Source organism: Pan troglodytes, chromosome 5, assembly GCF_028858775.2.
Source record: "Pan troglodytes isolate AG18354 chromosome 5, NHGRI_mPanTro3-v2.0_pri, whole genome shotgun sequence".
Taxonomy (NCBI): Eukaryota; Metazoa; Chordata; class Mammalia; order Primates; family Hominidae; genus Pan; species Pan troglodytes.
This window is the reverse complement of record NC_072403.2, coordinates 43458408-43600649: the sequence shown is the minus strand read 5'-3', so window position 1 is coordinate 43600649 and position 142242 is coordinate 43458408. Positions and strand designations below refer to the sequence as shown.

The following is a 142242-nucleotide window of genomic DNA, read 5'->3' as shown; positions in this document are numbered from 1 at the left end:
TACCGGAGGCAAATAGGATCCAAAGCTTCCACTCTGCCACCCTTCCTGAGCTCAGCGAACTCACCACTAAAATGGGGTTCATAACACCTACTTCACCAGGCTGAAAAGGGGTAATATTTGCAAAGTGCCCGGTAAAACATCTGGTATACCTGGTGGGCCACTGGAACTGTACCCATGATTAATGTTATTGTCCCTGGTAATCTGTTACTTTGGTGGCCCCCAGTGAAGCACACCTTCCAGCATTTATGCCCTTGTGTACGCCTCTCTCACGTTGATTCTGGGCTGGCCTTGAGTGCTGCCTTAACCAATAGGACATGGCAGAGGTGATGTTGTGTCAATTCCTGGCCTAAGCCTTAAGAAGCCTGGCAGCCCTGGTGTGATGAAGCTGGCTTGTACCAGCTTGCAAGAGCTGATAGTTAAATTTTCTCGAATTTTATGAGCATATTAACATCAAGTTGGTAACTTTAAATTAGTACTGGTAGAAATATTTACACCACAGAGACTGGCAAATACTACATATCAGGGATCTTTCCTTCCTTTTTATTTTCTTTGTTGTAAAGTCAGATACCAGCACCCCATTGCCTGGTAACTTTCACTTTAGAACTCTGGTGAGCTCTGAACCACAACCTAAGATGCTCTGCTATTTTTTAGGAAAGACTACCCATGGAAAATCCCAGTGGAGGGGAAGAAGACCTGAGACTGCATGGAGGAGAACCAGGGAACCCAGATACATGACCCAGTAGAGCCATTCCAACCACCCATCTGTGAATGAAGAAATCATGAACTTCCAGCTCCAGGAGACGTCACATGGATCCAAGATGATCTGTCCCTACTGTAACCTGTCAGAATTCTTGAATCACAGAATTCTGATCAAACAAAACACTTACTGTTTTAAACCATTACGTTTTGGGGTGCTTTACATGTGGCATAGATAATCGAGCCATCTATCCCTGAGGCGTAGAACCAGGTGGCCCCACGTCTCCTGTGATGGTCTCTTCATTCTGTGACTTCTATCACTTTCTGCATTATGTGGGTTCCAGGAAGCCCAAAAGAGAGGTTCCCCAGCTCTCTCCACCTCAACTGGGGCAGACTCCCTTGCCCCTGAGCCACCCTGATCTTCTAGGGATCCCAGGAAGTGTCCCTGCCCACACACTTCCCCCATCCCATCTATGCAGACAGGGAGACATGGAGTGAGAGATTCTTCTGGGGAGACTGGTGTGGAGCTGAGAGAGGAACAGAGCCCCCCTCCCTTCCCTGTTGACATTTGAAAAGGACAAAATTGGAAGGAAGGTAAATGCTACTCTTCTCTTCTCCCAGGGAAGGAGGTGGCAGACACCCAGCGTTCTGTTTGCTTCAAGTTTAGCAAGGGTACTGGGGTGCTAGGCACCTGGTCGCACCCTGACGGGGTGGCTGCTGGTGGGCTTGGCATCCTCCAACCGAGGTTGCCTGGGCTGGTGTCTGGCAAAACTGCCCTCCCTATCTATCCAGTGCCCCTGTGCCTGGGTGAATCCAGTGGTCCCAACCACAGGGGATTCCACAAGTCTGCACAGTGTTTCCAAATTTCTGAGACTAATTTGGGGGTTTGGGGAATGAAAAACTGGAATCAATAAAAATTCTTGGGAACTTTTGAAATCATATGTTATTCTGTATTTCTCATAACACTTTATTTTACACATTTTATTTTATTTTATCTTATTTTATTTTATCTTTGAGATGGAGTCTCACTCTGTTGCCCAGGCTGGAGTGCAGTCGTGCGATCTTGGCTCACTGCAGCCTCCACCTCCCAGGTTCAAGCAATTCTCCTGCCTCAGCCTCTCAAGTAGCTGGGACTACAGGTGCACACCACCATACCCAGCTAATTTTGTATTTTTAGTAGAGAAGGGGTTTCTGTTGGCCAGGCTGGTCTCAAACTCCTGACCTCCAGTGATCCACCCACCTCGGCCTCCCAAAGTGCTGGGATTACAGGTATGAGTCACCTCACCCAGCCCATTTTACACATTTTAAATAATGATGATTATTATCATTATTAATGACTGTGGGCCAAACATGGCGGCTCACGCCTGTAATCTCAGTGCTTTGAGAGGTCAAGGTGAGAGGATCACTTGAGCCCAGGAGTTTGAGATCAGCCTGAGCAACAGCAAGATGTTGTCTCTAAAAAATTTTTAAATTACCCAGGTGTGTTGGTGCATACCTGTGGTCCCACCTACTTGAGAGGCTGAGGCAGGAGGATCACTTGAGCCCAGGAATTTGAGGCTACAGTAAGCCATGATTGCGCCACTTGCTTTCCGGCCTGGGTGACAGAATGAAACTGTGTCTTGAAAAAATAAATAAATAAATAAACAAAATGATTGTAAATAATGAGTGACTGTAAATAATAAATAGTAAATCATTTTTCCATGATAGGGTTATGTTAAAAGTTTCAAAGGTCTTTTGTTTATGAAAAAGATATATTAAATGCATGAATTATTATTTCTATGAACCAATATATTTTGACAAGATTATATATTTTAATAACATGCAAATTTGCTCCCTACCTGATGTAGATAATTCATAAGCGAAAACATTAAAATAAGGGAACATTAACACAAAATTAATGCCAAATAAAAATCATTAAAAAATTGAAAGCTAACACAAATATTTAATATTAAAATTTTTTCATCTTAAATGAAAATTATATTTTACTTTTTTTTTTGAGACAGGATCTCTCTCTGTCACCCAGAGGGAATGTGGTGGCATGATCTCTGCTTACTGCAACCTCCCCATCCTGGGCTCAAGCCATCCTCCCACCTCACCCTCCCCAGTAGCTGGGACTATGGGTATGCACGATCATGCCCAGCTAATTTTTGTATTTTTTCTAGAGACGGGGTTTCACCATGTTGCCCAGGCTGGTCTCAAACTCCTGAACTCAAGCAACCTTCCTCCCTTGGCTTCCCAAAGTGCTGGGATTACGGGCATGAGCCACCTCACCCAGCCTAAAAATGAAAAGTTTAAAACACACAAAGCAATAATTAACCTAACAGTCTTTTTAAAAAGTTTTTATTTTATTTTATTTTTAGAGACAAGGTCTCACTTTGTTGCCCAGGCTGGGGTGCAGTGGCACAATCATAGCTCACTGCCATCTCGAATTCCCTGGCTCAAGTGATCCTCTTGCCTCAGCCTCCTGAGTAGCTGGGACTGCAGGCGTGAGCCACCATACCCAGCTAAGATTTTAGCCTGACACTCTTGATCTTTGTTTTGTAACAAATATCCGAGATATAGAAAAAAATATTGTGTGTTGATATGGGTTGAATCATTAAGCATGTGTCTAAACGCATCTTCAATTTGGGTGTTAGAGCATGCTATATGTTATATGCTTCAAATAAGCTCATTTATTTATCTTTTTAACAATGAAAGTACTTTGCTTTCCCTGATTTTCTTTTTGTCACTGAAATAGATATTGCTTTTATTCGTTCAGACTTTAGATCAGTTTCCGATTTTGTGTCTGAGAATTCTACCACATTCCTATCTTCTTCTCTTTGCATTTCTGCCATAGCAAATATTCAAATGCTGGAAAAGGGCAGTGACCGTGACTGCACAGTATTTGAAGAATGTAATATTCAGATCTCCTAGCAAGGTTAACAGTAAGTACTACATGTATTACAATTGCCAACTTAAGGGCTTATTTTGCTTCCAAAACTTATTTCTTGAAACATTGCTCACAGGATTGGTATTAAGTATACTGCGCTTATAACTTATTAATATTTATTTTATTTGTAAGAATGACTCACCATTGGCAGCAGACAGGGCCACAAACATGCACTGATATGAGGGCAACAACTCCCAGTCAGGAAGACTGACTGATTAGATGGTGACATTCTTGCCTATGAACTCCTGTCCTAGCTCCCAGAGATGTTGACCTTAACCTTCAACTCCATGTATCAGGGTTTCTGGCTCTTGCTTTCAACTTGACATCAGTTGATTCCTTTGAACAAATAACATCTCTATGTTGATTATGAAGCTCTAATTCTCACAAAAGAATTATAATACTTTTTCCCATTTTTCAGATTGCTTGACTAACTTTTCTGGGGATTTTCCTCAGAAATGCTGCATTGTAACACGAGGTCTATAGCATGACTGAAGGGAGGTGAGCTTCATCCAAGGAGTGTGAACTCTTGACATGCCTGTTCTAGACAGGATGGGATGCTGCTGCCCAGGGTTGGAGAGGTCACTAAAGAGAGAGTTGGGCTCTGGTAGAAAAACCACCCAAATTCACTGGTTCCCCAGGGTCCCACCTCCCCAGCTGGACTCTTACAAGGCAATGTTCCCCAGGGACTGTCTCTAGCTCTCTTCTTGTCTTCATCTTCATGTTCTCTGGGGCACTGCATCCATGATCTTGGTTTCAATGCACCGATGAAATCCAAATTCTTGTCTCCAGCCCAGATCTCTCTCACTCTTTTACTTAAAGACCCATTTGCAAGTCTTCTCCTTCCCATCCACATGACTCCAAGCTTTCATGGTTTACAAGACTAATATCCAAGGTAGGAATGCTTCCACAGGAAGACAATAATGGTTCCATTGAACTGGAAGGTGAGACTGTCACCAGGCCCTTTTAGTTTGTCATGCAAAAAGGGAGATCATAGTGTCGGTTGGGATGACTAACCCTAATTATGAATGAGAAACAATGGGGGCAAGAAAGAATAGGACTTGTAGGACAAGTAGTTCTAGGTCAGGTGGTAAAAGTTAATGGAGGCTGGGTGCAGTGGCTCATGCCTGTAATCCCAGCACTTTGGGAGGTCAAGGCAGTCAAGAAGTTAGTCAAGACCTGAGGTCAGGAGCTCAAGACCAGCCTGACCAACATGGAGAAACCCCATCTCTACTAAAAATACAAAAAATTAGCCGGGCATGGTGGCACATGCCTGTAATCCCAGCTACTTGGGAGGCTGAGGTAAGAGAATTGCTTGAACCCGGAAGGCGGAGGTTGCAGTGAGCTGAGACTGTGCCATTGCATTCCAGCCTGGGCAACAAGAGCGAAACTCCTGTCTCAAAAAAAAAAGTTAATGGAAGACCATACCAACCCCAAACAGGCAACACCATCAAAGGCTCAGCCTTCTCCAGAAAGAAGGTTAAGATGACCCCACCAGATAAACCTCTGATCAGCTGAGGTACTCATGAAGACAAGTGGGACATGGGATGAAATGACAAATACCAACTATAGCCTGTGATCAGTTGCAGAAACAAGAATTATAGTATCCACCCATAGTGTACTCCTTGCTTTTCTTACGGATATATTTATCTCTTTTAACCAAATTTCCTTATTTCTCCCATCTTCATTCCCCATTATTTTTAAATAAGGATATTTTTGATCATTATATTTGCAATTTATGGCATAGATTATAGAATTTTGAAATGGAATCATGACAGAATTAGAAGGAGAATGGACCTCCCTGGTTATCCTGGTGTAATTACTGATATGAACATGGGTTGTCCCCCTTTGGGGAAAAGGGTAAGTTTTCATTGTGAAGAGTAATTACATCATGTTAGGTTTTCATGGTGGTCATCATGGTGGGTAAGTCTGAGAAGGAAGAAGGGTATATATTGACGTTGGGCAGCCAAGAGGTGGACTGTACTAGACATTTGTCATTCTTCTTGGCTGCCTGGGGCTTTTAAGCCTTCTTTCTTTATTTGGAACCTCCATATCTTATGTGTCTGCCTCTCCCCTAAGTAGCAGCCAGAAGCTCGCTTTCCTAGGCTCCCTTATACCAGGTATGTAACTTAGGCTGCCCCAAACAAATGTATCCAGAGAAGTCTCTGAAGAAGCATGGCCTCTATTTTGGTGAGTGTAGTAGCAGAGGTACCCAACTTCCAGAGGCTGTGATGGCAGAAGTTCTAGGGAGTACCACCCCTTAGACCTGGGCAAGAGGAGTCCCTGCTTTGGCCCATGCATTTATAGAGTCCTACTGTGGTCCTCCTCCAGCCACACTCCTCCCGTCAGGGTCAGGAATCTGCAGGACCAAGGGACATGCCTACCCAGAGCCCACACCTCTACTTCTACATCATGCTTTGAGAACCAGGATCCCAGATTTCCTGTCCAAATGGCCCCATACCCACTTCCAGGGCCTGTACAGGCCTCTTTCCTGGGTCTGTCTTCCGAAGGTAGATCACACTGCAGTGGTGTACCCTAAAGCCTGAGAGGCAGCCCAGTGGTGTTTGTTGGTGGGGGATGTGAAGAGAACTTGGGCCGGTAGGCAGGAATGTCTACACACAAGCCCAGGGGCCCCTTGCAGGGCAGGACAGGGCCAAAGGGAAGAAAGAGAAGGGGCAGGGGCTGGAGGCAGATTCCCTGCACCACCGTTTTGTAGCACAGTTCTGAGGATTCTGAGTCTGAACCTGACCTTCCTGGCTGTTATAAAAGTTTATGTGTCAAGGTGTAGAATCTGTGGAAGATTGTATTTTCTAAAAATGGTAACGGCAGCGTGTCATCTTGCTTGCTCTTTCAGATCTTTACATTCCCCACCAAGAGGCAGAGTCCACTTCCCCTCCCCTTGCATCTGGGCAGCACTTTGTGACTGCTTTGATGAATAGAGTGTGACAGAAGTGGTACTGCATGACTTCGGATGCTAGGTCATGAAAGGCAATCCAGCTTCTTATGGGTGTCTCTTTCTTAGGAAACTTGCCCTCGGAATCCATCCATCATGCTGTGAGGAAGCGCAGACCAGTCCTCGTGGAGAGACACATGGAGAGGAACCGAGGCCTCCAGTCAACTACCAGACATGTGAATGAGTAAGCCTACAGATGCTTCCAGTCCCCAGTCTCTGAACCTTCCAGCTGAGGCCTCAGCATTACAGGGCAGAGACAAACCATTCAGGATCTGACTTCCTGATCCACAAAATCTAGGAGCGTAACAAATGTTAGTTTTATACCACTAAGTTTTGGCACTTCTTATGCAGCCATAGTAACAGGAACAGATTCTAATATATTTCATTTATTAGATTGTGAGCACTGAGATTTTGAAATACTTGGATATAGAGCTTGAGAGTCTCCATTTGTCCTCTTTCCCTGAGCCTCCCAAATGTTAGGGACAATCTCTAGAGTTCAGTGCCCAGTGTCAGTAGTATAGGCTGCAGAGTCTGTGCCAGTTGTGGGGGTAGATGGGCATCCACAGCAACAGGTCTGGGGTGTCATTTGGACACTGTTCCTGACTGTGGTTTCCAGGCCTCATCCTCTGGTCCTCCTAGAGATTGTGTGAAGTACCTGATTTCCTTTGTAAATTCCTTTTCTGCATAAAACAGCTAGTGTGATTTCTGTTGCTTGCAACTTAGAAACCCTGATTCAGACAGAAACTGTTTCCAAGTTATTTCACTTTGATTCAGTTCAAAAGACATTAACTATCTGGCACATGGCTGGCCATATTTTTGGCAATAGTAACAGGAAGATGAAAAAGACAGAATCTTATATTAGATAATAATAGCTAACATTTATTGAGTGTTTGGATTGAGCTAGACACTGTGCTTGGGACTTTTCCTGCTACATCAAGATTCTCACAACCACTTTCTGTGGCAGGTATTACCATTCGCCTCCTATCACTGGAGATCAGGAAACTGAGACTCAAAGAGGTTAAGTAACTTGCCCAAGATCACACCATTAGTAAACGGTAGAGCTGGAATCAGAACCTGTGACCATCTGACTGCAATGCTTGCTTTTAACCATCTGCCTCCAGGCAACATCTGTGTGTGGTGGGACAACACACAGATAATGTCATTATAATTTCAATGAGTTAAGAGTATTATTCTAGGAGCATGAAGGAGAAGCATTTAGTGGAACTCCAGCAAGACTTCTGGGAAGAGATGTTGCCTGAGCTGAGTCATGAGGGATGTGGGGGGCTGGTCAGATGAAGGAGGATGGGCAGGACACTCCAGACTGTGCAAACCGCATGTGCAAAGGGCCAGAGGAATGAACTGGCATGCCCAGAGTGGCCATATTGCAGTGCGTGGGCTGGGAGCAGAGGGGAGGAAGGCAGGGCCCAAATCCCACAAGCACTGGTGCTAAGCTGGAGAGTCTGAACTTGATCCTGGAGGCTGTGGAGGGACACAGAGGGATTTTCAGTGGATTTGTGATTCAGAAATCTCCTCTGCCAGCACAGGGGGTTGACTTGTAACATGTGTGGGCTGGAAGCAGGAAGCCGCTGCATAATCCAGGGGAGAAATGAGTAGGGCTGCACCGAAGCCTCAGAAGCCTCAGTGATGGGAACAGGAAATGGATGGAAGGATGGAGGAGATGAGAGTTGAAGGAGGCAGAGCTGCTGAATTTGAATGTGCATTTGGAGAGGAAAGGAAGAGCCCAAGGTTAGGTTCCAGGCGTCTGCCTGGGTGATGAGAGAATGACGAGCCATTCACCAAGATGAGAAACATGGGAGAAGGAATGGGGTTTTGTGGTTTTTTGTTGTTGTTGTTGTTGTCTTGTTTTGTTTTTGAGATGGAGTCTTGCTCTGTTGCCCAGGCTGGAGTGCAGTGGCGCAATCTCAGCTTACTGCAAACTCTACCTCCTGGGTTCAAGCGATTCTCCTTCCTCAGCCTCCTGAGTAGCTGGGATTACAGGCATCCGCCACCACGCCTGGCTAATTTTTTGTACTTTTAGTAGAAACGGGGTTTCACCATGTTGGCCAGTCTGGTCTCGAACTCTTGACCTCAGGTGATCCTCCTGCCTCAGCCTCCCAAAGTGCTGAGATTACAGGAGTGAGCTACTGTGCCCAGCCAGGGTTTTGTTTTAAGCAGATAGCTGGGCAGCCTCAGGGGGCTCAGCCAGAATATACAGCTCATGATGGCCAAACAATTACCAAGTACAGGCAGCACTCCCGGCCCTGGGCTAAGGGCTTACCTCACTGGATGTGGTGAAGATTCAAGAGTTAATACTTGTAATTGGTGTAGAATAGTGCCTCTCACAAAATAAGCACTCTGGAAGAATTTGCTGTTATGTTTACTACTGTTAGCCTTGTTTTACAGACAAGCAAACTGGGGCACAGAGAGGTGATGTAACCTGCTTAAGGTCACACAGCTAAGAAGCTGGCAGTCAGACTCCAGAGAAATGCTCCTGGCCCCATGCTACACTGTCTGCAGGTCACTGAGTGGTAATCAGAACCACGGGATGGATGAGCTCATGAGGGGGCAGTATGACAAGGATAAAAGCAGGGGCCAAGGTTCTGGGCCAACTAGGGAGACCCTGGAGCTCACAGTGAACTTGTTCACCACAGAAACGGTGCTGAGGGTCCTTTGCTGGAAAGTGGGGATAAACACAGCACCTCTTAAAGGGCTGTGATGAGGGTGGAGGGAGATAATGCTGCACATGGACCCCGTAAAGCTTAGTTATTAGGATTAGTGGTGCTTGTGTTTGCATCTCCAGTCACTCGGAACCTCAGTTTCCTCCTCTATAGACTGGAGACCCTAATCACATCCCAGGGTTCCCACGATTACATGAGCGAATACGTGACTGCCCTTTGAGGACTGTGGAGTGTTCTACAAAGGTGGTGTATAGTCGTCCTCCAGCAATGGATTGGGAAAGGAGAGTGGGAGCCTGCGTTGAACTGGTGGACAGCTCAGGCCCTCATCAGGCAATTGGGTGAGGTTGGCAGGGTGGCTGGGAGGATGCGGGCCAGGCCTGGGCTGGCACCAGCTCACCAGGCCTGGGAGGAGTGATTGAGGCTGATAGACTGAGGCCTCCCCCATGCCTCTCCTATCTCAAGTTGAACAGTGTGGCATTCAATGCTGCTGCATCCTGGATGTACTCTTGCCTCTGCATGTGTGTGTGTATATATGTGTGGACATGCACACATAGGGGGAGCCCCTAACTTCCAGAGTCAGGAGGTGGCAGGTATGAAGTTTTCGTCGGGAAACCTGCTTCTTGAATGAATTCTATCCTGACCTCCTCTGACATTCAGTAAATGTAGTTGGAGTCCTTTAGAGCATTTGGTCTGTTTGGGTGTCTGTCCTGATATCTGTAAGCCAAGCCTGTGCATGTAGGTCTGTAGGGGCCGAGTAACAGTGCCAGTGAGCCCCACAGGGAGTGATGACAGGATGACTGTCGTCGCCAGGTTGCCGTGGTTATATACCGTCGCATATGCTGGTGTTGCCAATGGTGGCGGTGTTGAGGGTGGGCCAATGGTGGCCTCTTGGCTGCCCCTTTCACACACTGCAGCCATTTTTCCTGCAGGTCGGGCCTTTCCCTGAGAAGGAATGGTGATGAGGGGGAGGCTGGGAGGAGAAGCAAGGAAGAGGAGAGGCATCCTTATCTCTCAGTACCTGGTGTTCTAACAGCAGCCCCTCCCTGACAGCCCAGCTTTTGCAATATCACTTTTTTCCCTCCAGAGAGCAGTTCACTTTTGCTGGTATGATCAGGAAGGTAACAAGTGGGGAAAACTCCCTCCTACAGCATTTTAATCTAGGTGGGGTGAACACGCTCTGCCTGGCCTCCCTCCAGACCTTTGCTTAAATTGTCCCCACCACCTGGAACACCCTCCCTTGAGGCGGACATCTCACCTCAAAGCCTCAGCCTCAAATACGTCTCCTTCATTAAGCCTTCCTAGGTCTCGCATGATAGAACTGATTCCTCTGTTCTTGGTGTACTCCTAGGTTGCAAAGGCGATTGTGTAGTAGCTGTGGATGGCTTTGAGGCCAACAAATCTGGGTGGGCCAGATTGTGTTACACCATAAATTGGATCAATGTCTTTCTCTGTTTTAGACTGTCAGCCATTATGGTTTGACTTTGTGTGGCCTGAGACACCAGGGCCTGCTACAGTGGTGTGTTGGTAAGTGTTCAACAACCACCTGTCTGGGGGAAAGGTCTTGCTTTGTAGCCTGAACGTGGAATTGAGAAGAGATGCTGCCAGCTTGTGAGCTGGTACGACTTAGAGTACACAGCTGCTGATTCATCTCTCTGAACCATAAATGTTAACATCAGCTAGTGCCTAGCACATAGTAGGCCCTCAATGCATGTTTGAATGAATAAATGATTATATAAATGAATGAATGAAGCATTGGGTAGGTAGGTAAAATTCAATTAAGTGGCTAGAGCAGTGGTGATTCATGGCTGGCTTTGGGGTGGCGGGGGCAGGAGAGAGGGAGTTATATCTGTTGGGCAGAGGCATTGGTGGCTGGCACCAGGCAGATCCAAGATGTCACAGCCCACCACCCAGAAGGTCCTCCTGCCTCCCCTAGGCTTCCCCCAATGCCAAGGCTGCTTCACATTCTCTCATAAATAACCTGTAATGCTGCTGAATGCAGTTTTCTTGTTGGGGGTTTTGTTTCTTCAATCATGACAAAAGCCACACTAATGAGTTATTGGAAAAACCAAGCCCTGCTCCAGGCCAAGTAGGCTGGGTGAGCACAGAGAGGGAGGTGCCGAGCATGGCAGCCAAGGCTGGGCAGGAGGTTTAGTGAGTCTCTGAAGAGAGCTGTCACGCAAGAGGGGATTTAAAGCACCCCAATAGCTTACAAGTGCCCAGGGCTTTACAGTTGGCACAGACTCTCTCCAGGAATCCTCCACAGCCTGGCTGGGAGGGTGGTCATTAACATCCCGCTCCTCCAGGGGTTTCCACCTCAGGGCCTTTGTACCTGCTGCTCCCTCTGTCTAAAACACCCTTGCCTCCAGCTATTCATCTGTCTACTCACTTCACTTGGCTTCCCAGAGAGACCTTCCCTGTCTACCCTGCCTAAAGTGATATCATCCCTCATTCTCCACCCCCTTGTCCTAGTATCATTTTGTTTTCCTGGCATCCATCATCACCTGATGTCTTGGGTTAGATTTTCCCAGAAGCAGGCCCTAAGACAAGGATTGCAGGGCAGGTGGTATTTGGTGACTCCAAGAAACACCCATAGGAGAATGGGGGAAGTGAAACAGGGGAGGGAACGCAGCCCATAAGGGGTGCAATATTTATCCAGTTACCACTGTGGGGAGCTGGAGCTCGGTCTCACTGGGGAACTCTGGGGGACAATGTAGGACATGCCCTCTGGGACATCCTGCCTGAGGGGTGAGGGAGCTGGTATTTATGCGGCTCCTGTGAGTCACTCTCTGAGGGCTGCTCCTGGGGACCTCAGGGGCCCTGGCCCTTCTGGCTGCTATGTGGGCAGGCAAAGAAGGTCTTGGGCAGAGGCATATAGTGATCCTCCCATTTTCCCATTTAATCCCTCTAACAGCCCTATGAGGTGGGCACTATTTTTTTTTTTTTTTTTGAGACAGGGTCTCACTCTGTTGCCCAGGCTGGAATGCAGCAGTGCAATCACAGCTCACTGCAGCCTCAAACCCCCAGGCTCAAGGGGTCCTCCCAAAATCAACTCCAGCCTGGGCAACACAGGGAGACCCCATGTCTACAGAAAATTTTAAAAAGTAGCCAGGTGTGGTGGCGTGCACCTGTGGTCCCAGCTATTTGAGAGGCTGAGGTGGGAGGATCACTTGAGTCCGGGAGTTTGAGGCTGCAGTGAGCTGGGATCTTGCTGCTGCACTCCAGCCCGGGTGACAGAGCAAACTTGTCTCAAAGAAAAAGAAAAAAAGAAAAGAAACTGAGGCACAGAGAGGGTCCTCAGGGTCATGATGCTGTTTAGTAGCAGGTTGGTACTTATTACTGTTTAATGTTCTTTCCCGTGTTTCATTCCCCACGGTCTGTGCAAATGAACATGTGAGCGTGTGGGAGAGAATCTGTGTGTGTGTTCCTCATTTGCTCATTTGTTCATCATGCAGAGCTCAGGGACCTGTTGTCCTCTATAGATAGAATATAAACTGTATAAATAATGTTAATATCATCTGGATTATGTAAAAACCTGCATATAGAATAAAGATGGAAAGGACAGATAATACCATTTTAATGATTACCGTGGGTGATGGGATTATAGGTGATTTACATTTCTGTCTTTATATGTTTCTGTTTCTCTCCAGTTTTCTACAAGCAGCATGTATTATTTTTACAATCAGAAATAAATGAATGTTATTTTCAAATATGGTTTTTTAAAAATTAAGTTCCTTTTGTGTTTCCCCTGCAGCCTCCTCGCTGTGCCAGGCAGTCAGGCCTCACCTGGGATTTGGCCTTGCCTGGCCAGACCTCCAGGAGGCCTCCTGTGTGTGCTGCTCAGCTCAGACCCCTTCATCCAGAGGCCCTTAGATCCCTCTGCACTGGAGTGGGTTTGAATTTACTCTGCAACATCTGCATGCAATAAATGTCATACTGTGGTTTTTTTTTTTTTTTTTTTTTAAGTCAAATAAATTCTGATCCCAAATCTCCAATTGCCACAGTGCTGAGAAATCAGCCTTAGTTATGTTCAGGGGGATTCTCTAGGGTCACAGAAGAATCTGGGACCCAGGAAAAGAGGCCCTGTGCCTTGTGGTTGCCATGGTAGTTGACTCCTGTTGCTGTGGCTCCTGAACCCTGGGTCAGGCCTCAGGCAGGCCCTGCTGCCCTGGACACGCTCTGAGAGGTCTTCACAGTAGCTCTCTCGATGACCACAGGAGGACCCCGAAGACCCTCAGGGCCTCAGCACACAAACAACCCCATCTGGCACTGCAGGCCAGAGGGACACAGACAAAGGCCTCATCTCTGTCGCTTCCAGCTTGGGGAGGCCCCATCTCCCTTCTCCTTCCATTTTACTCTCCATCAGGAGACCTCCACCTCCTAAACCTAACTGAGTCGGGGCATCCCTCTGCTTTGACGACAAACCCCAAAGCTACTTGAGGCAACCCACCCCGCCCCTGCAACCACCAAAAAAACCAAACAAACAAAAAACCCGACTCAGACACTGGCTTCAGTTCTTTTCTTGGGATGGAAGATGGAAGGTCGTTATTCCAAGCGCAATGGGAAAACACAAAATAAAATTTCAGCATAGATCCTGGCTGCACAACTCATGCCTGAACCTTAATTTAAGGCTTCTCAGGCCTCTCCTTGCCAGGTCAACAAAAGACCGAGGAGCACTTACGTGCCGGGGGAATAGGATGGAGTCAGGGCAGCCCTACCTTCCCCTTTGTAGAATGGGGGTTGGAGATGGGAGGTATTGAAGGGAAGCCCAGGAATTGGAGTCAGAGAGACTCGACATGTGGACCCAAAGTAGATGCTCAGTAAATTCCTCTCGTATGAATAAATCCAATCTTGGGCACAGTCCTTCACATCTCTGAGCCTTACCATCTTTATCTGAAAAATGGGCATCTACTCAGTCAACAACCATTTCTTGATTACCAGGCACCCTTTAAGGTATGCGGGATATAGCAGTGAACATGACAAAGATCCTCCCTGACAGAAGCTCCATTTTGTGGGTAAGACACAATAAATGGGTCATGTCATATCCGCTCTAGTAGGATGGGTTGGTACCCAGCCTCTGTCCCCTCATCCTAACTTCATTGCCCTCAGCTGACTTCTAATTGCCTCCCCACCGCAGCCTCCCAAAGTGCTGAGATTACAGGCATGAGCCACTGCACCGGGCCCATCAGTTTCTTAACTTGTACAGTGAGGTTGATGAAACCTCATTTAACCACCTTACAACATTTTCAAGAGGGCCAAATTCGGAAGTCCCTTATTGGCTGTAGTGATATCATTAGGCCATGTGGTGGAGAAAAAAGAATGAGGAGCCTCAGCTTCTGGCATTTAATTTGCTGTGTGGCTTTGAGGCAGTTCCTTAGTTTCTCTGGTCTTTAGCTACCCACTTTGTTAAATAAAGGACTGGCTTATGATTCCTAACAAAATAATAATGTTTAGTATGCTTACTATATGCCAGGCACTATGCCTAGCACATTTCATAGACATTTTCTCATTTAATCCTTCTAACAGCCCTATGAGGTTGGCACTTTCTTGTTTTGAGACAGGATCTCACTCTGTTGCCCAGGCTGGAATGCAGTGACTTGATCATGGTTCACTGCAGCCTTGACCTGCTCAAGGGATTCTCCTGCCTCAGCCTCCCACGTAGCTGGCACTACAGTTGCATGCCACCATGCCTGAATAGTTTTCTTAAATTTTTGATTCACAGAGATGAGGTGTCCTTATGTTGCCCAGGCTGGTCTTGAACTCCTGGGCTCAAGCAATCCTCCCACCTCAGGCTTCCAAGGTGCTGGGATTACAGGCATGAGGCACCATGCCTGGCCTTGCACCATTCTTATGGAACCTGAGATACAGAGAGGTTAGGTAACCAGCCATGGTCGCTCAGCTAGTAAGCAGTAGTGCTGGGATGAAAATTAAGGACTTCTGAGCACTGCCGTCCAATAAAACTCCTGTGATGAGGGTAATGTTCTATATCTTTGTTGTCCAACACGGTAACCACTAGTGTGACTGTGAGCACTTGAAATGTGGCCAGCGTGACTGAGAAACTGACATAAATAGCTACCAGTAGCTATGCCTTGGCCAGCGCAGCTCTAGTGTGCCAGCTTTTGGCCCCACTTCTACGTGAGAGGCAGCACCAAGTAGTGGTGAAGAGTATAGACTCTGACTCTGGAGCCAGATTCTCTAGTTCGATTGAACACAACTTACTAGCTATCTGTGACTGAACCTCTCTGTTCCTCAGTTGCCCCTCTAAAATGAAGATGACAAAGGTGGTCATGAAAGCAAATGGCCTTTATTACGGGCATTTGATGCTTATGAATTGTAGCACGCTCCTTCAGATAAACCTTGGGTTAGGGGATGAAAAGGGGGACAGATGGGCAGGCTGGATCATCGTTTAGTGACTGAGTGGGCCGGTGCCTGGGGATTCCTTCCAAGCCTGTGCCAGGCATGGATCCCAAAGGCCCCCTGGGATGGTGGGCATGGAGGGTCCCCAAGGAGAGCCGGGAGAGCCACATAATAAGACGAGTTAATCAAAAGGGCAGCGAGTCCCCAGGGCTCACAGCTCTCGTCTCACAGCGAGCATGCGCAGGAGAAGGCCCGATGGCTCCTTCCCCCTCGTCTCTCTCTGAACCATCCGCAGCGTGGCCTGCAGGAGTGGGGGCCAGAACAAGAGCGACCTGGAGGGTGAGGGGCCAAGACAGGAGTTGGCGGCGGGGGCTTGGGGGTGGGTTGGGAAGAGAAGGAGCGAGGGAAGTGAGGTACAGGGTAGGATGACCCGCCAGCTTGTCCTGGGGTCAGGTCAGACCCGAGGGCGTGGCAGCAGGGCCCCCACGTTGTACTAGGGGGGCGGAGGGGGCGGGCGCCATGTCTGTCGTATCCTATGTGAATGGCGCCCCCTGTAGTTTATGCCACGCAGCGGTCGCGGGTGTGCTGAACGCCTCCAAGTCCACGCCAGATTTCCCGCCCCCCACCCCCTTTTACGTGGATCAAAAAGACCTAATGGCTAAAGGAAAAAGAATTGGCTGGGAGGGTTAAACAGAAAGGGAGCAAGGAGAGTCACGAGGCCTGTCCCTGGGGCCCGGCCCCGGCCCCTCCCCTTCCAATACCGCAGATTGGCCGCCCCTCCTCCCCTTCTCCTTTCTCCTCACACCCCAGCCGGGCTTTTCAGGCTGGAGAACATTTGATCCTGCTTCCCGCTGAGCTGCCGGGGAGAAAGTTAGAAAGACCAGCTCAGCGAAACTTGATGCGTTCCACTGGGGCTGCTGAGGCCTGGGAGCAGATGCCTGAGGACAGAGCCACCCTCAGCCTGGCAGAGCCCCCATGCCTCTAGGAACGCACCTGATTCAGACCTCTCCTCCCAGACAGCATCTCAGAAGGAAGCAGCAGTGGGGGTTGCTAACCCCCTGCCACTGTTTACACAGGGGTTTCCCAGAAACTCTGGGCCTCACCTGCCTGCTTCCCTTCCCCGAGAATCAGTTTTCCTTCAGCCTGTACATAACTCAAACATGTCTTAGATCTTCATTATTTGTATTTGTCCGTAATCTACATATTGTCTGGATAATTTGGGCCTCCGTTATCCTGGTAATTTAGGTCTCGCCCAAAGCCTACTTTTGTTTGAGTTAGTCAGTGTAACCAACTCAGCTCATTTTATTTTATTTTTATTTATTTTTTTGAGACAGGATCTCACTCTGTCACCCAGGCTGAGTGCAGTGGTGTGATCATGGCTTACTGCAGCCTTGACCTCCTGGGCTCAAGGGAACCTCCCATCTCAGCCTCCCAAGTAGCTGGGACCACAGGCGCATGACGCCATGCCTGGCTAATTTTCTGAATTTTTTTTTTTTTTTTTTTTTTAGAGAGATAAGGTTTTACTATGTTGCCCAAGCTGGTCTCAAACCCTGAACTCAAGCAGTCCTTCCACCTTGGCCTCCCAAAGTGTTGGGAACTCAGGCGTGAGCCACCACACCCTGCCACAGTTCATTTTAATGAGCATAAATCAAATAACTACTGTGTGCTCAGCTTGGCACTGGGTACTGTGAGCGGTCCAGACATGAGCAGGACACTCACTCTACCCTTGAGCTCACAGCATACATGGAAACAAAGCACAGAGAACGAATGCCCACTCTAAGCCTGGGGTGGAGGGGTGTCATTCATGAGGCCAGAGTAGCAGGTGGGGCCTTTGGAGAGGAGCTGATCTCTAGGTGCCCTGTAGTCTGCTTAGTCAGAGATACCTCCCTAGGGGAGGTCAGTAGAGTCAGATGGGGCTGGGACTTCTTGCTGGGGTGGAGCCTGGCTTCCAGAGAGAGGGTGCTCTTCCCTGTGGGTGCCAATGGCTGCATGCCAGCTTCACAGTATTTCCTTCAAACAGGCCTCTTTCCCAGGAGCCCAGAAAGACATTTGCATTAGGAGAAAATACCCAAGTAAAACACAGACTACTTCCCTTGGGTTTGGCTGAAATTTGGAAAGCTGCAGGCAACCAGGCTTGAAGAAAGGTTAGGGGCCAAGGCGGGGGGATCACCTGAAGTCAGGAGTTCGAGACCAGCTTGGCCAACATGGTGAAACTCTGTCTCTATTAAAAATGCAATATATATATATATATATATATATATATATATATATTAGCCAGGCATGGTGGTGGGTGCCTGTAATCCCAGCTACTCAGGAGGCTAAATTTTTTTTTTCCAGCCTGGTTGCCTGAGGTGGGAGGACCACTTGAGCCTGGGGATTTGAGGCTGCAGTGATCTCTGACTGCACCACTGCACTCCAGCCTGGACAACAGAGTGAGATCTTGTCTCAAAAACAAAAAAAACAAAAAAACCAAAACGTTCAGTAAGAGCCTAGAAATCAGAGTAACCAGCCAGTGCCTTCCTAGTTCTCCATCCTCTTCACTTTTACCCATGTAGTGAACACTTGGTTGCTGTTATAGTATATCTATCTGTCCCTAGATCTATAGCCTGGCTCCATTTGTATTCCAGGATCTGTAACCCTGTAATAGCAGTCTTCCCCCATCAGACTATGGGCCCTTAGGGCCAGGGCTGTCTCCTCTATCAGACTTGGGCTACCTGAGAGCAGGGCTGTGTCTTTAGCTGTTGGATGCCTCCAGCACAATGGGGTGCCCAGGATTATATAGACACAGTGCTTGGGTCCATGAATATTTGTTAAGTTAATGAAGAGTCAAAAGAACTCCACTTTTCCAGCCCATTTGCTTCTTCCCAGACCCACCCCAGTGGGGAAGCAGAGCCTGGTAAACCAGTGTCCCTTACACCTGCTCAGAGTGGGAAGACCATAAATTTCTCAAATCAGTATAAAACAAAATTACTTGTGATCTACTGAACCATCAACTCAAAAAAATTAAACAAAACCTCCCCTTTTCCAACATTAGTGTAGACAAAGGAAGCCCAGGTGACCCTCACTTGGGAAATGGTGGCTCCAGATATCAGGCCTTGGAGAGAGCTCACAAGGCTTTGGAGTCTAGTGCTGGGAGCAGCCTCAGAGGTGGTCCAGGCACATGTGCTTATTGTGGAAATGAGAATCCAGAGGCCAAAAGGGGAAGGTCACACAATGAGTCAGGGTGTAGTCATGACATAGTGGCCAGAAGTGGGAGAGGGACTCCTGTCTCCTTTGCGTTCTTCCCCACACCTAAGATTCTAGAACTGGTCACTTCTGTCACACTCTGTTAAACCAGTCTGCGAATGTCCCCTTGCCTCAGTCTTCACATCTATAAAATGGAGGGGGCCACATGTCTTAACTTACCTCACAGGAACATTTTAAGGACCAGGTAGGATAATGGATGTGGAATTCTTTGGAAAGTTCAAATTTGAGGGCACCCATGGAGATGGTTGTAATTTACAAGACAATCTAAATAAATCGGCCTTTCAAATGTGGGCATGGTTCCTAGTCTTGCAATCTAGCCCCATCAATATTCATTAATCAACTCATATGATAAGGATTTACTGAGCACCTACTACTGGCCAGGCACAGTGCCAGCTGCTGAGGATACTGTGGTGCCCCCTTCAGTTTATTCCCTACACAGCAGCCAGAGTGAGCCTGCTAAGTAAAGTTAGATCCCTTCCCTGCTCTGCACAAGACCCTGTCATAGCTCTTCTCATTGCGCTCAGAGTAAAACCCAACATCCTGCAAGAATCCCAAGACTCGAATGACCTGCCCCCTAAATCTCTCTGATCTCAGCTCCTCCTACTCTCCCCTCACCTTCTCAGCTGCAGCCATGTCCTCCTCACCACCGCAAGGCCTTTTGTCCTCGCCATCCCCTCTCTCTGCAATGTCCTCCCCCTAGATACTGGCATGGTTAGGTCCCTCTAATCTTAAAGGTCATGACTGAAATGTTAGTGGGGTCCTTCTGGGTACCTTCTCTGACAGTTCAGCTCTTACATTTCCTACTCCTTTCCCTAGCTTTAGTGTTCTCCTTCATACCCTGTACTATCCAAATACCGTATTTTCCCCATTTGTGTAGTCTATTGTCTGTCTCTTCGCTAGACTATAGCCTCCATGAAGGCAGGGATTCTTGTCTGATTTATTTACATTGAGTCTGCTGTGCCTAGGGCAGTGCCTGGCACATAGTAAGCACTCATTAAATATTTGTTAAATGAATGAATGGTGAACATATAGACAAGGTCCCTGCTCTCATGCAGCCTGCATTCTACCAGCAGAAGGTCTGCTGGGGGTGTGGGATGAGGAGGGGGGTGGTGTGGGCTACAAACCCTGAGTTACATGCATCTTCAGGGCCCCTTTTCTCCACAGGTATCATGGTGGGATTGCATTCTCACCAGTCTTGAGCCACCACAGTTTATAATAGGAGTTAACTGCCTGCTAATTAGCAGCTGAAGCCATTAATTGGCTATTTGTTAGAGCCCGAATTAATAAACTGGTCTTTCAGTGGGGTCATAACTCTCCCGTTCCTCACCCCTCCCAGTCATCCTTCCCCTACATGACCAGAAAGCGTCTTGCAATGAGATTGAATCAATACCTGCCACTGTATGATTTTCAGAGACGATTTCTCTCACAAGGCGACAACACCATCTAGCAAAGACTCTTCCTCTCTCTCTCTTTCTTTCTCTCCTCTTCCAGGCTGTCACTCGCCGGAGGCGAGCTAGTGGCAGGAGGAGATGGGAGAGCTTTCTAGTAATATGCTCTCACAACAAACCGCAGTTGCCCTGCTTGCTCAATGCCTGGAGCCCCTGGTTCCCTGGCCCCTGGCTTGTGGTCAGCAGCGAGTTCCTGAAACCTCCTGGGGCCCAAGTGCTAGGTTTTCTCTGAGGCAAAAAAAAAAAAAAAAATATATATATATATATATATATATTTTTTTTTTCTAGTGGGAAGTGACCTAGAATGATCTTGAGTGGAACCGAAGACTTGGCAGCTGGGTGCTGACCACCAAGCCTCCAGATAGCCTGGCCTCAGGCTCATCCTGTGCCCTATGGCCCATGTCAGGTCTAGCAGTCTAGCTCTCATGTCCCCCCTGCCCTTGGTGCAATTTGGGGGCCAGAGTATTGTTCTCTGTGTCTGTAAAGGGAACAGGAAACAGTTCTTGTGGAAACATTATTTGATACCTAGGCCCTTGCCCCTCTTCAGTATAGAACAGTGGGAGAGGGCAAGGTCGCCGAGCCAAGCTACTGAGGTCAAAGCTCAGTTTGGCCCCTTAGCAGCTGAGTGAGTCACTACATCTTCCTATGTCATTCCATGAGAATAACAGCCCTGTCTTACATAGTGGTTATGAAGATTAAATACTTAATACAGTGCCTGGCATGTGGTGTCAGCTGTTATTCTTATTACTCCACTTCTCTCTAGGAAGACAGGGATCTTACCTAGTTTACATCTGGGGAAACTGAGGCCTAGAGAGGTTAGGACTGGGATGCAGGACTGATGTCTAGGGCTCTTTCCCTTCTCTGAGGTTGCCTCCCATTGTCAGACACTGGGCTGTGTTGAGGCAGCAGGCAGGGCACACTTGGGGGAGGAGACAGCTGAATTTACAGGCACACACAAACAGGCTGTCAAGGTATTTACACTGCATACAATTAGCTGCAGAGTATTCACAAGTGGATTAGCTACAGCAAATGTTCAATCCCAGCCTGGCTAACTTGGTCCTCTGTTCCCCCCACCCCGCCATCATGAGCCTTCTTTCTCCTCCAGGCTAGTGTGTGAGTTTAGAGAGGGCAAAGTCAAGAGAATGTCAGCTGAGTCAGTGCAGTTCTCTGTCCCCAGTAACTCACCCCAAAGCCAAAGAGGAGCAATTGACTGCTGTTTGGTGTTGGAACAGCTAATTGGAAAATCAGAGGGCAGTTTCCCATGACATGGAGAAGTACACATTCAGCTCAGAATGGGCAAAGCCAGGAAGAGCCACAGTCGCTGTGATCACTCCCTGAGAGCTTCCTGGAAGGGGGAGAGACTTCCAGGAACCCTCTAATAATGGGAAGAGGATGACAATAGAAGAAGCTACCCCTCATCACTTCCTCAATTGGCACCACTTCCTTTTCTGACTGGATGGGGGAGGCGGGAAGAGGCATGGTGGCTGTCTATCTGTGGGACAGAAAATGAATTTTTTGCCTTTGAGGTAACAGTCCGGGGCTGGAGAGTGAAAGGATGGCTACCCTGAGGGTATCCCAGGTCTGTGATATCTGGCCATGATGGGCATCATTCGTGAATTCACTGAACATGTCTGCAGCTGGCATCTGCTGGGAGCACCGCACTGAGTCTGGACCTCCTATCAGACTTGGACCCACGGGGTAGAAAGGAGAGAAAAGACGGAAGAGGGCACAAGGGAGGCGCAAACGAGTGGAGGTGGGCTAGAGAATAGGAATCTTCGGATGTTCTCGGGCTTCCTGAGATGGACAGAAAGGGGGCTGAGAAAGGAAGATGGAACCCCCCCATGCCACCAGGCACTTCCCGACACCTCCCGCTCCTCTTCCAGCAGTCAGGAGCGCGCGCTCCGGTGGGGCTTAAGCCCTGGAGAGTCAGGGGAGGAGAGACCCAGCAGGAAATGGGCCTGGGGAAGGGGCGGTTCATTATTATTATTTTTTAAAAATCTATGTTTCAATTTATATGCAGACAAATTAACCTTTTTGGAGTGTGGAGATCTTTGAGTTTTGACAAATGCATAGAGCCGTGGAACCACCATCAAGATATTGAGCAGTTCCAGGGGGCGAAGGGAGGGGGGGTTTGTAGTCTCCCCGCTTGTTAGCTGCTGCGATTGTCTGCGCTCCCACGGGCCGACCTAAAACAATTCTTGCGCACACGCTGAGATAAATAACGGCGACAGGTGGAGCAGGTGAGATTAGCAGGACCCGGGTTGGGCGCGGGGCGGGATCGGAGGCGCGGGGGAGGCCACCAGCCTCGCTTGCCAGCCTACGCCCCTCCCCGCGGGCGTTTGGGAGGAGCGTTCTCAGCACTCCTGCTCCGCGAGGGCCCCTTCGAGGCGGCTGAGACCCGAGTGCCGGACTCCCGCCGCTGGAGCGGGGCTCGGGTTCGGCAGCCGGAAGGAGGTGTGCCCCCGGGGCGCTTGGGGGCGCCTGAGGTCCCGAGGGGAGGCAAGATGGGAAGAGTGGCTAGCCGAGGAAAATGTGGGGTGACTTAGGGAAGCTCTGGCGGAGGGGTCGTGCGAGCAAACCTGTTGGCAACCTGTGGGCCGCGGCAAGGGCAGGAGCTCTCAGCGCGACCTCTCCGCCAGCTGCTCCGGCCCGGCCCCAGCACCAGACGCCTGGAAAGGGGCGGGGGCCTCTCGAGCCGGGCAGACAGCCTTGCAGACCCACAGCCGCGGCCCGGCTCGCGCGGCTGCAGGACCCCAGGAACCGCAGGCGCCCGGCCTTTCCCTAGGACCCCCGCTTCAGTCTCGCCTACCCAAAGTGCAAAACATTTACGAAGTGTGCAGTGCCCTGCGGGCTTGGGTCCCCGAAGCGAGCGGCCGTGTTTGCCCCGCGGGCTGCTGGCAACGGTGCACCTGGCTCGGCCAGCTAGTCTGGGTGTGCAAGGCTGGAGAACGGCGAGTGTGCGAGCGCGCGGCTGCAGAGCCCGCGCCGAAACCCAGGTCCCTCCGCCACTGTCCTCGGGATAGATGGATCCATTTCTGCTTTCTGACATTTTCCTGCTGGGCGGGGTTGGGGGGGAATGTTAGGGGGCGGAGAGAGGAAGAGAGAGAGAGGGAGAGGAGAAAGGGAAAGAGAGGAGAGGAAGGGAGAGAGAGCGAGAGGGAGAGAGGAGAGAGAAGAGAGAGAGAGAGGAGAGAGAGGAGAGAGAGGAGAGAGAGAAGAGAGAGAGAGAGAGAGAAAGGCAGGCAGTCAGCTTCCCCCAGCCCTGTTTTGTTTTCTCTAATTGGTCCTGGGGGAGGCGAGGAAATTGGACAGAGGCTGGGCCAGGCGAGCTGGGCTGCCTTTAATTGGCTCCTTTTTTTAACTGGAGGGGAATCAAACAGGAGAGCGAGCGACAACGGGTGGGAGAGCGAGAGACCGAACGAGGAGACGCGAGGAGGAGGGAGGAGGAAGAGAGGGAGGGAGGCGGGAGGAGGGCGGAATGAAAAGCTCGGAGGGGCGAAAAAGCAGCACAGCAAAGCCCAAGTTGCTGGGCGAGCGGAGCGCTCCCGCGGCCCGGAGCCGAGCGGCCGCCGCGCCCCGGAGCCCGGCCCGGCCCCGCCCGCTCTGGGCCCCCGCAGGCCAAGGCCGCCGGGCGGGGGCGGGGACGACCAACTTGGGGCGCGGCGTAGCCCCGCTCTCCCGAGAGCTCGGAGCCCGGGAGCGCTACGGCCGCGGCCAGACGGCGGGAGAGGAGCGCGGCGAGCGGAGGCGGCGAGCGGCGCCCGCGCCGCAGCTCCGGCCTGGGCGAGAGCGCGAATATTTTTGAAAAGACTCAAACTTTCCTCCTTTCCTCGTTTTCTGGGGCCCCTCTTGCCTGGAATTGCTCTCTAGATTCCCGCGGGGCGCCGGGCTGCTATTCTTTCCCCGGGTTTATCGGCGGCTCGGCTAACTTCACGGACCCGGGGACCCGCGGCGCTCGTCCCTCGGCCGAACCCAGCCCGCGCTGCTCCCCGGATCAGGAGGGCCGGGCCCGGGGCTCCTTCGCCGCCGCGAGTGCTTTCAGCCCGGCCCCCTGGAGTCGGGCGGCTGAGCCCACGGCAGCGGCCGCAGGACTGGAAACAGCAGATTGATTAACTCGAGCGGAGCCCCGGCCTCCCCGACTCCGCTCCGCTGAGGGGCGGCTCCAGTGCGGGGAAACGACAAGTTTGTCAGTTGTCCGTGGCCTGTTGGATCGAAGCGCCGCCGCCGCCGCCGAGAGGTCCCCGGCGCCTAGCATCCCGCGCGGACGGCCCTGGGTACCCGGGGCGGCTCGGCGGCCGGGCTCCTCGGGTCGGGGCGCTGGCTGCTGTGCCGGGCGCGCCGAGGCACCCGGGGCTGGGCCAGCGCCCCCTGCGTCCCCACGCGGGCAGCGGCCCCGCCGGAGGAGAAACCCGGGTCGCCGCCACCTCCGCCTCTTCAGTCTCCTGGTCTTCGTCGCCGCTCTCTCTCTCACCTCTCAGGGAAAGGGGGGGACATAGGGGCGTCGCGGGGCCCCGGCTAATGCGCCCCCCGCCGCCTCTCGGGCTGCGCCGCCTCGCGGGGATGAAGCACCGGCCGTGAAGATGGAGGTGACCTGCCTTCTACTTCTGGCGCTGATCCCCTTCCACTGCCGGGGACAAGGAGTCTACGGTAAGAGCCCGCGTCCCGCTCCACCTTGGCTTAACCTCGCGCGGAAACTTTGCAAGAGGCGCAAAGTGCGCGCTGCCGGGGTTTGGTGGAGACCTCGACTCGGACTCTGGAGTGGATGCCGGCGTCCCCGCCCTCTCCAGGGCGCGTGGAGACCGAGCTAGCTGCTTCGGAACACAGGGGCCGGTCGTAGGGTCTGGTGTGAAGCCGGGATGTCAGGAGGAGGTACCCACTTTCCCACACCCTGCTAGAGGTGGGAATGATTAGGAACCCTTGAGAGCACCCAGTCGGCTCGGGAGACCCGGACAGACCCAGTCTAGGATTGGTGCAGCGACTTGCACCGAAACCTCGTCCTGGCTCGGCCTCCGGAGTGGAAGCCAAGCGATGCATGAGCCGGAGTTGCCGCGCTGCTTGCGGGCGAGCCGGCTGTCAGCACCAAGGCCGGGCGGCGGGCTCGCCTTCCCCGCTGTTGCTGCGGCTTCGCTTCTTCTACTCACGGCTTGACACCCTGATCAGGATGCCGGCATCCCCTGGCCCCGGCGCCTTCGACCCCGGCATCCCTTTTCGGACCTTTCCTGAACCAGTTCTTCCTGTCCCCGGTTCTTGGCTACAAACCCCAACCCCACCTTCCTTCCTGCGCGCACACACAGACACATTCAGCCACCATCCCCAGAAAACGCAAACACGGCACGCACCCACAGGGATACGTGTCCAAACTCTGCCTCCTGCCACGCAGCCTTGCTCCTGCGTTCGCACGCCTCGCTGTGGTTACCAAGGGAGACTCTGGTTACCCCTTCCCCCTTCCATCCTGTGGGTTTTCCCAGGGAAGGCCCGGGGCAGGCATCATCCATTCAGTCACCTGGGCTCAGCCTCCCGCAGTGCCTTAACCCCACAGCACAGAAAATCATTCTCAGGGGCCCAATGCCCCTTACTTTGCTTTCTCTTTACTGCAGGATGGTTTGTCCAGGTCACTTTTTAGTGATGTGTGGCTGGGGCGGGCAGGATTCTCTCTTTCCTTTTCTGTTGGGTGGAGGGACTAATGATTCCTCTTTTAGATCCAGGGGAGTCTGACCTGTTCTTTGTGGGGTGGTATAGGCACTGACTACTGGTTGCCAGCCTCAGGTGCTGAGGCTAAAGCACCCTGGAGGGTGCTGACCCATCTGCCTGTGCCTGGCAAGAAGAAGGGGTGTCCTGAAGGGTGTCTGAGAGGTGACATGCTCCTGGCCCTGCCCAGCTAGCTGGCTTGGCCTTAATTCTCTGGTAAGACTAGCCCAGGCATCTGGCCAAACTCTGCTTCTTAATTAGTTTGTGTGTCTCTTACTGCCTGGCCCCTCACAGAGGCCAGGAAAGGCAGGAAAGAATGCAACAGGGACTGGGAGAGGCTGGGTTTGGGGCGAGGAGGCCACGGGGCAGGTACTGGAGGCCTTGGCCTCTCCAGGGCAGATGAAGATGCCAGTGGACTGGGGTTTCACTTTCTTCTTTCTCCCCAGGTCAAGGTGCCTAAGAGAGGTGCTGCTGAGGTCTTTGCCTTCTCACCACAGCCCCGGGGCTGGGGAAGGTGATGGAGAGCCCTTCCTGCATGCTGCTGTCCTCCACTCTACCCTCCTTCCCTGTGTCGTTGGGTGCATTTGGCAAGACCCACTCCTGGTCATCCCTGTCCTCCATCCCCTCCAGCTTCTCCAGCCTTCTCTAGGCTGCTTGGGGCTCATCTTTGGGAGGTTCCTCTGTTCCTAGTCTAGTAAACCCAGCAATGAGAGTGGGGTTTGGAGTCAGGGGCAGTGGTCTCTGTGGACCCTCATTTCAGAGTACTCTAGGGCCAGGATTCAGCCATAGGCTTATCTATACCCTTTTCTCTCTGTGTTTTCTCCCCTCCCGCCTGTGCCTAGGTCCCATTTGCTCTCACTCAGAGCCAATCAAAGTGGGCTGGGTGTGCTGGGGCCGACCCTGGGCCCTTGGGTGACATGCCACTTTTTCTTTGAGAGCTTGGCTTCAGGCAGTGTTGCGGCTTCAGGGGAATTGCTGGGTAAAAAGTCTTTATTGAGGTGGATGAAGGCAGAAGATTTAGGAGGAGGAGGAGGATGACAGGAGGTCGCTGAGTTCCTTGTGATGCTAGAATCTTTGGCCAGATACAGCAGAAGGGAGGATCTCTGTAGGACCAGGACTGGCTTAAGAAGTAGGTCGAAGATCTGGGACTAGTTCTTCTGCCCCCCTCCCCAGCAGTCTTTCTGTACCCGGGAAGCAGAAGAAACAGCATGAGAGTGAAGGCGGCACGTAGGGACCAGGGATGGCCTCTCCAGCCTGGCATTGCATCCAGCATCCAGCATGGTCCCCGGCACAACAGCAGGAGCTAGGCAGGTATTTGCTGAATGAAGAAAGGGCTATAGTTGGGGGCAGGTTGGAAATTCTTTCTCCATGAGAAGTCTCTCTAGGACTTGGTTTCCAGCAGGGCAGTGGGGCATTGTTTAAGGGTCTCTGCTTAGGGTGAGTCACAGAGTCCTATCCTGCAGCCCTAGAAGAGAGAAGAGGCTGGAAGCCTAGTATTGCCCTGGCACTGGGGAGGGAGGCAGCAGGTCTAATTCAAGACATAGGAGAAAAATGTATATCCTGGGGAGGAATCCCCTGCCCCTGCCCCTCTGCCCCCAGACCTGTGTGGATAAGGGAGGGGCTGAACAGAGGGGAGGAAGACGAGCAGGTGGTGGAGAGCGAACCTGACAGCATTCGGCCTAGGCTGTGTGTCTCTGCTGAGGCTGGTAGGAGGTAGGTGCCTAGAACCCTATGTCCTGCTTCCCACTGAGGTCCACCACCTGCCCTAGGATCCGTGGTCTGCAATAGGGCTGGGGAGGCAGCACTCTCAGTTTGGCCAGGTGGCTTTGTTCTTTGGGGCACAGATGCTACAACAGCCAAGTGCTGGACCAGATGGTCCATTTGGAGCCAGTTCTCCCTCCCTCCTCGCCTCCCAATCTCCTGGCCCAGTTTGTTGTCCTCTGGGGTGGATCCTGTAATCTGCTTTCTGGCAAGCCAGGGGGCTGGGCTGGCCCCAGTGGCCTAGTTCTGGGGCAGAGGCAGTAGCCAAGTGATGGAAGAGGAATATCTTGCATGCGGATAGCGTCAGGGAACACCCCGCCTTCTGTCCTGGCTTCTGCTCCTCTCATAGCAGTCGGACCGCAGGTCAGTGGGATTCCTCTCCCTTACAAAAACACAACAAACCCCTGAATTATTTAATATGCAGAAGTGGGAATTGACATTATCCTTAAGACAGGTTGTTTGCAACTTACTGGTGGAAGTCAAAATATTTCACCAAAGGTGTCATCAGAAACTACTATCCTATGCTAATTTTTGTAGGAACATGAAGAGAGATGTTGAATAATTTGACAACAGCAACACAGCTTACAGAATTATCACCAAGTCAGGTTTTTTTCCCTCCTCTGGGGAGCACGGAGAAGGAATTTCAGGAAGTGAGTGTCCCAGTGTCATCTCCTGGGTGTTGATCTGGGTGTGGGCACTTGAGGTTTTTCACTGGAGTTCCTACCCCATGCCTTGAAACTTTGGTTTTCTGGGGCTAACAGAGGCTTGGGGTTCTCTTTTGTCCTCAAGAAGCTCCGTGCTTCTGTTCCTTCTTTCTTTTCACTTACAGAAATTGCACAAGCGAGGGAGATCACCTTGTGTCCACAAATCCAAGCTGCTTTGTTTGCTTTGCTGGTGTTACCTCCCCATCCCAAGTTGATTTTGGCCCTTTAGCCAGCGTGAGGGCTCCCCAGACCCTTGGTGTCAGGCTGGAGAGCCCCTGCCTTAGGGTCAAGATCCTCATGATGTCCCATCCGACATTACAGGATGGGAATCTGCTTCATGGGTGTGCGGGGGCTCTAGGTCAGGGGAGGAGGTCGGTTAGAGAGGATTTTGTTAGCAGGAAAGCATCCTTGAGGGGGTGGGCAGGGGAGAGCTGAGAGCTACTTGGCTAGGCCTGGCTGTGAGCTGCTGGGACCAAGGTGGCAAAGCCTCATTTAGAGCCTGGTATATTAGCTCTGCTTTGCTGGAACATGGAGGGACAGGCTTGGGGGGAAGGGGGGTGGAATCTCTAGGGAGAATGGAGGGAGCTAATCACAGCCGCCAAGGCCCGGCAAATGAATGATGCAGGAAATCAATACCTGGGGGCGGGAGTGGAAATCCGGGCAGTGGTAGCAGCCCCAGCTTCTCCCAGCTGCCCAGGAGGCATGGGGGAGGGCCTGGGAGGAGTGAGACAGAGGCAGGAATGTGGAAGACACCCCCACCCCAAATACCACTGCCCCCACGTCCCTGCCACTCCCCCCTGCCCCCCTCCCCACTTTCATCTCATGGCTGGGCTCATGAAAGGTGGGCTAGGAGATGACCCACCCGGTGAAGACAGAGGACCTAGGAGATGAAGTCTTGGGCCTCTCAGTCCTGGAAGAGCCCTGCCTCACCTCCCACCTCCGGACACCTGAGCCTGACACGGTCCCATGTATCGGGTGTGTGTGTAACTGCCTACGGGCCCTGCCCTGTGCGGCAGCTGCTGCCGTTCCAGATGTGGCCAGCAGGGGGAGGGCTTGGCCGCCACATTGCATCTTGCCTTTTCTGGGCTCCCGTGGGCCTCACCCTATCTGAGGGATGAGTTATGCTCATTCCTCAACCTGGGGCTGAAAAGGGTTCCTTAGGGCCTTCTGGAACTCTAAGCCTCCCTCCAGCTCCCACGTACCCACCCCGGTGTCCCTAGGCACCTGCCCGTAGCCAAAGCCGCACTTGCTGTAATCTCAGATGAATCAGGTTTTCCCTGGGCGCCAGCTGGATGCTGGGGCTCAGCTTAGCCTAGTGGGCTCTTGCTCTGGTGAGGCTGTGGCAAGGGGAATGGGGGTGCTTGTGCCCTTGCAGAAATGCCTCTGTATAAACCTGGCGCATGGCCCCTCTTCTGCATCTTCTCCCCGTGGTCAGAAGACCCTGCTTTGCAAGCATACATCTGCTGCTAGAAGGTACTATGTACCAAGGGGCTTCTCTGGTATTTAAATGCTGATACAGGAGGCAAGAGCAAGGCTTAGCTCAAAGGAATGAATATTTTTGTTTTTCAACAATGAAATCTCATTTTTCCTCAAGTCTATGAATAACACTATGAGTAACTACTATGAGTAACATGTGCTCTTTGCAAAACAATCAAGGAATACATAAAAGTATAAAGAAAGAAAGTAAACCTCACTTGATAACCCACCATTCGTTTGGTCATGGTTTTTTCAGGGATCCTTTTGTGTGAGGGGGAATGAACCTTTTAGGGAGTATTGTTGGTCAGAACAGCAATCCCTTATAAGTGTGTAAATGCCACATGACTTACCAGGCATTTTCATGCCTCTGCAGCCTTTGCTTCCATGACGTTCTGAGAGGTCAGCACAAGGGGTACTATTGTCTCCACTGAACAGATGAGAAAACTGAGGTTCCAAGAGTTTTAGTGACCTGATCAACATTGCACAGCTGGTAAGAAGTAGCCCTAAGACTCAGTCCCACCGGATCTTCTGATTTGCAGGGAAGGAAAGCAGTGTGGTGTTCCTTTCACTCATCATTCATTAAATGTTCACTGAGCCTCTACCTTGAGTAAGACTCAGTTCTGGACATTGGCAGGGCTACTGAGATGAATAAGATGGAAGGAGAAGGGGAATCACATGTAAGGTAGGGGGAGATTTTGATAAATGTCATGTAGCAAGGGCGGATAAAAGGTTGTGAGAATCTGAAGGGTGAAGTAATTGCTTCCAAGGCCTTGTGGAAAAGAGAGCATTTGAACTGGCCTTGACAAATAGAAGTAAGGATTGAGAGGGGCATTCCAGGTGGAGGGCACATTGTGGCAAAGGCCTGGAAGCTAAGGAACCCGAGTGTGTGAGGAGTTCGTGAGCTGTTCAGTTGGGCTGGAGCATAAGCTGAAAGGGAACTGGGGCCGTTAGGGCTGGAACAGTAAAGGATTTTTTTTTTTTTTTTTTTTTTTTTGAGGTGGAGTCTCGGTCGCCCAGGCTGGAGTGCAGTGGCACAATATTGGCTCACCGCAACCTTTGCCTCCCAGGTTCAAGCAATTCTGCCTCAGCCTCCCAAGTAACTAGGACTACAGGCACACTCCACCACGCCAAGCTAATTTTTGTATTTTTAGTAGAGACGGGGTTTCACCATGTTAGCCAGGATGGTCTCGATCTCCTGACCTTGTGATCTGCCTGCCTTGGCCTCCCAAAGTGCTGGGATTACAGGCATGAGCCACTGTGCCCGTCCAGGAATAATATTAAACCTTGCTAACATTGACTGTCCAGCCTGTGATCATAAGTATGCATTATCTTCAGTCTCATCACAACTCCTTGAGAAAGTCATTTATCAGTCCCTTGTCCAAGTGGCAGACCTGGACTTGAACCCAGAACTGCTCATTGCAAAGCTGTAAGGAGGATGTCGAACAGGGAGCTGGGTTGATGCAAGCCATATTATGGGCCAGGTAGCCATGCTGCTGTGTGTGGGAGGAGGCCGTGCTGGAGAGACTGTCAGGAGGCTTTGCAGTTGTCCAGGGGAGTCCTAGGGAGCTTTGTGGGCATCTGCAGGAGGTGTGTTCCAGGCAGAGGAATAGCCACTGCAAAGGCCCTGGCCTGTTGCAGCAACACTGAGGAGTCCAATGTGGCTGGAGCAGAGTGAACCAGGGGGAGTGGAGTAGAAGGTGGGGCCAGAGAGTTAGTAGGTCCAATCGTTTGGAGCCTTGAAGGCTATGAAAGGATTCTGGATTTTGTTCTGCATGAGATAGGGGACCATGGCAGGGTTTTGAGCAGAGAAGGGACATGAACTGACACCTTTTTAATAGAACCTCTCTGGCTGTCATGTAGAGAATAGATGGTAGGGGTTTGAGGGTGGAGGAAGGAAACCAGTTAGAGGCTGTTGCAAAAGGCAAGACACAAGATTGTACCATCATTAAGCACTAAAAGTGTATCGGAAAGAGTTCAGGCAAGGAATAGGAGCTGCAAACGGCTCTGAGGTTTGGAGCTGGGAGACTTGGCACACAGTGATAACAGGTTGAACAAAAGCCACTGGAAGTCAGACAGGTTTGGGGAAGTGAAGTAGTTAAGAGCCTCGACTTCTGCATAAGAAACCTGGGTCTGAATCCCAGCTCTGCCCCACACCAGCTGTAAAAGCCCAAGAAGTTACATCTGCTTTCTAAGCCGTGGCTTCTCCGCTTGTCAGATGGAGATCATCGTACTCACTGCGTGGGCTTGTGATGAGACGGTGCTTAGGAAGCTCTGAGCACAGTGCCTGGCACGTAGCAAGGCCTCAGTAAATAGTTTTAGTGACAATGTGAGTGAAGTTTTGAACTTCATGGGATTCTGGCACTGGCATGTCTTGGGGGGATATTGACAAATCGGGTGGACAATGAGCACTGAGCTCAGGAGAGAGATCAACTCAGGAGAGGTAGATTTGCACATGTGGATTTATGTCTGCAGAAGGATGTGGGTTGAAACCATGAGGTGGAATAAAATTGCCAGGGATTAGAAAGTAGAGAGAAGGGATTGGGCTGAGGCCAGAGCCCTGGGGAGCACCAACGTTTAGGGGGTGGGAGGAGGCCTGAGAGGGGACATGACCCGAGAGTCTGTGACAGAGTCTGTGAGAGGAGGAGGAGGAATGAGAAAGGGCCACCGGGGGACTGGGGAGCTCGGGGCAGCTGCAGCACAGAGTGGAGCTCCTCAAACTTTCCCGTGCACAAGTCTCCCCTGGGATCTTGTGGAAATGCGGATTCTTGATTCAGCGGGGCTGGAGCTGGGCTGAGATTCTGCGTGAATCTGGTGGTGCCGACGCTGCTAGACCAGGGATTGTGCTGTGCATAATGAGGGCTTCAAGTAAGAAGTCTGGACTCGGGTTGGAGGGCCAGGTGGGCAGCCTGTTGCCTCTCAGGGTCCTTGCCCAATGGCCTCGCCTCTCTGAGCCTCAGTTTCCCCATGTGAAGCCTGGTTCAGGCACACTTACCTTTTGGGATTACAGAGAAGCCCAGGAGTGATAGCACTTTGTAAACTCAAAGGTGAACTATGGGGACTCCGTTTCACGAGAGCAGAGAGGGTGGCAGGCAGATGGCAGGGAGCTCCGGGTGTGGGTGGCATGTGGCAACAGGAGGTATAGGCTGTGCTTTTGAGAAATGTGGCAGGCCAGGGAGGCTGGAATAGCAGCTCCCCTTCCCCAAGCCCAGCCTTTTGCCTGTGAAAGGCTGGAGCTGCAGGGGTGGGTGACCTTGGTGGCTGGGTGGTGGCTTCAGCAGGCTCGAGGGCACTGCTTGGCTGGCTTTGAAGATTGCACCCCAGGCTCTTCTTGGTTCCTTTCCAGTCCCAGAAACTCAGCCGAGATACGTTAATTATCTGGAGGACTGGAAGTTGCGTAGAGAAGTGGTTCTCAGCCCTGGAGCATGTCAGAACCACCTGGAGAGCTTTTTCAACAACAGATGCCCGGCCCCACCCCGGGCCTCCTGAATCAGAAACCCTGCAGGTGGCATCAAGGCATCTGTGGTTGTAAGAGCTGTTTAGATGATTCTTGGGCACAGCTGGTGTAGACAGTGTGTCTGAAAAAGCCAGACCAAAACAGATGTCTTCTTCCCTTGGACTTTCTGAGGGCATTTCCTGGTTTTCCAGGTTACTGCCCAAGCTTAGTTTCAACCAAGTTCATCTGAACCCTGGAGTCTTGGGAAAAAAACAAAATCCACTGATTATTTTCTAAACTGTGAGCAGGGAGACTTTCTACTTTAATGGTGCTAACTGGAGGGTCCAGGCCAACAGCCCAGGAGACTGGCCCCTTTTCTGGCTCCTAACCAAATGACTTCCCTTGGTTCTCTAGGTTTGGCTTCCCAAACCTAGAGAGATTGAAGGAGTCTCCTCCAGAAACACAGTTTTCTTTGATTTTTAATAGGTAAATTATGGTACCTTTTTGAAATGTGGCCCTTTTGTTTATTCTCTTTCCTGTTTGGTTAAGAATAAAGTGAGGCCAGGTGCTGTGGCTCACACTTGTAATCCCAGCACATTGGGAGGCTGAGATGGGAGGATCACTTGAGCCCAGGAGTTCCAGACCAGCCTGGGCAACATAGCGAGACTCTGTCTCTATTACAAAAAAAAACAAAGAAAGTGAAAATTTCAGAGCTGGAGAACAAAGTAGCAATTCAATGTAAAACCAGCAAAATTGATTTCATTTGAGACAGGGTCTTGCTGGCTGGAGTACAGTGGTGTGATCATAGCTCACTGCAGCCTCGATCTCCTGGGCTCAGGCAATCCTCCCACCTCAGCCTCATGAGTAGCTGGGACTACAGGCATACACCACCATGCCCGGCTAACTTTTTTTTTTTTTTTTTTTTTAATTTTTAGTGGAGATGGAGGTCTCACTATGTTGCCCAGGCTGGTCTCAAACTCCGGGCTCAAGTGATCCTTCCGCCTTGGCCTCTCAAAGTGCTGGGATTACAGTTGTGAGCCACCATGCCTGATCAAAACCAGCAAATATTTAATGAGTACCCACTACGTGTCTGGAAGGGTGGTGGGTCTTTGCTGCAGAGGTGAAATGACATCTGTCCCCAAGGAGCTCACATTTGAGCTGGTGAACACACAGCCTTTTCTAATGCCCTCATTTTCCAGATGGAGGAGCTGAGGTTCACATTGAGTGACTTGCCCAGGGCCCTACAGTTAGGCGGTGGTGGAGTCAGGGTTCGAGCTCAGGACTGCCCAATGCAAAGTCCAGTGCCTGTCTACTTCCCCAAGTGTGAGGTTTCTGAAGGCATTCCCTGGCAGGTTTTTGTTCCCCAGCCTGTGCTGTGGCAGATGGGTTGGCCCAAGGGAGCAGCATAAGGACCCCCAGGCCTGTTTGCTAGAAAGAAAGACCTGACCAGAAAGGCTTAAACAAATGATGACTTTCTCAAGTCTCGAGGTAGGTTCTCAAAGCTCCTTTCATCTTTGTGCTCTGCTCTTCTCACGGTGGTGGTTCTCAAACTTGGCTGCATGTTAGAATAACCTGGAAGGTTTAAAAAGTCCTGATGCTGGCTAGGCTCAGTGACTCACACCTGTAATCCCAAAACTTTGGGAGGCCGAGGCGGGTGGATCTCCTGAGGTCAGGAGTTCGAGACCAGCCTGGGCAACATGGTGAAACCCCGTCTCTACTAAAAATAAAAAAAATTAGCCAGGTGTGGTGGGGGACACCTGTAATCCCAGCTACTCGGGAGGCTGAGGCAGGAGAATCGCTTGAATCAGGGAGGCCGAGGCTGTAGTGAGCCAAGATCACACCACTGCACTCCAGCCTGAGCAATGAGAGTGAAACTCCATCTCAAAAAAAAAAAATGCCCAGGTTGCACAACATACCCATTAAATCAGAATGTCTAGGGGGTGGAAACCAGTCATCTGCCTTAAAAAAAAAAGTCCCTACGTGATTCCAGTGTGCAGCAAAGGTTGGGAACCCTGCCTTTTGACATTTTGCCTCAAGGTCACCAAAAGGCTGATGGGGCTCAGCCATCATGAGACATTCCAGGAAGGAAGAGAGCAGGAACCTTTAAAAGGCAGGCCTGTCGGCTGAGTCTGCTGTCTTTAAGGAGCTTTCCCAGAAACACCCTACAGTGACTTCCGCTTACATCTTACTGGCCATTCTTAGCTTCAAGGCAGGCTGAGAAATAGGGTTTTTTAGATGGGCACATTCCCATCTGAGAAAATATCTGTATTCTGTTAGAAAGAAAGGGAGAGTGGGTATTGGGTGGGTGATGAGCAGTCTTTGCCACAAACACCCGTTTTAGGGGCAGTTGGTGTTTCTTGAATGAGAGGGGATTTAGATGAATGTGAATGACTGCTCTCCTCCTCACTCACCCCACTCTGCCAGCCTATCCTCACCTCGCCCCACTCTGCCAGCCTAGCTCAGGTAGGGGTGGGGGTGGGGGTCCTGGCTGCTCTGAAGATGCCCAGAAGAGACCTGAGGAAAGACAGAGACCTAGAGGAGGGGGATGACTTGCTTGGGTCACCCAGACATTCAAGTGAGAGTCCCACCAGCTTCCCGTCTGCCAGCACCCCCCGACACTGTCGGTTCACATGTCCCTGGGATTGTTAATGTCTACCGGTTGGTACCTCTCTCTGCTAGCAGGTGTCTCCTTTCAGCCCCAACGGCAGAAGAGCTCTGTGGTTCCAGAAAAAGCAGCCTTCTGATTTCTGGGAAGAGAGACGGATGGGCTGTGTGAGAGGCTGTGGTCCGGAGGTGATCTAACTCATCTTTCTGCCTCTCAGCAGGCCCACACCCACCTGAGACCAAGCAGCCCCACTGCTGTTTGCTCAGTGCCTCTGGTCCTTCATTTTGGGAAGTTCTTCCTATTGACCTTGTTTCAACTTTCTGTAACAACTTATCAGAAAGAAAGATTCAGGAACGGAGACCTCTGAGTTGAACTTGAGTAACTCCTCGGCCCTGAGGCGCTCCTGAAGTGATTTTTTTTTTTTTTAATTTTTTGAGACAATATCTCACTCTTTCTCCTAGGCTGGAGTGCAGTGGCACCATCTCAGCTTACTGCATTCTCCGTCTCCTGGGTTCAAGTGCGTCAGCTTTTGAGTAGCTGGGATTACAAGCATGTGCCACCACACCCGGTTAATTTTTTGTATTTTTGTAGAGACGAGATTTTGCCATGTTGCCCAGGCTGGCCTCAAACTCCTGGGCTCAAGCAATCTGCCCGCCTCGGCCTCCCAAAGTGCTCAGATTACAAGTATGAGCCACTGTGCCCAGCTGCCAAGTGATTCTTTAGAAACTCTTGATGAAGGCATTTCCCCCATCTCTGAGAGGGATACTGGGTGGATAGAGATGGGGAAATGAATTGAATTTCAGTGGCCTCATCTACTTGGGTTTGATTCCGGTGTTCCAGTAAAATGCAGGGGACCTTGAGGAGGCCAGGTTACCTTCTGGCAAGATACATAAAGCCCATAAGGCAAGCCGAAGTTCTGTGCCATGGCAAGACCTGAATTCACTTTTCTTTCTGGAATAAGACTACAGGGTAGACACAGAGAAGGCCATGAGGAGGGGCACAAGGGTATGGCAAGGAGTGAGCTCAGCTGCCAGCCAGTGGCCTTCAATGACCCAAAAACAAATCTTCCAGATTCATTGCAGGAAGAAACTGAGACCGCAGAAGGCAAGTGGCTTATCAAGGTCACACAGCAATTAGGTGCCGAGGCTGAAGTTAAAAGCCATGTCAAAGGACTTTCTACAGCTTTCTTTCTCATTCTCCTGTGTCACCTCCCAGGCTTAGGAGAATCCAGGACATGTCTGCATGGCGTTTATAAGCTCATTGTGTGCCCACATCTCTATAATCCTTCCCCCACCCCTGTGAACCTCATTTCTTATTCTCAGACCTCATTGCATCCAGACTACAGAATCTGGGGCTCATTCTGGGTCTAGAACTCTGGTTAGATGTTAGAGGCCCTTATTGGAAATGTCAGGGCTTCCCCCGCCCTTGTGGGTAGGAAGGTGAGCCTGCTTGGTAGTGTGAACTGGAGGTTGCTGCCAGTCTCCACCGGGTCCAACATCTTGTCACACTGCCTACAAGTTCCACTTTAGAGTTATTAACAAGTTAGCTGGCAGAAGCACTGCCACTGTTTCCAGAAGGTTACTCTGGGAATACCTGGCAGCCCTAAGCCTTCTCCCCATGGCACAGGTTGGTTGATCAGATGAGCTGGATCTTGAGCCATGAGATTCAGGCAAGGAAGTTTCCAGGGGAGTGGTGGGTGGAGGAAGAGGATGATGGTGGGGTATTTGATATGTGTGTAGAGGGGTCATTAGGCAATATGTGGACTCTGTGTTGTGGCCATGTGAGAAATTTCGTAGTGGACACCATGGACAGTCAAAACACACTTGGACTCATAGTCTTAGTTTGGGTTGCCCCAGAAGTAGACTCTGAGATAAGGAGCTGAATGCTGTAATTATTTGGGAGGTAAGTCCAGGAAACTCTGGTAGAGGAATGGGGAAGCGAGACAGGGAAGCAAAGGAAGCCAGTGAAAGATGCCTTATCAAGTCAGTTACATCGGTGTCCCTTGGGGGAACTCTGGCATGCTTTGTGAAACACATTTCAGAGTTATCCCACCATGGGGTGAGGGAACTGGGGCATGTATACACCCACCCCGCATCTGTCACTGGGTGAGGCTGCTCCTGGGGGTGTTAATTCCCGGTACTCCTAAACCACTGCACACACAGGCAGCGCAAGCTCTAGTGGCGAGAGATGGCCCTCAGGCAGAGAGGTGCCCGCAGGCATTGGCAATTGGGAGCTGGCTGGTGGTGCACTGAAGTGTTTAGGAGAGGGGGTGCAGGTGGGGCAGCAACAGTCTGTATTACATCTTGCCTAAGCCATGGTCTTGCTTTTTCAGAGCCAGCTTGCTGTGTGGAGCTCTTTGTTTTTAGGTCTCATGCTCAGGGCTGCATGTACAAGCCTCCGTTCCAGGCTGTAAACTCTCGCCTGCAGCCACCAGACCTGTTCACTGCTCATTTACTTCCTTGGATTTTGTGGCCAGAATCCAAGTGTGTCGATTTCTCCAAGACTCTCCTGATAGAATTCAGGCTCTCCCTGAAGGATGCCTTATACCTGCGGAGGACAGGGTTGAACATCACTAAGGACACACCCAGAATCTACAGGGTCCTTTGGGCATTGTCAGGAGAGGCACCATGTTCTCCATCCCACTGAATTTAAAACCAACATAGAGGTGGGGACAGTCTAGACTAGAAGACTGCTCCTTCTCCCTGTAGGCAGGATTCTGGGTGAAACAATTGTTAGGGGTTAGAGGGTAATAAGGTCGACTGCATTCTGTCTACTTCCCTGCCCAGGAGCCAAGCCATGGGCTATGACCAGAGTGGCCTGCACCCCTGAATATACCTGAGCCTCATGAGTCCAGCTCAGAGCAGCACTTCTACCCTGTTGTATATTTCTCTCTCTCTCTTCACTAATAACTGGGACCTGAGGTTAATTAACTAATTCAGTATTTATTGAACCCCCCTGCAGTGTGCCAGACTCTGTTCTAGGTGCTGAGGATACAGCAGAGAACAAGACAGAGATGATCTAGAATCACAGACTTATAAAGTGACAGAGCCAGCGGGAATCTTAGGGCAAATCTAATCATTTGTCAGGAGAGAAATCTGAAGCCCAGAGAAAACAAGAGAAGTTCTCAGGCCACGCAGCAGAGAGGGGGCTCAGCCTGGAATCATGGAAGGTCAAAGGTAAAGGGCTTAGAGGTTGCCTGTTTCTACCTGCTCAGTTTTTTGTTTGTTTGTTTGCTTGTTTTTTGAGGCAGTCTCTCTCTGTCACCCAGGCTGGAGTGCAATGGTACAATCTTGGCTCACTGCAATCTCTACCTCTTGGGTTCAAGGGATTCTCCCTCCTCAACCTCCCGAGTAGCCGGGATTACAGGCACCCGCCACCACACCCAGCTAATTTTGTATTTCTAGTAGAGACCGGGTTTCGCTATGTTGGCCAAGCTGGTCTTGCACTCCTGACCTCAGGTGATCCGCCCACCTCGGCCTCCCAAAGTGCTGAGATTACAGGCATAAGCCACTGCGCCCAGCCTACCCGCTCAGTTTTTAGAGGCAGAAACCAACAGCCAGAGGTGAAGGGTCTCACCAAGCTGGTGGCCCTGCTGTATCTGCCAGTGATTACTCTCTCCTCTTCCACATCCATCTCCCAAGCCAGATCTAGATTCTCATTTCCAGAGGGGTGTGTGTGTGTGTGATGTGGGCGAGGGTAGTAGGCAGGGGACATGAGTAGCTTTCTTTTTGATCAAGCCATGCACCTCCTTTACTGTGCCTGCTGGCAAAGTGGCCTCAAGTGATACTAGGAAGAGCTTGCTACTGAGGGATGCCCCAATGTGCCCAAAGCACTGACACCCTTGTCTGCTTCACTCCCTCCTTTCTGGGGACTTGAGGGAGCAGGGGCTGCAAAGCCTGGCTGGGGTGAGGGTGGGCTTCGTGCCCTCATTGTCCCCTCCTCCTCTTCTGTTGGGGATCAGTGTGTGTGTGTATCTGTGTATAGGGACCACTGGTATGAGATAAACTGCTCTCACTTGGTACCTCAACAGAAGCTGTAACATGTTCCTCCAGTTCTCTCTGCCTTGTGCAAGTGCACATTATTTGTATTTTTTGTGCATGTAATATACACTGGCATGTGTGTGCTGTAGGTGTGTATATGGGTGATGATGTTGCACACAAGAACATGTATGTGCAGGGAACTATGTATATGTCTGGTAGGGGTCCTGCAGACCTCTTTAGGGGCTTCTCTGGGTCCACCTTTATCTCGCTGCCCCTCCAGATGGCCTCTGGTCACCTTTGTCTTGGTTCCAAGGCAGGGAGTGGGCACGGGCATCCAGCACCCTGGGTCATCAGTCAGGGACTTATGTCCAGCCTGGGTATGGCCCCCACCACCCTTCCTAGGAGACCTGAAGAGGGGGGCAGGGGCAGGCCGAGGCTGGCCTGGAGCTCCTGGCTAATTTTCCTGGCCTCGATCGATCCAGCAGCTTCTCCTGAGTCTATTAGCAGTCCGCGAGTGAAAATATCCCCCATCGTGAGCCCTGACCTGAGACAGGGAGGAATCCATAGCAATTTGTTCAAACAGAGGAAAGTGTTTCCCTCTGATTTGTATTCCAATTTACTCAGGCAGGAAGGGGGTCAGGGTAGGAGGGCAAACCCAGGCACTGCCAGAGCTGGGCCCAGACCCATCCCCCTTAACCCCCCATGCCAGCCGGGGTGGCAGCTGGTCCTGCCCAGGGTTCCTGGGGGTGGGGAGCTGAGGAGGAAGGGTGGGCCTCAGTAGGGGACAGGGAGGGAGGTCTGCCAGGCTTCCCAGCAGGCCCTGCTTGGCTGGAGAGCTCAGTTGTGGATTTGGTTTTCACAAAACACAAAGCCGCCTGCTCGGAGCCTCTCTCCCGGGCACTGGGGCCTGCGCCAGGCGTGCGCTCACCCGCTGCGCCCGTGCCAGATTGGGGGCTGGGCTGGGTGCATGGAGACAGTGACCCCAGCTGGGCCAAGTGGCAGGGGGGCTGTTGAGGCCCAGAGGGGAGTTGGCACCTTTGAAAAGCGCTGGTGCAGTGTGGAGAGCCCCAGCACGGTCTTCCGATCCAGTGCTCATGCTTGCTTCCCAGCCTGAGCAAACTGGGGCTCTGTGGTGTCCTAACCAGGCAATCTTTTGAGCACCTGCACTAACTACAACTCTGGTCGTATTAAGTACCTGCTGTTTGCCGGGCACTGGACTAGTGCTGCCGCGTGTCTAGTCCTTGCAGGGTCCGGTCTTCTTCATGTGCCTCAGTTTCCTCACTGGTGCTCCTCCCACCCTTTGCATACCTCTGTCACCTCCTTCATGCATCTCTGCTCAGCCCTTCTCACTTCTTCTTGGGAGGTGCTTCTCCCTTCTAAGGGTAGCCCTAGTGGCTGAGGGTCACAGGGCTGATGCCTCTGAGCAGGCTGGCTTCCTTTCTCCCCGATTGCTTCTTTTGGCCCCACCTTGCCCTCCCCATCAGGGCACAGGCCTCCACAGAGGTGGTGCCACGGCAGCTGGAGAGGAGGATTCTGGGAAGGGTCAGGCAAGTGATCCCGCACAGCTCACTTTCCATCCCCACCTTTCCTTCCCTGGTGTGTCAGCGCCCACCCCCCGCTCCGGGAGGGGAGTAACCAGAGAAGTTCTTCACACTGAGGTGTCAGTAACTAGCAGCTCTGAGGTCAGCTGTCACACATGACTTGCCAGGCTCCATGACACCATCGAGATCTAATTTCAGAATCAAGTAACTAAATATAATGAAGTCGATGAATAACCATCTCTCGCTCAGGTGGGAGCGTAGGGAGGCAGTGTGGCCTGAAGGATAGGAGCAGAGGCTTCTGAAACAGACCTGGGGTGGAGGTCTGCTCGGCTGCTCACTAGCCATGTGATCGTGGGCAGGTGTCGCACTGTGCCTCAGTTACGCCATGCACAAGACAGGGCTAATACTGGTACCTTCCTCAGAGGGCTGTGATAAAGGGGAAATGAGGAATGTGTGGGAAGCCATGTGCCTGGCATGTGGGAGGCAATGACCACCGCTGTTCGGAGGAGGGTTTGCTAAGTGAGTGATTCCATCGCCGAGGCCTGGCTCAGGAAGCTGCCACTGTCACTGGCTGAGGCACAGAGGCTGCCACCAGGGAGGCGGCATGGGAGGCTCTGTGTACAGGCACGTGTCACAATATCAGGAGAGAGAGGGAACAAGACTGAGACCCTGGCCCAGGAGGAAGGGTAGAAGAATTCCAGTCCTCTTCCCATTTTCCTTTTGGGGAAGTTTATAGCAAGAATCTTCCCTTCAAGCTACTGTACAGGGCTTGGAGACAGGTGTTTTGCACCAGCCCTTTACTGCCACCCACCCACTGTCCATTCCAGACCCCATTTTCCTCCCAAGGGGCAGCCTCCCTCCTCCCGCATCCACAGCCCCCAGCTATCTCCTGATAGGGGCTTTTCTGTCCCTGGCTGTGATTGAACTCTGGTCCAGTTGTCCTTCTCCATCCCCGAGTCCTTCTTTTTTCTCCCCCCACCTACTCGATTTCAAGTCATTTAAAAGTTGTTCAGAGGCTCAGCATTACAATCAGATCCTATGGAGTCTGCCACTTATGTGGTTTCTAAAATTTTAGCCAAAAAAGGAGAGGAAACCCTTCAGTGATGGAGAAAAAATAAGAGACTACTTAAGCAGGAGGGCAGGTATTGCATTTCTCAATTTATAAATATACCTGATGCTAAAGAAAACATGCTCCTAAACTTTATGTTTCCTGAATTGATGCTTGAAAAAAAAGATTGTTCATCCCTTTAAGGGATTTAATGTGCTTTTGCTCCCAGGGGTGCTCGCCTTTTGAAAAGGATACAGAAAGAGAATAAACAAGTGACTATTTAATATGCAGGGTGTTGATTTGATGAGTGTTACGAACATGCGTAGCAGGGAAAGGGATTGAGCGTGATGGAGGTGGGGGCGGGCGGGCTGTCTTAAACAGGGTGGTCAGGGAAGGCCTCTCAGAAGACAACTGAAGGAAGGGATGGAGCAGGCTCTGGAGAGCTGGGGAAGAGCAATCCAAGCAGTGGGGAGGGGGTGGGGCTGTAAGTGCAAAGGCCCTGAGGTGGGAAGGGGCCAGGCCTGCTTGAAGACTGACAAAGAGGGCAATGCAGCTGGAGTGGGGAGGGCAGTAGAATGGGAAGTGGGGCTGGGAGCCGATGGCAGAGGGCATGGCAGGCTGTTGAAAACGCATTGGCTTTGACCCCAAGTGGGATGGGAGTCATGACAGGGAGAGCAGAGGAGAGATGAGATCCTCTGCCTGCTGGTGGAGAACAGGCTACAGCAGGCAAGGGAGGAAGCAGGGAAGACCTATCAGGAGGCTGCTGTCACAAGCCAGGCAGGCCTTGGTAGTGGGGGCTAAGACTAGGGTGGCATCGCAGGGGGCAGATTCCTGATTGGTTCTGAAGGTCAAGCCGACAGAGCTTGCTGGTGAATTGGGTGTGGGGTGTGGGAGGAGGAGAAAAGTCATGGATGACTCCCAGATTTCTGGCTGATACTTGGTTAATGGGAGACAACGTGTTCCCACTAATACAGGTGTGGGGGTGAGGAGTGGCTCCCAACCCTTGGGGGTACTGGGGGGCAGTGAAAGTTGGCTGCTGGAGGTCAGTGGATGGAGGGGCCATAAAGCGAATGAGGTCCTCCTTACATTTCTGCTCCCTGGTTCTTTAACCTCAGAGCTAATTTTCCTGTGGTCTCCTGGGTTGAAGCCAAGGCCTGGCCTGGAGGAACCAGGTAACTGCATATGCAGAGATGGCTTTAGGGGTTGCTAGAAGTTGGAGTGCAGCACCCCTATCTCCCCATGCAGCTGGGTGGGGTGCTTTCTAGGAGCTGGAGCTCTACCCAGGGACCCACAGTGACCCGAGGTCAGAGGGGGTCAGAGTCTGCCAGGCTGTGGGAGACCCCCAGAAATGCTGTCCTTCCTTCCCTCCCTTTCTGTGCTGCTATGGGCCAAGGCCCCACCAGCTCTCAAGCTGCAACACTGATTTGCTTTGATTGTTGTTATTGTTATTATTATCCACTTAAACAACTTCATAGAAAAAAAAGAAGCCCAATGACCATCAAACATTAACCATTCATTCTAAACTCCCTGCCCATACCTGTCAATATATTTTTACATAGCAGTAAACAGTGGTCCGTTCTGCTTTCTCGGCTGACTTTATCTCCTACACACGTCTCCTGCTATTGACTGAGCCCTCAGACCTGTCACTTTAATGGCCGCAGGGCACCCCCTGCATCGATGTGCTGGAGTTTGGGTCACCATTTCTCTGCTGCCGAGTGTTTGGGTAGGAGCCAATTTCCCTTTCTTTTAAATAGCTCCGCCATGAATATCCTTATGTGAATTACTTTTTCCTTTTAAATTATTTCCTTGGGGCCTATTCCCCAAAGTGAGACTGCCTAACAGGTCATAGGATAGGAACAGTTTTATGGTTCTCATTTCGCACTGCAGGGTTGTGTGACGGAAAGTTTGAGCTGGTGTTGTGCACAGCCCGGCCACAATGGATTTTATCATTTTAATTTATTTTCACTGGTTTAATAGGTGCATTATGGCCTGCTTTTTAACTTCCAATTTGAACCTCCTGAAGCCATACTTGGGTCGTTCGGCACCTAATAATAATAAGTCCTGCTCTATGAAGAACTTTACAGTTTACATGATACTTTCTTAAATGTCATCTCACTTAATAAGACACTGTGAGCCTAATGTTACTGGCCTCTGTTTTATATGGGGAAGTGGGGGCTTAGGCAAGTTAAGTGCTGGAGTGAAGCCTCTAACTAGTTCTTGCAGGTTTGGTTGCTTTTCCTTTTTTTTTTTTTTTTTTTCTGTTGAGATGGAGTTTTGCTGTTTTTGCCCAGGCTGGAGTGCAATGGCACAATCTCGGCTCACTGCAACCTCTGCCTCCCGGCTTCAAGTGATTCTCCTGCCTCAGCCTCCCAAGTAGCTGGGATTACAGGCACAAGCCACCACACCCAGCTAATTTTGTATTTTTAGTAGAGTTGGGGTTTCACCATGTTGGCCAGGCTGGTCTTGAACTCCTGACCTCCAGTAATCTACCAGCCTCAGCCTCCCAAAGTGCTGGGATTACAAGCATGAGCCATCATGCTGGGCCAGGTTTGGTTGCTTTTCTACTGCACTCTGTGGAAAGGACTCCCCTGCCACCTACCTCCATCCATGCTTATGTGAGGGCTCAGGGTCCCCAGATGCCCACTGCAGCCCAAATCCAGTGCCTTAGCCTCATTTTCTCCCTTTGGCCCCTATCTTCAGGCCTGTGCCAGAACCCCAAGCTGAGCCTACTTGAGAGTTGGGGTTTAGCTCTGTGGGCCTTGGAGAGAGCCATGTTCCATCCCTTTGCCTCACTGGGCTTTTTGATCAGGTGGTGCTTTGGGGGCTCCTTGCTTTAGCAAAGCCACTGCCATCCCCACTTCCTGGCCCAGGCTCTGCCTTCTGGGTTGGAGGCCTGGATCTGGCAGTGTGTCTCCAGTCCTACCCTGGTGGTGCCCTATCCCTAGCGACTGTGCCATAGACTCCTAGAGACTGGGGCCTATCAGGATCCACCCTGGAACAGGAGGACCTTCTCAGAGCAGACACACTCATGAGTCTGGTTTTATGTCAGCCCCTTCTAACTGTACTTTTAGCGTATCTACTAGGCAGCATGCACTGTGCGCAGGGCATTCCATTCTCAGTGGGTCTCACACTCACAATAGGGAGCCCTGTTATGTCCATTCTCTAGTTAGGAAGCTGAGGCTGTAGACTAGATGGGTAAATGATTTGCCTCAAGTCACCCAGAAATTACTGTTTCCGTGGGCTTGGTTCAATAGGTATGCTTTGACAGGTGCAGGCTTGTCAGATCTAGACCCTGGGCTGCTGCCAGGGACCAGTGCCAAGTGAACCACAGTGATGGGGTCTCCAAGACCAGCAGAGCTTGGTGGGGCTAGAACTTTCCTTTCTGGGATCCAGGCAAGGAAATTTTACATGAGTAACCATGAGTAACCCTGTGTCCGTGGGTCCCACATCGCTGGGCCAGGAAGGCTCAGACCTTGGGATCCTAGGAGTCATTCTCTGCCCTGATGGGTGGAAGCCTCTCTTTTCCATCATCTTACATATTCTCACAGGGAGAGCTTTTCCTCCCAGTGATTACTACTTTCAGCCCACCTTAATGTTCTGATCTCTCAGGATTACAAACTCCCGGTAATCCTTCAGTAGACCTCATTCGGTTTCACATTTTTTTCTTGCAAGACCTTGGAATAGGTTCCCAAAGCATCCTGGGCTATCTTATTAAGTGGAAATGGAACTGAAATTTATTAAGTACCTGCTGAGTACAAGTCACTGTGTGATGTACCCGATGTGCATTGTCTCATCGAATCCTCACAACAACCCAAAAGTTATCTCCATTGAAGCCTGAGATGTAGTACTATCCCCATTTTGCAGATGAAGAAACTGAGGCTAAAGGAGGTTAAACAACTTTCCCAAGGTCACTTGGTCACTGAGTAAAAGGTAGCGCACTCCTCCCTACCCCTCACCCTATGCCGTTGAGCAGCCCTCTCAGATTTGCATTTAAAGCCTCTGATCAAGCAGTGCCCAACTTGTCCTGCCTTTACTGATTGGAGATGACCTGTGTCCCCTCATCATTAACAGTTTTTTGTTGTTGCTGTTTTTGCTTTTTTGAGATGTAGTCTCTGTCTGTCGCCCAGGCTGGAGTGCAATAGCACGATCTCGGCCCACTGCAGCCTCCACCTCCCAGGTTCAAGTGATGTTCCCACCTCAGCCTCCCAAGTAGCTGGGATTACAGGCGCCTGCCACCACACTCAGCTAATTTTTTGTATTTTTAGTAGAGACGAGGTTTCACCATGTTGGCCAGGCTGGTTTCGAACTCCTGATCTCTAATGATCCGCCTGCCTCAGCCTCCCAAAGTGCTAGGATTACAGGTGTGAGCCGCCGTGCCCAGCAATCATTAGCAGTTTTCATCCTGGCATGCTGGGACCCACCAGGAGAAAGTCCCTTTATAGTTTTCATCAGGAGACCTAAAAGTCCTCATTAAAGGGCTTTCCTGGTGGCCTGTCCAGACACCCTCTAGTTCTATAAGTGGGTGTGCAGATTAGACTTCCATTGATAGACAGTGAAGATTCTATGAGCATCACCTGCCACTTTCAATACCTGTGTGCCTTCCAATGAGACCAGGATGTGGGCGCAGTGGTGCTGAACATCCCCAGGGAATGGGACATAATGGACCAGCCGCCACTTGCAGCAGAGGAGAGTTGTAAGGGCGCCAGCCTCTCCCAGAAGCTCCAGGCGCCACAGTGGCAGGCTCTGCAAATGGAACAAGGCCCTGCAAACTGTAGCAGGCTTGCATCTGACTATGAAAGCAGACCTTGTTTTTGCATTCAATTGTGGTGGCGGGGTGGCGGCCTGCACACTGATCCTTTCAGCTGTGGCTGGTTGCTGTATTCAGTGACAGTGCCCTTGTACCCGGAGGTCAGAGACACATGCACTCTGGTTAGGGAGAGATTTTTGCAGCCAAAGGGAAGGTTGGCTGAATAGGGGTTTGGTTTTGATGAGCAGAAAAGGCCTTGTGTCGGGGAACAGGCTTTAATATGGTTTGCAGCAGGGAGAGGGCAGAGGTTCTTTGCCCAGAAGGGCTATGCCTCATTTGGCTCTGTGTCCCAGCGCTGAGGGCAGGAGATTTCACATAATAGGTGCTCAGAAAATGTTACAGAGCCAATTAATGAATCAATGGCAAATTAAAAGGTGATTGTGTATGCCCTTTGAGGGACTGGGAGGACAGGGAGCGAGAGGGAGGATGGGAAGGAAATGGACTCGAACATGAGTCTAATGATCGGAGAGAGAATGACCAGAAGTGGATGGGCCAGAAGTCTGTTGCTGCTTTCCCTCAAGATGCTCTGCGTTCAGGCAAGGCTGGAGGAGATGGTGTGAGTGGGTTTGGGCTGTTTCAAGTCGGCTTTCCTAGCACAGAACTGGAGCCTCCCCCAGCCTCAGAGCACCTCTGAGAAGTCACCTGGTCCACCCCCGGCTGGTGGTGAACAGAGGACAGGCTCCAGCCAGCTCTGCAGAGAGCGGGGCTGTGGTAAGGGCAGAGCAACTCCCGATGCAGTGAGCACAGAAGGGCAGGGCTAATTTTCCCAAGAGGCCCACGCTTGATGGCTCACAGTCTGTAGAGAGGCTCGGAACATCATCCCTGGCAGAAGGAGGCCCAGGCGGAGCAGGCCAGGCGCCTGCCCAGGAAAGCCTCCTCCCAGGCCCCCGACCACCATTCTCTGAGCAGCTAATTAAAAGAGAAAAGCCTGTTAATATTTCAGCACTATTAACTCCACTAAATTATTAAGTGTCCATTTGCATTACATGCATAAAAGGATCAATAAACACTTGCATACCAGGATCTGGGAGGGCGAGAGGTGTCACGGCGAGGGAGGGACGGTTTCTGAGGATGCTGCACAGCATCGGTCCCACCAGGAACGTGGAGGCTCCGTCCTGAGCTGTGAGCCCTGCACTGGGCTAGGCACGTGGAAAGTGGAAATGCATGGCGGTTAGCATGAAAGACGGAGAGTCAGACAGACTCCAGACCAATGGGGTGTCCTTGGGTAACTTATATAACCTCGCTGAACCTCAGCTTCCTCATCTGAAAAGTCCGAACCATAGTAGGCTTGTTAGGAGCAATAAATATGATAAAAGATATAAAGCACTCAATATATTGCTGGCAGAGTAAATGTCAATAAAGGGTAGCTATTGCAGTTAATGTTATATTATGGGGATGGGGGTGGGGGGAGACCTGAGGCAGCACTAGTCTCTAGTTCACAGCAATCCCTCCCTGCTCTCTCTCTGCCTCTCAGTGGGCCTTTATAAGCATCGTTCTTATTCAGCTTTTCTAGCTATTGCTTCCCTAGTGCAGAGCCTGAGTGCCACAGCTCTCTGTTACCTCAGAACCAAGCTTAGCACCTCATACTGATAAGGGCTTGTTGAATGACTGTCTGATGGAAGCCAGGACCAGAACACAGATCCCAATTCTGTGCCACTCCATCCAGAACACTCAGTGATGCTTCTGGGAGGTGGCTGGGGTGGTGGCACCTGCTCTGTCATCTGTGGGCAGATAGAACCAACTCTGGGGGGAGAATTTTGCAGCCCCTCCTTCTCCTTTTGTCTCCTTGCCCCTTCCTCACCCTGTTCTTTGGTCGTTTCCCAGCCTGCAGACTCTTTCCCTGAAGGAGCCAGAAGCAGGAAGAGGGCAACAGTCCTCTTCATTGATTATTGGCTGAGCTTTTGTTTTTTTGATAGGGGTCTTGCTCTGTCGCCCAGGCTGGAGTGCAGTGTGCAACCATGGCTCACTGCAGCCTTGATCTCCTGAGCTCAAGCAATCCTCCCTCTTAGCTAGGATTACAGGCATGTGGCACCACGCCCAGCTCATTAAAATTTTTTTTTTTTTTTAGAGATGGGGTCTTGCTATGATGCCCAGGCTGGTCTTGAACCCCTAGCCTCAGGCAATTCTCCTGCCTCAGCTTCCCAAAATGTTGGGATTACAAGCATGAGGCACTGTGCCCGGCCTGAAGGAACTTTTTTTTTTCTTTTTTTTAGATGGAGTCTCACTCTGTCACCCAGGTTGGAGTGCAGTGATATGATCTCAGCTCACTGCAATCTCCACCTCCTGAGCTCAAGCCATTCACCCACCTCAGGCTCCCGAGTAACTGGGAACACAGGTGTGCACCACCATGCTGGCTAAGTTTTTATATTTTTGGTAGAGATGGGGTTTCACCATGTTGCCCAGGCTGGTCTCGAACTCCTGAGCTCAAGCGATCCTCCTACGTTGGCCTCCCAAAGTGCTGGGATTATAGGCCTGAAGGTGCTTTTAATCAAGGTTTTCCATTTGTCTTGCTGTCTGTCTTGTTTGGCCCTCACCCTAGTGTTGTATCCACGTGCATTTTATAGCACCCGTACCTGTGGTTATAGCAGCTGGGCATGGATTCTTTTATGGGGGATGGGGGTCTTTGGTGAAATTCGCCCATTGCAGTGAGAATTCTCTTTGGACCCTTAGTTGGCAGGTTGGAGTTTGTCTTAGTCTGACTCCCTGAGAGTTTGTGGCTTCCTCACTGGGCCTACTGGGTGCTGGAAGCCCCCACCCATAACTATATATTTTGGGTGTTTAATTTTTGGGGAGGAAAAGAGTAAGCTGATAGGCCAGCAGCATTCTGCCTCGGCTGTGCTCATTAGGATGCTGCCCCAAGGGTGACATGTCTCAGGCCACTTGGCTGTTCTTAACTAAGGGACTGGGGAGGGGCGTGTTAACCCCTCAGCTGTCAGTTTTGTATTAAGCTTTTCTCCACTAGTTTTACAGAACATTGCTGTCTCTCAGGATGTTTTGCTCTGCAAAGAAGGGGGTTTATGGCCAAATACGTTTAGAAAGCACTGAGTTAAACCAAGTTACACAGATGTGTTTACTGCAGGACTTTTCAGAGCCTTTAATAATATACTTTGTGTGCTAAGTCTTTCTCAGAGAGAGTGAGAGAAAGAACATGCAGCGTCCTTAATTGACAGTGAAAATCGTCTGTGATGGACTATCAGTGAACACTCTGTGGCACACAGGTTGGCAGAGGCTGTTTTCCTTTTCCATGGGGTTTTGTTGATAGAAATCAGGAGAGTAAAATAGGAAAGTCTCATAGACCAGAGGCAAGGAAGCACACTTGGTTCTGAAATCCTGTTCAGTTTTCTATCCACTAATATGGTGTCAAGCAAAGATGATCAAATCCAGCCATGCCTCTGAAATTCCTGGGGACAATGAACAGAGTCCCAAGTTAGCAGGTGGAAGGCCTGGGTTTGAGTCTCGGCTGTGCTGCTGTCTCAGTGAGTGACTTGGACAAGACGGTTCCTCTTCCAGGCATTGGTCTCCTTCTCTGCCAATGGAGCTAAATATGACTTTCCCTTTCTGCTTCGCAGAACTGAGGCAAGGAGCTTGGAAATATACAGTGGACCCCAGGAAGGTACCAACCCTCATCATCTGTGACAGAGAAGGCAGGGTCCTTTCATGCAAATGGCTTGCAGGCTGCAGGGGACGTGAATTCTTGAGAGGAGTGCAGGATCATTTATAGAATAATAATGCTGGCTGACATTTTTAGATTGCATACTGCGTACCAGGCACTGTTTTAAACACTTTACATGAGTCTCTTTATTTATTCCTCACAACAACCCCATTTTGCAAATGAGAAAACTAAGGCTTAAGTAACTTGCTGAAAGCCACACAGCCAAGTGCACTAGTACCATGAGAAGGGGGATGCTCGGGGAAGGGCTCCAGCCCTTCCCACTTTCCATCCCCTCTGAAGCCCTGCACAGCCCTCAGCATGAATTTTGAACATATTCATGAAACATCCCTACCCGTTTAATGTCTGCTTTGAGCATTTCCACCCCTAGGTTGCATGTGTACGGGTGCACAGCAGGTGGTCCCCTTTCTCTATCTCTTGCTCCTATTTCATCATCTTGGGAGCTGTCATTTATGGAGACAGCACATACTATTTGGCCAGGTGTTTTACATATATTGCATTAGCCCCTCATTAGCAGCCCTGGGAGAAGGCATCGTTGTTCTTATTTTATAAATGAAGAGGCTGAGGCTCAGAGAGGTTAAGTAATTTGCTCAGCATCACACAGCATCACCCAGCTAGTGGGTAGCAGAGCCAGGAATGGGCCCCAGATTGTGTGACTCCACAGCTGTGCTGTTTCCATCTCTCTAAAACAGACCTTTCCTCTCCCCATGGTTCCTTATCACATCTCCCTGTTTTCGAGTCATCATAGCATTTAACACACTCTGAAACCACCCTGTCCATTTCTGTTTCCTTTTTTGCTATCCATCTCCCCAGCAATGCTCTTTGAGAGCCATCTCTTGTTTGCTTTTCATGACAGTATCTCCAGTGCCCAGCACAGTGCCTGGCCCAGAAGCATTTATTGTTCGACAGATTGAATGAAAGGATCATGTCATGGTGTATCTTGAAACAGCCCTGCCCGGGTTGCCTTCCGAATCAGGAGATGCTGCTGCAGGCAGTGCCTTCCTAGGGTATGTGGAGCTGGATGAAGGCTGAGGTTCAGTGGGGCAGGGACCCTTTGGGGTTCAGGGTCAGAAACATGGTTCTGGCCATTCCAAGGGTGACCTGAGCCAATGGGAGGCTGACTCATGTTAAAGAAACTCAGTGGGGGGTGATGAGCAAATTGAAAGGCCAAGGCCAAGGGGCACTAGGTAATGTACTACTAGTGAGGACTCATTTCAGAAGGAAAACTGTACCTGGAACCAAATCAGCAATGGGAAGTGGCTCATCAAGTAACAGTGAGAATAAAGGGAGTTGGGTAACTATAATAGTAAATGGGTTATCCTGGATAATTTCAATGGTTAATATCATCCCAGGACAGTGGATGCTGTTTTCTAAAAACTGAGGTGTAATTTAGAAGGTATAATATGGTGAAGTCCAAAGCAGATACCTTGATGTGTTTTTATTTGTGTATCCAGACACTGTGCAAACACCACTCAGATCAAAATGTCCAACATTTCCATCTCACCAGATGGGATCTCTTCTTCTCCCCAAGAAAGTTCTCTTGGCCAGGTGTAGTGGCTCATGCCTGTAATCCCAGCACTTTGGGAGGCCGAGGAGGGTGGATCACGAGGTCAGGAGTTCGAGACCAGCCTGGCCAACACAGTGAAAACCCGTCTCTACTAAAAATACAAAAATTACCTGGGCGTGGTGGCAGACACCTGTAATCCCAGCTACTCGGGAGGCTGAGGCAGGAGAATTGCTTGAACCCGGGAGGCAGAGGTTGCAGTGAACTGAGATCGTGCCACTGCACTCCAGCCTGGGTGACAGAGCTAGACTCCGTCTCAAAAAAGAAAGAGAGAGAGAGAGAAAGAGAGAAAAAGTTAGTTCTCTTGTGCCCTTCCCAGCAAATAATCTCCCACCCCACCCAAGGGCAATCAGTGTTAGGCCTCTGTTACCCTAAGATTAGTTCTTCCAGTTTTAAGTTTTGAATAAATGAAATCACACACTATTCTTTTTATTTTCTGTCTTTAGCATTACAATTCACTGTATGTTTGTGTCTGGGTTCTTTCACTCAAATTGCGCCTGTGAGATTCAACAGTGTCATGTCTGTCTATAGTTCACCTTTTTCACTTAACGGGGAATATTCCTTTGTATGAAGATACCAGAACTTATTTACTCATAGAATTCTTGATGGATGACACATAGGTTGTTCTTGTTTTTAGCAATTGCGAATAAAGCCACTGTGAATCTCTTTGTACTTATTGTTTGGTTGCCATAAGTACTCATTTCTACTGGGTACATACCCAGGAGTGAAATTGCTACATCATGGAGTATACACCTGTTTACCTTTAGTAGGTACTGCCTGAATTTCTTCAAAGTGATTCTAGCATTTTAGAGTTGGGTGTCTTAATACTTAAGGTCATCAAAGGGAGCTGGATCACCTTTTTTTTTTTTTTTTTTTTAGACAGAATCTCACTCTGTTGCCCAGGCTGGAATGCAGTGGCATGATCATAGCTCATTGCAGCCTTGAATTCTTGGGCTCAAATGATCCTCCTGCCTCAGCCTCCTGAATAGCTGGGACTGCAGGCACACACCCCCATGCCTGGCTAATTTTTGCAGTTTTTGTAGAGACAGAGCCTCACTATGTTGCCCAGGCTGGTCTAGAAGTCCTGGGCTCAAGTGATCCTCCCGCCTCAGCCTCCCAAAGTGCTGGGATTGTAAGTGAGTCACCACACCTGGCCAGGAGCTGGATAATCTTAACAGTATCATCTCTGATATCCACTCATGGCCCCTTCTCCAGTGGGGAAATACACCTGTCAGGTGACCAGAGGCCCTGTGTCTGCTGGTCAGGCTTCATCTTCCCTGGCCTGTGCTAGCTGTGCTCTAAGAAAGTCCAGCTCTCCAGCTCTTTTTCAGTATTCCTTATCTGTCACCAAAGCTTCTGTCATTACAATACTGCCTTGCTACAGGCAAGCCACAGTGTCCAAGATTACAGCTTATCTTCCACTGGAGCCTGTTAAATCGATGTCTTCCTTGTTGAGAGGCACCCCAGGCCTCTTGGTCTTATCAGCAACCAGCATGCACATCATCTTTTGGTGGGTTGTTTCTTGATGAGATTTCCCGAGGACTTTGGCCACAGATGGCTATCTCTTTCACTTATGGTGAAAGATGTTCATGCATTTTTATTGCATGAGGTGACAGTTTTGGGCCCAGTTCCCAGATTCTAGAGTGCATCTTATACAGGGACTATGTGCTGATTACAAAATTCATAGAAAGTGTGAGTTGAAAAAGACCTCAGAAGTCATCTAATCTATCCTTCCTATGGGTAGGGAAACTGAGGCCCAAGGTGGTGAATTGGCTTGCCCAAGGCATACATTGCTTGTCTCCTGACAGCCAGCCAGGTTCATTCCTCTGTGGCAGCCAGGCAGGCAGGATGGTCACCTGGACACTCAGACTCTGGGTTGGTGGCAGCTACCACTGTTCACCGAACCTGCTGCTGTTTGCAGAGATCCTCATGGTTAAACATAGCCTGTGTCACTCCCAGTTGCTGACCAAGTTTATTGACCTGCTGCCGGGCCACCTCTGTGGACTCTACCTCTGTGATTAGTTCATGTCTGTCCCATCAGTGTTGGGGGAAGGCCCTACTTGCAGCATCTGTAAAACACATTACGACTCTACTAAGCATTTTTCATTTATCCTGTGTTATCATCACATCTACCATTGTGAGTTCTTAGGGTTGGTAGTGTTCTCTTCATTTTAGAGATGAGAAAACTAATGTCCAAAGATCACTAGAGGTTTACCCTGTGGGATATAATCTGGGACTCTGCCCTGTCAACTAGCATAGAGCCTCCCTGTTCCCTGAGGCCTGGTTCAAAAGCTACCTTTTCCATGGAACCCTCTGTGGTTCTTCCTCCAGAAGATGGTGATGCCTGTTTTCTGACATCCCAGGGCCTTCTATATCTCTCTTATGTCCCCCAGCAACTTCACCTTGGGACATCTTTATAAATCCATTCATTCAACATTCACTGAGGACCTACTATGTTCAAGGCCTTGTGCCGGGGATCCCAAGATAAAGCTCAAGGTCTGGTAGGCAGAAAGACAGGAATCCTGAATTTGACAGAAACACAGGCCTGCTGCTTTATTATTGCACTGGTGGAGTGATGCATACTCTAGGCACATAAAGAAGGAAGGCACCTGTCAGTCATGGGACGTTTCCTGGAGAAAGTTGTACATTCTGTACAGGCTTTATCTTATTTATCTTACCTCTGTTAACTGAAGAATCATGAGAATTATAAATTCAGAGAAGACAACTTTATTTCTTTTTTTTTTTTTTGAGATGGAGTATCCCTCTGTGGCCCAGGCTGGAGTGCAGTGGCTCGATCTCTGCTCACTGCAACTTCCACCTCCCAGGTTCAAGCAATTCTCCTGCCTCAGCTTCCTGAGTAGCTGGGATTACGGGTACGCACCACCATGCCTGGCTAATTTTTTTTTTTTTTTTTTTTTTGGTATTTTTAGTAGAGACGGGGTTTCAGCATGTTGATCAGGCTGGTCTTGAACTCCTGACCTCGTGATCCACCCGCCTCGGCCTCCCAAAGGGCTGGGATTACAGGCGTGAGCCACCATGCCCAGCCGAGAGCTTTATTTCTTATAGAGGATTGCGTTCTATGGGGTAGCCGTCCTAACAGGCTGGGAAGCGTAGCCTCTGGCAGAGACTGAAAGCAGTCACTTTGAAGGAGGAAAGGTGAGACAGGAATTTCTGCTGAACAGGTGGGCCAGGTATACATTTTCAAGAGGTTATGGGAGGAGCTATGAATATTCACAAAGGGGGAATGCACACATGCATAGTAAGCAAACGTGCATGTTACATGTGTCTCATGTTCACTTTGGGGTGCAGACAACGTTTAAATGTACCACAATCTGGCCTATGTGTCAAAAGGTGACACAGAAGACACAAAGGCACTTAGTGGGCAGCCTCTGTCAACTGGCCAGAACCAGTCCATGGTTGCTGGTCTTTTATCAAGAGAAAGCTACTGAAATCAGTCTCTTGTCTGATCAAAGGTGTAGTTATGGCTGGTGGAACAGGAGGCCAGTTAGTTGGTGTCTGGCAGTAGATGGTCTGCAATTGTTTCAGTATTGCTTATCTCCAGGCCAGGGCTTGTATAGCTGCTACAGAAAACAGAAAGCCTTGTGGCAGCTAGAACATAGCTTATTCTTTAAGTGCAGGGGGTGTAACTTACCCTGGGCCTCGCATGGCCTTAGGTCCTGTTTGTAATTTGATATCTCTTAGCCACAGAGTCGGTTCCATCACTCTTATGATTTCTATTTTAACACCCCTGTGCCCCTCTTTAGAGCAGGGATGTCATTTATACCTCCTTGTGTTCCTCGTGCCCAGTATCAGGTCTTCTACCTTCACTCTCTCCCTTCTCAGCTGTGAGCAGAACCTGTGAAGTTAGGGTCTTTTCCTCTTCCTAGAGTTTAAGCACTGGGCGGCTGGGACCTGGTTTGCCTTTAGGACGATGGGGCTAGACAATGAGGTAGGGGCTGTGACCTTGGCAAGTTCAGTCATTTCCCACTGGGCCCATCTAGCCATATCCTAGCTTTGGTCCCCTAGCCTGGGCCACAGCTCAGCCCTGGGCACTGTGAGAGAGGTCAGGGAGGAGCCACAGCCTTTTGCCAGCTCCCAGGCCCCAACTTCTGTGAGCATTTCTGTCCCTTGGAGAAGAAGCTGGACACAGGCTGAGAGAGCAATGAAAAAACAATGAAGGCCTTCGGGGAGGGCAGTGTGCAGCCAGGTGTGTGTGTGTGTGTGTGTGTGTGTGTGTGTGTGTTTGTCTGTCTGTCTGTCTTAGGTTAGGCTCTCTAAAAGCAAAGCCTGAGATGGTTGGGGCTGGGGAGTTATGGTTTAGGCAAGTGATTTGCTGGGAAGATGCTCTCAAGAGAAACTGAGGGAATGAGTGAGGCAGCCAAGCAAAGATGTGGCTCAGGAAGCTTAGCCTGTTTCCAGGGGAGCTCTGGAGTATGACAGTGCCATAGTCACCCCATCTCTGTGTGTGTGTGTGTGTGTGTATGTGTATGTGTATTGTGGGGGAGAGGGTGTAATCTCCTAGGCATTTGGCATTTCTGGCCAAGGCAGCTCTCTTGGCTAAAGGCAATTCCCTGGGGAAGGTGAGCACCCTGAGCTGTCAGCAGCTGGGGATGGATGCACCTGTCACCTTGGGGAGCCGGGAGGGGCACCGATGGCATCCACCGCCAGGACTGCTAAGATGGTGATGCTAACTGAGTGATGACCAGTCTGTACAGATGACAAAGCCCCTTCACACAATCAGCCCACTGAAAAGCACAGCTCTCTTGCAAGGGGTTGGGGAACTGTCCCTTTCCTGAGTTCCTGGCCCGCCTGGTTCTGTCCTAGAGGTCCTGAGAGGTTTCTTTCCTGGGCTCAGTGGGGTCAGGCCTCTGAGGAATGGCCTGGGGAGATCTGGGCTGACCCCTCCCAGATACACTCAGGAGGGAGCCCCAGACTTCTTCTGGCCTTGGCACCTCTTCTCTAAACCTCCTCCTCCATCCTCTCCCGCCAGCTCCAGCCCAGGCGCAGATCGTGCATGCGGGCCAGGCATGTGTGGTGAAAGAGGACAATATCAGCGAGCGTGTCTACACCATCCGGGAGGGGGATACCCTCATGCTGCAGTGCCTTGTAACAGGGCACCCTCGACCCCAGGTAAGCCCCCAGCCCAGCCTTGCTCAGGTCCCTCCTCCCCTCACCTTGCCTAGGCTCAGCACTTAAGAAGAGGCAGCAGGAGATGAGGACTCACGATGCACCGCAGCATGGAGGCAGAGAACAGGAGATGGGGGCTGGGGAAATAGCAGGAAAATTAACTCTGTGGGGAAGGGCTGGAGGCTATGGGCTCATTCACCTGAAAACATGGACGGCTAAGGGGAAAAATGGAATGCCGGTTGTTCAATTCCACTCCATTCCACGGATCTGTTGAGCAGACACATCCTTAGATGCACTTTCTAATGTGTCTGTGGGCAAACCATGTGCCAGGCACGGTGCCAGCCACTTTCTCCAGTGTTTTCCCTTTGGAGCCTCACAGCTGTGCAGTGAGGAAGGCATTAGTGACCCCCTTTTGCAGCTGAGGAATTTGCAACTCAGCGAGTTTGGGTAAACTCCCAAGCGCACGCAGCTCTTGTGAGGATGGAAGCAGACATTGAATCCAGAACCAGTGTCCTCTTAGCTTACTCTGCTTCCTCCCAGCATGTCCATCTTTGAGTTGGGAACTTCAGGAGTGAAAATCAGCATAGAAAACGTGATCTCTATCTAATTCAGGTTTCTGGCAGGCAAGCTTCACACCCTTGAGGTTCAAAGATCCAAAGCAATTAGAAACAGAAAATAAGAATCTGGGAATGCCAGATGAATTTTGTCACAGTCGAAGTGTATGGCTCAGGCAGGAAGCACTGGCCTGTGATCACTGAGAGCTGAGGGGAGGAAGTAGGGAGGAGGTGGGCTGAAGGGATGGGAGGAATTTGCTGGTGAGCTACTGTGACCTTTAATAGCAACAGAAAGGGTGACAATTGGATCCTAGAAAGGACAGTGAAATACAAAATTCTTTTTTCTAGATCATTTTGGGAACATAGATGGCTTTAGTAGGTTCGGCCTTGAGACAGGCAGATGGACAAAAAACTATGATCACTGCTGCTCCTTCTCAAAGGCGTGTTTTAGAAGGGAAAACAATGCTGCTGGAGTAGGTCGATGTCTGTGTCAGGTGTGATCATTAAAGGATGGATGGTCCTCCCTAAAAGCCAGTGAGGCCACTGGGTCATTCTCCCTAAGGCTGCACTGGCCATCTGTGTGTGTCCCCTTGGGTGTCCCTGTATGGGTCATGTGTGGTTGTGGCTGTGTGTATGTGTACCTGGTTTTCTATTTCCATCAGTGGTTTCATTCGTTCTGCCACCCAGGCGCAAACCCTTGGGCTCATATTTGACCTTGCATCTTCTCATTCTTCACATCTAGCCAGACTCTGAGGCCTTCCTTGTTTTCTTTTCTTTTCTTTTCTTTTTTTTTTTGAGATGGGGTCTCACTTTGTTGCCCAGGCTGAGTGCAGTGGTGTGATCACAGCTTACTGTAGCCTCGACCTCCTGTGCTCAAGTGATCCTCCCACCTCATCTGACCAAGTAGCTGAGACCACGGGTGTGTGTCACCATGCCTGGATCATTTTTAATTTTTTTTGTAGATACAGGGTGTCCCTATGTTACCCAGGCTGGTCTTGAACTCCTGGCTTCAAGCCTAGAACTCTTGCTTGAACTCTGGTCTTGAACTCCTGCTTCAGCCTCCCTAAGTGCTGAGATTACAGATGTGAAGCACTGTACTGGCACGCCTTTCTTTTTATGTTTCTTGCATGGGTCTTCTCTTCTCTTTTCTTCATTACCCCTCTGGGTCAGCCTATCAGTCCTGTTGCTTGGACCATTGCAGTAGACTCTAAACTGACCTCCCAATCTCTCACCTCACCCCTCCTCCCATCTATTTTTTTTTTTTTTTTCGAGACAGGGTCTTGCTGTGTCGCCCAGGCTGGAGTGTAGTTGTGCAATAAGGCTCACTGCAGCCTTGAACTTCTGGGCTCAAGCAATCCTTCCCCCTCAGCCTCCCAAGTACCTGGGACTACAGGCATGCGCCTCCATGCCCAGCTAATTTTTCTTTTTTTTTTCAGAGACAGGTTTTCACCATGTTGCCTATGCTGGTCTTGACCTCCTGGGCTCAAGTGATCCTCCTGCCTCAGCCTCTCAAAGTGCGGGGATTACGGGCATGAGCCATTGCACCCAGCTCCCTTCAATCCGTTCCTGCACTTTGCTACCAGAATGATAACCCCTGTTGTGCTACATCATATCACTCCCCTGCTCAGAGATGTCCAATGGCTCCCCTTCATTTACCAGATTCATTCAAGCTCCTAGGGATGGAATCAAAGACCTTCTACAATCTGGCCTCCACCTGCCTCTCTTGTCTGATCTCCCACTGCCACCCTCCTCACACCCTGTGCTCTAGTCAGACTTGCTTCCCCATCATCCCCAAGTACACATCTGTTCATTCCTGCTTTAGCCAAAGTTGCTTGCCTCTCCTAAAATGCCTTCTAGCTTTTTTGCTTGTTTCATTATAAGAAATATTTATTGAGCACCTGCTACATGCCAAGCAAAGTTATGGGTCCTAAAGATGCCCCTATAGTTTCTGTTCTCATGGAGCATCCAGACTACTAGAGAAACAAGGCAAATATCATCTCATGGCCCACTTAGTGGTCAAGATGGGGGACTAAGGGACTGAGGGAACATGGAGTGCCTCACTCCAAACAAGCTGTGAGAAGGAGGGATATCTGGGGGCCAGAAATGCAGACAGAATCTACAGTGATGGCAGGTAGCAGAAGTTGAGGAGCCTAGCCCATGAAGAGACTGGCACTGCATACACACTACTGATAGTTGTATTAACACACACATAAGGGGTATGCATTGAGGCTACAGGTCCATCCATGGCTGGGAGCTGGAATTGAACTCTACCTAAAGCTGGAAACTCAACAAGAGTGGCATCATCTATGAATGAGGACCAGAAGATCTCTGTCCCACAGCCCAGAGTCACTGCAGGGAACAGACTGTCCTTCAGGGTGTGGATAAAAATGCAGCCACCTATGAGATAGCATAACCCTAAACCTGTCTGTATTTTGCAATATCCAAATAGTGAGGAAACCCTAACCTGAGAAACCAACATAAAAATGTTTTGGACATATGAACCCATGATCTTCAGTATAGGCAACCACCTATACCCAAGTAGTGAATGAGAAACAGGACCATAAAGGTCCAAGTAGGACTTCTATGGAAGATAATCCCACTGAGTACAAACCTGTGGAGTAAAATTTTAAAATATTAAAAAATACAGTGCCAGAAGAGTCAGTCCATAGACCCAACAAGGTGAATAATTCACAACTGAGGAACTAGAGAAAATACAGCAATTTGAAAGGGTCTTCAAAATTTTAAAAAATTAAATATTGGAAGAGATAATGGAAGGAATAGAATCCATAATACAGGAGATTATAAAACTTGATCAGTTATGTACAGAAATTAGCAAACAGAAATCCTAGAAATAAAAATAATACAGTCTTTAAAAATGTTGGCCTCAGTACCCTAGAGATAGCTAAAGAAAAAAATTAGTGAATTGAATAATAGATCTGAGGAAATCAGCCATGCATTTCCAATGGAGTCCAGGGAAGACAGAGACAGGAGATGTGAAAAAGAAGTTGAGAGACATGGAGGATAGAATGAGAAGCTACAACATAAATTTAGGCATTCCAGAAGGAATGAATAGAAAAAGAGAGGAGGCAATATTTAAAGAGATGAAGGACCAGGTGCAGTGGCTCACACCTGTAATCCTAGCACTTTGGGACACCAAGGTGGGGGGACTGCTTCAGGCCAGGTGTTCAAGACCAGCCTGGGCAACATAGTGAGACCCTAGCTCTACCAAAAAAAAAAAAAAAAAAAAAACTAGCCAGGTGTGGTGGCACACCCCTGTAGTCCTAGCTACTTGGGAGTCTGTGGCAGGAGGATCCTTGAGCCCAAGAGTACCACTGCACTCCAGCCTGGGTGACAGAGCAAGACCTCATCTCTAGTGATTAAAAAAAAGAGAGAGATAAAGACTGAGAATTTTGTAGAATTGAAAAAAGGTAGGAACTCTCAGATGCATAAAGCATACCAAGGCTTGAGCAATATGTAAACAAACTCCATCTAGACAAAATGTTTTATGTAAACATAAAACATCAAGTACCAAAGGATCAAATGTTTTCATGTCCCTGTTATCTCTCCAAAGCACTCTCTGATCTGGTATGTCTTGCCTGAAACTGCCTCTAACTTTTCCCAGGTTTTGTAACCTCTAGCTCCATGAGGGTAGAGTCAAATGCGGGCAGGGGATGAGAGCAGCAACACTGTGGTCCTGGGTGGTCCCTCCCTGCATGAGAAAGGTTGCCCTTTCACCCCTTCTCCCCAGCCTTGCTTTTCTGGCCTCTGGCCTGACCTGTTCACCAGGATCAGGCTGCCTGCCCTGTCTCTGTAATAAACAAGCCTCCCTACTTAAAGACTGAAGTCCCTACCCACTGCCCCTACCTCTACCCCACTCCTTAGACTTAGTTATCTAGAACTGATCTGTTTTTCTTAAAACTCTGGCACCTTGAGTAGTAGGCTTAGGTTTCTCATGCAATCCTTGATATTTTTCTATAATCTAAGACAATATTAATAATAATAGAAATTTGTTGAGTGACTAATGTATACCAGACACCGCACATAGGGGATTTATATACTTTCTTTGTAAACCTCATAATAATCTTGCAGAGTGGGTATCATGGTGTATTAGTCATGTATTACTGCATAACAAATACTCCAAAACTTAGGGGCTTCAAACAACATGTACTGTCTCACAGTTCCTGTGGGACAGGAACCCGGGAGCAGCTTAGCCGGCTGGCTGTGGCTCAGGGTTTCTCACAAGGCTGCAATCCAGCTGTCAGCCAGGGGTGCAGTCATTGGAGGATGACCGAGACTGGAGGATCTACTTCCAAGCTAACTCACGCGGCTGTTGGCCTGAGGCTTCAATTCCTCCCCAAGTGAGCTCCTCCATTGGGCGGCTCAGGACCTGATAGCTGGCTTTCCCTGGAATGACTGACCAAGATGGAAATCAGTATTTTTTTTTTTTTGAAACAGTCTTGCTCCGTTGCCCAGGCTGGAGTGCAGTGACCTGATCTCGGCTCACTGCAACCCCCGCCTCCCGGGTTCAAGCTATTCTCCTGTCTCAGCTTCCTGAGTAGCTGGGACCACAGGCGCGCGCCATAACGCCCGGCTAATTTTTGTATTTTTAGTAGAGCCGTGGTTTCACCATGTTGGCCAGGCTGGTCTCGAACTCCTGAGCTCAGGTGATCCGCCCGCTTGGCCTCCCGAAGTGCTGGGATTAGTGGCGTGAGCCACTGTGCCCGGCCGAATCCATGCTCTTAACCACAGCACTGCGTGCCCCCATTTAAAGCCTCTTCCCTCTGATCCCGGATTCCCCAGCTCTTGACTCCGTGGCATCCTACCCTGTCTGTGCATTCCCACGAGTCTGTCTGGGTTCGTTTCCTAGGCCTGCGTGTGCCCCACGTGCGCTTGTGAAAAAGTATGGGAGAAAGGGGGTGCCGTTGCAGGGCACTCAGCGCTGAGGCCCCCACCCCGTGTGAGTCTGACAGTCTGACTCTGCCCCGCCTGGCGGCCCAGGTACGGTGGACCAAGACGGCAGGTAGCGCCTCGGACAAGTTCCAGGAGACATCGGTGTTCAACGAGACGCTGCGCATCGAGCGTATTGCACGCACGCAGGGCGGCCGCTACTACTGCAAGGCTGAGAACGGCGTGGGGGTGCCGGCCATCAAGTCCATCCGCGTGGACGTGCAGTGTGAGTTGAGGCCCCCCTCTCTCCCCGGGCCCTGACAGCCCAGCCCGGGCCAGAGGGCGCCCCAGGGATGAGGTGAGGTGGGGAAGTGGGGATGGGGTGGAACGGAGAAGCTGACCTCGGTGGAGGAGCCTAAGAGGTACCGGGTGGTGTGTACCACCCTCTACCATCTACACCTTCGCACCTGTAATCCCATATGAACCTTGCAACTTCCCTTGAGGTGAGCAGGGAGGGCAGGATGGGTTGACTTACACTCCTTCTGCAGATGAGAAAACTGAGGTCCCATGTGATTTGCCCACAGGCATGGAGCGGGGTAGCCTCAGAGCTGAGATGAGGACACAGATCTCTTCCCCATTGTCCGCTGCCCTTCCCACAGTACCTCATGTCTCTCCTTTTGTCCTGCTGCAGCTCTGAGATTTCCCTCCTTACTACATTACATATAGGACCAAGCCCCACTCCCCGAGTCCTAGCTGCTAGCTGCATGAGAAGCCGCCAGTCCCTACCTGCTCTCCACGGGTAATCCTTTAGCCTGAGGAGCCTGTTTTCCTGAGTCATCCGTCAGGCTGAGTCAGGTACCCAGAAACTGTTGGCCCAGGCCCAGGAGCCTGTCTGGCACCATTTTAAGGCTTATAATGAACCTACCTATTAGCTATACATCCTCCCACTCCCTAAGTGGGACTCAGTAGAGTGATGAACACTGACACCCCAGACCTCTCTTCTGTCCCTCATCAGCCAGCCAGGGTCCTGCCAAACCCTGGAGCTGAGGGCCATTTCTTAGGTTATTGGCCCTGGAAGAAGCTGGCAGGCATAGCCTGGACCCCACCAATGCCCACCTCCTCTCATGGCCATGGTGGTGACTTCTATCCCAGTAGGCTGTGGAAGGGGCAGAATGATGGGCTGCTGGAACATTCGTTGGAAGATGTTGGAATGTGTACTGTCAATGCCTATGACTCACAGCCATACATTAAGCTCTCTAGGGGACCCTTTAAAAAGACGGATGCCTGGGCCTTCCTTCCAGAGATTCTGATGTAATTGATCAGGGGTGGGGCCAAATATCGATTATTTCTTAAGCTTTTTAATTATTTTTTTAAAGTGAGGATTAATCAATAGAGTGTACTAATCTTAAGTGCAAAGGTTAATGATTTTTTACATATGTGTGTGTGTGTAAACAACTTCCAGTTCAAGAGATAGAACATTTCCAGGACTCTAGAAAGTTCCTTCATGCCCCCTCCCAGTCAATAACTCCCCCCTGGGAGGCAATCATTGTTCTGACTTTTGACACTATGAATGAGCTCTGCCAGGCATCAGTATTAAAAAGAAAATCTCCACGTAATGCTCTTGGGCAAACAGGGCCAAGAACTACTAAGCTACCTTAGTTTACCAATGAGGAAACAGGCCCAGAGAGAGAAGGGACTTAGGTGGGTCACATTACAAATTAACAGCTAAACTAGGATTTGAAGAAGCAGCTGCTTCCTCCATCCCATGATGGGAGATTGCAAAGCTAGACACCCTCATGCAGGTCCCTGGGAGGCACAGCTCAGAGGAAGTCTGGGAAGGCATCAAGTCCTGTCGTCTTGGCCGGATGCAGTGGTTCACACCTGTCATCCCAGCATTTCGGGAGGCTGAGGCGGGAGGATTGCTTGAGCCCAGGAGTTCAAGAACAGTCTGGGCAATACGGTGAAACCCTGTCTGTACAAAAAATACAAAAATTAGACAGGTGTGGTGGTGCATGCCTGTAGTCCCAGTTATTCAGGAGGCTGAGGTGGGAGGATCAATTGAGCCCAGGAGGTTGAGGCTGCAGTGAGCGATGATTGCGCCATTCCCCTTCAGCCTGGGTGACAGAGTGAGACTCTGTCTCAAAAAAAAAAGAAAGAGTCCGGGCGCAGTGGCTGATGCCTATAATCCCAGCACTTTGGGAGGCCGAGGTGGGCAGATCACAAGGTCAGGAGATCGAGACCATCCTGGCCAACATGGTGAAACCCCGCCTCTACTAAAAATACAAAAATTAGCTGGGCATGGTGGCATATGCCTGTAATCCCAGCTACTTGGGAGGCTGAGGCAGGAGAATTGCTTGAACCAGGGAATCGGAGGTTGCAGTGAGCCAAGATTGTGCCACTGTACTCCAGGCTGGTGACAGAGTGAGACTCTGTCTCAAAAGAAAAAAAAAAAAAAAAAAAAGGAAAAAGTCCTATCCCCTGCCTCTAACAGGTTAGTTAAGCTTGCAGGGCTGAGAGGGCATCTGGCAATCTGGAAATGTCTGTTGAGGGTGGCTCAGCTCTTCCTAAGGGCTGCCAGGAGCCTGAGTCCCCCAACCATGGGGTCACCCAGTCCTGACTCCATGGGGGCTGTGCCCTTGCAGACCTGGATGAGCCAATGCTGACGGTGCACCAGACGGTGAGCGATGTGCGAGGCAACTTCTACCAGGAGAAGACGGTGTTCCTGCGCTGTACTGTCAACTCCAACCCGCCTGCCCGCTTCATCTGGAAGCGGGGTTCCGATACCCTATCCCACAGCCAGGACAATGGGGTTGACATCTATGAGCCCCTCTACACTCAGGTCAGGATGGGCAGCTGGCTCGCCCCATACCACTTCTCCTGCATCCAACAGGGGAGGGGGGCATGGGGCTGAGTTTTTGGGACTGCCTTGACTTCAACAATTCTATTCTTACTTTGGAAACACACATTCTGATTGGAGTTCAGACAGCCTGGGGCAGAAAAATCAGATGGAAAGGCCAGGGAGCAGCAATGAGGGCAGGAGTGTCCCCGAGGCAACATGTCCTCCAGGAACATTGCTAGTTAGGAAAAGGCACCCCTAGGGGCAGACAGGTCATCCCAGTCTGCTGCTGGGTGGCAGAGTATTGGAAACCTGTGGCCAGGCACAGCAGGATCTGGGGGCGAGGAGATGACTCCTCTTCCCATGGGCCCTGATAGTCCCAGGAGATGGTGGTGATGCCATTCTGCCAAGGAGGGCTTTCAGCGGTGGCTGCAGGCCAGCCCCATGTTTGTATGGGTTGTACGAGTAAGTTCCCTTCTTACCCCTCCATTTCCCAGACTGGAGAAACCAAGGCCTGGTACTTGCCAGTGTGCACAAGGGCAACCTCAGACCCAGAGAATCCCATGATGAGGCACTGCCAAGGCTATGGAGAGTGTAGCATCCACCCCAGGCTCAGGACCCCTGGGGCTAAATGGTGAGGGTGGGGTTGGGGATGGGAAGAGGGGAATTAGACAGGCATTTGTGGTAGGCTCTGGTGCTGGGTGAATGAGTATGCGGGATCCCTGGAGACTCAAGCAGGCACCTTACCCCAGTGGTCCACTGCTGCCCAGGGGGAGACCAAGGTCCTGAAGCTGAAGAACCTGCGGCCCCAGGACTATGCCAGCTACACCTGCCAGGTGTCTGTGCGTAACGTGTGCGGCATCCCAGACAAGGCCATCACCTTCCGGCTCACCAACACCACGGGTACAGGCATTTTCCTCCCCATACTCCTTCCCTACCTGAGCTAACTCCCAACCAGGAGATAGTGCCCCACCCCACAGGGACTCCAGGCACACTGCCACTAATGTCTGGCCCCTCCCCTCCTCTTCCTGCTCCGTCTTCTCCCCTCTCATCTCCCCTGAGGGCATCTCCAGCCTCTATGGTTTTCCTAGCCCCTTACTCTCCCCAACATCCAGCCCTGCCTCACAGTCCCTTAAGACCCCCCTCCTTGTCCTCTTAGCACCACCAGCCCTGAAGCTGTCTGTGAACGAAACTCTGGTGGTGAACCCTGGGGAGAATGTGACGGTGCAGTGTCTGCTGACAGGCGGTGATCCCCTCCCCCAGCTGCAGTGGTCCCATGGGCCTGGCCCACTGCCCCTGGGTGCTCTGGCCCAGGGTGGCACCCTCAGCATCCCTTCAGTGCAGGCCCGGGACTCTGGCTACTACAACTGCACAGCCACCAACAATGTGGGCAACCCTGCCAAGAAGACTGTCAACCTGCTGGTGCGATGTACGTGGCCTCAGAAGGGGTGGGAGGGAAGTTGTGAGGCAGACAAGGTCCCTGGTCTTTGGGAGCTACCAATGAACTAGGAAAGGGGCCTGTCTGCTTCTCCTTGGTAGATGAGTCATGCAGAGGATGTTCCACGCCCTTCGATTTCCCTGCAATTCAGCTAACTGCCAGCAGATGGCAGAAGGAATAAAATTTGTATAAAGCTTTATTGACAGTTGACAATCTACATTTCCAAATGTAACCTCAACAATCCAAGAAGTAGGAAGGGCTAGGATTGATTACCTACATTTTTTTTTAAGATTGGGAAACTGAGGCTGCAAAAGCTAAATGGGGACATTCTAGGCTTCAAGAGTAATTTCCTGGCTTTCTCCCTGTACAGTGGTTTCTATGTGATTAACTGAATTTAAGTGAAAATAACACACATTTCCATATGCCCTATATGGAAATATTTATTAGGGAAGTATTTAAGTGAAACTGAAGATAATTACTAAATGAAAAATGATACAAAACTTTGAGCACAGTCTAAAGAAGTATAAACATTTTTCTTATTAAACCTCAGCCTCAGTAATTAACTGCTCACTATGATCTTGATTTTGACACTCTGAATTAAGGAGAAAACTAAATTTTTCTGCTTGTGCAGCTTTAGGGATTTTGTTTGTTTGTTTTCTTTTCTTTTTTTTAAAATATATTTTGGCCACCTGAGAGCATCGATTCAAATTGCCCTGAATATACACTCCCTGTTTGGTTTTGATTGTTCTTTTTAAAGATCCAGGCTTGTTTCCAGCTCTTTAGCACTTGAACATAAAGTACAGCTTCTGCCGAACTCCACTGAGAGTCACTGATTACATGGACTGTCTTCATCTCTCACTGACCAGTCAGTTTCTTTCTGACTCTCCTCACAGAAAGAAACTAGCTCTCTGTGACTTTTTACTTAATCAGAGCAAGAAAGAAGGTTAAAAACTGTGACTAATGACTACTTTTTCCTTCGATGGTACTTTTCCCATCAGAAGATTATTTTTCTCCACCTGATTCCATTTGGCCTTTTAAGCCTGGGTTGGTAAGATCTCAATTTACATCAAATACTTATGGTCACCTCTTAGGGTGGCTGTAGAGCCCGCCTTTCCCAGCGCAGACCTGGCTTGTGCCTGTTGTGCCAGTGTCCTGTCCAGAAGGTTGGGTACCTGATTAAAAACTCGATTTAACTCTTGGCTTATTTCAAACATGATCCACATTTTTTTAAGAGGCCAGACCTTTTTCTTTCCAAATGCTGTGTTTTTATGTAATTGCATGTAAAGTGATCGTATTGGTCTCCTATTACAAAAATTATACTCACTTATTACAAAGAGTCAAACAGCACAAAAGAGTGAAATGTAAGAATTCAATTGTCAATTCTCCTCAGTTCCACTCTCTAGATAGAACCACTATTATATTCTAGTGCATGCTTCCAAATGTGTATTTTGCATATTTAAGGTTTAAAACAATGATAAAAACAAAGCATTGTAGTGGTCAAGAGCTCAGACTCTGAGTTTGAATTCAAGATTGGCTACTTTTTTGGGCAAGTTACTTAAGCTGTCTGAGCCTCAGTTCCCTTCTTTGTAAAATGGGGGTAATAAAGCATCTCCTTCAGAGATTCTGGGATGGGTTAAACTAGTAAATCCATGTTAAGTGCTTGGAACAGTGCCTCTCACATAGTGTATATTCTGTTATTACCAAACCTGCTTTTCTGCAGTGACCTTTTTTGAACTGTTAAAGCACATCTGAACAAATGAAACAATTCCCAGGCAGAGAAAAGTGATAGTTTCACCTGGGGGAGTTGTAGCCCCCTATCCCCAGAAAGGCCAGCTAGAGGGGAGAAGCTGGGTCTGGGTTGGGGTGGGACATGGACCCCTGGAGTCAGGCCAACCCCAACTACCCTTCCCTCCCCATCCACTCACAGCCATGAAGAACGCTACATTCCAGATCACTCCTGACGTGATCAAAGAGAGTGAGAACATCCAGCTGGGCCAGGACCTGAAGCTATCGTGCCACGTGGATGCAGTGCCCCAGGAGAAGGTGACCTACCAGTGGTTCAAGAATGGCAAGCCGGCACGCATGTCCAAGCGGCTGCTGGTGACCCGCAATGATCCTGAGCTGCCCGCAGTCACCAGCAGCCTAGAGCTCATTGACCTGCACTTCAGTGACTATGGCACCTACCTGTGCATGGCTTCTTTCCCAGGGGCACCCGTGCCTGACCTCAGCGTCGAGGTCAACATCTCCTCTGAGACAGGTGGGCAGCTGGAGGGGCACTGCAGAAATGTGAGGGGGGTGGAGAGGCCCACAGACAGGAGGTAGTGGGGAGGCAACGGCTTGGGAAAGGGAAGCCAGAGTGAGGAGGCCACCATTTGTTCATGCCACTTGCTTTTATTGAGTCCCTGTTAATATGCCAGGCACTGTGCTAGGTCCTGGGGTAGAGCGGTGGGCAAAACAGGCTCTGCCCTCATAGAGCTTAGGAGGAAAGGCAAACACGTTTCAGATAGTCTCACAAATAAATATATCATTGCAAACTGTGATACATGAGAGCCTGGAAAGGGTTCCCTGAGGGCAGTGCAGCCTCAAAGGGAGAGACTACTCTTTAGCCTGTACGGTGTGTAGAGGGCTTGGGAGTTGGAATGTCTTAGAGCCAGAGCAGGGACCCAGGGCTGTTTCCTCCATTTGGCTCATAGGCCTGATGTCTAGGGCATGGAAGTGTCTTAAGGGCCCGGAAAAATATATTAATTGGTTCCAAAATACAAAGAAACAACTGCACAATTCAAGCCAATAAATGCATAAATGTTTATAGAGTATATATTATACTAACAAGATCACTGGACCTCAGCTTGCCTTGTAGAGCTATTTACAAATAAGAACTTTGTATTTAAATTATATTTAATGTGGAACATGGGTACATCCTAATTTGTTTGATGTAATGTGCAATGGGACTCATGGAAGTCTTCAAAAGACCCTCTGATTGGGCAATGTGTTGGGTTGAATTAAGTTCTGCCGTGAATAAAAGAAATTAACAGTGTTATTAACAGAAATAACCCTAATTAACAGTGGCTTAAACTAGCTAGATGTGTATTTTTTCTTCATGCAAAACTGTGCTGGTGAGCAGTCAGGGCTAGTATAGGGGCTCTGCTCCACCAAGTCCTCAGGGCCCCAGGCTCCACCTGGCTTGCTCTTCCATCATCCTTAGCATGTGCCACGTTGCCATGATGGCAGTTCTAGCTGCAGCCATTATTCTGCATTCTTTTCTGCAGGAAGGAGAAGAGGGGTACAGCTTCTTTTAAACGCCCTCATTTTCCTTAGTATCCCACTGGCGAGAATTTAGTCACGTGGCTGTAGCTAACGATAATGCAGGCTGGGAGATGTACTCTTTTTTCTGGGTGGCTATAAGCCCTGCTGAAAACTAGGTATCCTATTACTTAGGACGAAAGGGCAAGGATGTTGTAGGACAGACTAGCAGCCTGTGATAACACACTAGGGCAAGAGAAGATGAAGTCTTTAAATAGGCCAGGGCCCGGAGTAGGACAGAAGGACCAAGAATGGATATATTTAGAAATGTTTAAGAGGTGGAATCCCTAGTACTTACTAGTGCTGGGGTAGAAGGAATATAGGCCAGGCTGACTTCAGGTCTCTTTTTGAGTTGGGAGACACTGAGGTGGAGACCCAGGAGATGGAGAGGATTTGGAAAAGTGAGTTCTGCTTTGGAAATACTGGGGGACCAGTGGGAAGTCTGGGATGGGAGAGAGAGGCTTGCCCCTAGGGGGAGGTAAGCAGGAGCCAGAAGGCAGAGCCCAGTGGGGAGCTCTAACTCCGCTCCTACCTCTCCGCCGATCACCATCACCCCCGCAGTGCCGCCCACCATCAGTGTGCCCAAGGGTAGGGCCGTGGTGACCGTGCGCGAGGGATCGCCTGCCGAGCTGCAATGCGAGGTGCGGGGCAAGCCGCGGCCGCCAGTGCTCTGGTCCCGCGTGGACAAGGAGGCTGCACTGCTGCCCTCGGGGCTGCCCCTGGAGGAGACTCCGGACGGGAAGCTGCGGCTGGAGCGAGTGAGCCGAGACATGAGCGGGACCTACCGCTGCCAGACGGCCCGCTATAATGGCTTCAACGTGCGCCCCCGTGAGGCCCAGGTGCAGCTGAACGTGCAGTGTGAGTCCACCATGCCACCCGGACTACCTTCCCAGCTTTCCTTCTGGCTCCCAGCCGGCCTGTCCCCTCTTCATCCTCTCACCCACCCCAGTCCAACCAAACCCCACCAGCTACTCCTGATACCCCTAATGCTCCTTGACACCCCCATGCTGTAGGACACGGAGGTCTGTGTTCTTTGCTCCATTTCATCAAGTATCTCCCATCTTCATTTTCAGGGACCCGGTGAACAAAAAAAAAATTACTTGATTTTGCCAGGTGGAAATGGGATTTTGAAGGAGGAGGAAGGACACTCAAGGGAAACACTGTCTGATAACAAGATGATGAAAATTACCACCATGTGCCAAACACTGTTCTAAGAGTTTTAATGCACTAACTCATTTAACCCCCCACAGCCCTATAATAAATTCTGTTATTCCCCCATTTTTACAAACAGGGAACCCGAGACACGGAGAGGTTGAGTAACTTGCCTAAAGTCTCACAGAGTCAGGGCTGGGATTTGAACCCAGCCCATCTAGCTTTAGAGATTATGCGCGAAACCCCTGCGTTATCCTGCATTTCATTGCTTGGGGTGGGCGTGGGGCGAGGGGCCCACTTAGGGCGTGACTGGAGGCCGGGTCTGGGAAGCATGGCTGGAGAGAATGGCCAGGAGGGAGTGGGTATCTGCAGGTTGGGAGGTAAGATCGTGGCCATTGGAGGGATGTGTTGCGAGTGTGCATCCGCCCTGGGATTTTTCCTGGCGGGGGCTCACGGCAGTAGAGGCGAGCGCATTGCCTCCCCACGGGCCACTCCTCAGGCCCCACTCGCTGGGGAGAGGCCCCGCTGACCGCCGCTCCCGCCCCCAGTCCCGCCGGAGGTGGAGCCCAGTTCCCAGGACGTGCGCCAGGCGCTGGGCCGGCCCGTGCTCCTGCGCTGCTCGCTGCTGCGAGGCAGCCCCCAGCGCATCGCCTCGGCTGTGTGGCGTTTCAAAGGGCAGCTGCTGCCGCCGCCGCCTGTTGTTCCCGCCGCCGCCGAGGCGCCGGATCACGCGGAGCTGCGCCTCGACGCCGTAACTCGCGACAGCAGCGGCAGCTACGAGTGCAGCGTCTCCAACGATGTGGGCTCGGCTGCCTGCCTCTTCCAGGTCTCCGGTGAGCGTCCAGTGGGTCCCGCCCACCTACCACGCCCACCAGGGGCCAGGCTCTGCCCCAATCCCAGCCCGAGTGATTCTTTGCCTGGGTGGGCCCGCTGGCCCCCTTGATGCCCACCTACTCCAGGCTTAGCCCCGGCCTTTCCAAGACCCGCCCACGCCAAGGCCAGGCCCCGCCCCGTGCCACTCGGATCCCAACCTGGGCCTCCCAGCCCCGCCCTCCAGGTGCGGGCCACGCCCCTCCACTCACACCTTCCCTTGAGGTTGAGGCCTTCGCCTTCCAAGGCCCGCCTATGCCTTTACCAGTCCTAAGCCCCGCCCATTACAGCTCAGCCCGCTTCCTGGGCGTGTGACAACCGCGCCGCTTTCAAACATAGCCTTCCCACAGGCCTAGGCTTCGCCTCTCTACCAGCACCCAAACCAGGCCTAGACCCCTTCGAAATCCATCCAAGCCACGTCTGGGCTCCGCCTGCGTAAGGGGTAGGCTCCACCCCTTTCAGCTCGGTCCAATCCCAGCTTCCAGCCGTTCCAGCAGCAGGCAGCATCCCTTCCAGCCCCGCTTCCACCAGCGTTAGAGCCCCTCAAGCCCAGGCCACAGCCCCATCTCAGCCCCTCCCCGCTCGTCCTTGACTCCTGAGGCTACAGATGGGGAACCCTTCGGGAGCCTGAGGTGTAGTTTAGAGGAGAGAAGACGCCCCTCAGCAGCTTCTCTGGAACGTTGTTGTGGGGCACTGGGCCAGACAGCACACGTTTCCTGAGCTGGCACCCTAGAGGTGCAGGCCCTTCGGTGCCCAGAAACCCCTCTCAGCCCCAGCTCTTCGAGGCATTCTCAGGTGGGCTGTCAGGGGCTGCAGGTGGCAATGGGTGGGTCAGAAAGGGGTGGAGGTGGTGGTGAGGGAGGCCTAGGGGAACAAGAGGGGCTGCCTGGGTTGCTGATGGTCTTCCTCCATGTGAGGAGAGCCGCCTCCCTGCAAAAGCTGGTGGCAGCGCCCCTGGAGCAGAGCCTGGGGATGTCTGTCCCCCATTCAATGGCATACACAGCTTTCCCAGCAGCACCCAACTGACTGACTGGCCCTTCAGCTTCTGTTTGAATCCCTCACTCAACAGCAGGGGGATAGGACGGCAGGTCACTGGCCCTCTCCCCACTCCCCTCCACCCAGCCCTGCCAGCCAGAGGCCCCTGTGACATTTCCCACCTCCTTCCCTTCTCCCCTGTTCTCCCACACTTTCCCTGTCTCCCCACTCCTCTCTCTATTCCCCTCCTCTCCCTTCTCTTTCTTTCCTCCCAATATCCCTGACTCTTCTTTGTGTCTTTCCCCCAATCTCTTTCCCCATCTTCCCTCATATCCCTTTTCTGTGTCTTCCTAAATTTCTCTTTACTCTGTTTTTTTCTCGGCCTGCCTTTCTCTTCTCACCAATATCACCCCTTGGAATTTCCAATCTCCCTGTCTCCATCTCCCACTTTCCCTCCTATCCCATCCTCATTTCCCCCAATCCCCTCTTCTCCCAACATTCCCCACCTCACAATATTCCCTTTCTCTTTGTTTCTCCGTCCCCTCTCTGTTTTCCACCTCATCCTCTTGTTTCCCTTTCCCACACCTCCTCTCTTTGTGTCTCCCCCGCACCCTCCACGGCCCAATGCCCCCCTCCCCGCCCTCTTAGCCAAAGCCTACAGCCCGGAGTTTTACTTCGACACCCCCAACCCCACCCGCAGCCACAAGCTGTCCAAGAACTACTCCTACGTGCTGCAGTGGACTCAGAGGGAGCCCGACGCTGTCGACCCTGTGCTCAACTACAGACTCAGCATCCGCCAGGTGGGCCAAGGGGGAGCGGGGGCCTGGGGGCAGGTGGAGTGTGGTGTGGCTGACCCTGGAAATGCTCATCAAGGCCAGAGGAAGGGTCGGAGATGGGGCTTAGACATGTTGACCCTTTTAGAGGCAATTCTTCAGGGGCAGGGAGAAAAGTTTTGGACATAGCAGCAAGAGATCGGAGGTTCTAGGGATCTGTCCCTTCTGGAGCCAGACTCTAGGCACAGCTCTGAGAATTGGGCAGGCAAGGGTCTGCTGGGTTCGTGGGGGAGGGAGCCAGCACTGCTCACAGAACATAGAATCAACTCTTGGGTCAAGAGCTTAAGAAGGGTATGGGAGAGGGGAGGGTCAGTCTCATCCAGGGGGTCTCCACCATGCAAAGCCAGGGTCTCTCTGTTGTTCTCGTGCCCAGTCTGATTCCATGTGCTTCTGCTCAGCCCAAGAGGTGATTGGTGGGAGGGTAAGAGTGTGGCTCAGGGGCAGACCGCCTAGGCCAGAACCCAGCTTTGTGTGAGCTACAGCAGGCTACTCTCTTTGGCCTCAGTTTCCTTATCTGTAAAATGGGGGTAATTATGATTTTTGCCTCATAGGATTGTGATTTTGAGGATTAAATGACTTACTAATGGCAATATACTTAGAACAGTGCCCCACACTTATTAATGTTTCAGTGTGTTGCTGTCATCATTTTTATTATGAAGACAGCCCTGGGAGGTGGGCACGGAAGGGGTGATTGTCCTGTCTCACAGATGAGGAAACTGAGGGCCTGACTTCCTAGGCATCTGGGAACTCTCTGTACTTAACAGTTGAACCAGCACAATGCGGTGGTCAAGGCCATCCCGGTCCGGCGTGTGGAGAAGGGGCAGCTGCTGGAGTACATCCTGACCGATCTCCGTGTGCCCCACAGCTATGAGGTCCGCCTCACACCCTATACCACCTTCGGGGCTGGTGACATGGCCTCCCGCATCATCCACTACACAGAGCGTAGGTGACAGTGGTGGTGGTAGGAAGGATGGGCCCATCTCATGGCCAGGGACCCCTTTCACCATCCTCATGTGGTTCCTAAGCTTGGGGTTCCCCACCGTGTACTACCTTGTCACTGCAGGCCAGATCCGCTGGCCCCCAGTCCTGGCTCTGAGGACCCTGTCCTCTGGTCCCAAGCAGGGTATCCTCTGCAGAGCCCCATACCTCAGTTCTGACTTGGTTTCCCTGCTTGCTTTCTCAGCCATCAACTCTCCGAACCTTTCAGGTGAGACTCCCCAGTCACCCATGACTTCCCCTTCCCTTTAGGGACGCAAAGGCTCTCCTGGTGAGAGAAAGGAGATAGGCTATCCTTGAGATAGTCAGAGAGAAAATGAATTCCCCCTGTGTTTCCATGGGGTAGGGCCAGAGGCTAGAAGGAGAAGCAGGGTTGGGCTGGAGATGTTTATATCTGGGATTTATTCTGGGGTTTAAAGGCCAGGCAGGTGGGGAGAGGCTTACTGTCCCAAAAGCAAAAAGGAGAGGCTGGGCTCATCTACACCCCTTGTTGCCTGAGTCAGGGGTTCTTAGTCTGTGACCCATGGACCTCCAAAGAATCTATGTATAGAATTCAGGCAGTCTAGGAACATGGAAAGGCATACAATTAATTTCTTTTTTTTCTTTTGAGATGGAGTCTCACTCTGTTGTCCAGGCTGGAGGGTAGTAGCACAGTCTCGGCTCACTGCAACCTCTGCCTCCCGGGTTCAAGTGATTCTCCTGCCTCAGCCTCCCAAGTAGCTGGGATTACAGGCATGTGCCACCGCACCTGGCTGATTTTTGTGTTTTTAATAGAGATGGGGTTTCACCATGTTGCCCAGGCTGGTCTTGAACTCCTGACCTCAGGTGATCCACCCGCCTCGGCCTCCCAAAGTGCTGGGATTACAGGTGTGAGGCACCATGCCGGCCTCAATTATTTCTTTATTTTCCATGTCTTCTAGCAGAAATTTAACATCCCCTTCAATGATGAATGGAGGACCCAAACCACAGTAGTAAAATCAGGACCTGTGATTTTGTCAGCAGTAGAAATCCTGTTTTCTCACCTTACCTTACAGTTGTTCCAGATATCTCTAAATATCGTTTATATCCATTTGTATTTCAAAACTATAGTAGTTACTAGACCTAACACTAGATCTTGTGATTTAATTAGATAATAAAGAAGCCTACTTATGATTTTATTACAAATTGAAAAATATTTTGACAACTGTATTTCGATATAATTGATTTTCTTTATAATCCTACACATTTCATTTTATGTGTCTAAAATCATTATTCTGAGATTATCCTTAGGCTTCACTAGTTGCCAGAAGGGCCTAGGGCACAAAAAGGGTTAAGAAGTCTTGTTATGGCAAGAAATTTGTTATGGGCCCCATGCCTGGTCTTTTGAAGCCCGGAATCCTGGGTGCCTTGCTTGGATGCATGGGAGCTGCCTCTAGGGGGTGAAAGGGGCGAGGCTGGGCCTCAGGGACTGAAGAGGCTGACTCTTTGTCTCATTCACCCCTTAAAATGCAGACAACACCTGCCACTTTGAGGATGAAAAGATCTGTGGCTATACCCAGGACCTGACAGACAACTTTGACTGGACGCGGCAGAATGCCCTCACCCAGAACCCCAAACGCTCCCCCAACACTGGTCCCCCCACTGACATAAGTGGCACCCCTGAGGGTGAGGACCTGGCCTGCTGCCAGAAATGGAGGATTGCTTCAGGGGGGTGTCTAGGCCTGGGGCACCCCAGACTGGGGATGAAGGGAGACGGCCCCAGTCTGAGGGAGACGCGGCCCTGTTCTCAGGGAGCTCTGGTCTGAGGGGAGACACAGCCTCAATTTCAGGGAGCCCTGGTCTGAGGTGAGACACAGCCCCATCCTCAGGGAGCCCCAGTCTGAGGGAGATGCAGCTCTGTCCTGATAGAGGATCAAGAGGAAGAGGAATTACAGTAGAGCCAAGGACCCATGAGCACTGACCAGACTCCTGTGCTGTGAGGCAGGATGCGTGGGGTGAGGCAGGATGCGTGGGGCGAGGCAGGATGCGTGGGGCGAGGCACTTCAGATTCAGCCCGCAGAGGCTTAAGCAGAGAGGGAATCAGGTAGGAAGAGGCCCGGCTGTCTTGGGCGCTGTTGGCGCATCTCCCCATTCCCCACAGGCTACTACATGTTCATCGAGACATCGAGGCCTCGGGAGCTGGGGGACCGTGCAAGGTTAGTGAGTCCCCTCTACAATGCCAGCGCCAAGTTCTACTGTGTCTCCTTCTTCTACCACATGTACGGGAAACACATCGGTGAGTTGGGGGGCCAGGTAGTCTCCACCAAGTGTGTGCTGGAGGATGGGAGGGGAGTGGGGTCCACAGGAGGACATGGGCTGGCCCATGTGAGGCCTCAGCTTCCCCACTTGGCTAAATGAGAGGTCCTTGGATGGGTCTGCACAGAGAATTGGCAAGAGGAGTTGAAAGCCAGCTTGTCCGAGGTTTTGAGATGATCAGGGAGTCCTGAGCCTGCAGATAGAAGACCCCAGCAGGGGACGGACATGGTGGCTCACGCCTGTAATCCCAACCCTTTGGGAGGCCAAGGCAGGCGGATCACCTGAGGTCAGGAGTTCAAGACAAGCCTGGCCAACACGGTGAAACCCCGTCTCTACTAAAAATATAAAATTAGCTGGGTGTGGTGGTGGGTGCCTGTAATCCCAGCTACTTGGGAGGCTGAGGCAGGAGAATCACTTGAACCCAGGTGGTGAAGGTTGCAGTGAGCTGAGATTGTACCATTGCACTCCATCCTGGGCAGCAAGAGCAAAACTCCATTTCAAAAAAAAAAGGAAAAAGAAAAGACTCCAGCAGGATGAGATGGAAGTGGAGGGGATGGAGAAGACAACTAAGAGGATGCAAATATGGAGTGACTGCCAGGTGATGTCCTGGGTGCGCCGCATCCTTGATTGCATTAACCCTCACAGCCACCAGCTGAGGGAAGTGTTACCATCCAACTCAGAGACGTCAAGCATTTTTCCAAGACCACACAGTAAGCTAGATCTGTGTGACTTCTCCAAGCCCTAAACATGAGATCGGAAGGGTGCTGCTTTGTGGGCAGTGAGAGGAAGTCCTGCTTCCCAAGTGAGGGAGTGAACATAAGGAGTGCCCTTTGGCAGGCAACGGTACTGGTAGGAGCGTCACATAACCAGTGTTAGCCATCACTTCCAGAGCTCCTGCCCAGTTCCAGGTATCAGGTGCTGTAGTGAACGAGGTGGACGAGTTCCCCATCCTCTTGGCATTTACAGGCAAGTGGGAGAGACAGGTATTAAACAACTCATGCTACCAGCTAGGAGTTAGTGACCCCTGTGGCAGTGGAAGGACAGGGGCTGAGACTGGTGGTAACAGGGAGACCTGCCTGACCCCGCAGCATGGTCATGGAAGACTCTGCTGAGGACATCATGATTTTTTAAAAATTGTTTTTGTTTGTTTACTTGTTTATAGGAAAGGTAATACATTTCACAAAGGCCAAAAGGTACAAAAGGGCACATAATGCAGATGCCCTCCCATCCCAGTTGATCCGCCAAAGGTGATCAATAGACTAGATTTTAGGGCAAATTTTCAGAGATACTTTATCCAATAGAAACCAGTACATGTGGCCGGGTGAGGTGGCTCACGCCTGTAATCCCAGCACTTTGGGAGGCCGAGGCGGGCGGGACACCTGAGATCAAGAGTTCGAGACCAGCCTGGCTAACATGGCGAAACCTCATCTCTACTAAAAATACAAAATTTAGCCAGGCTCATGTGATGGCAGGTGCCTGTAAGGAGGCTGAGGTAGGGAGAATTGCTTGAACCCAGGAGGTGGAGGTTGCCGTGAGCCGAGATCACGCCACTGCACTCCAGCCTGAGTGACAGAGTAAGACTCCGTCTCAAAAAATAAAAAATAAAAATAAAAAACCAGTACATATATATATATACATATATAAAATCTATTTCCTCCATTTTACACATACCATCCTATACTTGCTTTTTCCCTCTGAATTGTACATCATCTTGGTGATTATTCCTTGTCAGTCCACAGAAAGCATCTTCATTGTTTTCCTCAGCCGTAATGGTAGCGGGAGTGACTTTAAGCAAATGTAGATATAAAGGCTCATCATGGAGAAGTTTCCACAGCTAGGGTGATGGGTCAAGCTGAACTGATGAACAAGAATGGAGTGAGATAGAAGATTCTGCATCCACTGGGGCTCCCAAACCATTTGCACAGATCATTTTGCCCGTGGCTGGGTCTGGACTTCATAAGAAGCTTCTTCTGGGGTAGGTGAGGGTGGATGACCAGGACTCCACCACCCTGCCGAGTCCTCTCATTTCCATTTGGCTTCCCCAGGTAGGACAACCAATTCATTTGGGTTTACTCCCGTCTTTCCTAATTTTAGCACTGGGTATGTTTTATGTGGTGAATAAAGCTAGCCCTTAAAACTCAGTATTTCTCTAATACTGATGCTTATGACAAAGTTCAAAAAAGAAAAAAAAAGTGAGTGAGTTTAAAGAAAGATATTAGCACATGTGTTACATAACTTGGTCAAGATAACGAGAGGGGAGATTTTGGAGGCATTAGCCTGGGGGTGCTCAGCCCATTTGCCCACAGCCATAGGGACCTGGAATTCTGGGGTAACTGAGGGGTGCTGGAGGAGAAGGAGGTGACCAGAACTTGGCTAAGAGTGCCCAGGCAACACCAATGCTCCCTCCCTGTCCCTTCCAGCTCACCTCCAGCCCGCAGTGATATGAGATACCTGGCTCTGAGGGAAGGGGAATCAATCTTAGATGGTGCCCGTTGGCTGGCATTTCCATGGCACTTCCCATAGACAAAGCTGTACCATCTGTGACACCAGATAGACAGACCCCCTGGTGGGAGAGAGCCACCAAATGTTACCTGCCTGGGATGAAAGGAGTTGGCTTGGACCAAGGAGAGCCAGCAAGACACAAGGTCTGGGGACAGCTGGTGCCCAGAGCTGCCAGGCAGAGTGGGAGGGGAGGAGGGAAGAGGAACTAGGATAGCAACAAACACCCTGTCCCCCATGGCAAAGCCAGGCAGAGGAGCACATTGAAGTTTCCCGGCATGTGGAGGCACCTTCGCCAGCAGGGGTGGGACCTTGAGAGGCTGCGCCAGCACCCAGTAGAACAGGAAGTACTCACCCTGGCTTTCACAGGGCCCAAGCCCCAGTGTCTTCCAGGATCCTCACCAGCCCCAAAGGAACGGCTCTCTCTTCTCCCTCCTGGAGATATGCCCCCTGTCCCCATTCCCCGGGGATCTAGCCTCAATTCCCATACCATTCCTTCCTCCTCCACTGCCCTGCCCCAAGGACCCTGATGGGGAAGGCTGCTTTTTCACCGTCCCCTCCCCTCAGCACCCCATCAGCTCCAATGACCCCCCTGCTCAGGGGCTTCCTGACATCCCTTTACAGAGGACATCCAGGACCCCCAACCTTCCTTTTGAAAAGGGCCTGTTCAGGCTCAGTGGCTCACGCCTGTCATCCCAGTGCTTTTGGAGGCCAGGAGTTCTAGACCAGCCTGGGCAACATAGCGAGACCCCATCTCTACTAAAAAACTTTAAAAATTAGCCAGGTGTGGTGGTGCGTGCCTACGGTCCTAGCTACTTGGGAGGCTGAGGTGGGAGGATTATTGAGCCCAGAAGTTTGAGGTTGCAGTGAGCCATGATTGTACCACCAAGACCCTGTCCCCGCACCGGCCCCCCCCCAAAAAAAGAATGAGCTTTGCTCACTACACTCCTCCGTATCTGTCTTGCCACATCTAAAGCCAAGCAGAACTGTATGCTAGTGCCTGGATAGACTCCAGCTTTCCAGCCTCTGGGCTTTTGCTCAGCCTGTTCCCTCTGCTTAACATGCCCTCTTACCACATTCCCCTGGCCAAATCCTTCCCACTCCTCAAGGGCTGTCAAAAACACCACCTCCTCCAGAAGTCTTCCTAGGTTTGAGCTGGGAGCCCTCTATCCTTCCTGTGAACTCTGAGTCCTTAACGTACAGCTCCCCAGGCCCAGACCACTCTCTGCTCTGCGGTATGGCAGTCCCTGGGATTCACATCTTCCCTTCCCTATTTGACTCCTTGCAGGAAGGTCTGTGTCAAATTCCTATCAGTTCCAATAATTAAATTCTGAATGAAGAATTTTCCATAACTCTTATCAAGGACTTTCATAGAATCTCAGAGTTGGAAGGACCTCAGGGTTCATGAAGACCAAATCCTATCATTCATTCATTCATCCATCTATTCATTCACTTAACTAATTGAGCACCATTATATGCCAGGCACTGTTCTAGGACACTAGAACAAGACAAAGGCCCCTGTCCTTGAAGAGCTTACAGTCTACTGGTGCCAAGCCTTATAAAGAAAATAATGCAGAAAAAAGAACAGAGAGCTATTTTACATGGGGTGGTCAGGGACTTCCTTGAGGGAGGGAAGAATGTTCCAGGCAGGGGCAACATCACAAGCAAAGGCACTAAGGCAGGAACTGGCCCTCAAGTGTTGAAAGAAAAGCAAGGATACCAGTTTGCTAGACCCGAGTGGCAGCAAATGAGATCAGAGAAGCTGACAGCGCCCAGATCAGGTGTGGAAGGCCAGGAGAAGGACAGCGATGGGAAGCCTCAAAGGAGACTGAGCAGGGGGGTAACATGATTGGAGACAGGGGTCCCCTCCACAGCACCCCTGCTGGATAGTCCTGTCCAGGGACAGGATGCTCCCCCAAGACAGCCCACTCTTTTGCTGGGCAAATCCGATACATCCAGGGTCTTCCTTAGATGCAGTACAAATCTGCCTCCTGCAAGCTTTCACTTGCTGGTGTTTATTCCACCCCATGGGGAATGCAGAGCACGGACAGTCACACAGACTGTCCTCTCTGGCCTTCTGGACCCAACATACTCCTCTTGCCAACTGGGTATTACTGGACCTTACTGGGCCTTACTGGACCCAACATACTCCTCTTGCCAACTGGGTATTAAACATTTTAAAACCCCTTCATCTCCCACCACAAGTCATGTACTGCCAACAGGGACACACTGTTTTCTTTGGAAACCCTGCTGTGTGCCCAGACAGAGGTCCCACTGCCCTGGGACAGCTCCCTTGCCTAAAGGGGAAGGGTAGGGTGTGTGTGCATGTGTGTGTTTGGGGTTGGGGAGATTAGCTGATTAGCAGGGCAGGAAAGAAATGAAAGAAAATTTGCAAGTCATCCTGATGAAATGAAATCCTGCTGAAGTCTTCTCTTTCCCACACTGAGGGTGTCCCTGCAGGAATGGGACATTGCACCCAGCTGGGCATGGGGAGGAGGTCCTGTCAACAGGGACAGGGCTGCAGGCTATGGTGGGAGAAGAGGGCTTGGTAAATGTGGAAAGGTGAGGGTGCCCTGGCCAGATCTCACTGCCCACTGTCTTCACACCCACCGCAGGCTCCCTCAACCTCCTGGTGCGGTCCCGGAACAAAGGGGCTCTGGACACGCACGCCTGGTCCCTCAGTGGCAATAAGGGCAATGTGTGGCAGCAGGCCCATGTGCCCATCAGCCCCAGTGGGCCCTTCCAGGTGAGTCCGTAGGGCCCAGAGGACCCTCCCCGGCTTCGGTGGTTGCTGTGGCCAGGAAACACTTAGGAAAACCTTGTCCTTCTTCCTGGGGGCTAAGGATGGAAAGAGTCAGGTTAGGGGGAACTTCCAGGTAGATTAAGGGGAAAGGTGGGGTCGGGGGAGCACTCTGGTACCCAGCAGAACCTCCTCAACCCTTGCTCCTTGCTTTCTGACCCCACCCCAGATTATTTTTGAGGGGGTTCGAGGCCCGGGCTACCTGGGGGATATTGCCATAGATGACGTCACACTGAAGAAGGGGGAGTGTCCCCGGAAGCAGACGGATCCCAATAAAGGTGCAAGACGGGAAGGAGGTGGGGGAGCTGAATCTGGAGGGAGCTGTGCGTGGTGGGGGTTCCTGTCTGTTGAGGGAGGGTGTTTGGGTCTGAATAGGGGTTCAGAATGTCTGAGTGATGGGAATCATGTGGCTCTGACTGTGTGAAGGTGTGCCCCACCCTCACTCAGGCTGTGTACTTGTGTAAACAATGAGAAGCCTGGCCCCTACCCTCGTGATGAGCATACTGACCTGTTCACGGTATCAGAGCGCCTCCTGTGCCTGTGTCTGAATACATCTGTGCATACCTCTGGCTCCAGAGGTGAACGTGTGCCTTCCAGGGCCAGAGGTTTCCAATACTAACAGCTCCTACTTACTGAGCAATTACTCTGTACCAGGCAAGGCACACAAACTTGTATATGCATGTTTCACTTACCTCACAACAGTTAATCCTCACAACAGTCCTTTGGGGTAGTACACACCATTGGACCCATTTTACAGGTGAGGAAACTGAGGCCCACTGAGGTCAAGTAAATTGTTCCAAGTCTTAATGAATGTGAACCCTGGCAGGCTGAGCTAACCCCCACCCCACCCCACGCCACCTCATGTCTGTGCGGTGAGTTTGTCTGTGTGCGCTGAGGCCAGTGCCCACCCTCAGGCCCTCCAAAGAGGTGGGCAGAGTAACAGTGCCGACCTGCCTGCCACTTCCTGCCCCTGCCAGAGCTGACCAGAGCCCTAGCCTGTCTCCTCTTTCTCCCCTGTTGCAGTGGTGGTGATGCCGGGCAGTGGAGCCCCCTGCCAGTCCAGCCCACAGCTGTGGGGGCCCATGGCCATCTTCCTCTTGGCGTTGCAGAGATGATGAGAGCTGTGTGGCCACCCCCCCAACCTTGCCCCCGGCACGCCAAAGTGTCCACATTGTACCAAAGACTGACCCCCGCCAGCTGGGGTGCCCAGGGGCAGGGCCGGCCCGCCAGGGAGGGGGCCTGCATTGGCTGCAAGGATGAGCAGAGAACAAGGACAGAGGCCAGGCACTGAGGCCCTGGAGACAGCTGTTCCACATGCACACACGCACACACTCATGCTCACACACACAGAGATATGTTAAAGCACAAGTTTCTATCTGACCTGCCAGCACCTTCTTTACTGCAAAGACAGGGGACTTGCCTGAATGGCATCCGCCAACCCAGGGACCTCGGCACAACATAGGCCTTGTCCTCGCTGCACTCGTGGTGTGCTTCTGACTTTACCCTGTCCCCTAAGTCAAGGCCGAACTCCAGCCTGGTGGCTTTGCCAGAAGGGAGCCAGAAGTGGGGCAGACATGGAGCCCCTCCCTTGGTCAGACTCTGGGACTCCTGAGATGGGAGAGGCAGGGATCAGAGGAGGAACAGGTGGGACTTTGCGAGCTCTGTGACTGTCCCACGTCCAGGAGACAAGGAAGGTAGGGCACCTGCTGCACACGACTCTGTCCAGAGTGAGCACTGGATGGTGGAGACCATAGGTCACCCCAGATTCCCTGACCTATTTCTGGGACACCATATTTCCCTCCTCAGTGTGCACCCTTTGAAGGGACCCAGCACAGGGTCTTGGGCCTGGGCAGTCTGAAGACTGATAACTTCCCCACTCCACCCTACAAGCAGTGGGACTCCTGAGAACACGGTTCCCTCCTAGCCTCAGCCTCCAGCTGGGTCTCAGAGGAGCTGGGGGAGTGGTGGCCAGCCCATTTTCTGGGGTGAGGCTTGACTTCGAAAAAGGCAGAAGAGACGTCCTGCTTCTGTGATTTGGTGCCCCCATATCAGACAATGAATTTGGAAGTGGAGAGGGGCCTTCATTTCTTATTTACTTGGCATGAAAGGGTGCCCTGGATAGGAGGGTGTGTACAGGGCAAAATGCCAAAAAGTACTGTCTAGTTGAAAGTTCCCTTCTCCACCCAGGGGCAGTGAAGGAGGAGGGGCTTATAGAGCTAGGATTGGTGGAGGGAGCAGGTGCCAGTCCCCTCACTCTCTGGGAGCTGTGAAAGGGATCCCTGTCCTTGGGTCCTGGGTTAGGCACCTGAGGTTGACATGATGGGATCTAGATCTTTCCTCCTTGACATCACCTGAGCCCCCACCTAGCCATCCATGGGAGAGAGAAGGCCCAGCCCCTTCTAGAATGAGTCTTTATGCATGCGTGCATATGTGTGTATGTGTTTGTGCCCGTCTGTGTCTAGGTACCACCGTGGGTACATTGTTGGGCAGGAGTGTGTGCAAACACAGGTCTGTGTGTGCAATCTCACATATCTGCCTGTGAGACTGGATTGAGACCCATTCGTTTCTGTGAATGTCCGTGTACGTTAGCGTGTGTGTCCACCTTCCTGAGTGATGTGTTCGCTTGTAGGGTGCTGGCTGAATAGACTCTGTCCAGCCCTGTTCTGTAGTCTCAAGCTGCCTGCGATGGCCTGAAATTCCACCTTTCATCCCCTATGGATGACAGAGAGCTTACAGAAGACCTTATTGAATGCAAGCACCTTTGGTGAGGAGCATCACAGGGCTCCTTCTGGAGCATTTGGTGGGGACAGCTGCAGAGAAGAGGCCTGGAACTCGGGCAGCACTGCAGCGCCAGGAGGCAGGCAGGGAACCGAGGCAAAGGCTGCCCATCTCCCCCTGCCAGGCCTGTGTGATCATTATCACCAACAGCTGGTGGGTGGCCGGGCCAGGATGCAGCGGGGCCTTCTGATGCCCAATCAGCACGGCTGCCTTCCTGGCCCAGTCAAGGCCTCTGTCTGAAATGAGTGGCTCCAGGTTCTCAGCATACACTTCCATCGCATCTGTCGGGTATTGTTCCTTAACTGTCCCATCTGTGCAGAGTCCGTTGCCCCAACTAGACTGTGAGCTCCTCCTCTGAGCCTTCCAAGTCCTCCCTCCACCTCCGCCACCTCCCGCTCGTGCCCAGCACAAGTGAGCCTGGTGTGGAAACCACTCCATTGCCCGGTGGAATGGATTCTGTAATCAGTGGTTCCTGGCCTTGCCTGCAGAATAGAACCACCAGAGTCCTTTAAAAAGCATTGCTGCTTGGTTCCCACCTCAGAGGTTCTGAGTTAATTGGACTGGAGCACAGTCGGACATCAGAAATGTTGAAAAGCTCCTTGGGTTCTCCTGACAGCAGGAACCACTGGCCTGGCACCACCTGGGTGCTTCCTCTGTGCCCTCGCTGGGGTAGGCATTGGAGCACCAGAGATGAATAGCCCCAAGTGCTCCCTCTTTGGGGTTCCCAAGGCACCCTGTGCCTGCTTCCCTCAGAGGACCTTCCAATCCATTTGCCCCGCAACCCTGGCTGCTCCGACAGGGGGGACTTGTCTCCCTTGTTCCCCTCAGGATCCATAGAGCGGACAGTAAAGGTGCTCAGTACATGTTGGCTGAGCTGAACTGTATACATGTGGCCCCCAGGTTCCTGGTCTTTATGGAAGAAGGGCACAAGGTGGAGGGGGGATGGGGGGATGCTGCTGGAGGTCTCAGTGGGTGCAGACAGCCCTGCCTTGAGGATGGCTTGACCTGGGATTGACAAAGTGTGTCTGCTGAAATGCTGAGGTCCCCACGTGTGAATGGGTGAGGCTGATGTGTATGTCTGTGTGTGCCAGCAGGTGGGTGGGGGATGTGGGTGTCAGTGTATGCCAGTGGGCACTGTGAATGTCTAGGCATGTGCTGGTCTCTGTGTGTTTGTGTGTTCCTCAGCAGGAATGAGTGTCTTTGTGTATCACCACGTGACTTGTCAGTGTCTGTGTCTGTGTGTGCCTGTGAGCCAGCATCTCTGTATCAGTGTTGCTCATGCTGTGTGTCTTTGTGCGCCGTGGTGTGTCAGTGTCTGTGTGTTGATGGGTGGCCCATGAGTGACCCCCGCCAGGGGAGACCAGGCTGGCTGGATCCAGCACATCTCCCCAGTGGCAGCCTCGCCCTCTGGGTCAGGGTGACTGAGGCATTTTGTGGCCTTAAAACGGGGTGTTCAGGGTCAGCCCTCAGGGTGCTGGGGCCCTTCCATCCCTTGTCCCCTTCAGGTTGGTGAAAAGGACTCCGGGGGCCAGGTGCTGTATAGCAGCTTATGGAAGTCTCAGCTGGCCTATCCTGCCCTTGGGAGCACAGACAGGCTCCTAGGGTGCTGAGTGAAGCCTGAAGACCAAGCCCCCTCCTCCTGGAATGCTCCTTCCACCCCTGCCTCTCAGAGATGGGCCTGACACCTCTTTCTCATTCATTCTCCTTTTCCCTGTGCTCTGGGAAAGCCCCTGGCTCAGGCTGTCAGAGTGAGGATGGACCTCAAAAGTTCAATCCCCTCGTGCAGATGAAGAAGCTGAAGCCCAGAATGGGGAAGGGGAGTGGCCCAAGGTCACACAGCTAGTTTGAGTAGAGCCAGTCTTGGGAGAGCCAAGTGCTACAGCCCTGGGGGTGTCATACCACTTGTCACTGCCCCTGAGGTCTCCTGCCAAACAACTGCAGGGAGATTGGCTAACACTCCTGTCTCCAGGGTGCCGGTGGGGATGTTATAGATGTTGCTGGGATCCTGCCTTCGGCTCCAAATTCTGGCCTCTCATCCCAGGCTGCAGACCCTTCTTCCCCATGGCAGGCCTGGGTGCCACACAGAGGTGGCCACCCTCCCACCACAGTGTCTGCAGCTGCTGCCCTTCTCCCAGGCCCCCAGACAGAAGAGACCCTGTTTCCCCTCCTCTCCCCTGTGACTTCACAAGAGCTTGGGCTAGGAGTGAAGGTCAGCATGTTCTCATGTGCTCATCCTCTTGGTTTCCCCAAAGACCAGGAGGGTCATGGATGGGGCGTGCAGAATCCTTGTGTTTTTTCTCGCTGGGCAGCTTGAGGGGCTGGGGAGTATTCCCAAGGTCTTTCCTCTGCTCTGGAGAGTCCCTGCAGAGCCACTGGCTGAGGTTGGGTTCAGGGTTCAGCGGAGTCCTCCATGCTTCCAAAGGCCGGGAAGCACCCGCCTCTCTATTGAGTCAGTGCTGTGCGTGTGTGTCTGAGAATGTGTGTGATGTGTGGAGTGTGCATGTGTTTGTGTGTGTGTGTGTGTGTTGGGGCAGAAGGACCACTCTTTCCTGGGGATCCCTTGACCCTTATAACTAGAAGGGACCTTAGGGAGCATCTAAGCTGGTGCCCCCATTGTACAGGCGAGGTCCAGAGGGATGGCATCTGCCCACCCCACCCCTTGCCCTCTTGTTGCCTGCACTCATTTCCCAGGGACCCTCCTAGGATAGGAATGCCCTCCTTCCTAGCCCCCTCCCACCATCCTCCCAGCCACCCACATAATCACCATCTCAGCCCAACTCTGGTGGCCCTCTAGGTCTCCATGCATTCTTCCTGCCCCAGAGTAGCCAGCTCACCAAGGCCTTTATCCCCAGCCCAGGAGAAGGGGCAGGGAGGGAAGGGGCTGCGCCAGCCCTGAGGCCTCAAAGACTTGGGAGAAAAGCCAAAACTCCTCATGCCCAGGCCCACATGTCTGACCACCCCAGCCCACCCCACCACCAAGGTAAAAGCACAACAGGAGACCCCCTTATTAATGGGTGAAATGTATTGGGGTTGTTTTTTTAGTCACACGACCCCATCCTCACCCCTTTGCCTTGCTGTCTGTCTCCACCCCAGCCTCTGTTCCCCATTTGCCTCTCTTTCACCTCCAAGCCCCCAAATGTAACCTCTAGTGCGGACGCGGTTGTTCTATCAATAAAGCTGCAGTGTTCTAGCGCTCAGCGTCAGCAGTGTGTGTTGGCAGGACAGAGTGGGCCAGGGTGGGGGCCGGGGCACTGGAGGGCTCCTCTCAGCTCCCTGGGGGCAGCCTTTCTTCTCTTTGGCACCTGTCGACAGGGATCCTGCTCTGTGGCCTGGACAGTGAGGACCTGCATCCTGGTCTGCTCCCAGTGAACTTGTGTCCTCGTGCATTTGTTCATTCAGCAAATACCAACCAAACACTGCCTTTGTGGAAGCCCCTGTTTAATGGGAGAGATGGACAGTAAGCTAATAATGACACCAAGACATATATAATGATGTGTACAGTGAGGGCTGGGAAGGGAAATTGGTGCTATGAAAGAAGGTAAGAAGAGAGTTCTTATTTGGGTTGGGGCTTCGGGGAAGACTTCTCTAAGAGACATTTAGGAGAGACAGAATGATTGGAGTTAGCCTGTTGGGGTTGGGAGAGGCTTCTGAGCAGAGGGAACAGAATATGCAAAGGCCAACAGGGCCCAAAAACTTAGAAGGCTCAAGGAAGGGGAGTAAGGGCAAAGGAGGAGGAATAAAGTTGGTATGGTGGTTGAAATGCCATTTTCCCTTCTCGGCACCCAACCCTACCATCCCTCCTACACGCTTGGAGTCCCTTCCCTCTTAATCTCTATTCTGGCCCTATAGACCCCACCCTGCACCCTACTTGGGGCTGCCTCCCTTATTCACCACCAGCTAGCTGCATCCTTGCCCTAAGATCAAGTTATGCCAACCTTTCCCTTTACCCCAGACCTCTCAGAATTCTAGAATTTCAGAGCTAGGAGGTCCTTAAAGGTCACTTATTTCAAACATCTACTCATATATTATAGGTGAGATGGGCTTGCCAAGGTCATGGGGATAGGCAGTGATGAGCATTTGCAAAGTGACCCCAAATGAAGGGTGTGGATGTCATGATATGGACTACATCATATCAGGCAAATGACAGGAAGTGTCTTTCAGGTTACTTGGTTACAATGATTCAGGTAGGTCGATTGGGTAGTTTCACTTCAATGTTCCAGATGGGGAAACTGAAGCTCAGATTGCAAGACCAAGGGCTCCCTCTCCATACCACCTAAGTTTTATTGGCTCTCATGTTGGGTAACTTCTTGCTGGCACACCTGGCCTTTCTTTTCTAATGGAAGAGAAAGGGTCTAAGGGACTCACCACTGCTGTAGGTTGGCTCCCTGAGCACAGGAAGAGAAATCCGGTCAAGCTCACTCAAGTACAGGTGCATTATTGTGAGGACAAACACAGTGAGGGGGATGGGCACTCAGAAATCCAAACAGGAGTTGCAACAGGGATGGTTTTCCTGAACCAGATGGGCATTTTGGATTCAAGGTAGCTCTAGGATCATCATCTGCAGGAGTTTCTGGTGCTTCTGTATTCTTCTGGTGCTTCTATATTCTACCTGTGGTAGAATAAAGATGGCTGCAAATCCCATGTTATCCTTCCTGTAGAGAGGCAGAGTCTAATTCCCTTCCTCTTGAATCTGGGTTGCTCTTAGTGCCTTGTTTGTGCAATAGAATGTGACATGCTGAGTTGAAGACGCCTTGGAGCTTCAGCTCAGGCCTCTTGGAACGTTCTCTCTGGAAGCCCTGAACTGCCACCTAGGATGTCCTCTGAGTTGCTCTGAGACCGCCATGCTGGAGGGGCTCTGGCTGACCATCCCAGCTGAGTCCAGCCTTCCAGCCATCTCCACCAAAGCACCAGAAGATATGGGAGTGCAGCTGCCTCAGACCTTCCAGACCAGCCTAACTGCCACCTGAATTGCTCGGCCAAGCTCTGTCCAAATTCCTGACCCATCGTCATGGGATATAATAAAATAGTTGTTTTAAGCCCCTGCGGTTGGGAGTAGTTTTTGACAACAGCAATAGATGACCACCCTGGAATGACTCAGTCACTCCCCAGCATCTGCTGCTTTTTGTCCACGCAGTTCCTCTCCTGAGTCATGGTGTCTGCTTCCTCATAACTTCACCTTTCCAGGCATCATGACCTCTCCAGCTCAACTCTCCTTCATGGCCTTCCGATAGCAGCTGCCAGCATTCACTGACTCAGCCGCTCAGGATAATGGGCTGATTGGACAGGCCCCCATTTCAGATCTAGCCACACATACATCATTGGGCAACCTGTGGGTTGGCTGCCCTTGAGTCAGATGCCACCCTGATCCAACCAGCTGGGCTGGAGGAAGGGGTCATGGACATGAAACAAGGCTACCTGGGGGCTGCCATTTCTAGGCAGCTTGTGGGTGGTCCCACTTAGGAGGGGCAGGAGGCTGGCAGGCACCGAAAACACACCTCCTTGCATCTTCCCTCTTTCTCCCCTCCTCTAGTGACCATTCATTCCCAGGGGCACAGTAATGCAGTGTATGTACCATGAAAGTCCTCCAAGTGGCCCTGTCCAAGGGCAGGTCCCATTGCAAACTGTACAGGTAGATCAGGTAACTTACAGCAACCGAGTCCTGTGTTATCAGGACTTTGACATATATATTGTTAAAGAACATAGTCAATTTACTTAGCTTATTTTTATTTATTTTTTAAGACAAGGTCTCACTCTGTCACCCAGGCTGGATTGCAATGACACAATCTTGGCTCACTGAAACCCCCACCTCCCAGGTTCAAGTGATTCTCATGCCTCAGCCTCCCAAGTAGCTGGGATTATAGGCATGTGCCACCATACCCAGCTAATTTCTGTATTTTTAGTAGAGGTGGGTTTTCACCATGTTGGCCAGGCTGGTCTCAAACTCCTGGCCTCAAGTGATCCACCCGCCTCAGCCTCCCAAAGTGTTGGGATTACAGGCGTGGGCCACCGCACCCAGCCAGGACTCTAATATTTTTATTTTCATATCACAGATGAGCAAAGTGAGGCTCAGAAAGGTGATGTGGTTGCCCTAGCTCAGAAAATTCAGGAGAGGAAGAACCCAGAGGGAGATCTAGGTTTTTGACTTCTGGTGCGATGTGCGTTCACATCAGCCAGAGTCCCTCCTCTTCTTCCTCTCCTTGGAGATCACTCTGCTTTTCCCACCAGCTCTTCCCCAGGGGCTGGGAGAAGCAAGGCCTTTCCCTGTGAGGCTCGGGCTCCAGTCCTCTGCTTCAGATGGAGACCGTCCCTGTTCCTGCTTTTCTATTTCTAGCTTTTTGCATGTCCTTTATTGAAAGCTACTATAACACCTTTTCAGAAAAGGGTTGGGTATAAATAAATACAAGAAAAAAGTCGAAACTCTCCTCCTTGAAGTCACCCCAAACCTGGGTGGAGGCATCCTTCCATACTGCTTCTTGAACCCCTGCTCCCAAATTCATCTTTCCTGGCCATGCGTGCCCAGCGTGTTTCCTGTTCTGAGGTCCACTTGGCAGGGCCCCCGAATGCAAATCCCACCACCGCATCCATCGCCCTGTCTTGTTAGCTGTTTGGCCTTCTCTAAAGATGTTTTGAATTGCCCATTTTTCTCAGGTCCCCTGGGGCCAGCCACAGTTCAGCAGAGTAGACTCAGCACTCTGTGAGTCCTCATTCCATCTATATACGCCACCCTCCATAAGCAGAGTCCCTCTCCCCCCCATGCCGTTCCCCCAGAACCACCCGCCAGTTCACTCTCATCTGAGAGGCGGTGAGAAATAGAGTAAAACATGACTCAGAGAGGCTGAGAGTGCCGAACGTCCACACAGTGGGAGTCTGTGCTGCCATTTAAAGATGTCCATAATATATTGTCGAGAGAGAATGGCAGATTAGAAAGCGCATGCCTGTTACTATCTTTTTTATGTAATAACATCTGTGTATATATGAGCATATGCATTTTCTTTTGTCTGAAAGACTATTCACTGGAATGTGAATAGTAGTTATCTCAGCAGTGAAATTTCAGATGCTTCTGACTCACATCTTTAGGCTTTCTGTATTGTCTGAATATTTTTACATGAACATATATTTTTTTTAATAACCAGGGGAAAAAATCTATTTTCTCGAGAAAATAAAAGCCAGAAGTCATCAAGGACTATAGATTAGAAATAAAGGTCACTTTCTGTTCTTAGCATTATTTTTATAACTGTACATCACAGAGTCTGGGAAAGGGCTTTGAACTTGAAATCTTTTCCTGCTGATTTATTCAAATAAAAATGCTCGTGCAATGGGGGAGGCGAGGGGGAAGAATTGGGTTGAGTTTACCAGGGGCAAGGCAGAGGGGATGTCGAGCCAAGCTTTCAATAACAGAAATTCCAAAGAGAAGAACATGACCTCCAGCAACAAACACTAACATTTAGTGTTATATCTGATGCCCATGCAGTGTGTGCGACTGTGTGTGCATGAGTGTGCATGTATGCTTGCACACATGTGAGTGTATGTACATGCCCACACATGTAAGCCTGCGGCAGCCTTGACCATATGATGAATTATGAAGCAAGTGGCTAATTGAGATGCCCAGGGTCAGTGGTTGCTGCAGTCAGAGTGGGAAGGGCCCAAGAAAGTATAAAAACTACAGCTCCTCTGCCTGCCCAACTCCTCACCTTCCTCCTCAGCCTCTCTTGTCCTCACCCAGACTCAGGGCCCAGGAGGGGAAACTGAGGCATAGAGCGAGGGAAGGAGTGGGAAAGAGGACCTGGAGAGCCAGAACTCCTGTGTTCTATCACTCTATCTAAGGCCTCCCTTTCACCCTCTCCTTCTTTTGACTCAAGAATCCCAGGTCCCTGGAACCCCCCCCCAAAACCAGGAGAGAGAGGGAAGAATCAGTCATCTGAGGATCAATATACTGGACTACTAGTTACTAAACCCAAATATACATTTAAAAATAAAAGAATAATCCCTCCCATGTGCACAGCCCTTCCAAGTTTACACTGATTTCTCCTTTTACCCTCATGCTATCCCTGAGAAGATGTCAATAATGCCCACGTTACAGGTGGGAAAACTGAGGCTTAGAGAGGAGGAGGAATTTGCCTACGGTCACACAGCTGCAAAGGCTAGAGCTGGGACCAGCAGCTGGTCTCTTAACCGACCACCTGGTGAGCTTTCCATAGCTACCTTTATATCTTAAAAACATGTTTCGAAAGTAGTATCACCCAAGCACCATGTGTTCATTAGGGGGAAAAACCCTAAGGGAAGAAAAATGAAAACTACAAGTCTTTCAGATGAAGTTTGGGAGGTCCTGAGTGGGGGCTGGGTGATGGGGGACTGCCAGAAAGAATGGAGCTCCCCTTGGCAGCACCCAGGGCTGACTTTTTCCTGGAGCTAGTCCAGAAAGAGGTGCTGGAGGCAGCAGGTGGGTTCTGAAGAGGCCATGTAGAGATGGAGGTTGGCAAAGAGAAGCCTGCTTAACAGTACAGGCCTCAGAGCCTCACAGACCTGGATTTGAATCCAGGCCCTTTCCTCCACTTACTAGCTGTGTGACCATGGACAAGTTACTAAACCTCTCTGAGCCTGAGTGTTTTTCTCCACCTGTAATGTGAGAATAAGAGTAAGGATGAAACGAAATAACTTGTCTAAAACACTTGGCACAGTTGCTGATGCAGAATAGGTGACTAGCAAGTGTTAACTCATCATCATCATCATCATTATTTGGAAGGGCAACACTTAAAGCACCTGCTGGGCATGGTGGTTCATGACTGTAATCCCAGCACTTTGGGAGGCTGAGGCAGGTGGATCACTTGAGGCCAGGAGTTCGAGACCAGCTTGACCAACATGGTGAAACCCTGTCTCTACTAAAAATATAAAATATAAAAATTAGCCAGGTGAAGTAGTGGGTGCCTGTAATCCCAGCTACTTGGGAGGCTGAGGCAAGAGAATAGCTTGATCCTGGAAGGCGGAGGTTGCAGTGAGCCGAGATTGTGCCACTGCACTCCAGCCTGGGCAACAGAGCAAGACTCCGTCTCAGAAAAAAAAAAAAAAAAAAAAGCAAGCACCTAAGAGCCCACTGCAGCGTGTTCATAGATGTGAAACCTGGGTATCCATGGGCTGGGAGTGGGAGGAATCTCCCCTTTCCCCATGGCTGGGCCAGTCCCCAAAGGCTCTCTGAAGGAGGTCCTCTTCAAGGTTAGATAGACAAAGGCCAGGAACACAGATGCAGGGAGGCAGCTGCTTGGCTTTGAGGGAAACCAGGGGCGTTGGAGATGACCAAGGGTCCAGACCGGCCTCTTGCTCCCCCTTCCTCTTTAGGACACCTGGGGCATTGGCAGCCCCCGGCAGCACTGGCATCTCCCTTCCTCTCATGAATGTGAGACATCTCATGAGGCCTCGCTCCAAATAAGCTGAGTGTGTGGGCAAACTCACCCCACAATGAGGGGAGCAGGATGGGCTGGTCTGTGCAGCCTGAGGAGGGCCTGCGGGGAGGAGGGGAGGGGGCAAGAATTGGGACCACCCCTTTCCTAGACTCCTCCTCCACTCAGCAGGCAGAAAGCCCCCTTGGAAACGCTCAGTCCCTTGATTAGAAGTGTCCAGGGCTTTTCCTGATGTTAAAAGTTCTCAAGAGATGAGATTTCCAGGACTTTCCAGGGTCCAACACTCATTCGTTTTATTATCTCACTCCTCATAGGAGGTTTTTTCTTTCTAAAATCCAACTTGATCTTTCCTGCTGCAACCTGGCCAGATGCTATCACACCAAGCTCCTCTGTCCCTCCAGCATCGCCCATGGCTGACCTGCCCACGGGGAGGCGGGCTGCAGGCTTCGCTGCCCTGTGTGGGTCCCATGTCCCCTGCGGAGCCCAGCACTGGGCTCTGCGCATAGCAGGCTCAAGGGCTCTGGAGTGCGCATGCTTAGTGGCCCCTGCAAGTGCCTGCTGATCTCTACCTGAAGATGCGGGCTAGAGGCTGGGTCCTGTTTCCGCAGAAAGAAGGGAGGGAAGAGGGAGAGAAGTTGGAGAAGAGGTGAAGAGAAACAGAGGCTGAGCCCAGAGAGTGAGAAGAACACTGTTAAGGAGGAGTGCCTGGACCCACATTCTGGCTTGCGACGTTGAATAAGCCAGCCCTCTCTCTGGACTCGAATGTCCCTGTAAATTGGGAGAAGGCTGGGGAGGCTTGAAGCTGAAGGTTCCTTCAGCTCTGGGATTCAATGAAATGAGGGAGTGGGGTGTTTCTAAGCAATGCAGAGAAAGGGGGCCCCCCCACAGAAAGGTAAATGGAAAACAGGACACAGCCCTGCTTCTGTTTGTAGTCCTGAGCATCTAACTCTGTCCCCGCCCCAACACTGGGGACCCCCATTACCCAGGCCTAAGTGGGAGCTCCTTAATCTTCTTCCGCTTCCCACCCCAATCCTTGAACCGGGCCCCACCCCCGCCAAGAGGCAGGCAGGTGGCGGGAGCTGCAAGACCGAGACCGGCGTCTTGGCTGGGAGCCCGGCAGGGCGTGGGCACCGAGCGGCCCGCAGCCGGCGGAGCGGGGCGGGTGGAGCAAGCGGCGGGCTCTGGGCTTCGGGCTCCGCGCCCAGGGGCGGGCAGCCTGCTCCGCGCCAGCGGCGTCGGCCGGAAGATGAGCGGGATCTGGCTGCATCCTGAGGCAGGGGGTCTTAGCGAGGTGGGCTGGGTGTCAGGAGCACTGTAGAGCCCAGCCAAAGTCAGGAAGGACAGAGCTAGCCCCCAGGGAGGATGGCTGCAAGGTGCAGGAGGCTGTAGGTGGACCTGGGCTGGGGGCTGCTAGAATTGGGGCTTGGAGGGAGACTCCTGCCGTCCATGAAGCCCCAGAGGCATCAGAAAAGCCCTGTCCAGCCAGGACCCTCTACCCTGGTGGTGGGCATGGCGCAGTCCATCCAGAAGGTTCCCAGGAAGTCACTGGCCTTGCCCTGGACACCCTGTCCTGGAGGGAGGAGTGAGGGTGGAGGTTGGCGAAGGGCGGATTCTGTCCCTTCACTCCCTTCATCCTGAGTCCAGAGATAAGGACAGGATCGGGGGTGGGGGACGGAAAGTCCCACTTCCACTCTCCCTAGGGTGGGAATTTGAGGGTTTTTTGTTTGTTTGTTTTTGTCTAAAACTTGAAGAGCAGAGAAGGTTCTGGATGGGCCAATCTCTCCCTGCCGCTACCCTCCTTCAGGACAGGACTCCCCTGGGGGCTCCAGTGGAAGTGGCATTGGAGGGGTTGGGGAGTGTGCGGCATCCGGGTGACTTCTGGCCTCTGGACTGGAGGGAGGTGGGGTCCAGATCCCCATCCTTTGGTGAGCAGGCCCGACTCTGAGGAAGTTGTTACCCCTCTTCTGTCAGCCTTGGCCACACCTTGCCCCCAGGGCCTGTCTGGCACAGGGCCACAGCTTTGGAGGTTTCCACACATCTTTCTTCTTGTCTCTCTCACTCACCTGTCTCCATGGGAACAGCCTTCAGGGCTGGCAGAGATGACTGAAGTCTGTGGCCCTCAGACCTGAGCAGGGTCTGGCCTTTCCTGGCTGGTGAGAATCCAATCAGTTTCGAGATGCTGCCAAGGTAATAAGGAGTGGAGGGAAGCTGTAGTCACCCCCTCCAACGGCCGGCCGGATTCCTCCTTGTAATATCCTTCCAGACTTGCTTGAATTCTGCCAGTGACCAGGAGCTCAGCACTTTGCCAGGCTTGCTTACTCACTGTCAGCCAGTAAGCAGTGAGGACTATCCCCTCCCAGCCCTCTGTATCCTGGGCCATGTTGGGGGAAAGGCCACAGAAGAACAGAGGCAGGAGCTCTGCTCTGCACCCCTCAATGTTCCAGAATGCACTGAGAAACCCCAGGCTGTTGCCCTTGAGTCACTCAATGAAGCTATGACTCTGTCTTGAGAAATGGTGTAATGCCAGTGGGAGAGGTGAGACTGGGATCCTGGGGTCTGGGTTCTGGTCCTAGCTCTGCCGTGGATTTTCTTCTCATCTGTGGGCCTCAATCTTGCCACCTGCAAAATGGGAGGAGTTAGGATTGAATTATTTCCGTAGGGTCTTCAAAGTCCTGACTTCCAGTGTTCTGTGTTTTATTTGCTGTTAGGGTAAAGGATCAGATCAGGCATAAGGAACCATCACCAATAGCCCCAAACAGGTTTTTGTTTGTTTTTGTTTTTTGTTTTTGTTTTGTTTTGTTTTGTTTTGTCTGTATCTCTTGGTTAGCAAAGATGGATTTCTGCAACACACATTTAATCCCAGGGTCGCTGCCTGCATGTGGGACACAGCACCTTTGTCTGTCCCCATAGGCTTTGTCCAGGTTCTTAGGCTTGTCTGAGTCCTGTTCTTTTTTCCAGAAACTGCATCTTCCTCAAGCCATGGTAGATTTCTGTCTCTTATTTTGTCCCATGAGTTACCCCAGCCCTTCTCCCAGGTGCCCTGTGCACCCTGGATCCGTCCCTCATCCTGACTCCAGAAGCTCTGGCCTCCTTCCTGCCTCTACACCCCAGGGGCACCACCTTTCTCTCCACTGTCTGCTTTTCCCTTCCTGGAACCTAATTCTGGGAGTTCTCCTTCCTACCGGGGCTGGGGAGAACGTAGTTGCATTTTTTTCCTACATGGGGTTTGTTCATTCATTCACTCAGTCACTGTGGCAGCCACTGTTGGTTGCACTAATGAGGAGACTCGGGAGGATAATCCTATCTTGTCCCTCTGGCCCTCCCCCAGCTTCCTGCCCAATGGGCATGACTGTGTGACATCGTCATGCCTGGAACAGTGCTAGCCGACCTGTGACCATGATGCGTCAAGCTCCAGAATAAAAATCAACACTGTGAAGACGGTGAAGCAAAAAGGTGGAATGAGCTTGGGGTCCTTGATGAGTGATTTGCTGTCAAACCAACCCTGAAACCACCCCTCTCCACACTTCCTGTTGAGTACACAAATGTCATACAGTTAAAGCTTTATAAATGAAGTATTGTGGTCTTTTGCTATCACTATAACAGCAAAAATTTAGACATTCACTTAATTGGCCATTCACTTACTCATGAATTCACTCACACATGTATTCACCTTCTTGTACTGATTAGGATAGAGGTTCAGATGCTCTAACAGAGATCTCCAAATAGCGGTGGCTAAATTAAATATAAATGTAGTTCTCTCTTACGTAACAGTCTGGCTGTAAGTAGTCAAGGGCTGGGATGTCAGCTCCAAGATCTCAGGGACCCAGGACACTTCTAGTTAGTTGCCCCAACATCCCTGGGGTGTTCTCTTGTCCATATGGTCCAGGATGTTTTACCACCATGTCACATTTCAACTGGAAGGAAGGAGGAAAGGTAAAGGGAGGGCCTGGTTCTTTTGTAAAGATACGATGCGGAAGTTAAATATCCCACACGTTGCCCACATCTCATTGACCAAAACTTAGTTATATGGCCACTCCTAGCTGCAAAGGAGGCTGGGAAATGCATATTCTATTCTAGGGTGCTGTCTGTCCAGCTATAAATTATTTTTGTTTTGCTATAAAAGAAGGTGAGAAACAGGTATTGGTTGGGGGAGGAGGGCAATTGGCAGTCTTATTAATTTTTCTCATTCGCACCATTCATTCATTCATTCAATAAACATATTGAATACATACTATGTTGAAAGCACTGGGGTAGATGCCAGGATCCCAGATTTCAGGTTCCTCACGGTCTAGGGGGAGGATAAGGAAAGTCTAGACGTTCGAATCCAACAAACTTTGTGAGCACCTGCTCTGCCCAGACATACATCCAAACTGAAATGCAAAAAGCACCAGTGACATTACGTTTTTAGGTCAGTCACTGTCCACTTTGACTACCTGCCCCCTCATGTCCCCTCTCCCTGACTGAGCCCAGGAAGGGAGGACAGTGACAAGAGCAAGTGAGAGCATGCCCCTCAGAACAAATGTTTGCTTAGGAAAATCCTTCTTGGTTCCTGACTAGAATCCTGCTTGCCGAAATGTGCTCTCACTTTTTGTTCTTGGGCATGATGGTCATTCGTATTGGCCTCTGCCTTGGGGCCTCATCAGATGCTAGCAGTGTGGGGATCAGTGGAGAAGACACAGACCTCCTAGCAGTGGTCCTGCCTGCCCAAGAAAGGCTGTCAGTTTCCCACCCTTGGGGTAGCATGGTGGCTCAGTGTCTTTGGGAAGCAGAGAGTCTGTGAGAATGGTCCCTACTGTGTGCCTGGCACACAGCGAGTGCACCATGGGAGCCTGATAAATGGATGAATGAAGAATCAATGAATGCACGGTAGGTAGATTGTATTTTTCAATATGGACCTCAGAAATATTTCTGGTCCTATGTTAGCTCTTCCATGACCTGGCAACTCCTCATCAAAAGGTACATCTGTTTTCTCTCCTCTTGAAATGGGGCTGATTTGTGACTGCCTCCATCAATAGAACGCTTTTGCAGAAGTGACACTGCACGACTTTAGAAGCTAGGCCATAAAAGGCACATAGCTCTGCCTGGGTCTGTCTGTTTGTCTGTCTGTCTTTCAGGAGAGCCCAGTCACCATGCTGGGAGAAAGCACAGGCTGTATGGAGACACCACATGTTTTAGACAAAGCCCAAATAAAGTCTCAGCCCATAACCAGCATCAGCCCCCAGATATGTGAATAGTGAGTTTGAGATCATTTCAGCCCCCATCCTTTCAGCCAGCCCAGATGATGCTGGGCAGAGTAGAGAGATCTTTCCCCCACCAAATCCTGCCCAAATTGAAGAATCCTGAGCAAAAGAAATGTTGCCATTGTTTTAAGCCACTAAGTTTTTGTAGTGGTTTGCTCTGCAGAACAGCCTGGTAGATTTCAAATGGCCACAAATTCTTTGCAGCTTCTCCCACAAAGAGATGGCGTCTATTTCCCTACCTCTTGAATCTGGGCTGGCTTTGACCAAGAGAATACACCCGCAATGATGTTGTGCAACTTATGTTTTCACTTTCTTGCTGCCCTGAGCTGCCATGTGAAAGGGCCAAGCTATCCTGCAGGATCAGAGTCCAGCCAACAGCCAGCACCAACCTCCAGACATGTGAGTGAGTTCACATCAACCATCCTGCCCCAGTCAAGCCACTGGCTGCAGCCACATGAATGACCCCAGGAAGAGCCCAGTCCAGATTGCTGACCACAGAATTGGGAGTAAATAAAATGGTTCTTGTTTTAAGCCACTTCACTTAGTACACATCAATAGATAACTGATCATATCAACTTCCTATTTCTCAAACAACTTTTGAACCAAGAGGTATTTTGTGTGCCCAGGGTTGTGCCAGGTGTGGGGATGGGCATAGTAGATGAGATTCTCGTCCTCCAAGAGTTGATTGCTTGGTGAATCAAGGCTCACACTGGAGTACATTGCTAGTTGACAGTGCAGATTCATCCTCCCTTCCTCATGCTGATGGAACTCCAGGCCAGGCGCTCACGGCTGCCCAGATGCACCGTGCTTCCCAGCCTCCCTTGCCAAGCTCGCTCCAATGGCAAGTGAAAGGAAGTGATGGAGGCCCACTTCAGTCCTGACCCTGTAGGAGAGTGGGGCTGTCCTTCACCCTAGGGGAATGATGGAGGAACAAGATGGAAGGAGCCAGGGTCTCCACGTCACCTTTGGAGGACAGCTGCTCACTACCCTAGACTCAGGCTGCTATGGAGGAGGTTATAAACCTCTCATGTGTATCTGGGTTTTGGATTCTCTAGTACAGGAATTCAGTTTTACCCCAGTAGTACAGCCAGTCTCTCCTGCAAGGCGGCCTTCAGTGCCCATGTCTCTTCTCCAGACTGGAAGCTTGAGCTGGGGCTGAGGGCTGGGAGGCAGTGGGTAGTGGGTGGTGCTTCCTTCCTGCTACAGCATGAGTCCAACAGAGCAGGGACTTTTGTTCTTTCTGTTCACAGCTATATCTCCAATCCAGTGCTGGAACACAGCATGACAGATAGGAGATGATTAATAAATATTTTTTGATGGGTAAGTGAAATAGTGTTCCCTCATAATTCTAGGTGATTCCTAAGGACAAAGCTTATGTCTCCTACCTCAGGCTAGGAGCTTCTCTGGTACAGAGGCTGTGTCTCCCCTCAGACTGGGGCTCCCTGAGGATGGGGCTCTGTCTCCCTCAGACTGGGGCTCCCTGCATTAAGGCTTCCTCCTCCCCGACTTTGCAGGTTTGGAGCAGAGTGTTTGGGCGGCTGCGTCACACAGGGCAAGACTCTTGGGTCTGTCCCCACTGTCTCCCCGCCAGGGCCCCTTGTGGCGTGGGCAGCGACTGTGGCGGGGGCTGCAGATGGCATTCAGTGATGCTCGAGGGTGGTTAAGCACCCTTGGAATGAAGTTTAAGCTCATTAAAGCTTGTTTGAGAGAAGAGCCAATTAGGGAGGCAATTTTCCTTGAGCAGTCTGAAGAATGGAGTAAAACAGTAGCCGATCAGACAGGAAGCCAGCATCCACCCCCAACTCAGCTGGCCTGCTGGGGGCTCTAGTCCGCCTTCTTACCTCCTGGGAGCCCCCAGCCACCTGGATGTGAGCCAATGGGTAGACAGGGGGGCAATTGAGCCCCACAGAGACCCCAGGGCTCTGGAGGTCTCCTGGAGCAGCCCCTCTGCCTTGCAGCACTCCACCAACTTAACTCCAGCTTCTCAGCCTCATGCTCCTGGCTGTTGGAAAGTACTTCCTCATCACTAATTGCCTGCTTTGGGGTTGAAGTTTCTTTGTATTATATCTTTTGTGAGAAAGGAAAATAGGAAGCACTTTTAGGAGAGGCTCAGAGGCTCCCCTCACCTTCCCTTCTCCACCCTGGAAGTCTGTGCCTTGTCACGGGCAGATGGAGGAAAGGTGGTTTTCTGGGAGTTCTGTGTTGGCCAGGACTTGATGGGAAACAAATGAAAGAAACCCAGCTGAAATGATTGAACGAAGGCAATAAAGGGCTTGATGAGAAGGATTCAGAAGATCTCTCATAGTCAAAAGAAGGGAGCCACCAGCAGGAAGGAGAGCCCTGGAGACATCTGGAACCCAGGACTGGGACCCTGCCACCGCTCTATTCTTGCTCTGGTACCTGCTCCTGTGCCTACTGACCTGAGTCCCTCAGACCCTCTCCCCCACGTGCTAGGTGATGTGCTGCTGGCCGCAGCCCCCTTACTTTCTCATGTCTCATGGCTTTGCCTTCAGATAAGAGCTGAACATGTCCCAGCTCCAGTTTGAGAAATCCCAGGGAAGAATTCCAGTCGGCCCAGCTTTGAGCATTGGCTCAGCTTTCAACTGCTCATCTGATGGCCAAGGGGCGGGGACCCATGATAAACACCCTCTAGTAGAACCACAGAGCTGGGGTGGTGGGGTCAGTTCCCCAAAACAAGAGGAATGCCAATCCCAGAAGCAGGGCCCTGGCTAGGAAGACTGTATCATAGTTATCAACTACAGGGGCAGAGCTGTTTCCTCCCCTCACTGTATGGCTGGCATCTTGTCAAGTAGTTTACCCCATCTCCTTTATTTCTCAAAACAAGCATGAGGGAAGTTTCCATTAGTGAAATCCCCATCGCTAAAATCTAAAAAAAAAAGACTGTAATCACAATAACTTCGGAGACCGAGTCGAGCAGGTTGTTTGAGATCAGGGGTTCGAGACCAGCCTGGGCAAGATGGTGAAACCCTGTCTCTACAGAAAATATAAAGACTGGCTGGGAGTGGTGGCTCGTGCCTGTAATCCCAGTACTTTGGGAGGCTGAGGCGGGTGGATCACGAGGTCAGGAGTTCCAGACCAGCCTGGCCAAGATGGTAAAACCCCGTCTCTACTAAAAAATACAAAAATTAGCCAGATGCGGTGGTAGGGGCCTGTAATCCCAGCCACTCAGGAGGCTGAGGCAGGAGAATTGCTTGAACCGGGGGTTGGGGGCAGAGATTGCAGTGAGCCGAGATCATGCCACTGAACTCCAGCCTGGGTGACAGAGTGATACTCTGTCTCAAAAAAAAAAAAAAAAAGAAAATATAAAAATTAGCCAGGCATGGTGGTGCAGACCTGTTGTCCCAGCTACTCAGGAGGCTGAGACGGGAGGATCTCTTCAGTCCAGGAATTGGAGGCTGCCGTGAGCTAGGATTGCACTACTACACTCCAGCCTGGGAAACAGAGTGAGATCCCCATCTCTTAAAAAAAAAATCATGATTTACAGATGAGGAGATTGGGGCTTAGGGAAGTTAAATAACTTGTGCCAGCTCACACAACTTTTAAGTGAGAGAGTCAGGACTTGAACCCATAACATTTGGTGGCAGGATTTGGTGAGGAAGGAAGGAAGGGTCTATGTGATGAGATAAAGCTTGGACATGTGAAATGGAGCTCCTAATACCAGGCGGTCTGTGCCAAGTGTCCAAAATAGAGTTCGCCACAGAGTTGAAGGCAGCCAGAGCCAAGAGGCAGAGTTGGGCAGGCTCCAGGAGTCAGGGTAGGCTTCCTAGAGGAGGTGGCATTTGCAAGCCTAGCAGGATGCTTTGGGCTGCTCCAGAGAGAGGTCTTGGGCAAAGGGGTGCAGGGACTAGTAGTCCGAAGTTGGGCTGGTGCATTGCAGGGAGTAAGGGTGAAGGGACGCGGGTAGGCCTGAAAACAACCGCTTCAGTGGCCAAGTCAGAAGCCTGTGCCACCCAGGTCAGGGAAGTGAGCTGTGGAGACCCTGTGAGCAGGGCCAAACTTCACCCTGCTGGCACTAGAACATTGGGAATTTTTTAACTAGAGGTGTAGACAGCAGGAAACAGCATTTCTGGAGGAAGGATGGATATGGAATACTTGTTGAGCACAGCAACCCACAGCCTAAGCTAAGGGGAGGAGCAGAGCAGCCAAAGTCAGGATCTCTGTTCACCCAGTGCTCCATCCCAAGGCAGCGTGGGACTTAGACTTGGAACCGAGCCCTCCAACTAGTCTAGCCACCTTGTGGGAGCAAAGCCTATCACAGCACCAGACACACAGTAGGTGCTCAACAAAGAGGGGTAACTATTACCCAGCCCACTGGGGTGACAATACTGCCAGGACTCTTGGTAGGCTGGGGTGGTGGATGGAGGCTGTACAACTGAGTACTACCAGGACCACCATGAGGTAAGTCCGGAGAGTAGAGATGTCTGCTTGGGTCATTGCTCTAGCCCCACAACCCGGCACATAGCAGGGGTTCACTACATTTTTGGTGACTCTGCAAGGTAGGCCTCATGATCCCCATTTTACAAATGTGGAAACTGAGGCTGGCAGAATTAAAGGGAGTTGTCCAAGGCCACACAGCTAGAAAGTGAGGGAATCAGGTTCTGCTGATTTTCCAAACCCAGTTTCCTTAACCAGCACCCACTGCTACCTGCCTGGAGATGGGCAGGGGCCAGGAAGATGCTCTGCCTCCCCCATCAGACTCAAAAGTGAGAGATCTGTTTCATTCTCTCTTTCCCCTTGTTGGTCCCTGCTCAGGGTTCGAACTCTTTAGACCTGGATGGAGGCCAGAGGAGATCTTCAGAGGCCACCTCAATGACCTGAGCCCACACCAGGCCCCCGTCACTTCCTGGGGAGTCTGAGGAAGGCAGCCTCAGCAGCAGCGGGTGGCCTGCTAATTAGGACACGGTCTTTATGACTCACTATTCTGAGATGTCATTTTCTAGACTTGGGGTTGGGGGTGGGAGTGGAGAAGGCACACACAGAGTTGTTTTTAATTACATTTGGTTTGCTAATTTCTGATAGAAAATAAATATTTACCGGGAGCCATATTTCTTCATTTCACGCCGGCTGACTCCTGAGTTTATCGGGAGCCCAAACAGACACCTCCTGCTCACCTCCCTGCCTTCCCAAGTTCCTACCCCCGCGTGGAGTCACACACCCGGAGCCTGGAGGAGGGGGCGGAAGGGAAGAGATGGAAGGAGTTGGACAGGCAGACAGGGGCAGGCCTGGCTTCTGTGGGCAGAAAGGCTAAGTTCCAGTATGAATAGAGGGAAGAGGATCTGAGGACCTGGAGATGCTCCTCCTTCCTCATCCTCACATGGGCAGTGGCCAGCTCATGGATGGGAGTCTGGAGGTTGGGTGGCCTCAGCTCTGTGCCAGCCAGCCCCGAGCCTGGCCTCCCTTCCCGGGCCAGCTTCCTCCTTCCTACTGGGATGATCTCCAAGGACATTTCTGCCTTGCACATCCTGGGATGTGGTGATTCTGGCCCCCAGTAGCATCCCTCCAAGGACTGACCTCTGAGGCCTTTTTGGGTAATGCGGATGGGCAGGAAGATTTAAAGGTCATCCTGTCTGCTCCTTGGCCTCCAGATGGGCCTTTGCAAGGGAGTGGGAGGAGGGAAAGGAGTAAAGGAAGGAGGGAGGGAGGAAAGGGATGGGGAGGAGAGGAAGGAAGAGAGGGCTGAGTTCCCCTGGCAGAGGGTAGGGGGCTAGGATGTGGCCCTCAGGAAGTAAGGACATCTATTCTTCTCTCTTCTGAAGGTCCAGGTCTTTGGGTTTATAGGGCACATACATCAAAGGGGGTGCCTCTCTGATGCTGGAGAGGGAAAAGGATAATTGAGGCCCCTTAGTTGAGGGTTGGGGGCCTCAGCAGAGTGGAAAGATGGAGTAGAGAGGGTTTCTCGATCTCAGCACTCTTAGCAATTCTTGATTGTGGAGGTTGTCCTGGGCACTGTAGAATGCTTAGCAGCACCCCTGGCCCTACACAGTAGATGCCAGTAGTATCCACCCCCTGTCCCCAAGTCATGACAACCAAAGTTGCCTCCAGACACTGTTAGATGGTGTGTGTGTGCGCACATGAACGTGCAAAGTTGCTCCTGATCAAGAAGCCCTGTTTAGGATAAGGGGAGGTGAGGCTGGGAAAGAGAAGAGAAAAGGAGGAGCCTCAGGAGGATGAGGAGGAGCTTGTAGGGACTCTGGGCTGAGTGGTGAGGGGGCCCCCTGAGAGATGGGGAAGAGAGAAGGAGATTTGGAGGCTGTAGAGTGTAGAGTCCCCTGCCCCCAGCCTGGCTTTAAATCCATGTTAAGCCATGATTGTTTTTTTTTTTTCAATTACATTTCAATTTAGCTCAATTACTTTTCTATTATTGTTCAAGCGACTCAGTTTTAATTGAAGCTGCTGGTTCTTATCTCTCTCATTCCCCCACATACAAGGAGGGAGGGAGAAGGAGGGTGTGGGTTAGAGGGAGCCCAGGTTGGTGGGGTTCTAAGGGCAATGGGCATCTTCAGCAGAAAGATCAAGGCTTCCAGAGGTGGGGCAAACTAGGAGCTCTCTGGGGCATCTCTGAGTGGTCAAATAAATCTGCAGGGAGAGCAGGAGAGCTACAAAGAAGGAAGGGTGTGATCATGACATATACGAAGTACCAGGCATTGTTGTAGCCAAGGTACATTTACAAGTACAGGGTACTGTGCAGGACCCAAGCACAGTCCTGCAAGGGATGTACTATTAGCATCCCCATTTTACAGATGCAAAAACTAAGGCCCAGAGAAGTTAACGAATTCATTCTGGGTCATAATCCTGATAAATAGCAGAGTTGGGAGGCAGTTCAGTCCCCTGGCTCTTCAGTTTGCATGCTTAACCCCAGACTACACTCAAACCCTCTCGCATGGTTATGTCCACTGGCCCCTCCCAATACCTGTCCCCACTCCCAGACATCTCCTCCTTCCCTCCCTCCCAAGCTCTGAGTCTGGCTCAGTTTCTTCCAGGTCATTTGGCTTTCCATCTTTCTCTAATTTCTGTCCAGGCTTCAAGACGAAGCCCTCCCTACCTTTTCCAGGAAGTCTTCCCTGATTGCCCTTACCCTCATGTATTCCTACAGCCCTAAGCTGCCATCTACCTACCCGTGTTACTAGCTTCTGTGGGGTTGGGGGTGGCAGCTGGGAATAGGGTGGGGGATTGGGAAGGCAATGCTTTGGAGTTGGACAGATCTGAATTAAGCAACCTGCAAGCCGTGTGACTTGGGCAAGTCATTTAAGCTCAGTGAGTCTCCGTTTTTTTGCCTGTAAACTAAGTGTTAATAACACCATCTCTTGGTAGCGGGTGTCCTGTGAATTAAATTAAATGAGATGAAGTCTGTAAAGCACCAGCAAGGGGTAAGAGGCCTAAACAGGGTAAAGGGGTTCCTTATGTTGACCCTGAGATGCAGGTACAGTAGGATCAGTCCCCCAACTTCACAGATCAAACAAATGAGCCCCAGAGATGTGCTCAAGTCCTGTAGGGAGGTAGAAGAGAGACTGGGCCTGGGAACACATTTTAACCCTGAATGTCATCAATTCTGTGGCAGAGGAGACGGGGGAGGAGGGGTAAAAATAGCTGTGAACTTTCTGACCCATGGGGGTGAGGAGCCTGGACTCTTACTCTTCCTTCACCTTCCTTGCTCTGCCTGGGGGCCCAGGGGAGTCAGAGAGGGGCCACCCTGTGACTCTCATGGTGGATGAGTGATAGTGGTAAAAGCAGGCAAGCCCCCCTGCCATGCATTTGTGGTGTGTACATGGTTTTCTCAGTTGAGAGATGCCTTCCATTGAAGTAACAGCATATTAGACCAAAAGGGGTGTCCCCTAGCAGGCTGGAGTGCAATGGCGCGATCTCGGCTCACCGCAACCTCCGCCTCCCAGGTTCAAGTGATTCTCCTTCCTCAGCCTCCCGAGTAGCTGGGATTACAGGCATGCACCACCACACCCAGCTGATTCTGTATTTTTAGTAGAGATGGGGTTTCACCGTGTTGGTCAGGCTGGTCTTGAACTCCTGACCTCAGGTGATCCGCCCGCCTCAGCCTCCCAAAGTGCTGGGATTACAGGTGTGAGCCACTGCACCCAGCCTGGTTTTTCTTAAGTAGCGAAAAGTCTGGAGGGGTTGATTCCTGAGCTGGTCAATGACTCAGGCTCCTCACAGATCCCTCTGCTCTGCAACCTTCAGTGTGTTCATAGTGTCCATCGCCTCATGGTCACAAGATGGCGGCCAGAGCACTTCATCACAGCCTCACAGACAACATCCTGAGCTGCAAGGAAGAAGAAAGAAAAAGAGAGCTCTCCTCATGCACTCTCTCCTTTCATCAGGGAGAAGACTTTTGTGTCTCATTGGCCAGAACTGAGTCATACAGCCACCTCTGCCTGCAAAGGAGTTCAGGAAATCCAGTCTCTGGCACCATAACCTTAGGGTGCACCCTTTGGCAGCCTCAGTTTGATGTGGAGAGGGTCTCCTGGAAGATCCCCAACTTCAGGCCTTCGTGGACTTTGATTTCTGTCCCTCTCATCTCAAGCCTCCCTTGATTCGAAGCTCAGTTGAGCAGTATCTGCAAATAGCCTCAGGATAAACAGCTTTGGTGCTTACCTCTCCGGTTAGACGCTTTCATTCCCAAATTAGCTTGGTATTCCCTGTTGCTTTCTCATCTTTTTGAAGCATTTAAGTTTATTTTGTTAACATATATTTTATCCAATACTTTTTGTGGTCTTTAGGAGGGTTGATCTGAAAAGTGCTAATGCATCGTTACCTGGGACCTAGACTCCAGTATATGGCAAAGAGGACAGGAATGTCATATTTGGCCCAGACCAGTGACTCATCCTCCAAGGCTGGGTACACGGCTGAACCTCAACAAAACTGGGGTCCTCTGAGAGAAGGAGAAGGACAAATGGCTGCCATGTCCACGATCTACAGCCATTGTCACAGTAACAATAATGACTGCCCAAACCACGAGGGCAGGGCCACAGGAGGCAGCTGAGAAATGTGCCTTTTTATCTGTACTTTGAGATTTATTGATATTTTCCTCCAACAAGCATTGTATTCATTTTTTTAATTTTGAGATGACAGACTCACAGAAGAGTTGCAAGTACGGTACAAAGAACTTTTATTTTCGGAACCATTTGAAATAAGTTGCAGACCCGATGCCCTATAACCTGCAAATACTTCACTGTGTATTTCCCGCACACAAGGGTATTCTGCTGTGTTACTACCATCTGATCCTCAGACCCCATTCATGTTTTGACAGTTGTCTCTCTAATGCCTTCTATAGCAAAAAGATTCAGTCAGGAATCACACGTTGCATTAACTGTCATGTTTGTAGCTTCCTTGACTCAGAAACAGTTCTTTGATCTTTTCCTTGACTTTGACAACTTTAAAGATTACAGGCCAGTTATTTTGTAAGTTTCTCAATTTGGATTTGTCTGTTTTCTCCGGATCAGATTCAAGTTATGCATCTTTGGTAAGAATATCACAGAATGGATACTATGCTTTTATTGTATCTTACCAGGTTTCAATTTGTCCCGTTTCCGATGATGTTCATTTCCAGCCAACATGTTTTGGAACAGGTCTATAAGGCATGGCCTTTGACTTCTCAGAGTGTCTTGCAGCTGCCGTCCAGACCTGCACACATAAAGCAAACAAAGGCTAGGGCAATCCTGTGCCCTGCGATAAATTGCACATTTCAGACAATTTCATGGTTTATTCATTCAGAGGAGAGAGCAATCAGAGAGGGCTTCAAAGAAAAGACTGTGATTGAGTATGGCCTTCAAGAATGGGGAGGATTTATCAGAAACTGAAGGGAAGCATTCTAAGGTGAGAGAAAGAGTATACGAAGAGCCTCAGAGCTAAGAACAAGGCATGTGTGACAGAGACAATGTTATGTACTCAACAAGCTGTGTCCTTTCTCTTGAGCACATAGAAAGACTTCATTTCCTAGACTCCCTTGCAGTTCAGTTGGGCCACATAACTGAGCTCTGGACAATCGAATATGGATGAAAGGAATGAACACTGCTTCTAAGCTTTCCATCCTTTCCAAATCCTTCTGCATTCTCCTCCACAGTCTCTCCTTCTCTTGCATGGTAACCTTGGAGATGGCAATTTGAAGATGATGGTATCATTATTCATTGTCTCCATCACTAGATGGAGACGGCAATTTGAAGATGATGGTATCATTATTCATTGTCTCCATCACTAGATGGAGACGGCAATTTGAAGATGATGGTATCATTATTCATTGTCTCCATCACTAGATGGAGACAGCCTGGGTTCCTAAATGTCTGTATGGAGCAGAACTCTACTGCTCCTCCACTGCCAGCTACATTGGATTGTGTCATGAGTGGGCAATCAACCTTGGCTGTGATAAGCCACTGAGATCTGGGGGTTATTTGTTACAGCAGCCAGCATACCCTGATTAATCTAGTATGTGATGGAGACATCAGGGAATCCAGTCTGGAAACATGTAAGGAAAGATACATCCAGCTGATAGTGGTGCCTTGAGTGTCCGGCGAATAAATTTGGATGATTTTCAGTAGGAAATAGGGAATAACTTAAGGTTTGTGAGTTGGGGGAAAAAAAAAGTGGTGTTTAAAGAGGAGGGCCAGGCTTGGGGTCTCACGCCTGTAATCCCAGGACTCTGGGAGGCTGAGGCAGGCGGATCACTCGAGGTCAGGAGTTCGACACCAACCTGGCCAACATGGTGAAACCCCATCTCTACTAAAGATACAAAAGTTAGCAGGGCATGGTGGTGCATGCCTGTTGTCCCAGCTACTCGGGAAGCTGAGGCAGGAGAATCGCTTGAACCCGGGAGGTGGAGGTTGCGGTGAGCTGAGATTGCGCCTCTGTACTCCAGCCTGGGCGACAGAGCGAGACTCCATCTCAAAGAAAAAAAAAGAGGAGGTGGTTTCTGGGATAGCTTAGGCTGCAATGAAAGAAGCAGGGAGGCCATTTGGAGGCTGTTATGGTCATCCAGGTAAGGGGTGGTATTAAACAGGGTTAAGTTCAGACTGACTGAAAACTCCCAAATAACAATGGCTTCATCAAGATGAACACTTATTTCTCTCACATAAATGGATTCGGGGGTTATCAGTCCAGGGAGGTTATTCAGGCCCCTTCTGTCTTGCTGCTCGGCCCTCCTCTGTAGATGGCTTCTGGTTTATGACCTGAGATGGCTGCTTGAACCCCAAAGATGGGAGGTTCGCATCTACTTTCCCGCCAACAGGGAGGAGAAGGGAAAAAGGAAGGTAGCGCCCCGCCCTTTAGGGACACTCCACAGAAGTTGCATCTGCCGATTCTACTTACATCTTCATCACACAGAGTTGCAAAGGAGGCTGGAAAATGCAGTCTTTATTCTAGATGACCGCAGGTGCCCACTAAAGTTGGGAATATGAAGAGAATGGATTTTGGGGGATAATTAACAGTCTCTGCTCAGGGTGGCACTGAGATTGGAGAAATAAGGAGAGATCCAAGAATAGTGGACAACTGAAAAAAATGGTCCGGAGTTCAAATCCTAATTTCCCATTTTGCTAACTATGTGATTTAGTCAAGTTCCTTAACTTTGGTTTTTTCACTAAAAAGGAATGATGCTACCTCTGCCGTTGGGAGATTAAACGAAATATTAAGTGTTAAATATTTGGTATATAGAGGATGCCCAATAAATGGTAACTTATTTAGCTTCTGAGGGACAAGAAAGGAGGAGTGGAGGAGGAGGCGCTAAGGGCAAAGAATTGAGGCTCATTCATTCATTCATTCATTCATACACTCATCATCCCTTTATTGATATCCCAGCCACAGGGCTGAGCTCTGGAGATACTCAGGAAACAAGGCTCTGGTCCCTTTGAAGAAGTTCCCCAGCCACAGAGATAGAGAAGTAAACAGGCAATTAAAACATGCCAGGGTGGTGCCAGGCACAGTGGCTCACGCCTGTAATCCCAACACTTTGGGAGGCTGAGGCAGGTGGATCACTTGAGGCCAGGAATTCGAGACTAGCCTGGCCAACATGGTGAAATCCCTTCTCAACTAAAAATACAAAAAAAATTAGCAGGGCATGGTGGCATGCACCTGTAGTCTCAGCTACTCAGGAGGCTGAGGCATGAGAATCTCTTGAACCCCAGAGGCAGAGGTTGCAGTAAGCTGAGCTCATACCACTTCACTCCAACCTAGACAACAGAGCAAGACTCTTTCTCAAAAAACAAACAAACAAACAACAACAAAACATGACAGGGTGGGAAGTCTTGGCCCACAGATTCAGCCAAATTTCTAGCTCTCTTGTTCTTAGTCCTCCCCAAGACAGTGGCAGGAGCTCCCCAAGGTTCTGACTCAGGCCCAACACTCCTGCTCTGCTGGCTCCACCACCCTCAACCAGGGAGATGTAAAGTCATCAGTGGGGAAGAGTTCTCCTCTTTTGTCTCACGGCTGAAGGCAACTTTCCCTCTGAATACAAAAGAAGATGAGGGTGGGGCTGAATCAGGGAGGGGAGAGGCCTGGGTGTTTGCATCAGTGTATGTTTGTGACAGCTTGTGCCTTGGAGTGGTTGTTGGATGACTTTATAGGTGAAGTGGTCCTCAAAAGTAGACTGGCAAGATGGCTGCCATTATCATGGGGTTCCCTAGTGGTAGAATTCCAGACATTGTCTGAAGGAGTTTGATTTTTCCCCTTATAAGCATTTGGGCTCTGGTTCTGAGAAAATAGAGTAAGCATACCTCTATTCTGTCTCTCTCACTATATGAAACCATAAATCCTGAATTCATAGAGGAGATTTCAGAGGATTCTGAAAAATAAATGATGGCAGGTGGATTAAGAAAGAATTAGGAGTTTCGCCCCTCTGGTATTACCAATCCTGGAGTCAAAGGCAGCCTGAAACTCAGAAGTGCACAGAAAGCTCCATGAAAAACTCTCTCTTTTTGGACCAAAGAGTAGAAGGAGACCCCTATGGGTCAGCAAGAGTAAGGGAAATCCTGGGGGTTTTTTTCTTTTTTTCCTTATTGCTGGCTCCAGTTTCCAAATACTGTGGTAGCAGTGGTGACGGCTGTACAGCAGTAGCAAATAGAGGCAGCTGGGCAGTCTGCCTATGAGAAAGGGAAACTCTTATCTCTGATCAGAGAAGCTGTGGCCCCCAGGAGCAAAGAGTGAATTCCCAGGCGTTTTTTTTTTCTTCTCTTTGTCTTCAAACTGAGTGCAGTGGCACACATCTGTGGTCCTAGCTACTCGGGAGGTTGAGGTGGGAGGATTGCTTGAGCCCAGAACCAAATCCAGCCCACTGCCCTTTTTCATAAATGAAGTGTTAATGGAAAACAGGTGTACTGTGTTGAATAAGATCCCCTGAAACTTCATGTCCACTTAAAACCTCAGAATGTGACCCTGTTTGGAAATAGGGATTTTGCAAATATAATTAGTTAAAATGAGGTAATATTCCAGTAGGATGGGCCCTAAATAAAATAAGACTGGTGTGCTTCTAAGCAGAGGAGAGGGAGATTTGGACACACATGCAGAGAGACACAGAGGTCAGGAGGCCACGTGAAGACTGAAGTAGACGTTATGCTACCATAGGCCAAGGAATTCCCGGGGCTGGAAGAGGCAAGGAAAGATTCTTCCCTAGGGCCTTCAGAGAGAGCATGACACTGATGACACCTTGATTTCAGACTTCTAGACTCCTGAACTGTGAAGGAATATATCTCTGTTGTGTTAAGCCTCCTAGTTTGTGATAATTTTGTTATGGCAGCCCCAGGAAACAAATGCAATGGCCATGCTCATTCACTTATGTGTTGTCTATGGGGCTTTTATACTGCAATGGCAGGGCTGAATAGTTGCAACAGAACCTGAATAACCCCCCAAACCTGCACTGTTGTCTATCTGTTCCCTTACTGAAAAAGTTTGATGGCCTTTGACTTAGATGAAATTGACCAAGTCCTTAAAAAACACAGACTACCGAAGTATGCCCAAGAAGAAATAAAAAACCAGAATAATCCTGTATCTATTAAAGAAATTAAATTTATAGTTTAACACCTTCTTTAAAAAAGAAAGCTCCTGGCCTGCGTGTTTTCGCTGATGAATTCTACCAAACATTTAAATAAGAAATAACACCAATTCTACATAATCTCTTGCAGAAAACAGAGGGGAACATTTTCCAATTCATTTTATGAGGTTAACATTATCCTAATACCCAAACCAGATGAAGACAGAAGAAACTGCAGACTAACATCTCTCGTGAACATGGAAACAAAAACCTTGAATAAAATACTAGAAAACTGAATACAGCAACACAGAAAAAGAATAATATGCCATGACCAAGCGGAACATGTCCCAGGAATGTCGGACTGATTCAATATTCAAAAGTCAATCAGTGTAATCCATCATATTAACAGAGCAAAGAAGAAAAATCCACATTGTCATATCAAACTGAGATAATACCTGTCTGTGGTTTTAAGCTGCTGAGATGTGTGAGAATCTGATACTCAGCTACAGATAATTAACACAACACAATTGATGTCCCCTCTCTTCCTCCCCTATTCCTGCCCCACCATCTCACTCCCCAGGGGTAACTGCTGGCCTGAATGTGCTATTTATCTTTTCCTTCTGTTTCTTTATATTTTACTCCATATGCACAAATCTCTGGATGATACTTGATATATTTTACATGTTTTAAAAGTTTGTATAAATGATATTGCATTGGGCCGGGTGCAGTGGCTCACACCTGTAATCCCAGCACTTTGGGAGGCCAAGGTGGATGGATCACCTGAGGTCAGGAGTTCAAGACCAGCCTGGCCAACATAGAGAAACCTCATCTCTACTAAAAATACAAAAATTAGCCAGGTGTGGTGGTGCATGCCTGTATTCCCAGCTACTCATGAGGCTGAGGCAGGAGAATCGCTTGAACCCAGGAGGCAGAGGTTGCAGTGAGCCGAGATCACACCATTGCACTCCAGCCTGGGCAACAAGAGCGAAACTCCATCTCAAAAAATAATAAATAAATAATATTGCATTGTATGTGATTCTTCTGCTGCTTGTTTTTCTCTTAATATTGTATTGTGAGGTTCATCCATGTTATGTGTGTAGATCTTGTTCATGCATCCTACTGTAGGATTGTGCTACATTTATTCATTCTTCTATCGATGGACGTTTCATTTGTTTCCAAATTTGTTGCATTTACAGTGTTGCTGGAAACCTTCTTGCACATGTCTCCGTGTGTAAATGTGTGGGAATTTCTCTAAGGAAAGGGAAAGCTCCCTCTAATTCTTTGGGTATTAAGATGTCTTTTCTCTGTATGAAGTGATCACAAGTTATGGGGTGTGCATGTGGTTTATGAAGGCTGGGAAGAAAAATTAATAACATGACAACAAATGGCAATGACCACAGGTCACTGAGCTCTGTGTCCCTGAACTAAGTACTTGAGGTACTTAGTTCATGATAGTGTCTCCACTGGAAGGGGATATCGATGCTGTTGATTTCGCGTTCCACCCCCTGGGAATCTCTGCCTCCCTCTCATCTTCTGCCTTATCTATGCAGCTTCTTTCTCACTCACGTTCCCCACCAAGCTCCCGCAACTTGTGGCAAGGGCTCAAGTGAAGACATCATGGCCGGGCGCGGTGGCTCACGCCTGTAATCCCAGCACTTTGGGAGGCCGAGGTGGATGGATCACCTGAAGTCAGGAGTTCGAGACCAGCCTGGCCAACATGGTGAAACCCCGTCTCTACTAAAAATACACAAAAATTAGCCGGGCATGGTGGCGCACACTTATAGTCCCAGCTACTCAGGAGGCTGGGGCAGGAGAATTGCTTGAACCTAGGAGGTGGAGGTTGCAGTGAGCTGAGATTGCACCACTGCACTCCAGCCTGGATGACAGAGCAAGAGTCTGTCTCAAAAAAAGAAGAAGAAGAGAAGACACCAGGAAGCAGGAGGGAAGAGAGAACCCCACCCCAGCCTCCACCATGATGAGGGGCTGCAGGTTGCAAATGAGCAGGGCTGAGGAAAGGGTGTGAGGCCACTAGGAGGGTAAAGAAGAGGCAGAAATCTTAATAGAAGGAAAGGGGCACACAAGTGAGGAAAAGGACCTCTTTCTCTGCAGAGCTCAAGAGCTTTTCTCTCTGGACCAACATGACCCAAAGTGTGCGCGAGCCTATCACAGGTCCCCTGCAATGCCAAACATACACGCACAGCAATACACAACACCTGGGTAAGTGAGCACACACACCGTATGCACAAATACACATGTATCAAAAGCACACACACCTGTGCACACAGTGATACACATTCTACACATGCGCACACCTCAAATGTACATGTGCACACACACTGCTCTCACTGTTTCCTGGTCAAATAAGAGTGGAAAAAATTTTAACCCTGAATCCTGTCTTGTAAATCCCAGTGCCCATCAGAATTTCAAAGGCTTCAAGAAGTTCAGCATTCAAGAAGCTCGTCTCCTTCTGCTGAGGACCCCCTTCACCTGTTTCTTACTGTTCATTTCCTAATTGGGTCCTTAGTGTTATTTGTTTTTTAATATAGATATAGTTTCTATTGTTTCTTTAACCAATTTAGAAAAATGATCCATTACCAAAAAAAGTTTGATAATGCATAAGAGTACAAAAACAAAGTAAAAATCACAGAAAACTACTGCTAGCATTTGGGTATTATCCTTCTGGCATTTTTTCTCATAAATATGCACGTGCGCTTCTCTTTTTCATAAATGTTTCATGACTTGGTCTTTTTTTCATTTGATAAGATACATTAAAATCTCTTAATGATTGCATGGTGTTTCATATTATGAATTGTGGCAGATTGTATTTTCCAGAGATGACTGCAACAGTACCTCCCATCTCACAAGCTCTTCTAGAAACTTGCCATTCTCCATCAATAAGCAAGGTCTGTTTCCCCTCCCCTGGGCTGACCTTTGTGACTATCTTGACTACTAAACACCATGTGATCCAGAAGCTAGGTTAAAAAAAAAATCCTGCCTTGTCCTCTTGGAATACCTGTATTTGGAACCCAACCACCATGCAGTGAGGAAGCCCACGCAGTCATGAGGAGGGTCCTGTGGAGAGCAGCAGAGACCCCTGGTCCACGACCCCAGCTGAGCCCCCAGTCCAGCCAGTACCAACTTGCCAGCCATGTAAGAGACTTGCCCTTAAGTGACTCATCCAGCCCAAATCAAGCTGTCCCAACTGATGCCACAGAGAGCACAGGGCTGCCTTGCTGAGCCCTGCCCAAATTGCAGCTACATGGGAAAAATAAATAATTGTTGTATTAAGCCATTATGTTTTGAGGTGGTTTATTTCACGGCAATAGATAACTAGAACATGGACGTATCATACTTTATGTAAATATCACACAATTTATGTATATTTAGGTTGTTTCCAGTGCTCTTGCATCGATGTTTAGCTTTCTTCTTCAGTCATCCTGTCTCCCAGATGGCTGCAGCTCTGTCTTACATATTTGAGGTGTCCAATAGTAGGTTGGGCACACACAGTAGGAACTCAACATGTGGTTATTGCAGGAGTTAGTGAAGGGGGATGGAGGGTCTCATGGGGATCTAGGGAAGGGTCCTGCCTTCCTTCCCTTTGCTCCTGGGACATGGTCTTTGGTCTGCTCCTGCTAAGGCATCTGCCTCACTGCCTACGTCACTGGTTCCCATGGGTCCTTGGGAAGGGCAGGCAAACATAATGGGGGCAGGGGATAGAAGTGGCCTGGAGGGGTGATGGAGAGCACAAATGAAGGTGTCCTCTTCTTGTGTCCTTTCCCCAGGGGAACCTCTGAGTCCACAGACTTCTTCCAGAGCCTGGTCTCCTGGAATGAGCAGGGGACAGGGCGGTACAGAGCTGGCTTGGTGGTTTGAGGAGAGGAGAAGCCACAGCTGCTGGTAATGATGCTGATAGGCCTGCTGGAATGGGGACTGTGGCCTCTCCCCCAGGAAGGCAATGTCCCCCTACACACATGTGCCCCCCGCCCCCCCTCCACACACACACACATGCACACATGCACTCATTTCAGCCTCCTGCTGCCACAGGGAGACTGGGTCATCCTAGGCTGGCCCAGATCATGGACAACCTCTCAGGCCACCTGGGTCTCTGGCCACCTTCTCTGCCTGTCTGCTAGTGCTAGGCTGTGAAGTGGGAGCTGGGTCAGGACTGGGTGGTGGGGGAAGCTGCCTCAGAGCCAAGCAGCCAGTGAGCATGTGGGAAGGAGGGAGCTGCAGGAGCTGAAAGACACAGCCGCTGCCTGGCAGCCCACCTATCTTGGGAACATTTTGGACTGGGGAATCTCCCCGCTATCCAGAATCAGGCCTGTCTCTGAGCTCAGACTGCTGCTGCTTCCAACTTAGGGCACTCTCCCCAGCAAAATGAGGATTGTCTGAGGCCAGATGAAGAAATATGGGGGGCTTTTTCATTATAATCCCTGAAGCCAGCTTCCAAAACCTTCTAACAGCAGAGGTGAGAGAGACCTCATGACAGTGGAATCCAGGGCTTTGCCTACTTGAATGTGCACATGAATTTCCTGGGATTTTGTTAAAATGCAGATTCTTACCCAGTGAGTAAGACCTGAAATTCTGCATCTCTAGCCAGCCCCGGGTGATGTCGACACAGCTGGTTGGTGAGCCCCACTTTGAGGAGAAAGGCTCTTATCCATTGCTTCAAGCTCAGGGGCCAAGGGAGGCAAATGGATGGACTCTGGGATGCAGAGGATTAGAATGCAGGCCTTGCTCTGACCCACCCTGCACAGCCCTGGATAGGCACTACATTCCTCTTGGATAGCTGCCCACACCAAGGGAGACAAGCTGGGAGCCCCCGCTGGATGCTTGAGCTGAGACTGCAGACAAGCACATGCTGCTGGGGCTGGGGTAGGCCCAGTGGTGGGAGAGCCGCCTGGGCTGGGGAGCCCTTCCCTACCTCCAGAACAGGGGAGAAAGCTCTCTCTGCACCAAGACACCATGTCTAGGGCACCTGGCCAGGAAGAAGGGGAGGATGAAGTAGCCTAGAGATGGCCTCTCAGCTCCCACAGCCCCATGTCATCCCAGGCTCAGCCCACCTGCTACAGGCGAGAGGGAGGGCTCTTGTGTTCACACACACACCTCCACAGTTAAGTCACTTGGCAGCCCCCTTGTAGATGAGAAGCAATCTCCCCCCACTCACTCTTGGCCCAGCTGCCCCCATCAGAGTCTAAAGCTTAGATAAGAAGAAAGGCCAAGGAGCCCAGGCCCCCGGAGCAAGGGACAGCGGCAAAACAGTTTTCTGCTCCAGGTGCATTCAGATCTACTAACTCCTGTGGGCTGAATGTAGGAGAGAATGGCAGGGAGCCCCAGTCTGTGGATGGAGGCACAAAGCCTGCCTTCAGGGAGCTTCTAGTCCAAGGGGAGATGAACTACCCCTGCCCTCAGGGAGTCACTGATTTAGAGAGAGAGGCAGAGCCCCTACTCTCAGGGAGTCACCTGTCTGAGGGAGGAGGCAAAGCTCCTGTTCTCAGATCATGCCTGGTCTGAGGGGAGCTCTCACTTTGGCTGGCTGGCAGTTCTGCACGAGGTGGGGGCAGAAGAGGTTAGGATATGAAAGCTCTCTGATTCCAGACTGAAAGTCTGTGGAGATTATTGTGGCATGTAAAAAACTTTGATTTTTTGCTTTTGCTGGTAATGGACTGAAATAGCAGGAGAACTGGAAGCAGATAGCAGGAAGGACCTCCTCCTACCCACGAGAAGTGAGGGCACCAGTGTAGGTGGGGTTTGGTACAGGGAAGGATCTTCCTCCCCATCCCCACATTGTTTGGACACTTACCCCTGAGGCTCAGGTGTGATGCAGCATTGGTGGGTGATATGGTTTGGCCCTGTGTCCCCATCTTAATCTCATCTCAAATTGTAATCCCCATGTGTTGAAGGAGGGACCCCGTGAGAGATGACTGGATCATGGGGGCAGTTTCCCCCACACTTTTTTCTTATGATAGTGAGTGAGTTCTCACGAGAGATGATGGTTTTATAAGGGGCTCTTCCCCTTCACTCTTTCTGTCTCTCTCCTACCGCCTTGTGAAGAAAGGTGCCTGCTTCCCCTTTGCCTTCTGCCACTGTAGGTTTCCTAAGGCCTCCCCAACCATACAGAACTGTGAGTCAATTAAATTTCTTCCTTTATAAATTACCTAGTCTCAGGAAAGTTCTTTATAGCGGTGTGAAAATGGACTTATACAATGGGGTTTGGGGGAGGGGAGATCACCTTTCAAAGCTTCTTGAGGAAGCTTTGGAAGTGCAGTTCTTGAGAACAGACAGGATCTAGCAAGAACCCCTGCCCAGGTGTTCAGGAAAACAGAACCTTCCCCACTTCCCTGAAGGCTGTAGTCCTCATCAACAGCACCCCAACTGAGAAGCCCCCTCCCCATTTCCTCCACCATCAGCAGCACAATGGCCAGACTTCTAGGCTGCCGTCAGGAGGCCTGGGTACACTTCCTAGCTCTGTTTCTGATTCACTGTGTGACCCGGACTTGCCCTGAGCCTCTCTGAGTCTCAGGCACCTCATCCATCACAGGGAGAAGAGAGGCCAGCACCTGGGACTATTGTGGGTTAAATGTGATGCTGTCAGTGAAAGCAGCTGTTAGGTTGTAAATCATCCCCTAAGCAGAATGGGCTATCACAACAGTTTAATTGTGATCATGTACCTTACTATGGTGACAGCATCCAGTATCTCCTGTCAGGGTAACGTGACACTGCCTGCCCTCTGGGATCGCACAGTCTCAGGCAGAAGCACAGGCCTTAACACACAGGCTCCTCTTAATAGCCAAGGCCCATCCTCAGGAAGCCATTTAAGACCCACTGGACCCCATACCTCCAAAATTCAAGCAGCCCCACCAGGTGGGTCCTGGGGCTTGTGGAGGGCAGTCAACTCACCTGCTCAGTCCCCTCCCCCAGGCCCCAGGAGCTGACAGTCCAGAATACTGAGCATTAGGTAGTCACTGTCCTCTTTCTGAAAAACACAACTCTATTAAAATAACAGTGTGATGTTGTTAATTATTCTCAATTGTAAGTGAGTAACTATAGGAAGACAATTCATTCAGCTCCCTGCTGCCTGGTTGAGTTTCCTAAAATCCCACTTGGCCCTTGTCACTGCATCCCCTTCCCCAAGAGCTTTCAATGGCTCCCAAGATCACCGAGGATGAAGCCCCAAATCCTGGGTCTGAGATTTTGGAACCTCCCCAACCTGGGCCCTCCCTACTTCCCTGCACTGACAGGACTTCACACTCTGGACGAACTGGGCTGTCTATTCCATATCCTTGTCTTTGCCTTTTTCAGCTGAGCTCATTTAAGACTCAGCAAATCCAGCTTCCTCCATGAAGCCTGCTTTGATTGCCATAGTCCAGAGTTTCTCCAAGCGGACTTGCACCATTGGCATCATAATCACATAAAACGCACGGCAGGTGGTGGGGGAGGAGGGGGTGTGAGACCTATTGGCTCAGACTCCCAGGAGTGGGTCTGTGAGTTTGCTCATTTAACAACCCTGACCCCATCATGCTCCGCAGCCCAGCCCTTGGTAACTCACTGTCCTGCTCTGAACTCCTGTAGCACTCGGGCCAGGACCTCTCACCCGGATATATCACATGATGGACACGATGGGCTAGACACTCCAAAAGCCCTCTCTCTATAAAACACCAAATCCTTCATAAACCATATTGAATGACATGGGGCTTGGGAGAAGTCAGGGAAATCTTCAAGGCTGCCTTGAAGGAAAATGCTGATATGGGCTCTACGTGGGGCTAACTGTAGGGAAGGCAAGGAAACTGACCTGAGACTCCTGTTCTAAGGCAGGAACTCAAGTGGCTGGTGTCCCCTGGCTTCCAGCAAAAGCTATTGCAAATCATCTCTGGAGGAAAACATTTCAATTTAGTTCCCCAAGATTCCCACAGGTGAGGATTAAGTGAAACAAATTCACTATCAAAGTTCACCAAATTCTGGAGAGGATGTGGAGAAATAGGAATGCTTTTACACTGTTGGTGGGAGTGTAAATTAGTTCAACCATTGTGGAAGACAGTGTGGTGATTCCTCAAGGATCTAGAACTAGAAATACCACTTGACCCAGCAATCCCCTTACTAGGTATATACCCAAAGGATTATAAATCATTCTACCTTAAAGACACATGCACACGTATGTTTACTGCAGCACTATTCACAATAGCAAGGACTTGTAACCAACCCAAATGCCCATCAATGATAGACTGGATTAAGAAAGTGTGGCACGTATACACCACGGAATACTATGCAGCCATAAAAAAGAATGAGTTCATGTCCTTTGCAGGGACATGGATGAAGCTGGAAACCATCATTCTCAGCAAACTGACACAAGAACAGAAAACCAAACACCGCATGTTCTCACTCGTAAGTGGGAGTTGAACAATGAGAACACATGGACACAGGGAGGGGAACATCACACACCGGGGCCTGTCAGGGAATGGGGGTGCTAGGGGAAGGATAACATTAGGAGAAATACCTAATGTAGATGATGGGATGATGGGTGCAGCAAACCACCATGACACATGTATACCTGTTAACAAACCTGCACGTTCTGCACATGTATCTCAGAACTTGAAGTATAATTTAAAAAAAGAAAAGAAATGGAATGAGGAGATAAGACAATTAAAAGTCAATTAAACCTTAAAAAAAAAAGAAAAAAGAAAATGAGCCACCAGAAGTGAGAGCCAGCAGAAATCATAAACGCCAGATTTCAATTCCCAAGGAGTTCAGATACTAGGGTTATCAGACAGTGATTACAAAATAATCATGCATAAAACATTTAAAGAAACAAAAGATGGAATGGCAAAGATGATCATGCAACAAAAGACTCTCAAAAATAACAAGGAAGATTTTTTAAAGAACTGAATATATCTTGTAATAAAAATCAAGTCAACAGATGGGTCAAACGGGGATTCAACGTACCTGAAGAATTATTGGAGACTTTGATTACAGCACAGCAAGTCAAGGAAATGCAGTATGAAAAAGGGGTTAAGAGAAATGGAAGCTAGAGTCTCGGAAGACGAGTGAGGATGGAGAAAATGAAATAATTGAAAATGGCTGGAAATTTTCCAATTTTGATGAAACATGTGGACTCATAGAGACAGGAAGCACCATGAAAAGCAGGATACGTTAACAAGGCTCATCTAGACCACCTGGTGAGGCCGCCTGAATTTCATGGGTTCAGGGCCCAGTAGGTCCTAACTTGTATCCTGAAGATAGGCCTTGGCTATTAAGAGAAATTCACTGTGCAGAACATCAACAAAAAGAGGACATCCTCAAAGGAACTGGAGAGAAAACAGATCTCATGCCATGCTTCCGTGTCAGTTCCCTGCATAGGAGCATGCCCAGTCTCTCCAGCCAGACTGAAGTCCCTTCACACCCAGGCCTCCGTCATCTGTGTGCCGTCAGGTGCATCACTCACCCTCCGAGCCTCAGGTTTCTCCCTGGTCAAAGGGTTGAGGGGCATGTTGCGATATGGTCAAAAAGAGTGTTGTTTTTGGAGTCGGGCAGACCTGGGATAAACTCTGGCTCTACTACTAACTCGCTGTGGTCATTTTTGCTTTCCTGGGGCTGATGCTAGGTCATTGGTGTGTGTTGTTTATGTCGAAGTTAAAAAGAATGAAGAGCAACATGAGGAAACACCCAGGTAAAGATTCTGGTGTTTAAACTATTCACTTAAGTTCCCAGTGTTCAGACATTCCTTACACATCCTCTCGTGGAGCCCTCAAAACACCCCTGGAAAGTGGCCATCATCTGGAGAGGGGGCCTCCGGGGCCAAGGTGTGAGAACATCTTCCCCTCAGCTCACACTGTACTTTCAAGTGCCTGTGCAAGCCTCCCTCTATCTTAATTTTCTTTCCCCTCCTTCCTTGCTAGCTACCACTCTCACTCTCTCCCTGACACCAGCACACATTCCGATGTACTTGATAGGTGTCCTTGAATACGTCTGCCTATCCTTGTTAAATATGTTGTGTTGATTTGAGGGAAGATGTGTTTATAATTTCCATCAATGATATTGTGCTATGGACCTTCATTCTTTTTCTGTTTTTCCTCTTCAACACTCTGTTTTTAATATCTATCCCTGTATCTGTCAGTACATCTAGCAGGTGGCTTTTCATTGCTGTTTGCCATTTCATAGTGTGCATAGCATCCCCGGAGCAGCAGGACAGTTTTATGCTCCCAGTGCATTTAGATCCACTCAACTCCTGCGGACTGAATGTGAGAGAGAATGGCAGGGAGCCCCCAGTGTGAGGATGGAGGCACAGAGCCTGCCTTCAGGGAGCTTCTAGTCCAAGGGGAGATGCCTCCCCATCCCCACATTTCACACTTCACAGGTGAGGTGACCAAGGCTCAGAGAGACTAGTTGACCTTGCTCAAGGTCATACAGCCAGTGAGGGGCTCGTTTTTGTCAGACTCTTCACAGCAGACATCTTTCCCTTCACAGATTCAAAGACAGCTGCTCATTGCCTCTTCTCCCTGGGCCCACGGACCTACCTACCTGTTCTGGGCAAAAAGAAGATCTACTCCTGGGCCTCCACTGGCCTCCAAAATAACCTACTCTTCCTGGTGCCTGGGTTCTTAAAGGCCCCACCTTCTTCTTTTAAACCTGTTCAGTGGATTTTTGGGGGTTTTTTTGTTTTGTTTTTTGTTTTTGAGACGGAGTCTTGCTCTGTTGCCCAGGCTGGAGTGCAGTGGCACGGTCCTGGCTCACTGCAACCCCCACCACCCAGGTTCAAGTGATGCTCCTGCCTCAGCCTCCCGAATAGCTTGGATTACAAGCACCCGCCACCACGCCCAGCTAATTTTTGTATTTTAGTAGAGATGGGGGTTTCACCATTTTGGCCAGGCTGGTCTCGAACTCCTGACCTCAAGCAATCCACCTGCCTCAGCCTCCCAAAGTGCTGGGATTATAGGTGTGAGCCACTGCACCCAGCCATCAGTGGATTTCTTTTACAGTATTTAGCTTAATGTATTTAATTAGGTAACATACTTTATTTGAATAGGTAATACCATTGTATGTTTCAATATTAGAAGATATGAAAGAGTATATAGAAGTGAAATCTCCCTCTCTGCTGACCCCTAACCACGTAGTTCCCCAACCTGAAAACAACCACTGTTACCAGTGTTTTATGAATCCTACCAGAGATATTTTATCCACATGTAAAAATGTTTACATGATGTTCTCAGCCCCACTTTATGCAAATGCTAGCATTCTCTTTATACTTTCTACGTTCTACTTTTATCACATCAGACTGTGTCTGTAGGATTTTTCCCCATCAGCACCCTCTAACAGCTTCTGCTTTCTTTCTTTTTTTTTGAGATGGAGTTTTGCTCTTGTTGCCCAGGCTGGAGTGCAATGGCACAATCTTGGCTCACCACAACCTCCGCCTCCTGGGCTCAAGCGATTCTCCTGCCTCAGCCTCCCGAGTAACTGGGACTACAGGTGGCCACCACGCCCGGCTAATTTTGTGTTTTTAGTAGAGACGGGATTTCTCCATGTTGGTCAGGCTGGTCTCGAACTCCCGACCTCAGATAATCCGCCCACCTCGGCCTCCCAAAGTGCTGGGATTACAGGCATGAGCCACCGCGCCCAGCCTCTGCTTTCTTTATGACTGTGTAGACTCCATTGTATGAATGTACCATCATTTTTTCAACTAGATCCCTAATGATGGACATTAGATTGCCCAACGTTTTCATTTTTAAAATGCTACAGCAAACACCCTTACGCCTATGTCCTTTCTCCTGGAGGCGAGTGGAGTGAATGTTACGATGCCCCGCTCAGACTCCCTTAAGAACCAGAACTCTCATTCCCCCAACTCCTAGGAGCAGGGCGTTAGCTGCCGAAAGCTCACAGCTGCAAACATCTTCAGGAACTGCCCTTCACTGACTCTTAATCAGGGCCATGTCCCTCCCTGGAGCATAGACATCCACTGAGGGGTCTAGAAGGGGCCCTTGCCTGAGTCTGGGATGTCCCTGCAGGGCTGTCCCCACCTGGAGCTCCTGTGGGATCCGCATTGCAGAAACCTCTCCCTCTGCTCATCCTGCCTCCCTCACTCCCCTGCAGGTGTCGTTCCCAAGAACATTCCCCAGTAAACCTCCTGTATGCAAATCTCTGCCTCAGAGATTGTTTCCAGGGAATCCAATCAAAGACAGAAAGTCAGCTTGTAGGGTAAATTCCTAGTTAGGAAATCAAAGAACCAATGTATATGTGCTTATAAATTGGGTAGATTTCAACATATTTTCAAGGGACTGCACAAAAAGCTATGTATGCAGCAGGCATGCAATAACTGTGCTGAATGGATCCCTTCCACCTGACCAAGGCTAGAGTGCTTTTGTACAGATGGTCACAGGATTTTTCGGTACCCCTGTGTGACAGGCAGCTGGGGAGCTGGGCTGGGAGGGGGCTGTTTGCCCAGGATGGCACAGCTGGTGTGGCTGAGGCAGGGTCAGCCTGGTTCACAGCACATGTGAAGACTGGGGCCAGTGGATGCCCACAGTGGGACCGGGGGAAGGAGGTGGGGGGCGCTGTAGGAAAGCACACACAATGGAGTTTGCAGCCAGAGGTTCCAGGCCTTGTGAACCCGCACCATGTGGGGAGGGTCCTAAAAGTGGCCCCAAGATCCTCTCCTTTTGGTGTGTTTGGATCCTTGGAGCTTTCCATTGGAGCTGGAAGGGTGGTTCCTCATGAGGTGAAGCCGGCAGTTGCTAAAGGAAATGGACCCCAAGTCAGGTAGGAGTGGGGATGGGAAACTTTCTTTCCTTCCTTCCTCTCTAGAGGATTCTTTCTCCGTCCCACCCCGGTTACCTCCTCAAAGGCAAATCTAAGCCCAGACATAGAAAAGGAGGGGGAAAGGGATAGAGAGCCCTTCCTCATGTTCATGCCTGTGCGTGGCCCAGCCTTCCCCCTCTGCAGCTCCTCCTGCGAAGGGCTGCCCCGTTGCACAGCTGTGCAAATGGGCCATCTGAGGCATTCAGTGACCTGTTCAACATCACCAACACATTAGGCTCAGAGACTTGGCTCCACCCAGGTCTCCTGACCTCTACCTTGAACCCAAGTTTCACACCCTGGTATGGGATGGAAGCAGGGCATAGCAGGGAGGGGGCAGGCTGGGAGCCTTTCCCCCAGGGCTGCTCCATCCCACCCGCAGAAGGTCAAGCTCTAGGGTCCCAGCTCAATGCTACTCAGGAAGGAGGGCAAGCAGACTCCACATCCTCTTTCATCTCAATACTGCCTCTTGCCCCAAGCCTGGACTGACAGAGTCACAGCCAATCACAGTATCATCACCAGGCCACTGCCCAAGGAGTTTCCAACTTTAGGGACTGCAGCAGGGGGCGAGGGGAGGGCAGAGTTCACAGAACCTCTTAGGCAGGGTCCTGCCCATCTCTCATCTCTGATGCCCCCCAGACCACCCAGTCTGCCCTGCCCTCTCTCTTCTCACCTGAACTTCCCCTCTCCTCAAACTCTCGAGGCCACGGTAAGCTGTTAGATGCCAAGAAAGACGAATTCAGACTCACATGAGAGCCGTGTACAAGCTCTCCACAAGCTACTCAAATGTCTGTCTGACTTTTAGACTGCACAAAAATAGTTTTATGCACTAAAATAACCTTAGTAAGCATTTATAACCGTCCTGACATATGTCCATCCCTGACAGCTAGCTTTCAACAGGGCTCTCTCTACTCCACACACCCTCAGCCTGCACGGCCTCCACTTCCCCTGCTCCTCTGCCTTGCAGGTCATCCTCTGCATGCTCCAACCCTCCCCCAGGAACCCCCCCCTTTAGGGTGCCTCCACCATCCTCCCAAGGGAGAGGTGCCCCCTCTCCCACCCAGGAACGCCTGCTGACACTCAGTGTCATGGGTTCATTACTGTGCCCTACCCGCCCCCAGCAAATTTCTTTTCTTTTTTCTTTTTTTTTGAGATGAAGTCTCATTCTGTTGCCTAGGCTGGAGTGCAGTGGCGCAATCTCAGCTTACTACAACCTATGCCTCCTGGGTTCAAGCGATTCTCCTTCCTCAGTCTCCCGAGTAGCTGGGACTACAGGCATGCGCCACCATGTCCAGCTTACCCAGCTAATTTTTTGTATTTTTAGTAGAGACAGGGTTTCACCGTGTTGGCCAGGACGGTCTCGATCTCTTGACCTCGTGATCCGCCCGCTTCGGCCTCCCAAAGTGCTGGGATTATAGGCGTGAACCACTGTACCCAGCCCCAAATTTCTATATTGACATCTCAACTCTCAGTATCTCAGAATGTGATCTTATTTGGAAATAGGGTCATTGCAGATGTGATGAGTTAAGATGAAGTCATACTGGACTAGGGTGGGCCCCAAATCCAATAAGACTGACTCCTTATTTTTAAAATAGCCATGTGAAGAGGGAATAATGCAAAACCCCCAAATACAAGGAAAACCACAGTTTGCCAGCAAACCACCAGAAGCCAGGAAAGAGGCCTGGAAAAATTCTCCCTCACAGTCCTCAGAGGGAGCCAGACCTGCCCACACATTGGTCTTTAACTTCAAGCCTCCAGAACTATGAGAAAATAAACTTCTGCTGTTTAGGTCACCTGGTCCGTGGTACTTTGTTAGGCCAGCCCTAGCAAACTAGTGCTCTCAGTGAGCACTTAGTCTGCACAGGCTAATACTCAGCTCCTCACCAGGGTGAGCTAATGCATTCCTGGGTGCTGTGAGCTAGGTGCCTGTTACCCTCATGTACACTTTGGGAAACTGAAACCTAGCGCTCTTAAATGGTAGAGCCAAGACGAGGACACAGGCAATCTGACTCCAGAGCTCGTGTTCTTAACCACTAGCCTCTATGTCCTTGGATGATGATGATGATGATGATGATGACGACGACGACGATGATGATGACGATGACAATGATGATGATGATGGAAGGAAGACCTACAGAATCCCTCCAGGCTCTGACCTCAGTGCTTGGTGATTCCCACAGCAACCGAGGGAGAAAGAAATCCTCCCTCCCATGGCCTCAGGGGCTTGCCCAGGCTTCTAGCCATAAAGAGGCAGGGCCAGGATCTGACATAGGACTTCCTGTCTCCTATAGATAGACACCCTATTGCAGTTTGGTGCAGGTGTGCACATCTATCCCCGGCCCAGCTGTGTGTGCCCCGCCAGGCAGGAGTTGCTGGGCAGCCAGGTCTCAGTGCCCTGGGGCCCAGAAGGGTGTTGAACACACAGCAGGGGCTCCATAAATGCAGGTGGGAAGAGAGAATCCACTTGTGCTTCTGATGAGGCCTCCTTGGCTCTCATAACAACATTTCACACACAGCTCCAAGTATCGACAGAATTCTCGTCTCAGCCTGCTAAATGCCTGCCTAATTTTCCACTCTATTGACAGACTCCATTTTACTTAACTGGCCCCTATTGTGTAGCAATTGGAAGGTTTCTCATCCTCTCCTAAACTAAGGGGAGGTGCCAAGGACACCCGCGCTGTGGTGTTGCTGCATTCCGAAGGAGCCTTGAAAGAACGTTTGTGTGCCACTAGCAGCAGCAAGACAGCTGTAGGGAGGCTTGGGGACAGGCCTGGGTCTCTCCCCGGGACTCAGTAGGTATCACCCTTTCCCCAGTCACCCTCTAGTCCTGTCCTCAGCCCTGGCCCACCTTTGCTGACCCCTTTGAAGGAGGAAAGACCTTGCTTCCACATGGCCTGCCCCCACCCTGGCCTGCCCTGCTCTGATTCCCCACTTTCTTGTCTGCCCCGCTTCTTACTTCTTTTAATCTTTCCTGGAAGCAGAATCCCAGAACCCTCTGGGTAATATTCACCAAGCCAGCACCGAACCAGGCGCTGGGGATTCAGCCATGCCCCAAAGAGACAACCTTCCTGCTCATGGAGCTGACTTTCCAGGGTGGCGAGATGGGAAAGAATGATATGGCAGGTGGCCACCAGTGCTGTGGTGACCAGAGGAGAAGCTGGTGATCTAAATGGGGTGGTACTGGGAGGCCTCTCTGGGGAGATGAGCAGAGAGCTGAACAAAGAGAAGGAGTGAACCATGTAGACATGTCCGGAAGAGCTTTCCAGGCCAAGAGAACAGCAAGTGCAAAGGCCCTGACTCCGGAAAGGCTGGCATTGGGAAATAGCACAGAGGCTGGTGTGGCCAGTATTGGGGAGGGACCAGGGACCACATGGTGCAGGGCTTCTGGACCTGCCTAGTAGCCTTGGCTTTTATGCTGGGTGAGATGAAAAGGTTTGCACCAGTGTGGGGCCTCAATTGCCTTGTTTTAAAAGATCCCTCTGGCTGTGATGAGAATAGACTATGGGGGTACAAGGGTAGAAGCAGGTGCAATTGCCCAGGCCAGCGGTGGCCCAGGCCAGGTGGTGGCAACAGACATATATGTGAGTGCCCACACAGACACACACTCACTCACACGATACACAAACACGACACACAAACACACACACAGACAAACACACACAGACACACACATGGACACACAGATACACATGCACAGACACTCTTAATCATTCCAAATCTATGTTGAAGTCAGGACTGATATCATTATCACCTCCAGAAAGAATACACACAGACACACACGCACACTCTCTTAATCATTCCAGATCTACGTTGGAGTCAGGACTGATATCATTATCACCTCTAGAAAGAACCCTAGAAATCCTTTCCCATCCCCATTTTCTAGATGACAAAACTGAAGCCCAGTGAGGGGAAGAGACCCATCGGCCACACACTCGGTTGGGATCATAGACCTGGGGTGTCTCTTCAGACCCTGATCCTGTGCTCTTGCCCCAGCATCTCTCTCTGCCTCTTAAGGTTTGCACTGTGTGTCCCTTCCCCTGTTTGTCCTTCTCCGTACCCAGTCTTTGTCTCTCTATCTCTGCGGATGCCTCCACGTTGATTTCTCCTCCTGTCAGGCCCAATTTGGAACATTAATTAGTGATGAATTAGCAACGTAAATCCCAGCAGTTGCCATCGCCTGGTACCCACGGGCTCTTGGAAGGGACCTTGCAAATCTGATCTTAATACCTCTCGCCTCCTCTCCTAGGGCAATTACTTCTCACATCATTTGTCTGCGGAGGCGGTGTCCAACCCCCACCCTCCCAGCCTGGCTGAGGACAACAAGTTCATCTTTGTCAATTAATTATTGAACGGTTTATTTCACACTGGGAGGCGATAAGAGAAGGGAAAACCGCATGTTGTGAAATCATCACCGTAATTACACAGACGCTGCTGCATCGCCCAGCATCACCATGCCGCAGGTGCCTGTAGGGGGTGGGGAGAGAAGGAAAGGGCAGAAGTCCCAGGAGGGAGACCTGACTGTGTGGTCTTAGGGTACCCTTTGGGCCTCTCTGAATTGTGTTGGACAGACACACCCATATGGAGCTTGCGGAGCCCACCTCCACGTGAGGAGGGGATCTGCAGAATTAAGGTCATAGGTACACAGGTGCAGGCCCCTGCTTCCTTAGCTGGGGTGATCAGACTGTAGGAGGGCTGAAGATGTCCTTATGGTCCTTCCCACCTGAGCTTCAGAGGCCCACAGCAGGCCAAAAATATGGTGGCATGGTAGAGGGTCTTTGATACTCTAGCAGAAAGCCCTTACGAAGACCTGCAAGGCCCAGAGCATCTGTCCCAGCCCCAGCCCTCACCCCTGGCCTTTTACCTCTCACGTCATCTCTGATGGCTCCCAATATTGCTTATTCCACTCCAATCACACAGATCTCTTTGCTACTTGCTGTACCTGCCGGATACACACCTGCCCCAGGGCCTTTGAATGTGCTGTTCCTTCTGCTTGAAGTGCTCTTTCCTGGGAAAGCTGAGTGGCTCTATCACTTCCTGCAGGTCATTCTCAAGCACCAGGTTTCAGGGAGACCCACGCTGAGCATTTCATTCAAAATTCTGGTGGGGACCCCAAAACAAACCATCTCTCTCTCTTCCTGTTTTATTTTTCTCCAGAACACTTCATCACATTTCATATATTATGTATTTTACATATTTGTTTATTCTCTGTCTCTTTTTCTCTTACGGAGCATAAGCTCCACAGGGGCTGGGATTTTCGTCCGTCTCACCCTCCAGCACCCAGCCCCTGCATTCCACCTGTGTCTGCAGTGCTTAGAACTGTGCCTGGCACAAAATAAGTGCAGAGGTCATTGTTACTGAATGAGTGAATGAATGAATGAATGAATGACTATTTGTGTGGGACAAAGCCTGGATGTGGAAAGGACAGAGGTGAGTTCTTTTTCCTGGAACAGGCCAGCAAGGGCCACTGCAGGACCAGGAATTTAGGAAGACTCTTGGCACAGATGGGAGGCCCTGGCCAGGAAGGAAAACTGCTGGAAAAATCATTTTAAAAGCAAGTGTTCCAGTTGATTTCGTGTCTGTGCACGCCTTGAGGCTGGCATGTTTGATGCTGCCCCTCCATCGGTCACATCCAGAACAGCCCCCACCCCTTCTCAACTCCCCAGGGAGGGCACAGGAACATGAGTAGTTGCAGACACTTTGATTAACTCCCCAGCAAGAGTCCCCACGCCTGTGTCTCCTTCTCTCCCAAAGCTGTAATGGGGGGGCAGTGAGCTGAGGGCTGGGGGATGGGTGGAGTGAAGCTGGGGCCTGCAGGGGTGGAGGCAACTGAGAAGAGGAGTGGGAGGAGGGAAAGGGCTTCTGCCCCTACCATGGGGAGATAGGGAAGATGAGTAGGTAGATAATGTGGGGCGGGGAGGGGGTTACTTGGTGATACGTGTGGGGAGGTATTGTAGTCAAGAAGGCACCTCTCTCTCTAGGACAGAAGGAGATGCAGAAAGAGAGACCTCCAGGGGGCTTAGGGAGGGATGGGGTCCCTGGTGGCCCAGCATTTCTGAACAGGACCCTCTCTCCCTGATGCTATTCTCTGCCCTCTTCGCAGAGCTATGCTGTCGCTCCCCCAAGAAACGAAGATGGTGATTTTTTAAAGCCAGTTTTCCCCCAAATCTCTGGAGATGCTGGAGCTGCTGTTTCCATGGAAACCTTCCCACCAACCTCAGGGAAGGAGGAGCTGGGCAGCCGCCCCTGCCCCCACCACCCTGATACCTCCCTGGCTCCAGCCTGCAGGGGGCCCCAAGTTGAAAATAATCCCCCTCCCCCAGATTTTCCCAGCAGGGGCTCCGCTTCGCAGAGGGGAAGGCAGCTGGTTTTGTCTCTGCTGCTCAGGCCTATAAGTGGGATCACTAAGACCCAGGCAAGAGGGAAGCGGGGCTGCGGCTGGGGCAAGCTCTGTCTTCGGTCAGCACCATCCCGGGAGTGACTGGCCAGGGAAGGGCCCAGTGGCAGGATCTCTCCTTCCCAGGAAACCCCCAAGGATGCCTGTTTATCTCTGGCCCTGTCCATCTCTGGGGAAGTCCCATTCCTAGCCCCCAGTCCCACCTGATTTCATGAGGGATTGTGGCTTCGACTATAAAAACAACAAAACAAAACAAAAAAGCACCTCTGGCCCACTCAAGTCAGAAAGGAATTTACCGGGAGGACACATCAAGTAGCTCCTTGCGACCGGGCGAGGTGGCCCACGCCTGTAATCCTAGCACTTTGGGAGGCCAAGGCAGGCAGATCACTTGAGGTCAGGAGTTTGAGACCAGCCTGGCCAACATGGTGAAACCCCACCTCTACCAAAAATACAAAAATCGACTGGGCGTGGTGGCGTGTGCCTGTAATCCCAGCTACTTGGGAGGCTGAAATAGGCGAATTGCTTGAACCAGGGAGGTGGAGGTTGCAGTGAGCCAAGATTGCGCCACTACACTCCAGCCTGGGCAACAGACGCAGACTCCGACTTGGAAAAAAAAAAAGAAAAGAAAAAAAAGCAGCTCCTTGAATTGATGGGAAGTTGAGAAGCAGGCTTGGAAAACTGGCCAGAAGCAAAATAGGCTGGTTGAAGGGGAGGCAGGCAGTCATGGCCAGAGACAGCCCAGCTAGGGCAGGGGACATTGCCGCCTCTGGACACCGGCCACCTGAGGACACCCAGCTCATCTGGACACTGGTACATCGTGAGCAATTTGTGACAGTCCCACTTTTGCATCCCACTCTCTCCAGGTCAAGATCCCAGGCAAAGGGATAGTAGGAAGGAGTTTTTTGGGAACTGTTCTGTGTCCTGATTGTGGTGGTGGTGACATGAATCTATGCCTGTGCTAGAAATTCATAAAACAGCCATGCCCAGTGGCTCACACCAGTAATCTCAGCCCTTCAGGAGGTTGAGGCAAGAGGATTGCTTGAGCCCAGGAGTTTGAAACCAGCCTGAGCAACATAGTGAGACTCTGTCTCTATTATGTAAACAATTTTTAAATATAAAAATAGAAAACATCACAAAACTATACACCAAAATAATTACATCAATTTTGCTCTATGTTAATTAAAAAAATAAAATCCTGGACAAAAACGCCCTACTGGCCACAGTAGTTTGTGTGCCCACAGATGAGTTGCCAGGTCAGGGAAGGGAGACCCTGCCGCAGTCTCGGCTCACTGCAACTTCTGCCCCTGCACCCCTTTGGCTTTCAGAATGAGTTGGGTCTCTGCCATCCAGATTCATACCGTGGGAAATTCTGCTAAGAGGGAGGGAGCTTGGATACGGGGCAGCCAGCAGATGGGCAGATACCCACTTCCCCCAAGGCGCCTTTGGGTCCTTGGGAGCTTCTGAGGAAATGCCCCCCGACCCCACTGCGATGGCCACCCCTTCAGTCCGACCAGCAGCTTCTGAAGGGGAGGAGCCAGAGCAAGTTTCCTACCCAGTGGACAGAGGGGAACGTGATCACCATGCCAGAGCAGGTGCACATGCTCAGGCTCTGATGCATGTTCACGCAGCCCCCCAGCATCAGTCTGGTCATCAGGGGACCTGAGGTTGCATCTGGACTTTGGCCCTAACTTACTGCATGATCTTGGATAAATCCCTCTCCCCTCTGGGCCAAGTTGTCTCCTCTGTGGAATGCGGGGCTTCTCGACGGTGCTGTCCAGCTCTGGCATGGTGAGCACTGAGGCACCACAACGAATTGAACTGGCTCTTAGGAAGCCTGGGTAAGTCCATACCACTGTCCTGGACTGCAGTGGGTGGGTGAATGACCACATGTCGCAGGGAGACTCCACAGGTCCTCCGGATGAGAAGCACTCTTATGCCAAAGGAGGAGACTCAGGCCAAAGTAAGGACACTCCCCCTCCAGAGAGTAGGAGTGCAGCCTGGGTGATTCCCCTCCTGTTTGCCAGTGCGAGGATGGGACTCTGGGAGCCTGGGGATGGGAGGTACAGTGGGTTTCCCAGGCCTGGACCCAAAGGGGATTGTATCCTCTGAGACCCCAGGCTCCAGGGCAGTGGGGATCTTGAATCAGGAGTATTTAACAAGCTCAGCGCTGGGCTTCACATACCCCAACTCTCAGTGTCCAGGCTTGTGGATGACATCCTCCCTGGAAAAATGCAATTCCTGATTCCTACAGCTTGTGTGCAGAGCAGCAGGGAGGGATAGCTTCTCGGTCCTGGATGTACATGAGTGTGCATCCGAGCTTCTCTCCCTTCCTCTGAGCCACTGTGTCACCCTGATCCCCTCACCACTTTAAGCACCTCTTCCAGCCTTTTCCTTGTCTGAAGAGCTTGCTCTCCCCCTGGCATCATGTGGGTGAATGGGGGTCTTGAGAGGCAGTGGGAGGAGCCCACATCCCAGGGGGTCTGGGGAGCCTGAAGGCAAGGGGAACAGTGACAGCGTGGCTTTCTGCACAGTCTGAGAGATCGGACAAGATGACAACAGCGAGACGGCTCAGAATCCTGGCAGAGGAGGCAGGGCTGGGGGCAGGGCTGGGGACACACACACACACCTCGGGCCTTCTCTCCTACATTCACATGGCCCTGGGCCCTGCTCTCTCCCTGCCCCCCTGCCCACCTGGAGCCCTGCTGCCTGGCCTGGGCCAGGATCCCAGAGAGGAAGGTGGGGAGGTAGGGTGGCAGGGGCTCTCCAAGGGGCCTGCCCTACATGGCAGGAGGCGGGCAGGGGAGGCAGGGGAATGTGCCACGGGACAGCATAGGCTTCCCTGAACTCATTCACCAAAAAAGCATGAGCCTTTCCCATAATTTTAAAGGTACGCTGTTGACCTGCCATGTTGCTATGGCTGTATGAGAAGATGAAACCAAGAGAGGCAACGCCGAGTGTCAGAAAGGGCGCCTTTCTCTGGCCTGCTCCCTCAGCAACCACAGGGCCCATCCTGTCCCATCCCCACCCTGGCTGCTGGGTACGTGGCTCCAGCAGCTCGGGGAGGCTGGGGCCCTCTGCCCTGGGTGTGGCGATGGAGAGTGTGAAACTGGACACCAGGAGCACAGAGAAGGGAGAAGGGGGAAAGCCCACTGGGAGCCAGCATTTTCCAAGGCCCTTTGTGCTGTCATGGTGGCAGAGGTGAAAGGTCCATCCAAGCTCCCTGGCCGCCCCCAGCTCGTGGGGAGGCACACAGATTAGCAACAACAACCCAGCTAATGCAGTTGGAGAGGGTGAGCACGGGTCGGCAGGAGGAGGCGCCGACCCCACCAAGGGAGGAAGACGCAGCAGTGAGCCCCAGGGGAGAGGCCAGGGAGAGAGGCAGGAGGGGAGTTCAAGGGGCACCTGGAGGCCAGGAGGGGTGCTGGGGCAGCATAATTACACCTGTTCAGTGTGGAGCTGCTGGGATTCCTTCTGCTGTGCGTCCACCTGCTTTATATGAGTTGATTATGAGTTTGATTCTTGGCACAAAGTTAGGATGATGGAAATGCATTCTGTACTCTTCAGTCTGGTACTGTTAACCCGCATGTGGGTTCTGAGCACCAGAAATATGGTGAGGATGCTGAGGAGCTGAGCTTCCAGCTGTATTACTTTTTTTTTTTTTTTGGGACGGAGTTTCACTCTTGTCACCCAGGCTAGAGTGCAATGGCGTAATCTCAGCTCACTGCAACCTCCACTTCCACGGTTCAAGTGATTCTCCTGCCTCAGCCTCCCCAGTAGCTGGAATTACAGGCGTGCACCACCATGATAGCTAATTTTTGTATTTTTAGTAGAGACAGGGTTTTACCACGTTGGCCAGGCTGGTCTCAAACTCCTGACCTCAGGTGATCCAATGGCCTCGGCCCCCCAAAGTGCTGGGATTACAGGCGTGAGCAACCGTGCCCGGCCCACCTGTATTACATTTTAATTAATACAAATGCAAATGTAAGTAGCCACCAGGGCCTCATGGCTACTGTGTGGGCAGCAGAGTATGGACACACTGGGGTACAGTGGTGATGTTGGAGAGACAGACATTAAACCAATACCCATTCGTCTAGTGTCAGGTTGTGATAAATGCTATGGAGAAAAACTAAGTTAGAGGGATGTAGCCGGCTGCTGTTCTAGAAAGGGTGGTCAAGGAAGGGTCTTGTAAAAAGGTGACCTGTGCAGAGACTTGTGTGCAAGGAGAGGATGTCCCTGGGGCATTCGGGGAGGCCGCAGTGCCTGAAGCATTGTGGGAAACAAAGTCCAAGTGGATCCAGGGGCCAAAGTCAGTCGGGCCTTGCAGTCATGGAAAGGAGTGTGGGTTTTGTGTTATGAAGTGAAGCCCTTGGTCATTGCCATAGCTGACAGGACCAGGAATTAGCACCTGAACCTACCCTGGTAAACCCAGCTATCGACTGCACCCGAGCGGCTACACACCACTGGAGAAGTTCAGGGAGAAAGCCACCGGCACACTCACTGTATGTCTCTGGCTCTGTTTCCTCTTTCTGCTTCCCCTTCCCCACCTCTGAGTCTCTGTGTTCTGCTCATGCCAATTCCCCTTCTGCCTGTCTCTGCCCGCTTCCCTCTGGGCTGGTCTCTCCGAGACTCTGCTCCCTTGGCTGGCATGCCCTCCACCTCCCCTGATGGTTCAGCAGAGATGAAGCGGGCCTGGCTCATGGGTGTGGGTAATGTACTAGTGCAGGGGAGTGGTGGGGCCCAGGCTGGGTGCAGGAGTGAGAGGCATTAAGGCCTTAAAGACCCCTCATTCATGCCCAGGAGAAAGGCTGTCCCAGCTCTGGGAAAGGGTGGTGGAGAAGGCTGTGGGAGGGGAGTCCTGTTCTACAGGCAGAGCCAGGATTTGCCCGGGACCCCAGGAACAGGGTAAGCAATGCTCACCATTTCCCAAGGTAACCAGGATAGAACGACCCTTCCCAGCTCCTTCCCAGCTCTTTCTCAGCCTCCATCTCAAGGAGACGCCAGGGGCTGGGGCGAAGGGTGTACAAGAGTTTCTGTCTACCCAGTGGGTCTCTGAAGAGCGAAATGGAGGGGTGGCGTGTATTAGTTTCCTTGTTGCAGCTTTCACAAATTACTACAACCCTTGTGGCTTAAAGCAACATACATTTATTTCCTTATAGTTCTAGGAGTCAAGAGTCCAAAATGAATCTTATAAGGGCTGAGAGGAGTGGCTCACTCCTGTAATTCCAGCACTTTGGGAAGCTGAGGTGGATGGATTGCTTGAACCCAGGAGTTTGAGACCAGCCTGGGCAACATGGTGAAAACCCATCTCTACATAAAATACAAAAAATTAGCCGGGCGTGGTAGTGCATGCCTGTGGTCCCAGCTACTTGGGAGGCAGAGGTTGCTGTAAGCTGAGATCATGCCACAGCACTCCGGCCTGGGAAACAGAGTGATATCCTAGCTCATAAATAAATAAATAAATAAATCTTCTGGGGCTAAAATCAAGGTGTTGGCAGGACTGCATTCCTTTCAGAGGCTCCGGCCCAGGGCGGGGGAGGGGGTTCATTGTTGGCCTCTTCCAGTTTCTAGACGTTGCCAGCATTTTTTGATTTGGGGCGACATCACTCCAGTCTCTGTGTCTACCACCATATCTCTGACTCTCCTGCCTCTTCCATTTATGGGGACCCTTGTGATGACACTGGGCCCACCCCAGTAACCCAGGATAATCTCTCCTTCTCAAGATCCTTAATTTATTCATACCTACAAAGTTCCTTTTCCAAATAAGATAGCATACACAGGCTGCAGGGATTAGGACGTGGACATCTTGATGGTGGCCGTATTCCACCTATCACAGGGGCTCCACACAGGGTAGACTGCTGCAGCCCCGTGAGGACAGAACTCTGTCTCTTCTCACTGCTGTTCCTGCCTTCTAGAGCTTGGGCAAAGTCACAGGATTGCACGGGCTCTGGAGCCACCTGCATTCATTCCTGGCTCTGCCTCTTCCTAGTGGTGATCCTTGGCAAGTCACTTAACCCATCTGTGCCTCAGTTTCTTTCTGTGTAAAATGGGGATAATAACAGTACTACCCTCAAAGGTTTTTTGTAAGGATTCGATGAGTTAATCCATCTAAGGTGCAGAGAAGCATGCCTGGCACGTCCATAAGGGCTCCGGATGGAATGTGCAGTGCCCAGCACATGGCAAGCATGTCACCTACCATCATTCTGATTGCAGTTCCTTCTCTAACGCTTCCCATGGGCCCAGCCCTGGGATAGGCCTGTGGCAACTACTGAAGAAGGCAGGGCATTTCTTGTGCTCAAGGAATTCAGACTTGCATCAGGAATACAAAGGCTCAGCCGGGCATGGTGGCTCACGCCTATAATCACAGCACTTTGGGAGGCCAAGATGGGTCTATCAATGGAGGCCAGGAGTTTGAGACTAGCCTGGCCAATATGGTGAAACCCCCATGTTTACTAAAAATACAAAAATTAGCCGGGCATGGTGGGACACGCCTGTAATCCCAGCTACTCTAGAGGCTGAGGTGAGAGAATCACTTAAACCTGGGAGGCAGAGGTTGCAGTGAGCCAAGATCATGCCACTGCACTCCAGCCTGGGCGACAGATGGAGAAATTCCGTCAATAAAATAAAATAAAATAAAGGCTTATAGAAACATAAAACTTTACTTTTTCTGGAAGGACTTCTAAAAATTATTTCACAAATGTTTGTGCTCTTACGTTTTCTTCATGATGTATCTGTGATCGTCACTGGTGCAATCTGCCAAGTCTCTCCAGCTCGCCACCTTCTGGGCAGGTGGCAGAGTTGCACTCGTTGCCTCCACGTGGGTGGGCCAGGTTCTAGGACTGGTCCTGGCCAATGAGTTGTGAGCACCATGAAAGTATCACTTTCAGGCCGTGGCATTTAATTCCTGGTGAGAGCGAGACCTTCCAGCGTTCTCTCTTTCCCTCTGTCACAGCGTCTCTGTCAGCCAGTGCTCTGAGTGACTGCCATGAGCACAGCCTCCTGCTGACCCACGACGAACATAGAGAGTAAGAATTAAATTGAGTTGTCTTACGGCCCTGAAATTTAGGAGTTGCTTGTCACCTCAGCATAACCTAGCCTCTCCTGACCGATTCAGCAACTAAACTGGTTTACAGAGGGAAAAATCCAATCAACACCATCACACTATTATTGATGACTCACCATTCAATCACCATCTCTGTACCAATCTATAACTTAAATAGCTGGGATTCATGAAGAACATCCACTTTTGTGCCTACTTTTCCATTCAACGTTTTTTCCCTGTGTGTTTCTATCAGTTAGAACTTGATTTGGTTATTAATGGCAGAAAATCCAAATTAACAATGATTAAACACCCAGGGTTACTTTAATCCCTCAAGTAAAAAGTTCAGAAGTAGGCAGTCCAGGGCTGACACGGTGACCTGGTGATAATGAATCAGCTTCCTTCTTTCACGTGACTCTGCCGTGCACAGCAGATGCCTTCCTCCAAATGGCCCAAGGTGGCTGCTGAAACTCAAATGATCACAACTGCATTCCGGCCAGCGGGAAGGAAGAAAGCTCCAGGAGGGGCATGCTCCTCTCTGTAATGACATGTGTCACAGATGATTGTTCTGTTTATATCCCTTTGGCCAGAACTTGGTCACAAGGCCACACCTAGTTGCAAGGGATATTGGGAAATGGAATATCTCTTCTGGGCAGCCATGTACCCTGCTAAAGTTTTTTCTAAGGGTGGAAGAGAGATGGATCCAGGGAGGCAACTGGCAGTTTCTGCCACAGTGTGAGCTGTTATTCCTTCACGTATAAATTCCATGGCTTAATGACCAGTTTGGACCTTCCTAGTTTTTTTCACATTCCAGATAATCATATTAGTGCAAATTGCTTTTCTCCATTTGTGTTATTTCTTTGAGATTTATTTCCAAATGTGTGATAACCTGCCAAGCTGAAGGGCATGAGTTGTTCTCTCCGGCAGTAGCTGCTGCTGTTACATTTTGCTATAGCCCAAACAATAGAGCCGTGGAGAATTTAGGAGCCAATGTTCCCGTTTCCTCCCAGCTGGGCCAACATTGCCTCGTACTATTTTCATCTCTTTTAATTAATTTAACACGTGTGTTGTTTAAGGATGTTTTCGTTTTCATGTTATTCATTGGCAGTCAGCTGAGATTTGGGCCCAGGGCTGGTTTCCCATCTACATTTTCTCACATATTAACTTTTTTTTTTCCAACTGGGAGGAAATCTTTAATGACCATTTTAGAGCTGAGAAAACTGAGGCCCTAAGGATGACGTCACATGCAGTTATGACAGAGGCAGTACTGCACCCTAGCTTGGACTCCTAGCCCAGTGCTCCTACAAACAGCGTGTTTAAAGGATAAAGGAGGTATATGATGGAGGCTGAAATGCAGTGAGAAAGCACTGGATGGGAAACTGTGGGCCTCCCTAGGTGAGGTTTGTTTTGACTAATTAACCCCCATGGCTTTGTGCAAGCTGCTTCCTTTCCCTGGGCCTCACTTTCCCCAGATGCAGAGTAGGAAGGGTGGAGCAGACCCTCTCCAAGACCC

The 142242-nt window shown here is 50.6% G+C and overlaps 1 protein-coding gene across 3 annotated transcripts; it reads left to right on the top strand.

Annotated features, from left to right (window-relative positions):
- Positions 1 to 23808: 23808 nt before the first annotated feature.
- MDGA1 (MAM domain containing glycosylphosphatidylinositol anchor 1) lies at positions 23809 to 91498 on the top strand. Of its 3 annotated transcripts, none has more exons than XM_527378.7 (17): positions 23809 to 24948; positions 57569 to 57708; positions 63258 to 63432; positions 65789 to 65985; positions 66753 to 66885; positions 67142 to 67411; positions 69348 to 69677; positions 71282 to 71578; positions 72421 to 72705; positions 74366 to 74517; positions 75315 to 75492; positions 75734 to 75757; positions 77038 to 77190; positions 77666 to 77800; positions 82935 to 83065; positions 83289 to 83397; positions 84143 to 89094. In XM_527378.7, the coding sequence occupies exons 1-17, from the start codon at positions 24882 to 24884 to the stop codon at positions 84232 to 84234; spliced, it is 2868 nt and encodes a 955-aa protein (XP_527378.3). In that variant the 5' UTR covers positions 23809 to 24881; the 3' UTR covers positions 84235 to 89094. The 3 variants fall into 3 exon arrangements, with proteins under 3 accessions (XP_527378.3, XP_054541728.1, XP_009449452.4); XM_054685753.2 differs by lacking the exon at positions 84143 to 89094 and adding an exon at positions 89210 to 91498 and having other exon boundaries at positions 24014 to 24948; XM_009451177.5 differs by lacking the exon at positions 84143 to 89094 and having other exon boundaries at positions 24014 to 24948; positions 83289 to 84134.
- The last annotated feature ends 50744 nt before the right edge of the window (positions 91499 to 142242 follow it).

Bases quoted from the DNA above. Each gene is read 5' to 3' on its own strand.
- MDGA1 (XM_054685753.2), top strand. From the start codon at position 24,882: ATGGAGGTGACCTGCCTTCTACTTCTGGCGCTGATCCCCTTCCACTGC. The intron at 57,709-63,257 runs GTAAGCCCCCAG...CTGGCGGCCCAG, and splicing joins CAGGGCACCCTCGACCCCAG to GTACGGTGGACCAAGACGGC. The intron at 83,398-89,209 runs GTGCAAGACGGG...ACCTGTCGACAG, and splicing joins GCAGACGGATCCCAATAAAG to GGATCCTGCTCTGTGGCCTG.